Below are 127,681 nucleotides of genomic sequence, written 5' to 3'. Positions count from 1 at the left end.
CACGTTGGGACAAAAAAACACAAGTCTAATGCCGTTGCTAGCGATACAAGTGGAAAACTTTCAACGTTTTTCGGATTTTAGCCACAAAAAGGTAATGACACTAATGTTATCTATTGGAATTGTTTAGTACTGTTATACTGTTAAAAGTGTTTATACTGTTTATGCTTTCAAGTCCAAGTTGAAGAAATCTTGTTAAATGTTGACAGCATAACTACCAAAATACAGAAGTATGTCCTTAATATTTTTGCAGTGCTATTTCTGTTGAAAAGTTCAAATGATTACATTAGAGATGTGATGTGCCACTTTTCAAGTGTCTGATGGCTTAAATTAATTTTCATTAATTTTTCATATTTTGAATTCTTTTGAAAGGCTTACAAAAAAACTACATTTGAATTGTAATTCCATGCTATTGACAGGACTATTAATTTTAATGAAGTTAGCTTACCATGTTTACAGTATGATAATTGTGATAGAAATGTGAATTTTAGGCACAGAATATTTTTTACAATTGAACAAGGCAGTAGATTATACAAGCCTGGACAGAAAGTTAATAATGACACCAATTTTTTTTTTTAATGGAATTGTTTAGTACTGTTTTACCATTTGTTTACTGTAAAAAGTATTTATACTTTCAATTAACAAATTGAAGTCTTGTGACAGGTTGACAGGATAACTGGCATTAACTGTCAAAATAATTTCAAACTATTGAAGTTATCTTACAGAATAAACATGTCAATCAACCCATATGATTTTTGCTGTAATATTTTTGTTTTGAAAAGTCACTGTGACTGATAGAAAAGTGATGGTTTTAGCAACATTTTAACCTGTCTGAATGCTAATAATCATTTTGCGTCGGCGAAGCCCCCCTGAACCCCCCACCAGGACTTTGTCCTGGACCTACCGGGGCCTGCGGCCCCTGGACCCTGGCTACTAGGTTTTTCTGATTTCAAAAGTTGGCAGGTATGCCATTGTTTCCAAATGAGCGAACGATCATGGAATCAGCCGGAGAAAAATGGCAAACGAGTCTTAAACCGAAAAGAAAACTGCAGTCATTCCGTGAAGAATATTCAAAAGCCTATCCGGGAATAATTATCCGTTCCAAAAAGGGTGAAAACTACGCCAATTGCACCTTGTGCAGACAAGATTTTTCCATCGGACACGGAGGAATTAGCGATGTAAAAGACCACGTTGGGACAAAAAAAAACACAAGTCTAATGCCGTTGCTAGCGATACAAGTGGAAAACTTTCAACGTTTTTCGTCGCCCAAACAGATTCTTTGGATGTGATAAATGCCGAAGTTTTATTTACGGAGGCAATAATTGAGCATGGACTTCCAATCGCACTGGCTGATCACAAGGGACAGTTATTTCGGAAAATGTTTCCCGACTCGAAAATCGCCAAAAAATATGGATGTGGTCGAACCAAAACATCAAACATTATTCAGTGTCTTGGAACAGAATCCTCAAAAAGTATCGCCGATGTCATGAAGACGGAACCTGTTTAGCATGTCGACTGACGGCAGCACCGATAATTTTGAAAAGTCACTGTGACTGATAGAAAAGTGATGGTTTTAGCAACATTTTAACCTGTCTGGATGCTAATAATCATTTTGCGTCGGGGAACCCCCCACCAGGACTTTGTCCTGGACCTACCGGGGCCTGCGGCCCCTGGATCCTGGCTACTAGGTTTTTCTGATTTCAAAAGTTGGCAGGTATGCAAATTGCAAAAGTGGAAGAAAGTAAAAGCCTATTAAGAACATTTTAAATGTTTACAACCAGGTGTGTGGGGGGGATTTGCAAGTCATTGTGTTCTGTTTTTAGTTACAATATGCAGGACGTGCCGACTTCACTGGTTTTGAGGTTTGTACATATAATCAATCAATCAATCAATGTTTATTTATATAGCCCTAAATCACAAGTGTCTCAAAGGGCTGCACAAGTCACAACGACATCCTCGGTACAAAGCCCACATAAGGGCAAGGAAAAACTCACAACCCAGTGTGACGTCGATGTGAATGACTATGAGAAACCTTGGAGAAGATGTGGGTGATAAATAAATGAACACTGAAATTCAAGTATTTCTTTTATTTATATATATATATATATATATATATATATATATATATATATATATAGCTAGAATTCACTGAAAGTCAATTATTTCTTATATATATATATATATATATATATATATATATATATATATATATATATATATATATATATATATATATATATATATATATCCATCCATCCATCCATCCATCTTCTTCCGCTTATCAGAGGTTGGGTCGCGGGGGCAGCAGCCCAGACTTCCCTCTCCCCAGCCACTTCGTCCAGCTCCTCCCGGGGGATCCCGAGGCGTTCCCAGGCCAGCCGGGAGAGATAGTCTTCCCAGCGTGTCCTGGGTCTTCCCCGTGGCCTCCTACCGGTCGGACGTGCCCGAAACACCTCCCTAGGGAGGCGTTCGGGTGGCATCCTGACCAGATGCCCGAACCACCTCATCTGGCTCCTCTCGATGTGGAGGAGCAGCGGCTTTACTTTGAGCTCCCCCCGAATGACAGAGCTTCTCACCCTATCTCTAAGGGAGAGCCCCGCCACCCGGCGGAGGAAACTCATTTCGGCCGCTTGTACCCGTGATCTTGTCCTTTCGGTCATAACCCAAAGCTCATGACCATAGGTGAGGATGGGAACGTAGATCGGCCGGTAAATCGAGAGCTTTGCCTTCCGGCTCAGCTCCTTCTTCACCGCAACGGATCGATACAGCGTCCACATTACTGAAGACGCCGCACCGATGCGCCTGTCGATCTCACGATCCACTCTTCCCCCACTCGTGAACAAGACTCCGAGGTACTTGAACTCCTCCACTTGGGGCAAGATCTCCTCCTCAACCCGGAGATGGCACTCCACCCTTTTCCAGGAGAGAACCATGGACTCGGACTTGGAGGTGCTGATTCCCATCCCAGTCGCTTCACACTCGGCTGCGAACCGATCCAGTGAGAGCTGAAGATCTTGGCCGGAGGAAGCCATCAGGACCACATCATCTGCAAATAGCAGAGACCTAATCCTGCAGCCACCAAACCAGATCCCCTCAACGCCTTGACTGCGCCTAGAAATTCTGTCCATAAAGGTTATGAACAGAATCGGTGACAAAGGGCAGCCTTGGCGGAGTCCAACCCTCACTGGAAATATATATATATATATATATATATATATATATATATCCATTTTCTACCGCTTATTCCCTTCGGGGTCGCGGGGATATATATATATATATATATATATATATATATATATATATATATATATATATATATGAAATACTTGACTTGGTGAATTCTAGCTGTAAATATACTCCTCCCCTCTTAACCACGCCCCCAACCACGCCCCCGCGCCAACCCCCCCCCCCCCCCCCCCCCCCCCCCCCCCCCCCCCCCCCCCCCCCCCCCCCGAAATTGGAGGTCTCAAGGTTGGCAAGTATGAGTGAGAGTCCAGTCCATAGTGGATCTAACATAATAGTGTGAGAGTCCAGTCCATAGTGGATCTAACATAATAGTGAGAGTCCAGTCCATAGTGGATCTAACATAATAGTGAGAGTCCAGTCCATAGTGGATCTAACATAATAGTGAGAGTCCAGTCCATAGTGGGGCCAGCAGGAGACCATCCCGAGCGGAGACGGGTCAGCAGCGCAGAGATGTCCCCAGCCGATGCACAGGCGAGCGGTCCACCCCGGGTCCCGACTCTGGACAGCCAGCACTTCATCCATGGCCACCGGACCTGTGTCCCCTCCTCCACAAGGGAGAGGGGAGCAGAGGAGAAAAGAAAAGAAACGGCAGATCAACTGGTCTAAAAAGGGGGTCCATTTAAAGGCTAGAGTATACAAATGAGTTTTAAGATGGGACTTAAATGCTTCTACTGAGGTAGCATCTCTAACTGTTACCGGGAGGGCATTCCATAGTACTGGAGCCCCAATAGAAAACGCTCTATAGCCCGCAGACTTTTTTTGGGCTCTGGGAATCACTAATAAGCCGGAGTTCTTTGAAGGCAGATTTCTTGCCGGGACATATGGTACAATACAATCGGCAAGATAGGATGGAGCTAGACCGTGTAGTATTTTATACGTAAGTAGTAAAACCTTAAAGTCACATCTTAAGTGCACAGGAAGCCAGTGCAGGTGAGCCAGTATAGGTATATATATGATCAAACTTTCTTTCGTTATATATGACGGCCCCTATATATTATATTACGATATATGATATTATAATATAATATATTATAAGTGATATCTATTCTAATGTTAAATACAGAGAGTAAGTGATGTTTTTGATATCTTATTTGCTAATAATAGATGTAATGCTGGGGATGAGGTATTGTGACTCGTAGGGATTGACAGTAAAGTGCATAGTCAGCATCCAGAGGATCTTGCAGAGAGATTTAAGTCAGTAATTGGCACGGTGCTTTCCAAGGACATTTTCTGCTGGCCATTTCAGAATTTGACTGCACATACAGTTCTAGTGGGTAATTAACTAGCCTAATGTTTGGGATGTGGGAGAACATGTTAGCGCTTATAATAACAATATCACTAATACTTGGTTAATATTCAAGTCATTAAATGTATACACTGCAAAAAGTCAGTGTTCAAAAACAAGGGAAAAAAAATACAAAAATGAGGGGTATTTTACTTGAACTAAGCAAAATTATCTGGCAATAGAACAAGAAAATTTGGCTTTCCAAAACAAGTAAAATTAGCTAACCTCAATGAAGCCAAAAATACCTTAACAAATATATATTCTCACTAATAACAAGTGCACTTTTCTTGGTAGAAAAAACAAATATGAGACCTTTTTGCTCAATATGTTGAAAAATATTGTTAAATGAAGTAAATGCTAGTGCCATTATCTTGACATAATGATATGCGCTCGGCATTACATTTCTTGAAACCAGCAAACTTATACTAAAAACTAGTTTATTGTTCTTAATGGAAAGGCAAAAAGGCAACGCTCAGGCAAATCATATTGTCTAAAAATGCATTTTCCCATCGATAACATGACATCATCGTGCCGAGTGCGTGCTCTTTCAGTCAATTAGTGCGCAAGGAATATACAAAAAAATCATGACTTTGACACAATTGTGTCTCATAATTAAAACAGATGACAGCCAAATGGACTTTGCTGTTTTATTTTCAATGAAACAATAGAACATAAGTACTCATATAGTAGTACAGTTGGCGCAGTACAGTAAACTGACAGTTAATATTTAAACATTTAACATGTGACATTTCAAACAATTTTGAACAGCAATAGTTCATGCACATTCAGATAAATTCTTAAAAATTACAATCAAACAAATTTGGTCGGGGGCCGGGCTGTAAATATATATATATATCCTGGCTTTGACACAATTGTGTCTCATAATTAAACGGACAGTTAATATTTAAACATTTAACATGTGACATTTCATACAATTTTGAACAGAAATAGTCCATGCACATTCAGATAAATTCTTCAAAATTACAAAAAAAAATAAAAATTGGCCGGGGTCCGAGCTGTAAATATATATATATATATATATATATATATATATATATATATATATATATATATATATATATATATATATATATATATATATATATATATATATATATATATATATATATATATATGTGTGTATATATATATGTATATATGTATATATATATATATATGTATATATATATGTATATATATATATATATGTATATATATATGTATATATATATATATATATATATATATATATACACATATATATACTATATATATATATATATATGTATATATATATATATATATATATACACACATATATATACTATATATATATATATATATATATATATATATATATATATATATATATATATATATATATATATATATATATATATATACAGTGTTGGGTTAGTTACTGAAAACCAGTAACTAGTTACAGTTACTAGTTACTTTATTTCAAAAGTAACTCAGTTACTAACTCAGTTACTTACACCAAAAAGTAATGCGTTACTGTGAAAAGTAACTATTTAGTTACTTCTTCTACTTTTTGTTTTTAAAGCTCCCATTAATGCCCTTTTAGCCTTCATTTCAGTACTGTTATTGCACTGGAGAATAATACAATGTGTTGATCAACTTGACATGCATTTGCATCACTGAACTCTGCTAAGCAATGTGCTCTACATACAACACACAAAGACAAAGATATGTTTCAAAGGGCCAATTTATTTCAGGCCAGAACAAATTGACCAAACTATTTTAAATAGCTGCAACATAACATACATAAGTAACAAACAGCATAATAACACAAACACTAACACTAACCATGTTAAACCCAGATTCCAAACTAACAAAGGTCTTAACTCATTCTCTTTCTATGCCACTTCAATATGGAATCCACTCCCAACAGGTGTAAAAGAAAGGGCATCTCTATCCTCCTTCAAAACCGCACTAAAAGAACACCTCCAGGCAACTTCAACCCTAAACTAACACCCTCCCTTCCACATAATACCTCTTCGGATTGTAAATAATCAAATGTAGACACTTTTTCTTATACTTTCTGATCTCTCTCTCTGTGTCCACTACTTGCTGTACATATCCTACCAAGTCAGTCCTACACTGTTTCAATGTCCATTTCTCTGATGATGCAATTGTTGATGCTGATTGTTGATGACAGAAGTGTTGATACCAACAAAAACCAACCCCCCCCCCCCCCCCCCCCCTCCCGTCCTCCATATCCCACACCCCGGATTGTAAATAATTCAATGTATATACCCTGATGATTATCTTGTGTGATGACTGTATTATGATGTTAGTATATATCTGATAGTATATATCTGTATCATGAATCAGTGGACCCCGACTTATAAGCAAGTTGAAAAACTTATTGGGGTGTTACCATTTAGTGGTCAATTGTACGGAATATGTACTTCACTGTGCAACCTACTAATAAAAGTTTCAATCAATCAATCAATCAATCAACAACATAGCTGTAAAGCTGGCTTCACCTAAGGAAGGCACACGTGACATACACAGAGCCTAACCAGGCAGATTTGAATTGTTGTTTTGGGCATTCGACGGGATCTTTGATCCAAGACACAACTTACATTTAAATAAAATGTTATTTTCTTTGTGCTCGACAAAAGAAAAGAAGTGAGAATATCTCATACTTGCCAACCCTCCCGAATTTCACTGCCTCTCCCCGGGACAACCATTCTCCAAATTTCTGCCGATTTCCAGCCGGACTCAAGGCACGCCCCCTCCCGGTCCGTGCAGACCTGAGTGGGGACAGCCTGTCGTCACGTCCGCTTGGCCAACCAAAAAGTAACCACAGAACACTATACCGTATAGGCGTATAGTGTTCTGTGGTTACTTTTTGGTTGGCCAACGGTTTACGTTCTATTGCGCACCCCCCTCCCCTTCCCTCCCCTCCCCACACCACCAGACACACACACACAGAGAGCGCAGAGGAAGAATCAGAAGCATGTCATTGCTTCGCTGCCATAAAACACGATCAGATCCTCAGTTTCTAGCCGATACTACATAAAAAATAACGTAAAATAACGCAGTAACGCATCATGTAGTAACGGTAACTGAGTTACTGAATATAAAAAATAACGCGTTAGATTACTAGTTACCGCCGAAACTAACGGCGTTACAATAACGCGTTAGTCCCAACACTGCATATATATATATATATATATATATATATATATATATATATATATATATATATATACAGAGGTGGGTAGAGTAGCCAGAAATTGTACTCAAGTAAGAGTACTGTTACTTTAGAGATTTATTACTCAAGTAAAAGTAAGGAGTAGTCACCCAAATATTTACTTGAGTAAAAGTAAAAAGTATGTTGTGAAAAAACTACTCAAGTACTGAGTAACTGATGAGTAACATACACACAGATATCATATATATATATATATATATATATATATATATATATATATATATATATATACACACATACATACAGTATATGATTTATATTTATTTATTTTGCCGTTTTTGTTTACATGTTAAAGGTGTTTTAATGAATATACATGCATGTTTAACACATATAGATTCCTTTCTTTCATGAAGACAAGAATATAAGTTGGTGTATTACCTGATTCTGATGACTTGCATTGATTGGAATCAGACAGTAGTGCTGATAGCGTCCACGTTTTCAAATGGAGGAGAAAAAAAGTTCCTCCTTTCTGTCTAATACCACATGAAAGTGGTTGGTTTTTGGCATTTTATTTGTCCAGCTTCCATATTCGTTTTTATACACTTTACAAGAAATACATTGGCGGCAAACTCCGTAGCTTGCTAGCTTGTTTGCGCTGGCTTTCGGAGACTCTTATTTTGAAAGCGCACTCGCGATGGAGCGGCACTTTTATTGTGAAGACAGGAACTGTGCAGTCAGTCTTTAGGCTTTTGACGGGATGTACGGTTGAAATAAAAAAAGGGTCTTTTTTCCTTCACACTTTTGATTGATTGATTGAAACTTTTATTAGTAGATTGCACAGTACAGTACATATTCCGTACAATTGACCACTAAATGGTAACACCCCAATAAGTTTTTCAACTTGTTTAAGTCAGGTCATGTGACCGCCTGGCTCTGTTTGATTGGTCCAACGTCACCAGTGACTGCATCTGATTGGTGGAACGGAGTGAACGTCACCAGTGACTGTATTTGTTGAAACGCAGGCACTATGAAGGTCTGTCTGACAGACCAAAACAAACAAAGCGTGCATTAACAGATCGATAAAAATTAGTAGCGAGTAGCGAGCTGAATGTAGATAAAAGTAGCGGAGTAAAAGTAGCGTTTCTTCTCTATAAATATACTTAAGTAAAAGTAAAAGTATGTTGCATTAAAACTACTCTTAGAAGTACAATTTATCCCAAAAGTTACTCAAGTAGATGTAACGGAGTAAATGTAGCGCGTTACTACCCACCTCTGTATATATATATATATATATATATATATATATATATATATATATATATATATATATATATACATATATATACTATAAATTACTCTCTGCATTTGACCCATCCCCATGTTCACCCCCTGGGAGGTGAGGGGAGCAGTGAGCAGCAGCGGTGGCCGCGCTCGGGAATCATTTTGGTGATTTAACCCCCAATTCCAACCCTTGATGCTGAGTGCCAAGCAGGGAGGTAATGGCTCCCATTTTTATAGTCTTTGGTATGACTCGGCCGGGGTTTGAACTCACAAGCTACCGATATCAGGGCGGACACTCTAACCACTAGGCCACTGAGCAGGTCGTAAAGCATATTCTACAACATTTTTGCCCTCAATGAAGCATTTTCAAGCATAAAAATGGCCAAATAAACTAACAACCACGATACTATAGTAGTGTTGGCCATTAAATGAGACAGTATCATGCTGTTCAGTATCGTTGCCACTGATTGAATCAGCCTCAGGCAGCATTACTATATTGAATCAAAAGAGTGTGAAGGTGACTGAAGGGTGTTTTTTCATGTCTAGAGGGCTCTCGTTATATCTTAAAAAATTGAGAGGGTAGTAAACATTTGTTTTAATGCTCGAGCTATTAAAATAAATGATTCCTACTTCGCAGAAATGTATTTATTGCGGTCATGTTTGTAACCAATTAACAGCAATGAACATTGGCCTATCCATTTATTAGGTTTTTTACGAGCAAATTGATGGATCATTTGCTTTGAAATCAAACGTCAAGTTGACAAGTAGCTGTTTCGGGATTTTTGATAACAAAAAAAAAAAGCTTGGCATTAGGGATGTCCGATAATATCGGACTGCCGATATTATCGGCCGATAATTGCTTTAAAATGTAATACCGGAAATTATCGGTATCGGTTTCTAAATTATCGGTATCGGTTTCAAAAAATAAAATGTTTGACTTTTTATGCACCAATAAACCTGAAAGGCACTGCCTTTGCGTGCCGGCCCAGTCACATAATATCTACGGCTTTTGACATACTCACAAGTGAATGCAATGCATATTTGGCCAACAGCCATACAGGTCACACTGAGGGTGGCCGTATAAACAACTTTAACATTGTTACAAATATGCGCCACACTGTGAACCCACACCAAACAAGAATGACAAACACATTTCGGGAGAATATCCGCACCGTAACACAACATAAACCCAACAGAACAAATACCCAGAACCCCTTGCAGCACTAACTCTTCCGGGACGCTACAATATACCCCCATTTATACCACTGTGTTACATGGCCTTTCCTTTTAACAACGCTCAGTAAACGTTTGGGAACTGATTAGACCAATTTTTGGAAGCTTTTCAGGTGGAATTTTTTCCCATTCTTGCTTGATGTACAGCTTAAGTTGTTCAACAGTCCGGGGGTCTCCGTTATGGTATTTTAGGCTTCATAATGCGCCACACATTTTCAATGGGAGACAGGTCTGGACTACAGGCAGGTCAGTCTAGTACCCACACTCTTTTACTATGAAGCCACGCTGTTGTAACACGTGGCTTGGCATTGTCTTGCTGAAATAAGCAGGGGCGTCCATCAAAACGTTGCTTATATAGCAACACATGTTGCTCCAAAACCTGTATGTAGTGTTATTTGGTTTGCCTGACCTTGCTTTTTTGCTACATTCCCTTAAGTGTAAAAAGTTTTTTTTGTTGAATAAAACTGTACTATTATGCTAATGTGTGAATGTATTTACTTTTATAATGTTGCTCTCCTTAATGATGTATATGTAGAACTGTAATCCATATAGGGTGTCCACCTAAAAGGAATTAAGTATGACTAGTTATTTTTTATCATATATATATATATATATATATATATATATATATATATATATATATATATATATATATATATATATATATATACTTATGTATATATTTTAAGTGTCAACTTTTTTTCAACAACAGATAAACAGCATATATGACACTATACTACACAAATATTAAAAATAAAAAAAACTAGAACAAAATAATAATAATAATAAAATAAAAATACAAAAACATTGGGCTCATCGAAAATAAATCAAATTCCTCTCTTTGACAATTTGAAATGATTAATCCAAATGAAGAATTTGGGTTTTACTTTCAGAAATCTACTTTTTTTGTGTATTTAACAAAAAAAAAAGCTTGCGATATAATAATATCATTGATCATTTCTTGGTTGCTATTTCTCATTAATATACCAAATTTAATCTATTTTATAGTAAATGGTATGGTAACCACATGCCTTCATCTTTTAGCCAACCTTTGATCTCTGATATCACATTCCAAAAAATAAATGATTCACATCTTCTATAGCAGGGGTCCCCAAACTTTTTGACTCGGGGGCCGCATTGGGTTAAAAAAATTTGGCCGGGTTGTATGTATATATAAAAATATATATACATACATACATGTATATATATAAACATACCTACATACATGTATGTGTATATATATATATATATATATATATATATATATATATATATACCGTATATATATATATATATTTCCATTTTCTACCGCTTGTCCCTTTTGGGGTCGTGGGGGGTGCTGAAGCCTAGCTCAGCTGCATTCGGGCGGAAGGCGGGGTACACCCTGGACAAGTCGCCACCTCATTGCAGGGCCAACACAGATAGACAGACAACATTCACACTCACATTCACACACTCGGGACCATTTAGTGTTGCCAATCAACCTATCCCCAGGTGCATGTCTTTGGAGGTGGGAGGAAGCCCGAGTACCCGGAGGGAACCCACGCAGTCACGGGGGAGAACATGCAAACTCCACACAGAAAGATCTCGAGCCCAGGATTGAACTCAGGACTACTCAGGACCTTAGTATTGTGAGGCACATGCACTAACCCCTGTTCCACCGTGAGGACAGATTTAAAAAAATGATATGGCTGGGCAGAGAGAAGTCTGGGCTTCTCTGCTTAGGCTGCTGCCACCGCGACCCGACCTCGGATAAGCGGAAGAAAATGGATGGATGGATGGAAAAAAGAAAAGGAAAAAAAAATAAATATATATATATATATTTTTTTTTTTTTAACTTGGGACTTCCTGTGGGCCGGATTTTGGACGCAGGCAGGCCGGATCCGTAGTTTGGGGGCCCCTGTTCTATAGCATCACAGATATATAACAGTTGTCAACCATGATGTTTAATTTTTGTTCCAAAAAAAATCACTAGTTAGGTGTATTCCATTAATATTTTTTTTTGTAGTTCTTTATTTTTAGGAATAATTGGATACATCATCTACCTTGTCCTTATTTTCCCTATTTCTACTTTTTAAACCGTTAAATTGTCAATGAATTGTGCATGGAAAATATTAATTTATGAATACCCCCCTCAATATGTGTTAGAACAGTGGTTCTTAACCTGTGTTTGATCGAACCCAAGGGGTTCGGTGAGTCGGCCACAGGGGTCCGGCAGAGCCTCCGCCACGGAGGTCAGGTCACACCCGACTCATCGTGTAAATAAAAACTTCTCCCTATCAGTGGCCTAGTGGTTAGAATGTCCTCCCTGAGATGGGTAGGTTGTGAGTTCAAACCCCGGCCGAGTCATACCAAAGACTATAAAAATGGGAGCCATTACCTCCCTGCTCGGCACTCAGCATCAAGGGTTGGAATTGGGGGTTAAATCACCAAAAATGATTCCCGGGCGCGGCACCACTGCCCACTGCTCCCCTCACCTCCCAGGGGGTGATCAAGGGTGAAGGGTCAAATGCAGAGGACAAATTTCACCACACCTAGTGTGTGTGTGACAATCATTGGTACTTTAACTTAGATGGGCACACTGTGGCCACACCAGCAGCACACCTGTCCCAAACCTGACTAAATACCAAGTTAATGACGCCAAAAGGGCATACTTGCCAACCTTGAGACCTCCGATTTCGGGAGGTGGGGGTGGCGGGGGGCGTGGTTAAGAAGGGAGGAGTATATTTACAGCTAGAATTCCCCAAGTCAAGTATTTCATATATATATATATATATATATATATATATATATATATATATATATATATATATATATATATATATATATATATACATATATATATATATATATATATATATATATATATATATATAATATATATATATACATATATATATATATATATATATATATATATATAATATATATATACATACATATATATATATATATATATATATATATATATATATATATATATATATATATATAAGAAATACTTGACTTTCAGTGAATTCTAGCTATATTAATATATATATATATATATATATTTATTTTATTATATATATATATATATATATATATATATATATATATATATATATATATATATATATATAAGAAATACTTGACTACTTGACTTTCAGTGAATTCTAGCTATATTAATATATATATATATATATTTATTTTATTATATATATATATATATATATATATATATATATATATATATATATATATATATATATATATATATATATATATATATATATATAAGAAATACTTGAATTTCAGTGTTCATTTATTTACACATATACACACACATAACACTCATCTACTCATTGTTGAGTTAAGGGTTGAATTGTCCATCCTTGTTCTATTCTCTGTCACTATTTTTCTAACCATGCTGAACACCCTCTCTGATGATGCATTCTGCTTCGTCTCCTTGTTGTGTGCGCAGTTGTGCACTGCACTCTCTAAAAGCCCTAGATGTTATTGTCACATATGCATGTACAGTAATTGGCAGTATTGTCCTGTTTAAGAGTGTCACAACATTGCTGTTTACGGCAGACAAACTGCTTTACGGTAGACGAAAACGTGACTGCTGTTGTTGTGTGGTTGTTGCCGTGCTGGGAGGACGTTAATGAAACTGCCTAACAATAAACCTGGAGGGGGCGTGGCCTCCAGCTCCGCCTGAATTTCGGGAGATTTTCGGGAGAAAATTTGTCCCGGGAGGTTTTCGGGGGAGGCGCTGAATTTCGGGAGTCTCCCGGAAAATCCGGGAGGGTTGGCAAGTATGCAAAAGGGACAAGCGGTAGAAAATGGATGGATGGATGGATGTTTTATTATTATAATCAAATGACTAGCAGTCATTTCCATGGGATTATTTTCTAAAATAAGTGTTTTGGCCCACTTACAATGACAGTAACACAAAATATTGTTTTCCATGAGCTGTGTACTAGCATTGTATGTCTGGGTGGGGGTCCTGCTTTGGAAATAATTTGTACCCCTTCCCGATATCGTATTTAGTTCCCACTAAAACATACTTGCCAACCCTCCCGAAATTCAGCGCCTCTCCCGAAAACCTCCCGGGACAAATATTCTCCCGAAAATCTCCTGATTTTCAGCCGGAGCTGGAGGCCACGCCCCCTCCAGCTCCATGCGGACCTGAGTGAGGACAGCCTTTTTTCATGACGGGAGGACAACAGGGTGACAAGAACGAAATCATCCAGACTAGAGATAAATTGTATTATTATGTTTATCTTACCTAAAAATAAATATATTTATTAATTAAAAAAATAAATAAATAAATAAATTTTTACTATATTTTGCTAAAAACATCAAAATTAATTGTATTTTTATTTGTATTTTTTCTGACTCCTTCTTACATCCAGCCATAGAATTATACATTAAAATAAACATATTTGAAATAATTAATTTTAAATTATCATAATAATTCATTTAAAATGACCATATTTAATTATTAAAATAATTGCTTGTTAATCAACAACTTTAGCATTTTATTCATTACATTTTGAAGCTCTCAGAAGTCAAGTTATGTTATATTCCTTAATATTTATTTATGCAAGTTTGAAGTATCAATTATCTAAACACAGTTTTGTTTGCATATTTTCAGGATATATATATATATATATATATATATATATATATATATATATATATATATATATATATATATATATATATATATATATATATATATACATATGTATGTGTGGGGAAAAAAATCACAAGACTACTACTACTACTTTTTTTTTTTTTTTTTCCCACACATACATATATTGCGCTCTACTACGGTATCGAGCACTATTTTTTGGATAACCTTATTAAGACATATATATATATATATATATATATATATATATATATATATATATATATATATATATATATATATATATATATATATATATATATATATATATATATATATATATGAAATACTTGACTTGGTGAATGCTAGTTGTCAATATACTCATCCCCTCTTAACCACGCCCCCACCCCCCACCCCTCAATCATTGGTATGTTTTCATCTACAAAACCATTCTGGGTATCACTCCATCTTATCTGTCTTGTCTTTTAACAAAGAAACAAGGAAGTCACAATCTTCGTTCAATGAATGTTCTGCAATTTGTCGTCCCCAAAGTAAGAACTGAACTGGGCAAGAAAGCATTTAGGTTTTCAGCACCGAAGGCTTGGAATAACCTACAATCGAACATTAAACTTCAAACCCTAGTTACGTTGAATGAGTTTAAAGCTTCTGTGAAAGGATTGCAGTCTACCTTGTCTGTATGCACATGTGTCATGTGAGCATGTTTTAATGTTGTAAATGTGATGTTTTATGTATTTGTTTACTGTTTTTAATGTAACCTTGCTGCTGCCCTCTTGGCCAGGTCTCCCTTGGAAAAGAGATCTTTGATCTCAATGGGATTTTACCTGGTTAAATAAAGGCTAATAAACCCCCACCTCCCGAAATCGGAGGTCTCAAGGTTGGCAAGTATGCACTAAAACATTCACATTTTGCACAATGAGATGTAAACATTGGATCATGTGTCGGCTACATTCCTGTAACGTTCTGTTTATAAAACATATACGTATTTATTAGTATTTATTTAATATAATAACATAATTTCATGATTAATATTGATTAAATTAAGAAAAAAACATTTTATTTTTCACTAAAGAAGGGTTCGGTGAAAGCGCATATGAAACTGGTGGGGTTCAGTACCTCCAACAAGGTTAAGAAACACTGTTAGAATATTCATCATCAATAAAATGTACATATTCAGTATAAAGGTGTTTAAATATAACACACATCTTGATTCACCTTATGTTTTATTTGCTTTGGTTATCTCCTGCAATTGCGTCCTTTTATTTAAAAAAATATTGATTTTGATACGGCAGTTTTAGCCTTATCGCGACCCGTAGTGCGAATCCTTCTAACAGACGTACAGACCACGCACTGCTGGATTGCTCCTCCGGAGTGTATTCGTCTTGTAATTATAATAGCAACGTGAAAGGCAAACAGCTTAAGATGCCTTTGCCTGTGCAGGTATTTAACTTTCAGGTAAGTTTGTCCCTGTTTTCTTTGACTGCAATCGCTAAGGTGAGGTTGTCCTCGACGCATTAGCACGCTAGCTGGCTAGCTAGGCTAATGATAGGACAATTGCGCTATTTAAAGTCTTATCGCAACTGTAAAGCACACACGTCGAAAGCTCGAATCAAACTTTGTATTTGCTTCAGAAACATGTTTCGTAAAAAGTGTCAGCGGTCTTTTAATATATAGTATACCGACGAGTAACATCATTGTTGTTGCAGCTATCGACTGCTCTTGTCTGGAGCAGGTTTAACATTTAACATTCCCGTGTAAATACAACATAACAAGCTATGAAAACACCATTTCGTTTAAAACTCACATGCTTTTGAGATAACGCTGGGAAAGGTTACTTTAACCAGGGCCTAACAACGTGACGCTGGAAATGGGAACATTTGAAGGCTTAAGTAACATTAGAAAAGGTGATAATGCGAATATGTGACTTGTTGCAGTTTACACTGCCGTGTGGACGTCCTGCATGCTGAGAGAATTGTCTGAATAACAACTTGTTTACATGTGTGACATGGAGCTAAACACTGCAGCTTGCAATGGCAACTTCCTGTTGTTTACACTTCATGACTTTCAGCCTACAAGAGCCTGCGTGACTGTTGCTGTTGACGTCATTTGCCAAAACACTGCTCCCCGTGGAATGCCGTCACCGTTGCCAAATGGGAAATAACAAACTATCCTACCGAAATCTTAAAATGTCCTATTTTGAGGAATGTTATAGTCAGAGGTGGGTAGTAACGCGCTACATTTACTCCGTTACATCTACTTGAGTAACTTTTGGGATAAATTGTACTTCTAAGAGTAGTTTTAATGCAACATACTTTTACTTTTACTTGAGTATATTTATAGAGAAGAAACGCTACTTTTACTCCGCTACTTTTATCTACATTCAGCTCGCTACTCGCTACTAATTTTTATCGATCTGTTAATGCACGCTTTGTTTGTTTTGGTCTGTCAGACAGACCTTCATAGTGCCTGCGTTTCAACAAATACAGTCACTGGTGACGTTCACTCCGTTCCACCAATCAGATGCAGTCACTGGTGACGTTGGACCAATCAAACAGAGCCAGGGGTCACATGACCTGACTTAAACAAGTTGAAAAACTTATTGGGGTGTTACCATTTAGTGGTCAATTGTACGGAATAAGTACTGTACTGTGCAATCTACTAATACAAGTTCCAATCAATCAATCAAAAGTGTGAAGGAAAAAAGACCATTTTTTATTTCAACCGTACATCCCGTCAAAAGCCTAAAGACTGACTGCACAGTTCCTGTCTTCACAATAAAAGTGCCGCTCCATCGCGCCTGCGCTTTCAAAATAAGAGTCTCCAAAAGCCAGCGCAAACAAGCTAGCAAGCTACAGAGTTTGCCGCCAATGTGTTTCTTGTAAAGTGTATAAAAAGGAATATGGAAGCTGGACAAATAAGAAGCCAAAAACCAACCACTTTCATGTGGTATTAGACAGAAAGGAGGAACTTTTTTTCTCCTCCATTTGAAAACGTGGACGTTATCATCACTACTGTCTGATTCCAATCAATGCAAGTCATCAGAATCAGGTAATACACCAACTTATATTCTTGTCTTCATGAAAGAAAGGAATCTATATGTGTTAAACATGCATGTATATTCATTAAAACACCTTTAACATGTAAACAAAAACGGCAAAATAAATAAATATAAATTATATACTGTATATATCAATGTATGTATATATATATATATGTGTGTGTGTGTATATGTTACTCATCAGTTACTCAGTACTTGAGTAGTTTTTTCACAACATACTTTTTACTTTTACTCAAGTAAATATTTGGGTGACTACTCCTTACTTTTACTTGAGTAATAAATCTCTAAAGTAACAGTACTCTTACTTGAGTACAATTTCTGGCTACTCTACCCACCTCTGGTTATAGTGCATACTTGCCAACCCTCCCGGATTTTCCGGGAGACTCCCGAAATTCAGCGCCTCTCCCGAAAACCTCCCGGGACAAATTTTCTCCCGAAAATCTCCCGAAATTCAGGCGGAGCTGGAGGCCACGCCCCCTCCAGCTCCTTGCGGACCTGAGTGACGTGTTGACAGCCTGTTTTCACGTCTGCTTTCCCACAATATAAAGCATACCTGCCCATTCACGTTATCAAATCAAATCAAATCAACTTTATTTATAAAGCACATTTAACATTTACTATAACTGTAGAATGATGGAGGGCGAGTTCTTGGTTTCTTATGTGGGTTTATTGTTAGGCAGTTTCATTAACGTCCTCCCAGCGCGGTAACAACACACAACAACAGCAGTCAAGTTTTAGTTTACCGTAAAGCAGTTCGTCTGCCGTAAACAGCAATGTTGTGACACTTTTAAACAGGGCAATACTGCCATCTACTGTACATGCATATGTGACCCACCCATAATGTGTCACATTTTTGTGTTGATTTATTTATTTTATTTTGTGGTTTGAATTAGTTTTTGGAGCTGTCATTACACATTTATCAGTATTCACATTGCAGTGTTTCCCGCACATTCATTTATTTGTGGCGGCCCGCCACGAAAGAATTACGTCCGCCACAAATGGATTTTTCGGCTTTTGACTCGGTCGACCGCTCATAAAAGCAATGGGACTGTCTGTGCTTGTAGTTACACCTCAGGTGCAGTAGGTGGTGGTAGCCTACTATGCACTATGCAATAGCACTTAATTCACCTGGTGGGCCAGAAGAAGAGGAAGAAGAAGATGGACGGACGGAATCAAAATACTCGCCGGCTACTTTTCATAATGATGGCGCTTCCTACGTTTCTACCTCAAACGTCCAAAAGCTGCTGAAAGCCTTGATCCAGGATGCCATGGGGAATAAAACTTAAATGGTGCCTTTTGGCGACAGTTGGCAGTTTGATGGCTCATAGCCGGCGAGCTAACGCTTGCTAGCGTGGTAGCATTGCTTCATTTTTACAGGTGTTATAGGTAGATAGTAGTGATGGGTCCGGCAACACCGATGCATCGGCGCATGCGTCGAGCTCATAGAGCGAAACCCTGTGTCGGTGCGCGTACCGCTTTTAGAAAGTCACGTGACCGATCATGAGCTATTTTGGTCACGTGACCGATACGCGAACTGTGTCGCACTGACGCCGCCTCTGTGCCCTGTGAGCGGCTCTTTTCTACAGCCGGAGAAATAATAACTAAGAAGAGAAAGCGTCTAAAATTGAATACGTTGTAAAAACTTTTTTTTTTTAATAAAAATGTGTAAAAATAAATAAATAATAATTTCCAGGTCCACAAGCATCCTCATTCACAACACGTTCTCTTAGATTTCCATGTTATGATACATGTTCACATTATTTGACTGTATCTAAAAAAGACAAAAAATATATTTTTATTTAAATAAAGTTATGAAATAATCCTAAATGAAATACAATGACTTGGTTTATATTATTGTATATACTAGGTCAGTGGTTCTCAACCTTTTTTCAGCAATGTACCCCCTGTGATTTTTTTTAAAAATTCAAGTACCCCCTAATCAGAGCAAAGCATTTTTGGTTGAAAAAAAAAAAAGATAAAGTAAAATAAAGCACTATAGCATCAGTTTCTGATTTATTAAATTGTATAACAGTGCAAAATATTGCTCATTTGTAGTGGTCTTTCTTGAACTATTTGGAAAAAAAAGATATAAAAATAACTAAAAACTTGTTGAAAAATAAACAAGTGATTCAATTATAAATAAAGATTTCTACACATAGAAGTAATCATCAACTTAAAGTGCCCTCTTTGGGGATTGTATTAGAGATCCATCTGGATTCATCAACTTAATTCTAAACATTTCTTCACAAAAAAAATAAATCTTTAACATCAATATTTATGGAACATGTCCACAAAAAATCTAGCTGTCAACACTGAATATTGCATAGTTACATTTCTTTTCACAGTTCTTTTTGACAGACATTTTAGTGACAAACCTGAGCTTGTGCTTCACTGAGTTTATGAACTTACATTCATATTTTGTTGAAGTATTATTCAATAAATATATAAAGGATTTTTGAATTGTTGCTATTTTTAGAATATTTTTTTAAAATCTCACGTACCCCTTGGCATTCCTTCAAGTACCCCCAGGGGTTCGCGTACCCGCATTTGAGAACCACTGTACTAGGTCATAAAATCAGTGTCAGTTGAGTCGGTCCATAGGTTGCCTGTAGGGATTTTTAATGTCCAGCAGATGTCAGTATTTAGTGACACAGTATCGACACAGTATCAATACAGTTTTGCAATGTGTCAAAACGCTTCATGATGCCTCATCAACCCATCACTAGTAGATAGGTTATAGCTGCATCGCTCGCGGCTCGTCATATATTTAACGTTAATCCGTGATTTCACCGAGCGTTTCACTGACGGTGAGCAGCCTGACGCTGCTTCATTAACACCGCCGCTGTTTGACTCGTGGCCCGGGGCAGACGCACGTAGTAACAGTCACGTGTTACAATACCGACGAGCTAACGTGTCCAGGTTATAAACCTGTTGTCAATAAACCCACATGGACTGAAGCTAAATTGTCCACTGTCCACTGCAGCATGTGAATGCAATGAAAATAATAAAATCTGAGCCAACCAGCTGTTAAAATGTTGTCCAGGTTAATGTTTTGGCCATTAAATAACGTTCATTTCAAGATTTCAACTGTGATCGGGCTTTAAACAGGTGGCTGACCTGTTCAGATGAGTGTAACTGCTACTGGTCAAATAATGTGAAATAGCATTTAATTTTACATGTATGCAATGCCATTTAAATGCAATTATAGATAATAATAGTAATAATACATACTGTGTAGTGTTGTAAATAGTCAACGGGAAGGATTCTATTAAGATATAAGCCATGAGCACTACACAGCCAGAAAAAAACCTAGGCAGGACAAGTACAAATATTGGGGCAAGTAGATTTGAGAAGTCAGGCAAGTAGAAAAAAACCTTAACGTTGAACCCTGCATGTGTTGAGCTGCTGCCGCTTAAGGTTAGACGGCACTGTACATAGAGCGGTTCTGCTCGTTAGTAATAAATTCTAATGTTGGATGTTCACTCCTTCACACAGATGAGTATAGAAAAATATTTTCAACGGCCGAAAAGGGCTCGACTTGGAGAGGAGGTAGGCCTACAGTTCGGACCACAGGTGCGACCTGTTCAGCAGCAGCAGCAGGAGGAGGAGGAGGTTGACTGACTGTGGCAGGAAACCTCTGCCTCTGTTTCACTTCATGTTGTTGGTAAATAATATGGTTGTAGTAGTAGGCTAAAGTTAAATTATTTAGTATTCACTAATTAAAGGGGCAGAGCTTTAAGAGACATTTTAGCTTTTATATTTTATAAGATATATTTTTTGTAAGAACCACAATTAATAAATATATTTCAGTGAATCACTAATTGTTCAAATCTGTATATAAATATGTACATAAAATGTTGTAATTATATTCCAACTCCGCGTTCTTCTTGGTCATCGCCGCTGACGCCGCCCGACCCCCGCTCCCCGCCCGCCCGCCGACCACACCACCACAAATAGATGCCTGTCCTGTGGGAAACACTGCATTGGTCAGTAGGGGGCAGTAGGGCGTTTCTTCCCAATTGAATGCTATCACCTGCAGACCGGAAGTGTCTTGTCATTCTGATGAGCGCGACCAGTCTGTGAACAATTGAAACGTCCTGTGTGCTTTTTCCTCCTGTATAACAGGTTAGTTTTGGTGAATCAACTCACTGAATAATATCCATGTGATCTTTATAAGTTTAAGTACACATTCTGATGGTGGAGTCTAACTCTAAAGTGTTTGTGAGTTGTAGTTTGTATTTGTGAATGAATCCAGTGCACAGCTGCAGTAATCAATACAAAAAGGCGACGTGAGTGCGCAATGTTTATATAGGAACTTCTGATCCTAATTCAGACTCCCAAATTAGAGCTCCCGTTTTCTTATTGATTTTATAATGTATATTTGTATAATGTGTGTGTTCTGAAATAGTGACAGAGAATAGAACAAGGATGGACAATTCAACCCTTAACTCAACAATGAGTAGATGAGTGTTATGTGTGTGTATATGTGTAAATAAATGAACACTGAAATTCAAGTATTTATTTTATTTATATATATATATATATATATATATATATATATATATATAAAAAATAAAAAATATATATAGCTAGAATTCACTGAAAGTCAAGTATTTCTTATATATATATCTTAACCACGCCCCCAAACACGCCCCCGCCCCACCCCCGACCATGCCCCCCGCCCCCCACCTCCCGAAATCGGAGGTCTCAAGGTTGGCAAGTATGTATAGTGCCTCCTCGATGCCCAATTGCTTGAAGGGGAACTGCACCTATTTTGGAATTGTGCCTATAGTTCACAATCCTCATGAGAGACGAGAACTAGAGATGTCCGATAATGGCTTTTTTGCCGATATCCGATATTGTCCAACTCTTAATTACAGATACCGATATATACAGTTGTGGAATTAACACATTATTATGCCTAATTTTGTTGTGATGCATTAAACAATGTAACAAGGTTTTCCAAAATAATCAATCAATCAATGTTTATTTATATAGCCCTAAATCACAGGTGTCTCAAAGGGCTGCACAAGCCACAACGACATCCGCGGTACAGAGCCCACATAAGGGCAAGGAAAAACTCACAACCCAGTGGGACGTCGATGCGAATGACTATGAGAAACCTTGGAGAGGACCGCATATGTGGGTGACCCCCCACACCCCTCTAGGGGAGACCAGATGCAATGGACGTCGAGTGGGTCTGACAAAATATTTTGAAAGTCCAGTCCATAGTGGATCTAACATAATAGTGAGAGTCCAGTCCATAGTGGATCTAACATAATAGTGATAGTCCAGTTTATAGTGGATCCAACATAATAGTGAAAGTCCAGTCCATAGTGGATCTAACATAATAGTGAGAGTCCAGTCCGTAGTGGATTTAACATAATAGTGAGAGTCCAGTCCGTAGTGGATTTAACATAATAGTGAGAGTCCAGTCCATAGTGGATCTAACATAATAGTGAGAGTCCAGTCCATAGTGGATCTAACATAATAGTGAGAGTCCAGTCCATAGTGGATCTATCATAATAGTGAAAGTCCAGTCCATAGTGGATCTAACATAATAGTGTGAGAGTCCAGTCCATAGTGGATCCAACATAATAGTGAGAGTCCAGTCCATAGTGGATCTAACATAATAGTGAAAGTCCAGTCCATAGTGGATCTAACATAATAGTGAGAGTCCAGTCCATAGTGGATCTAACATAATAGTGAGAGTCCAGTCCATAGTGGATCTAACATAATAGTGTGAGAGTCCAGTCCATAGTGGATCTAACATAATAGTGAGAGTCCAGTCCATAGTGGATCTAACATAATAGTGAAAGTCCAGTCCATAGTGGATGTAGCATAATAGTGAGAGTCCAGTCCATAGTGGATCTAACATAATAGTGAAAGTCCAGTCCATAGTGGATGTAACATAATAGTGAGAGTCCAGTCCATAGTGGATCTAACATAATAGTGAGAGTCCAGTCCATAGTGGATCTAACATAATAGTGTGAGAGTCCAGTCCATAGTGGATCTAACATAATAGTGTGAGAGTCCAGTCCATAGTGGATCTAACACAATAGTGAGAGTCCAGTCCATAGTGGATCTAACATAATAGTGAGAGTCCAGTCCATAGTGGGGCCAGCAGGAGACCATCCCGAGCGGAGACGGGTCAGCAGCGCAGAGATGTCCCCAACCGATGCACAGGCGAGCGATCCACACCGGGTCCTGACTCTGGACAGCCAGCACTTCATCCATGGACACCAGACCTGTGTCCCCCCCCCCCCCCTCCACAAGGGAGAGGGGGGAAGAGGAGAAAAGAAAAGAAACGGCAGATCAACTGGTCTAAAAGGGGGGTCTATTTAAAGGCTAGAGTATACAAATGAGTTTTAAGGTGGGACTTAAATGCTTCTAAAAAATAAGAGAACAACTTCAACTCAAGTTATGGAAAAAAGGGCCAACATGGCACTGCCATATTTATTATTGAAGTCACAAAGTGCATTATTTTTTTTAACATGCCTCAAAACAGCAGCTTGGAATTTGGGATATGCTCTCCCTGAGAGAGCATGAGGAGGTTGAGGTGGGCGGGGTTAGGGGGGAGCGAGGTTGAGGGGGGGAGGGTTGCATTTTGTAGCGTCCCGGAAGAGTTAGTGCTGCAAGGGGTTCTGGGTATTTGTTCTGTTGTGTTTGTTGTGTTACGGTGCAGATGTTCTCCCGAAATGTGTTTGTCATTCTTGTTTGGTGTGGGTTCACAGTGTGGCGCATGTTTGTAACCGTGTTAAAGTTGTTTATACGGCCACCCTCAGTGTGACCTGTATGGCTGTTGACCAAGTATGCTTGGCATTCACTTGTGTGTGTGTGTGAAAAGCCGTAGATATTATGTGATTGGGCCGGCACGCAAAGGCAGTGCCTTTTAAGGTTTATTGGCGCTCTGTACTTCTCCCTACGTCCGTGTACACAGCGGCGTTTTAAAAAGTCATACATTTTACTTTTTTGAAACCGATACCGATAATTTTGATACTGATAATTTCCGATATTACATTTTAAAGCATTTATCGGCCGATAGTATCGGCAGTCCGATATTATCGGACATCCCTAACGAGAACATATTTCTTTTTTTAATGCATTCTAAATAAACATCTATAAAACCCAGGAAATAACCATCCAAAAAGCGCCTACAAAACCCCATTTCAATCAAATCAATCATCCATCCATCCATTTTTATACCACTTGTCCCTTTCGGGGTCGCGGGGGGGTGCTGGAGCCTATCTCAGCTACAATCGGGCAGAAGGCGGGGTTTAGCCTGGAGAAGTCGCCACCTCATCGCAGGGCCAACACAGATAGACAACATTCACACACACATTCACACACTAGGGCCAATTTAGTGTTGCCAATCAACCTATCCCCTTTTTTCGGCTCATAGTGATGTTACTAGTAGTTGAGGACTGGGAGGTGTGTATTATAATTTGGGGAGAGTCCGCTGCCTTATGCTTACCCTGTCTCTCCTCTTTGCCTGTGCCGTGAGCACTGACTTTATGTGCTCTGAATACGCACTGCTGATTGGCTGTTACCGCTCTGCGTGTAACCAATCAGATGGTTCTGTTGGTGTGACATTGCTGGGGTACAGCAGCACAGCAGAGAGACGTACTGCTTGTTAAGACGTTAGTTTAGGCGGTGGCTCTTTGTTGTTAAGGCGGCCGCCTTAACAACAAAGCGCTGCGGGAAACCCTGATACATACATACATACATACATATATATACATATATATATATATATATATATATATATATATATATATATATATATATATATATATGTGTGTATATATATGCATATATATATGTGTGTATATATATGCATATATATATATATATATATATATATATATATATTTGTGTGTGTATATATATTAGGGCTGCAACAACTAATCGATTAAAATCGATTATAAAAATAGTTGGCGATTAATTTAGTCATCGATTCGTTGGATCCATGCTATGCGCATGCGCAGGGGCTACTTTTTTATTTATTTATTTTATAAATCTTTATTTCTGCAACATTTACAAACAGCTGAGAAACAATAATCAAAATAAGTATGGTGCCAGTATGCTGTTTTTTTTCTTGCAATAAAATACTGGAAAGGATAGAAATGTAGTTTGTCTCGTTATCCGATTATTAATCGATTAATCGAAGTAATAATCGACAGATTAATCGATTATCAAATTAGTTGTTAGTTGCAGCTAAGGCTGCAGCTAATGATTATTTTTCTATCGATTAATCTATAGATTCTTTTTTCGATTAATCGGTTAATCTATAGATTATTTTTTCGATTAATCTATAGATTATTTTTCCTTTTACCGATTTTTTTTTAAATTTAAAATGAAGATGAAAAAATAAATGTAGGCCAGTTTTTTCAAAAGGCATGGCTTTTATTTACAAAAAAAAAAAGTATGGCCACTCAGTCAACATTGACAACAACATGACAAAATATTCTGTAACAATGTAAACATTTAAAACTTTTAACATTTAACAAAATTAAAAGTAGCTTATTTGCTTTTTAATGTGCAAATATAAAAGTAAACACCCAGTGCAATCTTAATATTCTGCAATAGTATAAGCATTTCAAAAGTAAAAGTATTGCTTATTTTGCTTTAAAATGTGCAAAAATAAAGATAAACATCCAATACAAAAAAGTGCAAAACGGAAATATTCTATAACAACAGTGTAAACATTTCAACAAAAGTAAAAGTATTGCTTATTTGTATTGACAGACCAAAACAAACAAAGTGTGCATTAACAGATCGATAAAAATTAGTAGCGAGTAGCGAGCTGAATGTAGATAAAAGTAGCGGAGTAAAAGTAGCGTTTCTTCTTAGGCCGTTTATTGAAATACTCCCACACTTTTGACGACTTTTGGCGTGCTTTTTTCCCCTCGCTCGCACCGCTCGCATCGTCTGCTTTGCGCTCCGCCATGACGGTAGTGTGACGTAAATATGCGACGCGTCGAAGCACAAAAACGGCGTCGACGTATTTACGTAACCGATGACGTCGACTACGTCGACGCGTCGTTTCAGCCCTAGTTGCAGCCCTAATATATATATATATATATATATATATATATATATATTTTGTTTATACAAATATATAGCAATTTTTTAAAAAGTGTCTATATTTTTCACAATTAGTAATTATATTGAATAAAAATTGCTCGTCGGTCAGAGGAATTTGTTTTGTGTTCATGTTTGTCACTCACCGGTGTCTCGCCACGCGTACATGCATGCCCGTGAACAGACACAAAAAGCAATCCCAGAGAAGCAATTAACAATTTGCAGTCATGTTGTTGTTGGGATAGGTTATACGTTCAATAATAGCTAAAGTTAGCTACCCATGCACATGTTACTTACGGTCATAGTTAGTTATGTCATTACATGCAGTAATATAATGCTTAAAACGCAATGAAAAATGTTCCCCTCTAGGTATCCGCATAAAGATTGCAAACAGCCCTTTTAAGTAGTTCATAGTTACGTTCAAGTGTAACATGTCTTTAATATGGTTTCGCATATTGTCATAAAAAAGTCAAAATAATGAGTCAGTTATGCAAAAACCGTAAAACTGATCATTTCTAAAGTGTGCCTTTTGCATTTTTTAAAGGGGGCTGTGGAACCCATGCAGATTGATGCCGACCCCCAGGAGGACCAGCAAAATGCGCCAGACATCAACTATATAGTGGAGAACCCAACCCTGGTATGGACCGTTACAAAATGTTACATTTTCATCATGGCGCACAAGTCAAATGTTTTAACAAAGTTATGTTGTAGAATATGAATGAACAACGTTCTTTATTGTCTTTACTTCAGTAAGACAATAAAACACAGACAATACATTTTAGGGCTGTGAATCCTTGGCCACCCCACAATTGGATTCGATTCTTCAGGGTAGCGATTCGATTCAGAATCGATTTTTGATTCAAAATCAATACTTTTTAATAACATTGGGCAACAGTTCTGTGATTAACTACATTCCTCCATAAAATAGACAGCTGTGATACATTTTCATATTACTTGAAAGAACACTGGTTTTGTTTTATCAAATGCTTCTCAAACATTTATTATAGTCCAATACAAGTAAGGTATGCCACCCTTCTCTTTTCTAAAGTAAATCTGTACCGCAGATATGGACATCTACATCAACAATACAATTTGCCTGAGTGGCTGGACAAAACAGATTAAAAAAAAAAAAAAAAAAAAATATATATATATATATACATACACATTAGGGATGTCCCGATCCGATATTTGGATCGGATCGGCCGCCGATATTTGCCAAAAAATGCGTATCGGCAAGGCATGGGAAAATGCCGATCCAGATCCAGTTTTTAAAAAAAACTCTGGTCCGTGTTTTCCAACGCACCAATTTAAATAATACATTCCACTTTTCTGCTGCGCCCTAATTTCCGTTCCGCATTTTCCAGCACACCTTCAACACATCCACAGGTCTGTGGATTCTCACGCAGTTGCTTTTAGCTGCGGACATTACACGACAGGCTCTTCTCACTCTTTCCTGTCTCCTTCTCAGAGAGCGCACCTTCTTACACACGTCACATGCTGTCACGTCACATACGTATACGTCCTCCCCGAGTAGAGAGGTAGCAGCATGACTAACGTTAGCTGTGATGCTAGCGCACGGCAAATCTATGCCACGCACAAAATCAAATAAAATTAAAGCTGCAAGCAGCGTTGTACGGGCCCGCGTATTTGGCAGGTGCTAGTCCTAAGTGTCCCAATACTTTTGTATACTTTTATTCTGAAGTGTCCCAAGACTTTTGTCTAGTGTACCTACCTTGTCTGCATAGTTTGGGCATGCTGGTGCTTCCTGCTTTTAAGCAGCCATCTTAAAAAAACAGCAGTGCAGCAGCATCAGCGCAGCGGTTCTTTGAAGGGTCATAAAATCAAAACCGGAGCAGTTATTAAAACTCTTTCAATAACTTTTAATCAGAAGGGTTCAATCACTCTCCTGTGTTAGTTTGAAGCCGAAACGACAAACACGCTCAGAGGAGATAATGTTTGAAGAAAGGTGACCGGTTTTTACAAAAATGTTGTTTAGAAGGGGGAATAGCAAACTTCCTGTAGATTTTTGCTGGGGGTTGTCAATTTATGAAATGTAGGTCTAAGTGAGACCTACATTGAGGTTTTTGTTTCATGTCTCTCCGACCTTCCCAGTGGGAGTTACAGGCAGTTGTGTCATATTTTTCTTCCGAGGAGTAGTTTTTTCTCCGTTTTATTCAAAAATTGCTGTAGAGCGCAATTTTTTAATTTGGGGTTAGGTTTTTTTATTAGATCGCAATTTCTGCCAGTCTTGATGTGTGCGTTCAGTTCGGTGAGTTTTGAAGCACGTTAAGGGGGTCAAATTACAGCTCAAAGAGGCAAAAGTGACTGATTTTACTAAAATTTAGTGTTGAAGGGGGAATAGCAAACTTCCTGTAGATTTTTGGCCGAGGAAATAAATTAATAAAATTTAAGTCTAAGTGAGACCTACATAGAGGTTTTTGTTTCATGTCTCTACGACATTCGTACTGGGAGTTAGAAAAAGTTTACTTGGTAGGGGGCGCTAGAGCGCAATTTTGAGTTTTGGGGTTTGGTATTTTTACCAAAGAGTTTTGTTCGAGTTTTTTTATGTGTGCGTCAAATTTGGTGAGTTTTGAAGCATGTTAAGGGGGTCAAAGTAGTGCGCAAAGCTGCGGAACAATAATAAAGAATAATAATAAAACCTTAGAATAACAATAGGTCCTTATGTCCCATTGCATTAGGACTCCCTTCGGGAGTCCTTTTGCAATGGGCCATTGCGGGCCCTAAAAATAAGCGCATAACAATTTTCGACACACGGACACGACAGAGAAAACAGTTTTCGTCATCATTGTTCAAATATTATAATGTCTGTCGAGACGCTTATCTCCATTCGGTGCCACACGCCCACACCATCAAAATGCTGAGGCAAACATTTCCAGATCAACACCGTATGAAAAAAATAGTGATTTTTTTTAGTTGTGATTTCCTTCTCTGCATGAAAGTTTAAAAGTAGCATATATTAATGCAGTATGAAGAAGAATGTTTTAATGTAGACACATAGAATCATCATACTGCTGTGATTATATGCTACAAGTGTTCATTCAAGGCTAAGGCAAAATATCGAGATATATATTGTGTATCGCAATATGGCCATAAAATATCGCAATATTAAAAAAAGGCCATATCGCCCAGCCCTAGTTCAATGATGCCATTTCTGTTTGTCATGTATAATTTTGTCTTTTTTGTGTTTATCCTTGAATAAACAGGTCAGTTTCTTGTTACCAACCATTGTGTATTATTCAAACTCCCCTAATTCAGCTGGCTAGTTGTTATCAAGAGTACTAAAACCCTTTTCAACATGATTCTGACAACTAAGTAGGCTAAATAACTTTAAACTTTAATACATGCTCGGATAGGCCAGTATCGGTCGGTATCGGATCGGAAGTGCAAAAACAATATCGGTATCGGATCGGAAGTGCAAAAACCTGGATCGGGACATCCCTAATACACATATATATTTAAATAGATTTCTGTTTTTTTTTTTTTTTTATCGATTAAGAATCGTTACAAATAGGAATCGTGATTCATTCGAAATTTTTTTTTTTTTTTTGACACACCTTAGTTGTTACACAATTGATGAATGTAAGATTTGACATTTGTTTCCCAATATGTTCCTTCTTCGTGTTATTTATCATTAAACGCATGAGAAATTCAAAATGGGATGGTAGAGGACCTACAAAATAATGCAAATTTGGGGTTTTAAATAACTACTTTAGCTACACTGCAAAAAGTCAGTGTTCAAAAACAAGGGAAAAAAAAAAATTTGGGTATTTTATTTGAACTACCGTATTTTTCGGAGTATAAGGCGCTCCGGAGTATAAGTCGCACCGGCCGAAAATGTATAATAAAGAAGGAAAAAATAATATATAAGTCGCACAGGAGTATAAGTCGCATTTTTTGGGGAAATTTATTTGATAAAATCCAACACCAAGAAAAGACATTTGAAAGGCAATTTAAAATAAATAAAGAATAGTGAACAACAGGCTGAATAAGTGTACGTTATATGAGGCATAAATAACCAACTGGTATGTTAACGTAACATATTATGGTAAGAGTCATTCAAATAACTATAACATATAGAACATGCTATACGTTTACCAAACAATATGTCACTATTAATCGCTAAATCCCATGAAATCTTATACGTCTAGTCTCTTACGTGAATGAGATAAATAATATTATTTGATATTTTACGCTAAAGTGTTATTAATTTCACACATAAGTCGCTCCTGAGTATAAGTCGCACCCCCGGCCAAACTATGAAAAAAACTGCGACTTATAGTCCGAAAAATACGGTACACAATTGATGAATGTAAGATTTGACATTTCTTTCCCAATATGGTCCTTCTTTGTGTTATGTATCATTAAACGCATGAGAAATGCAAAATGGGACCTCCAAAATAATGCAAATTCGGGGTTTTAAATAACGGCTATAGCTTATTTTATTTACTCATTTGAATCGTTGCTTTCTCTTTAGGACCTGGAACAATACGCGACCAGTTACAGTGGACTAATGCGTATCGAGAGGCTCCAGTTTATCGCCGAGCATTGCCCACAGCTCAGAGTGGAAGCCCTGAAGATGGCCCTTACCTTTGTCCAGAGGACCTTCAACGTTGATGCTTACGAAGAGGTCCACCGCAAACTAACTGATGCCACGCGGTATTGTATATTCTTCTCTTAATCAACATTGCACTTCGAAGTGCTGACTTTAGAAATGACTTTGTTGGTACTAGGGATTAGGGGTGTAACGGTATTGTAGAGACCGTGGTATTACGGGTTCAAAATCGTCTCAGTAAAGCCGTGACGATATGAAAGAAAAACTTGGTAAGTGTAGTTTATTTTTGGCTTTTATGCTTTCGCTGGTCTGAAAATAAACTACCGTATTTTCCGCACTATAAGCCGCGCCTAAAAACCACAAATTTTCTCAAAAGCTGACAGTGCGGCTTATAACCCGGTGCGCCTTATATATGGATTAATATTAATATTCATTTTCATAAAGTTTAGGTCTCGCAACTCCGGTAAACAGCCGCCATCTTTTTTCCCCGTAGAAGAGGAAGCGCTTCTTCTTCTACGGTAAGCAACCGCCAAGGTAAGCACCCGCCCCCATAGAAGAGGAAGCGCTTCTTCTTCTACTGTAAGCAACCACCCGCCCCCGTAGAAGAAGAAGCGCGCGGATATTACGTTTCATTTCATTTGTGTGTTTACGTCTGTAAAGACCACAAAATGGCTCCTATTAAGAGACACACGTACAACGCAGAATTCAAACTCAAGGCAATAAGTCACGCAGTAGAACACGGAAATAGAGCAGCAGCGAGAGAATTGAACATAAATGAATCAATGGTGCGTAGGTAGAGGAAGCAACAAGATGACCTGCGCCACTAAGACAGGGAGACAGCGCCGGACAACATACGCCAACATCTGCCAGTGGATTGTAAATGCCTGAGCGGATATATCGGTCTCAACTGTGGTCCGAGCTTTCCGGAAGGCAGGATTCATGGAACTGCTGGAAAAACAACAGCAACATTGACTCTGATGACTTCGACGAGACGGAGCCGGCCATTTTGGATGCCGTTTTCGCCCAACTTTTTAATTCAGACACTGAAGAAGAATTCGAGGGATTTATGGATGAGGAATAACTTCAGAAAGTGGGCTTTAAATGTTTATTTTGTGTGTTGTGTGACATTAACGTTCGAGCAACGTTGAGTTATTAATGTTGCGATTGCTCTGCACTAATTTGAGTGTTACTATTTTTGTGATTGCACATTTGCACATTACATTTTGGGGGTGAACAGAGTTGTTAGAACGCTGGTTTGTAATATATTATAACCTACTCAGTGGCCTAGTGGTTAGAGTGTCCGCCCTGAGATCGGTAGGTTGTGAGTTCAAACCCCGGCCGAGTCATACCAAAGACTATAAAAATGGGACCCATTACCTCCCTGCTTGGCACTCAGCATCAAGGGTTGGAATTGGGGGTTAAATCACCAAAATGATTCCCGGGCGCGGCCACCGCTGCTGCCCACTGCTCCCCTCACCTCCCAGGGGGTGATCAAGGGTGATGGGTCAAATGCAGAGAATAATCTCGCCACACCTAGTGTGTGTGTGACAATCATTGGTACTTTAACTTTAACTTTAACTTTATTAAAGTTTGACTGACCTATCTGACTGTTTTTTTGACATTCCCTTTAGCGCAGCGTAGGCGCGGCTTATAGTCCGGGGCGGCTTATAGGTGGACAAAGTTTTGAAATATGCCATTCATTGAAGGTGCGGCTAATAACCCGGGGCGGCTTATAGTGCGGAAAATACGGTACATCTCCCAGAATCCTCTGAGCAGTGCGGTTCTGCAATGTGAGGGCGTGGAGCGAAAGAGAAAGCTGTAAGTGAAGAGTGTTCCACTTCGTAGTAGACAGAGGAATTGTTTTTTAACATAACTTAAATTATGTTGGCAACAAACCGACAAACTAGGGCTGGGCGATATATCGATATACGCGATATATGGCGGGGTTGTCTCTGCGATATAGAAAATGACTATATCGTGATATCGAGTATACGTTCTCACGCAGTTGATTTTAGCTGCGGGCATTACACTACATGCTCTACTCGCTCTTTCCGGTCTCTCCTTCTCACAGACAGACAAGCGCACCTTGTTACACACGTCACATACTGTCACGTCATACGTCACATACGTATACGCCCTCCCCGAGCAGAGAGGTAGCAGCATGGCTAAAGTTAGCTGTGATGCTAGCGGTAATACGAGAGAAAGAAGGTGCGAATCTGGTAACAAATGAAGGAATAATTAATTCCCAAGAAAAACAGCAGGGGGTCCATCGTCTGGCGGTGGTTTGGCTTCAAGTGGGAAGATGTCGAACAGGCAACCGTAATTTGTCAAGTGTGGGGCGAAAGCGTTGCTATAACGAACAGTTCAGGGTGTCCCAAGTTACCGGAGTGTGTTAGGTAAGGAGGAGTTTTGTCCCTCCAGAGTTGCCGTAGGGCTGTGACGTACGGTGTGTGTGATGTTGACATTAAAGAAGCGGTGGCTACCGAACCTGCTCTAATGTCTCCCGTTTATTATTTTATTAGATAAGTACACTGTATAGGCCAGGGGTCGGCAACCCAAAATGTTGAAAGAGCCACATTGGACCAAAAATACAAAAACAAATCTGTCTGGAGCCGCAAAAAATTAAAAGCCATATTATATACAGATAGTGTGTCATGAGATATAAATTGAATTAAGAAGACTTAAAGGAAACTAAATTACCTCAAATATAGCTACAAATGAGGCATAATGATGCAATATGTACATATAGCTAGCCTAAATAACATGTTAGCATCGATTAGCTTGTAGTCATGCAGTGACCAAATATGTCTGATTAGCACTCCACACAAGTCAATAACATCAACGAAACTCACCTTTGTGCATTCATGCACAACGTTAAAAGTTTGGTGGACAAAATGAGACAGAAAACACGTCCTAGAAAGTCGGAGAAAGTTGTACATGTAAACAAACCAAGATGAGTTCAAGGACCGCCAAAATTAGTAGGACAAAACGGCGCTCGCCAAATACTCGAATCAGTGAAGCATGTTTAATATAAACAGTGTGCTTTATAACAATTAGGGAGGTTTGTGTCATGTTTGTCCTACAGAAACCATTTTTGAACAAAAAATATATTTTTTCCCCCTCATCTTTTTCCATTTTTCATACATTTTTGAAAAAGCTCCAGAGAGCCACCAGGGCGGTGCTAAAGAGCCGCATAGAGCCGCGGGTTGCCGACCCCTGGTATAGGCGAACCCAGGACACTCAGCTACACTGCTAATATGTAGCATCATTTGAAAAGTCACCCGCTAGACAAGGAAGAGGGCTTACTCCGCACGTCAACATCGTTCGGTGCCACACGTCCACACCATCAAAATGCCGAGGCAAACATTTCCAGATCAACACCGTATGAAAAAAATAGTGATTTTTTTTTTTTGTTGTGATTTCCTTCTCTGCATGAAAGTTTAAAAGTAGCATATATTAATGCATAATGAAGAAGAATGTTTTAATGTAGACACATAGAATCATCATACTGCTGTGATTATATGCATCAAGTGTTCATTCAAGGCTAAGGCAAAATATCCACATATATATCGTTTATCGCGATATGGCCTTAAAATATTGCGATATTTAAAAAAGGCAATATCGCCCAGCCCTACGACAAACAATCCCTGGCATAAACATAACCTCTGTGTCGGAGGTAGTAGTAAAGCGCAACGCATTCGAGAGAAAGCACCTGCTGCACACCAAACTACTTGATAAGCTACCATCACCTGGAAAAGATGAAGCCAGCGAAGCTAAACGTGACTTTGTGAGGTTTTTACATTTTTATAAATGTGAGTTAACTTTTCTGAGAAACTGTATAAACAAAACTGATATTAAAAATGTCCACTGTAGAGGACACTGCAGCTCTGAATGTAAAAGTCTAGAGACAAAGTGGATGTTCCTGCACAATTATTTGCATTTAAAAATACATAATGTAGTAATAAATATGATTAGAACATTTGATCATTGTTTGTGTTCAATTACAGTAAGTGTGTTTATCCTAAACATTTCTGCCACTTTATTTTACACACTATAACATTTTTAAGGCTTTGTTTTTACTTATACCATGATAACGTGATAACATTGTACTGTAAGATTAAGTCGCACTGGCTGAAAATGCATAATAAAGAAGGAAAAAAACATATAAGTCGCACTAGAGTATAAGTCGCATTTTTTGGGGAAATTTTTCGCCAGTCCCTTACAAGTTTCTCGCTTATCCCAAACTTTCTTTCTGCTGCTCGATTGCCGTTTTCTGCTGCATATTTCACTACTTCCAGCTTGTAACCTGCAGTATATGATTTCCTTTTCTGTGCCATTTTTGTTCAGCCCTTCTCAGTTTTTATGTTGAAATGATCAATTTTCATAGGTACGGAAGTAGTAGCAGGTAGCATCTTTTTTTTCACAATGCACTTCTGCCATTACCCGCCCCCGCCAAATTTTTATTGGTTGACGTGTGTGTGTGACGATTGCTGATATACGCCTAGTCTCTTACGTGAATGAGATAAATAATATTATTTGATATTTTACGCTAATGTGTTAATAATTTCACATAGAGATGTCCGATAATATCGGCCTATCGGGGGGGGGGGGTATAAAAATTGTAGCGTCCTGGAAGAGTTAGTGCGCAAGGGGTTCTGGGTATTTGTTCTGTTGTGTTTATGTTGTGTTACGGTGCGGATGTTCTCCCGAAATGTGTTTGTCATTCTTGTTTGGTGTGGGTTCACAATGTGGCCCATATTTGTAACAATGTTAAAGTTGTTATACGGCTACCCTCAGTGTGACCTGTATGGCTGTTGACCAAGTATGAATTGCATTCACTTGTGTGTGTGTGTAAAAGCCGCATGTATTATGTGACTGGGCCGGCACGCTGTTTATATAGAGGAAAAGCGGACGTGACGACAGGTTGTAGAGGACGCTAAAGGCAGTGCCTTTAAGGCACGCCCACAATATTGTTGTCCGGGAATATCGGGAGGTTGAAACCGATACCGATAATTTCCGATATTACATTTTAAAGCATTTATCGGCCGTTAATATCGCCAGGCTGATATTATCGGACATCTCTAGTATTTTGAGTTTTAAAAAAAAAATTCTGGGTCACCGCTTGCCGTTTGCTAAAGCACTGGTGAGAAGCACTGATGTATACAAGTAGTAAAACAATACAAATAATATAATTTACCAAGTGATGTTTAGTAAATGTTAACTTGAAACAAAAGTCTTATGGTATTCAGTACACACAATACTTTGTTTACTGCAGAATGTTTGTGATGACGAGCAAAAAAACAAAATAACTGAGAGGACAAAAGTTGTTCTCTTTACCCCCACAAAGTGGACTGAAAAAGAAGCAAAACCGTGGCCCTAAAACCGAGGTATTGACCGCACTGTGGGTTACTTGTACCGTTACACCGCTTGTAAACACAATTATATATATGAACAGAACAAAATTACAGTTGCTAGCTGTTCACATATATTACCTCGATCAAACACGGCGGAAATGTCTGTTACAAGGTACAGCAAAAGTAAACAGTAGGAATGGAATGGTACTCTCTATAATCCTGCACGGGACAGATTGCCTTTAACAAAAAAAACATCATAATATTTTAAAAAGGTATTTTTCGGATTATAAATCGCAGTTTTTTTTGTAGTTTGGCCGTGGGTGCGACTTCTACTCTGGAGCGATTTATGTGTGAAATTAATAACACATTACCGTAAAATATCAAATAATATTATTTATCTCATCCACGTAAGAGACTAGACGTATAAGATTTCATGGGATTTAGCGATTAGGAGTGACAGATTGTTTGGTAAACGTATAGCATGTTCTATATGTTATAGTTATTTTAATGACTCTTACCATAATATGTTACGTTAACATACCAGTTGGTTATTTATGCCTCATATAACGTACACTTATTCAGCCTGTTGTTCACTATTCTTTATTTATTTTAAATTGCCTTTCAAATGTCTATTCTTGGTGTTGGGTTTTATCAAATACATTTCCCCAAAAAATGCGACTTATAGTGCGACTTATATACGTTTTTTTCCTTCTTTATTATGCATTTTCGGCCGGTGCGACTTATACTCCAGTGCGACTTATAAAATACGGTATGCAACGTCACCCATTTGGTCCAAAAAATATTTTTTGCAAATCAATAATTACAATCTGCAAATAATGTAAGAGACTAGGCGTATATCAGCAATCGTCACACACACACACACGTCAACCAATAAAAATTTGGCGGGGGTGGGTCATGGCAGAAGTGCATTGTGAAAAAAAAAGATGTTACCTGCTACTACTTCCGTACCTATGAAAATTGATCATTTCAACATTGGCGGTAACTTATAAAAACTGAGAAGGGCTGAACAAAAATGGCACCGAAAAGGAAATCATATACTGCAGATTACAAGCTGGAAGTAGTGAAATATGCAGCAGAAAACGGCAATTGAGCAGCAGAAAGAAAGTTTGGAGTAAGCGAGAAACTTGTAAGGGACTGGCGAAAAGCGGAGGCTACTCTTACTGAAATGAAGAAAACTAAAAAAGGTAATCGCGGGCTTAAAGCTAGGATTTAGCGATTAGGAGTGACAAATTGTTTGGTAAACGTATAGTATGTTCTATATGTTATAGTTATTTGAATGACTCTTACCATAATATGTTACGTTAACATACCAGTTGGTTATTTATGCCTCATATAACGTACACTTATTCAGCCTGTTGTTCACTATTCTTTATTTATTTTAAATTGCCTTTCAAATGTCTATTCTTGGTGTTGGCTTTTATCAAATACATTTCCCCCAAAAATGCGACTTATACTCTAGTGCGACTTATGTGTTTTTTCCTTCTTTATTATGCATTTTCGGCCGGTGCGATTTATACTCCGGAGCGACTTATAATCGGAAAAATACGGTACTGAAAATGATAAAAAAATTAACTGTAATTATTTGTTTTGCTATATTGCCCAGCCCTAGTGCTAACATGAATACAAGAGATATAACAGGTTACTTTCTGCTGTTAGCGGTTCCAGTTCGACATATGTTGAAGAGTACAAAGCCTTTATTCGTTTGTTGTTTCCGTACTTCACATTTAAGCTAGTTTAGCAGTTAACATGGCTTGACCTTTCTTCCTGCCTGTGTTTTTGATCCGTGTGTCCGTGCTCGTTCCACATTTTAGAACCATCTATTAATTTCATTAGCATGCATAAATGATCCATATTTGGACGATTGGCCATCAATTCTTAAAGGGGAACATTATCACCAGACCTATGTAAGCGTCAATATATACCTTGATGTTGCAGAAAAAAGACCATATATTTATTTAACCTATTTCCGAACTCTAAATGGGTGAATTTTGGCGAATTAAACGCCTTTCTAATATTCGCTCTCGGAGCGATGACGTCACATCGGGAAGCAATCCGCCATTTTCTCAAACACCGAGTCAAATCAGCTCTGTTATTGTCCGTTTTTTCGACTGTTTTCCGTACCTTGGAGACATCATGCCTCGTCGGTGTGTTGTCGGAGGGTGTAACAACACGAACAGGGACGGATTCAAGTTGCACCAGTGGCCCAAAGATGCCAAAGTGGCAAGAAATTGGACGTTTGTTGCGCACACTTTACCGACGAAAGCTATGCTACGACAGAGATGGCAAGAATGTGTGGATATCCTGCGACACTCAAAGCAGATGCATTTCCAACGATAAAGTCAAATAAATCTGCCGCCAGACCCCCATTGAATCTGCCGGAGTGTGTGAGCAATTCAGGGACAAAGGACATCGGTAGCACGGCAAGCAATGGCGGCAGTTTGTTCCCGCAGACGAGCGAGCTAAACCCCCTGGATGTCTTGGCTCACACCATCCCTTATGCCACCGAAGATGATCAAGAGAAGAATATCGACCCTAGCTTCCCTGGCCTGCTGACATGAGGGTATGTCTACAGAATATATTAATTGATGAAAATTGGGCTGTCTGCACTCTCAAAGTGCATGTTGTTGCCAAATGTATTTCATATGCTGTAAACCTAGTTCATAGTTGTTAGTTTCCTTTAATGCCAAACAAACACATACCAATCGTTGGTTAGAAGGCGATCGCCGAATTCGTCCTCGCTTTCTCCCGTGTCGCTGGCTGTCGTGTCGTTTTCGTCGGTTTCGCTTGCATACGGTTCAAACCGATATGGCTCGATAGCTTCAGTTTCTTCTTCAATTTCGTTTTCGCTACCTGCCTCCACACTACAACCATCCGTTTCAATACATGCGTAATCTGTTGAATCGCTTAAGCCGCTGAAATCCGAGTCTGAATCCGAGCTAATGTCGCTATAGCTTGCTGTTCTTTCCGCCATGTTTGTTTGTATTCACTATGTGACGTCACAGGAAAATGGACGGGTGTTTATAACGATGGTTAAAATCAGGCACTTTGAAGCTTTTTTTAGGGATATTGCGTGATGGGTAAAATTTTGAAAAAAACTTCGAAAAATATGATAAGCCACTGGGAACTGATTTTTAATAGTTTTAACCATTCTGAAATTGTGATAATGTTCCCCTTTAATCATTTTCCCACTCCTTTGTCAAGCTGACCAATTGATTTGTTGTTGCTGTGGCAGAGCGAACAATCCAGACTAAACTATTTTTGCAGTAAATTAAAACAAAAAACACTTTCTTTTTAGGGAAGTGCAAGGTGTACCAGAAACGGCTCCTGAGGGTGCAGCTGTCCCGCCTCCCCTGGACTCGGCATGGGCAGAGTCCACTCGGAAGAAGGCTCTTCTTAAACTGGAGAAACTAGACACTGATCTAAAGAATTACAAGGGAAACTCAATAAAAGAGAGTATCAGGTATGCAGGGAAAAGATGGTCACTAATATTACTGCTTTTACAGTGAAATAATTACAAACTGAAGTACTTGAACCACACATGCCTGTTAATCATTATTTTTGGACAAACACCAATCATTTCATGTTGCTTAACTTGATTTATGCTTATCCTCTTTAGGAGAGGACACGATGACTTGGGAGACCATTACCTGGACTGTGGTGACCTCAGTAATGCCCTCAAGTGCTACTCCCGAGCCAGAGACTACTGCACCAGTGCTAAACATGTCATTAACATGTGTCTAAATGTAATCAAGGTAGTGTAAAATCAAAACACTGCATCTTCTATGTGAAGACATTTCATAACCAAGGGTAGTAGTTAAGAATCATGTTTAAATGTGTCGTTCCTAAACTCTTTTTTTTTTTTTTTTTAACACTCTTGAACTGTGAGGCACCGGTTAATAGTTTCCTGTTTTTTATTCGTCACAGGTTAGCGTTTATCTCCAGAACTGGTCCCATGTACTAAGCTATGTCAACAAGGCAGAATCCACGCCAGAGATTGCAGAGGTTAGTGTCACTCTCACAAATAACTGAATTAAAAATCAATGATGTGTCTTAAAAATCTCAATTCTGGACCACCATCCGCCGCCTCAGAAAGGGGAAGCAGTGCACTATCAACACCGTGTATGGTGAGGATGGTGTTCTGCTGACCTCGACTGCGGATGTTGTGGATCGGTGGAGGGAATACTTCGAAGACCTCCTCAATCCCACCAACACGTCTTCCTATGAGGAAGCAGTGCCTGGGGAGTCTGTGGTGGGCTCTCTTATTTCTGGGGCTGAGGTTGCTGAGGTAGTTAAAAAGCTCCTCGGTGGCAAGGCCCCGGGGGTGGATGAGATCCGCCCGGAGTTCCTTAAGGCTCTGGATGCTGTGGGGCTGTCTTGGTTGACAAGACTCTGCAACATCGCGTGGACATCGGGGGCGGTACCACTGGATTGGCAGACCGGGGTGGTGGTTCCTCTCTTTAAGAAGGGGAACCGGAGGGTGTGTTCTAACTATCGTGGGATCACACTCCTCAGCCTTCCCGGTAAGTTCTATTCAGGTGTACTGGAGAGGAGGCTACGCCGGATAGTCGAACCTCGGATTCAGGAGGAACAGTGTGGTTTTCGTCCTGGTCGTGGAACTGTGGACCAGCTCTATACTCTCGGCAGGGTCCTTGAGGGTGCATGGGAGTTTGCCCAACCAGTCTACATGTGCTTTGTGGACTTGGAGAAGGCATTCGACCGTGTCCCTCGGGAAGTCCTGTGGGGAGTGCTCAGAGAGTACGGGGAATCGGACTGTCTGATTGTGGCAGTCCGCTCCCTGTATGATCAGTGCCAGAGCTTGGTCCGCATTGCCGGTAGTAAGTCGGACACGTTTCCAGTGAGGGTTGAACTCCGCCAAAGCTGCCCTTTGTCACCAATTCTGTTCATAACTTTTATGGACAGAATTTCTAGGCGCAGTCAAGGCGTTGAGGGGATCTGGTTTGGTGGCTGCAGGATTAGGTCTCTGCTTTTTGCAGATGATGTGGTCCTGATGGCTTCATCTGGCCAGGATCTTCAGCTCTCACTGGATTGGTTCGCAGCTGAGTGTGAAACGACTGGGATGAGAATCAGCACCTCCAAGTCCGAGTCCATGGTTCTCGCCTGGAAAAGGGTGGAGTGCCTCTCCGGGTTGGGGAGGAGATCTTGCCCCAAGTGGAGGAGTTCAAGTACCTCGGAGTCTTGTTCACGAGTGAGGGAAGAGTGGATGGTGAGATCGACAGGCGGATCGGTGCGGCGTCTTCAGTAATGCGGACGCTGTATCGATCCGTTGTGGTGAAGAAGGAGCTGAGCCGGAAGGCAAAGCTCTCAATTTACCGGTCGATCTACGTTCCCATCCTCACCTATGGTCATGAGCTTTGGGTTATGACCGAAAGGACAAGATCACGGGTACAAGCGGCCAAAATGAGTTTCCTCCGCCGGGTGGCGGGTCTCTCCCTTAGAGATAGGGTGAGAAGCTCTGCCATCCGGTAGGAGCTCAAAGTAAAGCCGCTGCTCCTCCACATGGAGAGGAGCCAGATGAGGTGGTTCGGGCATCTGGTCAGGATGCCACCCGAACGCCTCCCTAGGGAGGTGTTTAGGGCACGTCCGACCGGTAGGAGGCCGCGGGGAAGACCCAGGACACGTTGGGAAGACTGTCTCCCGGCTGGCCTGGGAACGCCTAGGGGTCCCCCGGGAGGAGCTGGACGAAGTGGCTGGGGAGAGGGAAGTCTGGGCTTCCCTGCTTAGGCTGCTGCCCCCGCGACCCGACCTCGGATAAGCGGAAGACGATGGATGGATGAGATGGATGATGTGTCTTATGTCTAAATACCACTAGTTAAAAATAGAAAATCACAAGTGTGGCCCCAGGACTTTTTTGGCCCACAGCTTATTTTCTATTGGCCCTCTGCCTTTTTTTATGAATACAATTAATTCATTATTAATGGGATGTATTATTAAATATTACACTAACTTGCCTTGTCAACTACAACACAAAAATAAGATGCTGATATTTTGTTCAGATATCTTAGCATACATTGACCTACATTTAAGGGTCATATTAAGTAGCGCACCGCACGTTGTGTAAACAATGCACACTGAGGCACAACACACGGCATGCTAGCAACGACCGGGCTACTACAACATGCAAAAGCCAGAGCTGGAAGACCCTCCTGCCTCGTTAAGATCTCCCGTTTGGGAACATTTCAGCTTCGCGGTGCGATACAACAATGGATAACATCGCTTCAACGAAGAGAAAGACGAACAAACACAGCTCCCACCGCATTCAAGCAGCCTCTCCTCGGCGAGTCAGGCAGGGCTAAAGCAATAACAAATGTTTTTATAGCAGCAGATTTAAGACCATATTGCATTAAAAACTGTATAATAAATGTGTGACTTCTATGGTGGAAGAACAATGAGCCCATATATAGCCCAAAAATACCTTAAAATAAGTATATTCTCACTAATAACAAGTGCACTTTTCTTGGTATACATTTTTTTTTACCTTTTTGCTCAATATGTTGAAAAATATTCTTAAATGAAGTAAATGCTAGTGCCATTATCTTGACATAATGATATGCGCTCGCCATTACATTTCTTGAAACCAGCAAACTTATACTAAAAACTGATTTATTGTTCTTAATGGAAAGGCAACAAGGCAAGCGCTTGTTACTCTCGGGGTCTCCTAGCCGCTCAGGCAAATCATATTGTCTAAAGATGCATTTTTCCATGGATAACATGACATCATCGCGCCAAGTGCGTGCTCTTTCAGTCAATTAGTGCGCATATATACAGCCCGGCCCCCAGCCAAATTTTTTTTATTGTAATTTTGAAGAATTAATCTGAATGTGCATGAACTATTTCTGTTCAAAATTGTTAGAAATGTCACATGTTAAATGTTTAAATATTAACTGTCCTTTTACTGTACTGTGCCAACTGTACTACTATATGAGTACGTATTTTCTCTTGTTTCATTGAAAATAAAACAGCAAAGTCCATTTGGCTGTCATCTGTTTTAATTATGAGACACAATTGTGTCAAAATCATGATTTTTTTTTTTCATGCTTGAAATAAGAAATTATTACTTTAAAAAAGTAGTTTTATACTTGTGAGTGTTGATGACACAGCTTTACATCAGTAAATATTCTAGTTTCAAGCATGTTTTACTCAAAAAAGGTCATAAAATCTCAGCAACAAGCGGTAATATCTTACTGAGATCATTTAGGACCAAAACCCTTAAAACAAGTAAAACACTCTAAAATAAAATCTGCTTAGTGAGAAGAATTATCTTATCAAACAGAAAATAAGCAAATATCACCCTTATTTGAGATATTTAATCTTACTTAGATTTCAGTTTTTGCAGTGCATTTCAAACCTCAGAGTGTGATTAGACAAACATTTTGTCGATCACACTAAAGCAAATGATGCTTTTCTCTTCATATAGCAAAGAGGGGAGCGAGACAGCCAAAATCAAGCAGTTCTCACCAAACTAAAGTGCGCTGCAGGTAAGAAAACAATATAAAATGTTGTGTTCGTCAATGTAATACCCTATATTTGTTGGATTATTATTTTCATTATTTGGTGTTCCACATGCTTCCCCATCATGTTTTATAGGTCTGGCGGAGCTCGCCTCTCGAAAATATAAACCGGCTGCCAAGTGCTTCCTGCAGGCATCCTTTGATCACTGTGACTGTCCAGAGGTAAGTTTAGTTCTCTTCGTACTTTGGGATACGAGCTTACCGTATTTTTCGGACTATAAGTCGCAGTTTTTTTCATAGTTTATGAAAGTTGCATAATGTTTTTTTCCTTCTTTATTATGCATTTTCGGCAGGTGCGATTTATACTCCGGTGCGACTTATACTCCGAAAAATACGGTAATTGGTCAGCGTTGCCCATTGAAATGAACTGAAATCAAGATCATTTGTGCTTGTCCCCCTAAAAACATCACCATTTTGTAAAATGTAAAATACCTTTTAAAAAGAAAAACTAACTTTTAGATAAGAAATATTGTATGAAAAATAACACAATAGAATGTACTATGAACAATTACAGTAGTCCGATGTAATAATAATGTATGAAATTTACCTTGTAGAGCGCACTTCTATGGTATCTCCTAGAGATGCGCGGATAGGCAATTATTTAATCCGCAACCGCATCACACAAGTCGTCAACCATCCGCATCCACCCGAACCAATATTTTATCAAAACCACACCCGCCCGCCATCCGCCAGTTGTTATATATCTAATATAGACGATGCAAGCATATTAGTGAGGTTATAAAGCTTTTGCCTGTTAAAGAAAGGAGACTGAGCCAATGGAGCAGAGACATTCAATGCGTGCCACGCATTAATATCTCTTGGCCACGCATTAGTGGCTAAGATATATTAATGCGTGATAATATTATTTATCATTATTATAATATTATTGTCATTTCCATTAAGAAAGTGTTGACTATTGTTGCCAATGCCCTCAGATCAGGAGTGCGTTCCTCACACTTTGTGTGCGCAGTTGCAGAAAGCAGAACGAGGCTTTTAAGAAGTTAAAACAATGTTTTAGAAAGACTAGGCCTATATTTTCGTTAGGTAAAAAAAAATTTCTGAATTTATTTCAATGAATATTAACTTGTTAACGTTATAATGCTCAAATAGGGACGAGGGCGGGGTGCACAGTGAAGCAGTGAACAATTTCGCCACAAAGATGAACCTTTATTGATTGATCTGCAGCCATGACAAAATATCAGACAATCTCCATTGTCAACGACAGGCAGGAAAATAAAGATAAACACATAGCCTATGTTGTAGGCATAGGCTCATACGTTTTTAAGTTGAAATAAAAAAATAAATAAAAAATGTGCCTCATAAGCCTTAGGCTGTCAATCACGCGCACAAACTTAAATTATACAATAACATATATGTATGTCATCTCTATTTAAACAAAAATAAATTAAATAAATAATAATAATAAATTACCTGCAACTTATTGGCCAAGGCAAATAGCTGAAGGGGGGAAATCAAATCCATCAGACTGCACTTTATCATCAAACTTGAATTATAATGAAAATAGACGGTCACGACAAACAAAGCAGGCTAAATATCCTTACATTGTCGCCAATCGGAGATGCGCTTCACTTGAAAGCGAGGCCAAATAATTATTCACACATAGTAGTATATCTCGAATAGAAAAAAAACACAATAAACAACGCAATTGCCTTAATTCCTTTGCATTGTAGTGTGCCCAAACAACACGTAACCATCAAAATGATTTAGCTGACTGAACTCAATATAGGTTAGACATGGGCTTATTTGGTATAGCCTATAGGTAACGTAGACTAATTCGTTTAACATATCCAACCGTATGTCTACTTACTTTTTTTTTTTGTTAGCACTATGCAGGAATAAAATGGCATCTACAGTGCCAGGATTCATGCGAGAGCGCCTGGCCTCTAAAATGCGCCCTGCTGCGCTGAAGGAGCGCTCACTTGCGCCACTTGTTGCTGGGACGCGGTGCCTGATTAATAATTGACTGTTTCAAAGAGTGCTGCTCGTTTTTCGTATGTGGGTAACAACATTTAACTATGTATATATATTTCCGAATTGGTTCAACTGCCAACCGCCCGCATCTATTTAAAATCTATTTTTAAACCGCGGACTCCGCGGTTGTGTCCGCAAACCGCGCATCTCTAGTATCTACTGTTTCTCCGTCAAACCCACCATCACCAGTTTCCCCTTATTTTGTATTGAGGAATGTCTGCCGGTTAAAATATTTTAACATACAGTTAGGTCCATAAATATTTGGACATTGACACAATTTTCAGTATTCCAGCTCTGTACAACACCACAATGGATTTGAAATGAAACAATCAATATGTGCTTTAAGTGCAGACTTTGAGCTTTAATTTGAGGGTATTTATATCAAAATCAGGTGAACGGTGTAGGAATTACAACACATTTTATATGTGCCTTCCACCTTTTAAGGGACCAAAAGTAATTGGACAATTGGCTACTTAGCTGTTCCATGGCCAGGTATGTGTTATTCCCTTGTTTTTTTCATTTATTTCATTTACAAAGAGCAGATAAAAGGCCTAGATGTCATTTCAAGTGTGGTATATTCATTTGGAATCTTGGGAGGTCATCTCTCAATATGAAGCCCAAAGAGCTGTCACTATCAGTGAAGCAAGCCATCATTAGGCTGAAAAACCAAAACAAAGCCACCAGAGAGATAGTAAAAACATGAGATGTGGCCAAATCAACTGTTTGGTACATTCTTAAAAAGAGAGAACGCACTGCTCAGCTCAGCATCACCAAAAGACATGGAAGACCACGGAAAACAAGTGTGGTGGATGACAAGAAAATGCCCTTCACAACAGTTGACCAGATCAAGAAAACTCTCCAGGAGGTACAGTGTATCTGTGTCCATGTCAAGAATTAAGAGAAGACTTCACCAGAGGAAATACAGAGGTTTCATCACAAGGTGTAAACCATTGGTGAGCCTCAAAAACAGGAAGGCCAGATTAGAGTTTGCCAAGAAACATGTAAAAGAGCCTGTGCAGTTCTGGAACAACATCTTATGGACAGATGAGACAAAGATCAACTTGTAGCAGAATGATGGAAAGAGAAGAGTATGGAGAAGGGAACTGGATTTCTTATATTTATTGATGATGTGACAGCTGACAAAAGCAGCAGAATGAATTCTGAAGTGTTTCGGGCTATATTATCTGCTCATATTCAGCCAAATGCTTAAAAATTCATTGGACGGTGCTTCACAGTGCAGATGGACAATGACCCCAAGCATACTGCGTAAGCAACCAAATAGTTTTTTTAAGGCAAAGAAGTGGAATGTCACCTGACCTGAATCCCATTGAGCATGAATTTCACTTGCTGAAGGGAAAATGCCCAAAGAACAAGCAGGAAGTGAAGACAGCTGCAACAGAGGCCAAACAGAGACCAAACCCAGCGTCTGGCGATGGCTACGGGTTCCACACTTCAGGCTGTCATTGACTGCAAAGGATTTGCAACAAAGTATTAAAAAGTGACAATTTGATTTATGATTATGTTAGTTTTTCCAATTACTTTTGGTCCCTTAAAAAGCCTGATTTCACCTTATTTTGATATAAATACCCTCAAATTAAAGCTCAAAGTCTGCACTTAAAGCACATCTTGATTGTTTCATTTCAAATCCATTGTGGTGTTGTACAGAGCTGGAATACTGAAAATTGTGTCAATGTCCAAATATTTATGGACCTAACTGTACTTAATTGGCGTCGGCAACTCATTCTCCTTCAGTATGATGCAGATAAGCAGTGCTATGCTTGAATTGCTTTGCCAAGTCGGCTCCACACAGTCATGTTTTTGATGATTACCGTATTTTCCGCACTATAAGCCGCCCCGGGTTATTAGCCGCACCTTCAATGAATGGCATATTTCAAAACTTTGTTCACCTATAAGCCGCCCCGGGTTATAAGCCGCGCCTACGCTGCGCTAAAGGGAATGTAAAAATAGGTCAGTCAAACTTTAATAATATATTACAAACCAGCGTTCTAACAACTCTGTTCACCCCCAAAATGTAATGTGCAAATGTGCAATCACAAAAATAGTAACACTCAAATTAGTGCAGAGCAATAGCAACATCAATAACTCAACGTTGCTCGAACGTTAATGTCACACAACACACAAAATAAACATTTAAAGCTCACTTTCTGAAATTATTCCTCATCCATAAATCCCTCAAATTCTTCTTCAGTGTCTGAATTAAAAAGTTGGGCGAATACGGCATCCAAAATGGCCGGCTCCGTCTCGTCGAAGTCATCAGAGTCAATGTCGCTGTTGTTGTCCAGCAGTTCCGTGAATCCTGCCTTCCGGAAAGCTCGGACCACAGTTGTGACCGATATATGCGCCAGGCATTTACAATCCACTGGCAGATGTTGGCGTATGTCGTCCGGCGCTGTCTCCCTGTCTTAGTGGCGCAGGTCATCTTGTTGCTTCCTCTACCTACGCACCATTGATTCATTTATGTTTAATTCTCTCGTTGCTGCTCTATTTCCGTGTTCTACTGCGTGACTTATTGCCTTGAGTTTGAATTCTGCGTTGTACGCGTGTCTCTTAATAGGAGCCATTTTGTGGTCTTTACAGATGTAAACACACAAATGAAATGAAACGTAATATCCGCGCGCTTCTTCTTCTACGGGGGCGGGTGCTTACCTTGGTGGTTGCTTACAGTATACTGTAAGCAACCACCAAGGTAAGCACCCGCCCCCGTAGAAGAAGAAGCGCTTCTTCTTCTATAGAAGAAGAAGCGCTTCCTCTTCTATGGGGGCGGGTGCTTACCTTGGCGGTTGCTTACCGTAGAAGAAGAAGCGCTTCCTCTTCTACGGGGAAAAAAGATGGCGGCTGTTTACCGTAGTTGCGAGACCTAAACTTTATGAAAATGAATCTTAATATTAATCCATATATAAAGCGCACCGGGTTATAAGCTGCACTGTCAGCTTTTGAGAAAATGTGTGGTTTTTAGGTGCGGCTAATAGTGCGGAAAATACGGTACTTTCTTTATTGCAATTAACATTGTCCGTTGCTTCTTCTCAGTACTGTCCTTCACACTCACTTTCGTCATTCCTATGGCTGGAAAAACAAAGTTTCATCGATCTAAAGCACTGGTGTCAAACTCTAGCCCCATTGTTTTATGTGGCCCGCAAAATATTGAGCGTCAAAAAAGTATTATTGCTCAATATATTGTTTCTTTTGTGCAATCATGAGGCGGTAATACTGTTTCATATATATTCACTATTACAAACAGCCCTCTTAGGGCAGCCATAACTGCCATGTGGCCCTCAATGAAAACAAGTTTGACACCCATGAGCTAAAACTATAAGCTAAGACCGGCAAGTATTGTTGTCCCGATACCAACATTTTGGTATCGGCACCGGCACCAATATGTATTCCGATACTATTCAAAAGAAAGGACACCACAAAAAACATTCATTGTTTTTTTGTTTTTTTTTTAACAGAAAATCTAATGATACATTAAACAAACGTTTCTTATTGCACTCAAAGAACAATTTTAGAAAATGAAAAAAATAATTGAAAGGCTTTAAACATACTGGGCTTTTCTTATTGCACTCAAAGAACAATTTACAAATCTACATATTACATATAGCCTGACATTATCCAGGATTAGGTTAAAATAGAATAGAACAGGCATGTGATTTTTCCGTCTAAAGTCGGAATTCCGTCTTTTTTAATCTCGGGGGAAAAAAAAAAATTACTCCCGTTTTTCCGTTTTTTTTCCGACCTTAAATCAAGATTCGAGACGTAGTTTATATTACGCCGTAGTTGATTGGTCGATATGTTCCTTGTGACCAATCAGGACATCTGTTATGAATGATGACGTTAAGAACGTCATCATTCATAATGGTTATTACCGCCATTTTCCATATGTAAACGATGTCGGTTCTCGAGAGAAAGGACGCTTTACGAGTAAAATAAATTGATAAACATGTCAAAAATAAGTTTCGATGGGACTGGATGGAAAGGGAAATCACTGATACTGTTGGGAAGAAGGAAGTTACGACTTTGTTCGGTGATTTTATTCGGAAAATCGATCGTCCCGGAAAGGTTTTGTGCACGTGGTGTCATGATAATATTGACTATGGATCACGAAGTTTCAAGGCTTTGGAAGTACATGCGAAACGCCAAAAACATATGAAACAACTTAAAGCAAGGTATGTTCTATTAATGATGTTTTCATGTCTTTAAACACTAAAATATTTTTTTCAAATGGTGCTGTCTTTGTTCATTTTAGCATGTTAAATTGGTGAAAAACCAGGAGCTTCGGGGGGCGTCGCCCCCCTTGTCCCCCCACCAGGGCACCGCCCTGGACCTGGCTGGGGGCCTTCGTCCCTCAGACCCCCGGAAATTTTTTCAGTCTTTTTCATTGTGGTCAAATCACATGCCTGATAGAAAGCTTTATTGGCATTGTATTACATTATTCCTGAATTAAGACAAATACAATAATTAGGAAGTACTAAAAACAATACTATGGCTAAAACTACACAGATAAGACATAGAGCAGGTAAAACACACGTTCTTAAGGATATAACACAAATTGTAGGATTTTTTTTTAACGAAATTCATTCAATTCACTTGCATTAGTTCACGCTATGTGGGCGGTTAAACTCCTTGTGCATGTGTGGATGCTTGTCCTTTAAATATTTACCTAAGTTTGAAGTATTGCCACCTTTTGCGAGGCATGTTTTAAACCACCGCGAGTGGCGCTTCCGTCTTCATAACTTCACCTTTATCGTTAGTTTTAAAGCCCAAATACTTCCATATGGCGCGTCTCTTTATTAACCAATATAATTGCCGTTTCTGCCGTTCTTCCTCTTCTGTCTCCAATGCTGTTTCCGCTTGTATGTGCTACATGTAAGTGTTGACTCACTCAATATGCGCCTTGGCTCATATTACCAGCAATGTCTCTGCTGCGCGCCAACATGCGCATGAAATAAAAGGTACCTGTATATTTCAAAGGCAGTATAGTACCTTTTTTATATCATTAGTACTGGTATACCATACCAGTGTTTTTCAACCACTGGTTGAACCACTAGTGTGCCGTGAGATACAGTCTGGTGTGCCGTGGGAGATTACCTAATTTCCATCCATCCATCCATCTTCTTCCGCTTATCCGAGGTCGGGTCGCGGGGCAGCAGCCTAAGCAGGGAAGCCCAGACTTCCCTCTCCCCAGCCACTTCGTCCAGCTCTTCCTGTGGGACCCCGAGGCATTCCCAGGCCAGCCGGGAGACATAGTCTTCCCAACGTGTCCTGGGTCTTCCCCGCGGCCTCCTACCGGTCGGACGTGCCCTAAACACCTCCCTAGGGAGGCGTTCGGGTGGCATCCTGACCAGATGCCCGAACCACCTCATCTGGCTCCTCTCGATGTGGAGGAGCAGCGGCTTTACTTTGAGCTCCCCCCGGATGGCAGAGCTTCTCACCCTATCTCTAAGGGAGAGCCCCGCCACCCGGCGGAGGAAACTCATTTCGGCCGCTTATACCCGTGATCTTGTCCTTTCGGTCATGACCCAAAGCTCATGACCATAGGTGAGGATGGGAACGTAGATCGACCGGTAAATTGAGAGCTTTGCCTTCCGGCTCAGCTCCTTCTTCACCACAACGGATCGATACAGCGTCCGCATTACTGAAGACGCCGCACCGATCCGCCTGTCGATCTCACGATCCACTCTTCCCTCACTCGTGAACAAGACTCTGAGGTACTTGAACTCCTCCACTTGGGGCAAGATCTCCTCCCCAACCCGGAGATGGCACTCCACCCTTTTCCGGGCGAGAACCATGGACTCGGACTTGGAGGTGCTGATTCTCATCCCAGTCGCTTCACACTCGGCTGCGAACCGATCCAGTGAGAGCTGAAGATCCTGGCCAGATCATCTGCAAAAAGCAGAGACCTAATCCTGCAGCCACCAAACCAGATCCCCTCAACGCCTTGGCTGCGCCTAGAAATTCTGTCCATAAAAGTTATGAACAGAATGGGTGACAAAGGGCAGCCTTGGCGGAGTCCAACCCTCACTGGAAACGTGTCCGATTTACTGCCGGCAATGCGGACCAAGCTCTGGCACTGATCATACAGGGAGCGGACTGCCACAATCAGACAGTCCGATACCCCATACTCTCTGAGCACTCCCCACACGACTTCCCGAGGGACACGGTCGAATGCCTTCTCCAAGTCCACAAAACACATGTAGACTGGTTGGGCAAACTCCCATGCACCCTCAAGGACCCTGCCGAGAGTATAGAGGTGGTCCACAGTTCCACGACCAGGACGAAAACCACACTGTTCCTCCTGAATCCGAGGTTCGACTATCCGGAGTAGCCTCCTCTCCAGTACACCTGAATAGACCTTACCGGGAAGGCTGAGGAGTGTGATCCCACGATAGTTAGAGCACATCCTCCGGTTCCCCTTCTTAAAGAGAGGAACCACCACCCCGGTCTGCCAATCCAGAGGTACCGCCCCCGATGTCCACGATGTTACCTAATTTCATCTACCGTATTTTTTGGAGTATAAGTCGCACCGGAGTATAAGTCGCACCTGCCAAAAATGCATAATAAAGAAGGAAAAAAACATATATAAGTCGCACTGGAGCCCGGCCAAACTATGAAAAAAACTGCGACTTATAGTTCGAAAAATACGGTATTTGGGTTAAAAATATTTTTTGCAAACCAGTAATTATAGTCTGCAAATTATGTGTTGTTGTTGAGTGTCGGTGCTGTCTAGAGCTCGACAGAGTAACCGTGTAATACTCTTCCATATCAGTAGGTGGCAGCCAGTAGCTAATTGCTTTGTAGATGTCGGAAGCAGCGGGAGGTAGTGTGCAGGTAAAAAGGTATCTAATGCTTAAACAAAAAATAAACAAAAGGTGAGTGCCCCTAAGAAAAGGCATTGAAGCTTAGGGAAGGCTATGCAGAATGAAAGTAAAACTGAACTGGCTACAAAGTAAACAAAAACAGAATGCTGGACGACAGCAAAGACTTACTGCGGCGCAAAGACGGCGTCCACAATGTACATCCGAACATGACATGACAGTCAATAATGTCTCCACAAAGAAGGATAAAAACAACTGAAATATTCTTGAATGCTAGATGCGAGAATATCGCTCAAAGGAAGACATGAAACTGCTACAGGAAAATACCAAAAAAAGAGAAAAAGCCACCAAAATAGGAGCGCAAGACAAGAACCAAAACACTACACACAGGAAAACAGCAAAAAATGGCGTGATGTGACAGGTGGTGACAGTACAATGACTTTTTACTGTCAACTGAGTTTTGTTTTTTTAATGATTTCTGCTGGTGGTGTGCCTCCGGATTTTTTCAACGCAAAAAATGTGCCTTGGCTCAAATAGGTTAAAAAACACCAGTACCATACAACACTACTAGCGAGTCAGACACTGGATGTTTTGGTCAGATCATTCAGGGTTATAACTGTATCATTCGCTACGCCAACTAATGGGGGAGAGGCTCGTTACCCGAAATTTTGGTTACAACCTCGAGCATAAAAATTACCTGAGAGAGAGCTCGTATTTCGAAAACCCCAATTCCAAGATACCACTGTATTCATCATTGTATTCACCCGAATGGGAAGAGCCTCCATGCTGTTCCATTTGGTTCTTATTCCATTTTTGGTTTTGGTGGGTTTTAGGGACCACCGGCCAACAATATTGCTCTCTGTAAAAATGAGCTATGCTTTGTCATTTGCGAGACAGTATATTACGACTTGATTGATATGCAGAATGAATTGATTTAATTTTATGCTTGAACTACCAAATAATAAAAAAACAAAAACATGAGCTATATCATTTTTAAAGGGTAATTAAATTACGTGTTACATTTCATAGTACATGTGACATTTCATAGTGTTATTATACTTTACCTTTTTGAAGTTTGTGTTTTGTGCATTAAAAGATGGTTAAGGTTGAACAAAATTTGAACATTTCAAAAAGACTTTGAGAATGAGTGTCCAAAGTCCAGCCTGGTTCTCATTTAAAAGTTTTTAAATTGCTTTGAAGAAAAAGTTAAATGTTATCACATAAGCAACAAAGCTCAGTTTTTTTAAAGGGGAACATTATCACCAGACCTATGTAAGCGTCAATATATACCTTGATGTTGCAGAAAAAAGATCATATATTTTTTTAACCGATTTCCGAACTCTAAATGGGTGAATTGTGGCGAATTACCATATTTTCCGCACTATAAGCCGCACCTAAAAACCACAAATTTTCACAAAAGCTGACAGTGCGGCTTATAACCCGGTGCGCCTTATATATGGATTAATATAAATATTTATTTTCATAAAGTTTCGGTCTCGCAACTACGGTAAACAGCCGCCATCTTTTTTCCCCGTAGAAGAGGAAGCGCTTCTTCTTCTATGGTAAGCAACTGCCAAGGTAAGCACCCGTCCCCGTAGAAGAGGAAGCGCTTCTTCTTCTACGGTAAGCAACCACCCGCCCCCGTAGAAGAAGAAGCGCGCGGGTATTACGTTTCATTTCCTTTGTGTGTTTACATCTGTAAAGACCACAAAATGGCTCCTACTAAGCTACACGCGTATAACGCAGAATTTAAACTTAAGGCAATAAGTCATGCCGAAGAACACGGAAATGGAACAATGGATGACCGAAGGCGAACACACCTTCACTAAGACAGGGAGACAGCGCCGGACGACATACGCCAACATCTGCCAGTGGATCGTAAATGCCTGAGCGGATATTTCGGTCACAACTGTGGTCCGAGCTTTCCGGAAGGCAGGATTCACAGAACTGCTGGACAACAACAGCGACACTGACTCCGATGACTTCGACGAGACGGAACCGGCCATTTTGGATCCCGTATTCGCCCAACTTTTTAATTCGGACACCGAAGGAGAAGAATTCGAGGGATTTATGAATGAAGAATAACTTCAGAAAGTGAGCGTTATGTTTATTTTGTGTGTTGTGACATTAACGTTCGAGCAACATTAAGTTATTGATGTTGCTATTGCACTATTTTGAATTTTACTATGTTTGTGATTGCACATTTGCACATTACCGTACATTTTGGGAGTGAACAGAGTTGTTAGAACGCTGGTTTTTAATATATTATTAAAGTTTGACTGACCTATCTGACTGTTTTTTTGACATTCCCTTTAGCGCAGTTAGATGCGGCTTATAACCCAGGGCGGCTTATGGTGCGGAAAATACGGTAAACGCCTTTCTGATATTCGCTCTCGGAGCGATGACGTCACAACGTGGCGTCACATCGGGAAGCAATCCGCCATTTTCTCAAACACCGAGTCAAATCAGCTCTGTTATTTTCCGTTTTTTCGACTGTTTTCCGTACCTTGGAGACATCATGCCTCGTCGGTGTGTGGTCGGAGGGTGTAACAACACGAACAGGGACGGATTCAAGTTGCACCAGTGGCCCAAAGATGCGAAAGTGGCAAGAAATTGGACGTTTGTTTCACACACTTTACCGACAAAAGCTATGCTACGACAGAGATGGCAAGAATGTGTGGATATCCTGCGACACTCAAAGCAGATGCATTTCCAACGATAAAGTCAAAGAAATCTCCCGCCAGACCCCCATTGAATCTGCCGGAGTGTGTGAGCAATTCAGGGACAAAGGACCCCGGTAGCACGGCAAGCAATGGCGGCAGTTTGTTCCCGCAGACGAGCGAGCTAAACCCCCTTTCGACCCTAGCTTCCCTGGCCTGCTGACATCAACTCCAAAACTGGACAGATCAGCTTTCAGGAAAAGAGCGCGGATGAGGGTATGTCTACAGAATATATTAATTGAGTCTGCACTCTCAAAGTGCATGTTGTTGCCAAATGTATTTCATATGCTGTAAACCTAGTTCATCGTTGTTGGTTTCCTTTAATGCCAAACAAACACATACCAATCGTTGGTTAGAAGGCGATCGCCGAATTCGTCCTCGCTTTCTCCCGTGTCGCTGGCTGTCGTGTCGTTTTCGTCGGTTTCGCTTGCATACGGTTCAAACCGATATGGCTCAATAGCTTCAGTTTCTTCTTCAATTTTGTTTTCGCTACCTGCCTCCACACTACAACCATCCGTTTCAATACATTCGTAATCTGTTGAATCGCTTAAGCCGCTGAAATCCGAGTCTGAATCCGAGCTAATGTAGCTATAGCTTGCTGTTCTTTCCGCCATGTTTGTTTGTATTGGCTTCACTATGTGACGTCACAGGAAAATGGACGGGTGTTTATAACGATGGTTAAAATCAGGCACTTTGAAGCTTTTTTTAGGGATATTGCGTGATGGGTAAAATTTTGAAAAAAACTTCGAAAAATATAATAAGCCACTGGGAACTGATTTTTAATGGTTTTAACAATTCTGAAATTGTGATAATGTTCCCCTTTAAATCTCCCTTAACGAACATGGAATTAATGCTGATTGATTTTAAATGCTACGTTGACTACTGTATAATAAATATGTGACTGTTTCCTTTCAGCTTTTGTCACCCAGTAATGTAGCAGTTTATGGAGGTTTATGTGCGTTGGCCACATTTGACAGGCAAGAGCTCCAACGTAATGTCATCTCCAGCAGGTATTTATTATTTATTGTCAAATGAGAAATGTTTTTCATTAGCTCAATCTCACTTTTCAAATTAATTAATCAATCACCATTTTTAACTGTTTGCAATATGCCCATTTTTCACTATGTTGTACTGACAACGATACATGACAGGACACAAGTCAATATATTTAACATACTATATGTCAATTAACAGCTTCAAATTAGATGAAAATTCAGATTAAATTAGAACATGCACACCGTAATATAATTAAGTTTTGGACTTATTGTATTTTTTTCTGCTGTGTATTATTTCCTGTTTGACTCCTATTTAATATTTTCTATTTACTGTTTTGGACCGTTGGCAACAGCTTTGCTAAGCATTGTTGGTGAAGAATTAGTTGAAATTAGTATTCACCACTATTTATTTAAATTACGAATGCTGCGATGAGAGTTTTAGGATGGCATTTCTAATTGTTAACTGTAATTTATATGTTGTGAGTAGGGATGTAATAATAATAAAATGTGATGCCCTGGTTATCGTAAATTTGATCCCCCGGTTATGGTGACCAAAATTATCTCGGTTTTTATTGCAGTATTGTTGATTGTTGGTGGTTCCTCTCTTTAAGAAGGGGAACCGGAGGGTGTGTTCTAACTATCGTGGGATCACACTCCTCAGCCTTCCCGGTAAGGTCTATTCAGGTGTACTGGAGAGGAGGCTACGCCGGATAGTCGAACCTCGGATTCAGGAGGAACAGTGTGGTTTTCGTCCTGGTCGTGGAACTGTGGACCAGCTCTATACTCTCGGCAGGGTCCTTGAGGGTGCATGGGAGTTTGCCCAACCAGTCTACATGTGTTTTGTGGACTTGGAGAAGGCATTCGACCGTGTCCCTCGGGAAGTCCTGTGGGGAGTGCTCAGAGAGTATGGGGTATCGGACTGTCTGATTGTGGCAGTCCGCTCCCTGTATGATCAGTGCCAGAGCTTGGTCCGCATTGCCGGTAGTAAGTCGGACACGTTTCCAGTGAGGGTTGGACTCCGCCAAGGCTGCCCTTTGTCACCGATTCTGTTCATAACTTTTATGGACAGAATTTCTAGGCGCAGTCAAGGCGTTGAGGGGATCTGGTTTGGTGGCTGCAGGATTAGGTCTCTGCTTTTTGCAGATGATGTGGTCCTGATGGCTTCATCTGGCCAGGATCTTCAGCTCTCACTGGATCGGTTCGCAGCTGAGTGTGAAGCGACTGGGATGAGAATCAGCACCTCCAAGTCCGAGTCCATGGTTCTCGCCCGGAAAAGGGTGGAGTGCCATCTCCGGGTTGGGGAGGAGATCTTGCCCCAAGTGGAGGAGTTCAAGTACCTCGGAGTCTTGTTCACGAGTGAGGGAAGAGTGGATCGTGAGATCGACAGGCGGATTGGTGCGGCGTCTTCAGTAATGCGGACGCTGTATCGGTCCGTTGTGGTGAAGAAGGAGCTGAGCCGGAAGGCAAAGCTCTCAATTTACCGGTCGATCTACGTTCCCATCCTCACCTATGGTCATGAGCTTTGGGTTATGACCGAAAGGACAAGATCACGGGTACAAGCGGCCGAAATGAGTTTCCTCCGCCGGGTAGCGGGTCTCTCCCTTAGAGATAGGGTGAGAAGCTCTGCCATCCGGGAGGAGCTCAAAGTAAAGCCGCTGCTCCTCCACATCGAGAGGAGCCAGATGGGGTGGTTCGGGCATCTGGTCAGGATGCCACCCGAACGCCTCCCTCGGGAGGTGTTTAGGGCACGTCCGACCGGTAGGAGGCCACGGGGAAGACCCAGGACACGTTGGGAAGACTATGTCTCCCGGCTGCCCTGGGAACGCCTCGGGGTCCCCCGGGAGGAGCTGGATGAAGTGGCTGGGGAGAGGGAAGTCTGGGCTTCCCTGCTTAGGCTGCTGCCCCCGCGACCCGACCTCGGATAAGCGGAAGAAGATGGATGGATGGATGGATGGATGGATGGATGTTGATTGTTGTCAAGAAGATATTTTCTTTAAAATGTATAAAATAAATAGACACTATTTTGCATGTGTTGTGTTTCTTACACTTCACTGACAGCGTTTTAGTCTTAGAATGTTATCTGTTTACCGTACTTTTCGGACTATAAGTCGCTCCGGAGTATAAGTCGTACCGGACGAAAATGCATAATAAAGAAGGAAAAAAAGATATATAAGTCGCACTGGAGTATAAGTCGCATTTTTTGGGGAAATGTATTTGATAAAAGCCAACACCAAGAATAGACATTTGAAAGGCAATTTAAAATAAATAAAGAATAGTGAACAACAGGCTGAATAAGTGTACGTTATATGAGGCATAAATAACCAACTGGTATGTTAACGTAACATATTATGGTAAGAGTCATTCAAATAACTATAACATATAGAACATGCTATACGTTTACCAAACAATCTGTCACTCCTAATCGCTAAATCCCATGAAATCTTATACGTCTAGTCTCTTACGTGAATGAGCTAAATAATATTATTTGATATTTTACGCTAATGTGTTAATAATTTCACACATAAGTCGCTCCTGAGTATAAGTCGCACCCCCGTGTTTCAAACTATGAAAAAAAACTGCGACTTATAGTCCGAAAAATACGGTAATGGCTAAGCTTTTTCTGTTTAAAATATTGGTTTGTACTTAAGCACGTTAAGATTTATTTAATTATAAAGTGCGTAACAAATACAATCTTTTATTAAATGTTATTTCTGTCGGGCGTCGTGTCCTACTTTGTCCAGCGGTCCTTGAACGCACTGTGAAAACACCTCGGTCTCTTTTCCTCGGAGTATAGAACGGTCACTCTGTTTTAAGAAAGCACAGCTTGTAAGTTCAATGTGCACAATTGACTCGCTTAGTTAGTAGTTTCATTCCAAGCATGCTTTTCTTTCGTAATAAAGACTCTATTTGACTGTACCTACAAAGATGTAATCACATTCTGACACTTTTCGTACATTAAAGCTGTATATTTGGACTGGGGGTTCATTTTGCTTCTTATTGCCTGTCTGCTATTCTTTCGTCCGCACCATGCTTGTCTTGATGTACAACATGATTGATTAATAAATTAGTTTCTGCTGCTGTTTTTGACAGCCCTACTATATAAACATGCATACAATGTGTAGATAATAATAATAGGATTTTTAATGACTTTTTTTTTTGTGTCCCCAGCTCATTTAAGTTATTTTTAGAATTAGAACCTCAAATTCGCGACATCATCTTCAAGTTCTATGAGTCCAAGTATGCGTCTTGTCTCAAGCTACTGGATGAAATGAAGGTAAGAGCAGGAAACTTAATTCAAAATATTCAAATAAAACAGTCTTTGTGTGCACTACAGTTATCATTTTTGGATTAATACTTATGGTTTGTTCCTTCAGGATAACCTTCTTTTGGATATGTACTTGGCTCCACATGTCCGGACACTGTACAGCCAAATCAGAAACAGAGCCCTCATCCAGGTAACACACAGCAGCACACAATGTTTGATTAATCAAGTTAGAATTACATATAAGTAATGGTGTAACGGTACACAAAAATTCCGGTTCGGTACGTACCTCGGTTTAGAGGTCACGGTTCGGTTCATTTTCGGTACAGTAAGAAAACATCAAAATATACATTTTTTTGGTTCTTTATTTACCAAATTTGTAAACAATGGCATAACATACATATACCGTATTTTCCGCACCATAAGCCGCCCTGGGTTATAAGCCGCGCCTTCAATGAACGGCATATTTCAAAACTTTGTCCACCTATAAGCCGCCCCGTGTTATAAGCCGCATCTAACTGCGCTAAAGGGAATGTCAAAAAAACAGTCAGATAGGTCAGTCAAACTTTAATAATATATTAAAAACCAGCGTGATGTGGGCGCGCATGGAGTCGTATATCAACATGGATGGAGCTGCGTGACAAAAGCCACCCGGCCTCTTCGCGTAAACTTACCTTAACCACTCGCCCATCTTTTCTTCATCCATCCATCCCTTCGAGTTAGCTTTTATGATGACGCCGGCTGGAAAGGTCTCTTTTGGCAAGGTCTTCCTTTTGAATATCACCATGGGTGGAAGTTTCTGGCCATTAGCATGGCAAGCTAGAACCACAGTGAAGGATGACTTCTCATTCCCTGTGGTGCGAATATTCACCGTACGTGCTCCCGTTGTATCCACAGTGCGGTTCACAGGAATATCAAAAGTCAGTGGAACCTCGTCCATGTTGATAATGTTCTCTGGCCGGATCTTTTTTTCAGCTATCTTGTTTTTACAATATGCACGGAAAGTAGCCAGCTTTTCTTGAAAGTCTTTAGGCAGTTGCTGTGAAATAGTAGTCCGTGTGCGGATGGAGAGATTGCGTCTTTTCATGAACCGGAAACCTGTCGCTTAGTAGGAGCCATTTTGTGGTCTTTACAGATGTAAACACACAAAGGAAATGAAACGTAATATCCGCGCGCTTCTTCTTCTTCTACGGGGGCGGGTGGTTGCTTACAGTAGAAGAAGAAGCGCTTCCTGTTCAATGGGGGCGGGTGCTTACCTTGGCGGTTGCTTGCGTAGAAGAAGAAGCACTTCCTCTTCTACGGGGAAAAAAGATGGCGGCTGTTTACCGTAGTTGCGAGACCTAAACTTTATGAAAATGAATCTTAATATTAATCCATATATAAAGCGCACCGGGTTATAAGCCGCACTGTCAGCTTTTGAGTAAATTTGTGGTTTTTAGGTGCGGCTAATAGTGCGGAAAATACGGTACACACAGGGTCCATTGCCAGGGTTAATGTGGTCAACATATATAAAATAAAAACTAAATAAGATAAGGCTCAGAATGGTTTCTTAACAAAACCTTTCTACATATAAAGTGTTTTTTTTTGATTGATTGATTGAGACTTTTATTAGTAGATTGTACATATTCCGTACAATTGACCACTAAATGGTAACACCCAAATACATTTTTCAACTTGTTTAAGTCGGGGTCCACGTTAATCAATATTAAACTGCCTCAAGCTGTTGCTCAGATTAAATAAAATGACAAAACTTTTCTTCTACATATAAAAAGTGCTACATTAAACAGTTTCAAGTCAACTCAGCCTCAGATTAACTTTTCCCCCCCCCCCCCAGCCTTTAACCCTGGTGACTTTCACTCAATCTTCATGTTTTTTGCCAGAAAAATCAGTTCATCCACATTGTCTACAGAAAGAAGAAGTGGGTCAAAATCTAGTTTTTAATGCAATATGGTCTTAAATCTGCTGCTATAAAAACATTAGCCCTGCCTGACTCGCCGAGGAGAGGCTGCTTGAATGCGGTGTTTGCACGATGCTTGTCTTTCTCGTCGTCATTATGTGCAGGTCCAGGAATTTAATTTTGTCTCAATGCTCAACCGCCTCTCCTTAAATGAGGAATGGACCGTGTGCTGTTTACCTGGCCTTCCTGAAGTCTACAATGACCTCAGTGGTTTTGCTAGAGTTCAGGTGGAGGTTGTCGGCTCCACAACATGTTGAGAGATGCTCAATCTTCTCTTTATAGTTTTCGGTTAATCACTGTTTGATATACAGTAACATACCTGCCAACTACTCCGGTTTTCCCGTAATTAGTACGGTTTTCATCAACCTATTCCGGGTTACGGTTGCAGTGATAAAAAATACGGTTTTTCATTAATTAAATTTTTTTTTTTTTTTTAAAGTTTTATTCACGAAATCGCGTAACAACAATCACAATCGACACTGCTTCCCGTAACTTCCTATCGAACCATTCCGAATTCCATGCGTGAGGCTATTTATAGCACCGCTGCCAAGCACGAGGCACCTGTTGCCCATTGTTTCCAAACGAGCGAACGATCATGGAATCAGCCGGAGAAAAATCGCAAACGAGTCTTAAACCGAAAAGAAAACTGCAATCATTCCGTGAAGAATATTCAAAAGCCTATCCGGGAATAATTATCCGTTCCAAAAAGGGTGAAAACTACGCAAATTGCACCTTGTGCAGACAAGATTTTTCGATCGGACACGGAGGAATTGGCGATGTAAAAGACCACGTTGGGACAAAAAAACACAAGTCTAATGCCGTTGCTAAATTTGGATTTTAGCCACAAAAAGGTAATGACACCAGTTATCTATTGGAATTGTTTAGTACTGTTATACTGTTAAAAGTGTTTATACTATTATTGCTTTCAAGTCCAAGTTGAAGAAATCTTGTTAAATGTTGACAGCATAACTACCAAAATACAGAAGTATGTCCTTAATATTTTTGCAGTGCTACTTCTGTTGAAAAGTTAAAATGATTACATTAGAGATGTGATGTGCCACTTTTCAAGTGTCTGATGGCTTAAATTAATTTTCATTAATTTTTCATATTTTGAATTCTTTTGAAAGGCTTACAAAAAAACTACATTTGAATTGTAATTCCATGCTATTGACAGGACTATTAATTTTAATGAAGTTAGTTTACCATGTTTACAGTATGATAATTGTGATAGAAATGTGAATTTTAGGCACAGAATATTTTTTACAATTGAACAAGGCAGTAGATTATACAAGCTTGGACAGAAAGTTAATAATGACACCAATTTGTTTTTAATGGAATTGTTTAGTACTGTTTTACCATTTGTTTACTGTAAAAAGTGTTTATACTGTTTATACTTTCAATTAACAAATTGAAGTCTTGTGAAAGGTTGACAGGATAACTGGCATTAACTGTCAAAATAATTTCAAGCTATTGAAGTTAGCTTACAGAATAAACATGTCAATCAACCCATATGATTTTTGCTGTAATATTTTTGTTTTGAAAAGTCACTGTGACTGATAGAAAAGTGATGGTTTTAGCAACATTTTAACCTGTCTGAATGCAATCAATCATTTTGCGTCGCCCCCCTGAACTCCCCACCAGGACTTTGTCCTGGACCTACCGGGGCCTGCGGCCCCTGGACCCTGGCTACTAGGTTTTTCTTTTTTTTTGGCAGGTATGCAGTAAGTCCATCCTTAAACTGGCAGAGAAGTGGTGTGTGAAGAGGGCTGGGCTGAACACACAGTCCTGGGGTATACCAGTGTGCATGCCTATAGTAGAGAATGTGCTGTGCGCATTTTCACCATTTGCGATTGACTCTGCCTTTTTTATTGAATCATGGTGTCAACTTGCATTTAGGACAGATAAGGACCAACCACATTATAAAACTGAACTGCATATTATTGAAGATGCCTTTGTTATTCCTTTTTATATGTATGCAAGACGTTTGTGTCATGTAACTCAAAACCAAACACATGTAAATGATTAAATAGCTTGTGTATTTTAATGACCGCAGTGCTTAGTTGGAGTATTTATTGACATATGTAAAGCTTTTGACACAATCGATCATTCCTTACTTCTGCTAAAATTGGAAAACTATGGCATAAGAGGTGTTTCACAACAGTGGTTAAGTAGTTATTTAAGTAATAGATCTCAATATGTGGAAATTAGTAAGACTAAATCACAGCTAAGAAGAGTAACTTGTGGGGTTCCACAAGGCTCGGTATTGGGACCTAAGTTATTTATACTCTATTTAAGTTATATTTGTTCAGTATCTAATCAATTGAAATTTATTGTATTTGCAGATGATACAAATGTATATTGTTCAGGAGAAGACTTGAAGGAAGTGTTGAGGATAATAGAGGTTGAGTTGATTCAGCTAAAAAAATGGTTTGATATTAATAAGTTATCATTAAATGATAAGAAAACTACATTTATGGTGTTTCGTGGTGCAAGGACAAATTGTGAAGCAAAATTAAAATTAAATCTAGTGGAAATTGATAGAGTATATGAAACTAAATTCTTGGGAATAATTGATCATAAATTATGTTGGAAACCGCATATTGAATATATAAAGGGAAAAATATCCAAATCCATTGCTCCATCCATCCATCCATTTTCTACCGCTTATTCCCTTCGGGGTTGCGGGGGGCGCTGGAGCCTATCTCAGCTACAATCGGGCGGAAGGCGGGGTACACCCTGGACAAGTCGCCACCTCATCGACTTGTCCAGGGTGTACCCCGCCTTCCGGCCATTGCTATTTTTTATAAAGTAAGACACATGCTGAATAAGAAATGCCTGCATATGTTATATTATTATTTTATTTTTCCATATTTAACATATTGTGTTGGAGTTTGGGGAAATGTTTATAGAACAAACATAGACCCAATAATTAAACTTCAAAAAAGGGGTCATTAGAATAATACACAAAGCGTGCTACTATGAACATACCAATCCATTATTAATCAGTTCTAATGTGTTAAAATGTTCAGATATTATGTTTTTAAAAACAATGGAAATGATGTTTCGAGTGAAGAACAACAGCCTTCCAGCTTGTATTCTTAGCTTATTTACATTAAGAGGAGAAAACTATAATTTACGGGGGATATTGATTTTTGAAATAGGTAAAGTAAGAAGGAATATAAAATACAAATGTATTTCAGTTTTAGGAGTTAAATGGTGGAACAAGCTCAGTGAAGAGCTGAAGACTTGTAGTTCTTTGTTAGGGTTTAAGAAAACCTTGAAAGGTGAAATAGTTGAAAATGATAAAATATAGTAACAATTACTTCCCATTGATTTCTTTTTTAACGTTGATGTTCCAGGCAATCTAATTTTCAGTAAATGTATAGGATAGGCAAATATAAGCTTTGGTTCCAGCCTATTCCTTTTTCGGTCTTTCTTTTCTTTTTGTGTGTAAATGTGTATGATTGTTAAATATGTATAATCTGTACTGTTAAACTGGTCACACAAAATGGTTGATGGTTGATTATATGACCGAAATAAACTTATTTCATTCATTCTTAGTTGTTTTTTGTTTGTTTCTTTTTCAGTATTTCAGCCCCTACGTGTCAGCAGACATGACTAAGATGGCACAGGCCTTCAACACTACAGTGGCGGCTCTGGAAGATGAGCTCACCCAACTAATCCTGGAGGGACTCATCAACGCACGCATTGATTCCCATAGCAAGGTGAAAGCAGTGGTAAAATATGAAAATGTTTTGTTGGAATCCTTAAAATCTGATATTCTGACATGTTCACAATAGATTTTGTATGCAAGAGATGTGGACCAGAGAAGCACCACATTTGAAAAGTCGCTCCAAATGGGTAAAGAGTTCCAGAGACGAGCCAAAGCCATGATCCTCAGGGCTGCTGTGCTTCGCAACCAGATCCATGTAAAGGTACAGGACAAACATTGTTTTTGGTATTCTTTACAATATTGTTAGAACTTGGATTGCTTGGATTCGAGGATCTATGGCAGGGGTGCTCATTATGTCGATCGCGAGCTACCGGTCGATCTCGGAGGGTGTGTCAGTCGATCACCAGCCAGGCATTAAAAAAATAGTCCTAAAAATGAGTGATCATAAATCTTCAGTATGACGTCACTTTCGTCACTTGATTGACATTCACGGCACCCGAGGGTCTTCTGAGATGACGCTGGCTGCTGCCAGCTCATTAAAATTACCGACTGGAAGGCGAGAAACACTTTATTTCAACAGACTCTGGCGCCGTACCTCTCGTCAAAACTCCAAAGACCGACTGCACATTCGAAAATGCGGACCTTATCAGCACCACTGTCTGATTCCAATCAATGCAAAAGTCATCAGAATCAGGTAATACACCAACTTATATTCTTGTCTTCATTAAAGAAAGGAATCTATATGTGTTAAACATGCTTGCATTATCATTAAACACCTTTAACTTGTTAACAAAAACATATATTTCATAAATAAGTAAATAGAAATGATATATATGAATGAGGTAGATCCCCACGACTTGATCAATTGAAAAGTAGCTCGCCTGCAGAAAAAGTGTGAGCACCCCTGGTATATATCATATGTGGAAAAAAACAAACATCATTAAAACACCGTAGCTTGCTAGCTTGTGCACGCAAGCTTTCTGAGACTCTTATTTTGTTAGTGCAACTGTGCAACTGTGCAGTCGGTCTTTGGAGTTTTGACGACAGGTACGGCGCCAGAGTCTGTTGAAATAAAGTGTTTCTCGCCTTCCAGTCGGTAATTTTAATGAGCTGGCAGCAGCCAGCGTCATCTCAGAAGACCCTCGGGTGCCGTGAATGTCAATCAAGTGAATTTATGATCGCTCATTTTTAGGACTATTTTTTTAATGCCTGGCTGGTGATCGACTGACACACCCTCCGAGATCGACCGGTAGCTCGCGATCGACGTAATGAGCACCCCTGATATATACGATTAAGATATTTCTTATATGAAAAAAACTTGTATTTATTTTCTGCGTTTTGAGCGTAGTAAGTGGAGCCTCCCTCCAATGAGCGCACCTTCAGCGTCATTGTAGACACACTGCACGACTGCTTCTAAAATGCCCATAAAAAGTGGTACATGTCTGTTGCATATATGAAAACATAGCAAAACGCCACAGGTATGAAAAGCATGATAACATAAAAGTGCAGTAAATGAGTGTCTATGTGGTGATGCCGTAAAATCCTCATTTAAATAAGGTGGTTTGCACCACTTTACAGTTGCACACGTAGTCTTAGTAGATCGCATGCCCAATAATAATACACACTATGTTATAGATTGCACATGCTGTTTACTGTGTTGTATTTGGACCTTAGTAAATCAGGCACTTATTGTAAAATGTCTGAATACGGTTTAACAAATAAAATGAAACACTATTCAGCATATAACGATATTTTCTATTGTACAAGTACTGTAAAATACATGTAAACTCAAGATCAGAATACAAACCTAATGTCAACATATGCATTACTACTAGCGAGACATATTAAACAAGTCCACCTGCTATGTTGGTGCTTTGAGTCTTCCCATGTGACTATAGAACAGCACATTTGGTACTTTGCTCTGCTGGCATGGTTTGTTTGGTGGAGCAATAATGCATTCCACCAAATCCCGGACTGGACCAAATAGACTGAGACGTGGTTTTGAGGCCGCCACAGCCCGTATAACATTGCGTGCACATGCGGCCACAATGAATGTATGGGTTTGTCAATGTAAGCGCTTTGAGACAATTGTGAAAAAGCGCTATATAAATATCATTCATTTCATTTCAAATGAAGTAAAATAGAATACATGTGTTCCTGCCAAATAACTAAATTATGTTTGCCTTGGGGCGGTACCTCTGGATTGGCAGACGGGGTGGTGGTTCCTCTCTTTAAGAAGGGGAACCGGAGGGTGTGTTCTAACTATCGTGGGATCACACTCCTCAGCCTTCCCGGTAAGGTCTATTCAGGTGTACTGGAGAGGAGGCTACGCCGGATAGTCGAACCTCGGATTCAGGAGGAACAGTGTGGTTTTCGTCCTGGTCGTGGAACTGTGGACCAGCTCTATACTCTCGGCAGGGTCCTTGAGGGTGCATGGGAGTTTGCCCAACCAGTCTACATGTGTTTTGTGGACTTGGAGAAGGCATTCGACCGTGTCCCTCGGGAAGTCCTGTGGGGAGTGCTCAGAGAGTATGGGGTATCGGACTGTCTGATTTTGGCTGTCCGCTCCCTGTATGATCAGTGTCAGAGCTTGGTCCGCATTGCCGGCAGTAAGTCGGACACGTTTCCAGTGAGGGTTGGACTCCGCCAAGGCTGCCCTTTGTCACCCATTCTGTTCATAACTTTTATGGACATAATTTCTAGGCGCAGTCAAGGCGTTGAGGGGATCTGGTTTGGTGGCTGCAGGATTAGGTCTCTGCTTTTTGCAGAGGATGTGGTCCTGATGGCTTCATCTGGCCAGGATCTTCAGCTCTCGCTGGATCGGTTCGCAGCCGAGTGTGAAGCGACTGGGATGAGAATCAGCACCTCCAAATCCGAGTCCATGGTTCTCGCCCGGAAAAGGGTGGAATGCCATCTTCGGGTTGGGGAGGAGACCCTGCCCCAAGTGGAGGAGTTCAAGTACCTCGGAGTCTTGTTCACGAGTGAGGGAAGAGTGGATCGTGAGATCGACAGGCGGATCGGTGCGGCATCTTCAGTAATGCGGACGCTGTATCGATCCGTTGTGGTGAAGAAGGAGCTGAGCCGGAAGGCAAAGCTCTCAATTTACCGGTTGATCTACGTTCCCATCCTCACCTATGGTCATGAGCTTTGGGTTATGACCGAAAGGACAAGATCACGGGTACAAGCGGCCGAAATGAGTTTCCTCCGCCGGGTGGCAGGGCTCTCCCTTAGAGATAGGGTGAGAAGCTCTGTCATCCGGGGGGAGCTCAAAGTAAAGCCGCTGCTCCTCCACATCGAGAGGAGCCAGATGAGGTGGTTCGGGCATCTGGTCAGGATGCCACCCGATCGCCTCCCTCGGGAGGTTTTTAGGGCACGTCCGACCGGTAGGAGGCCACGGGGAAGACCCAGGACACGTTGGGAAGACTATGTCTTCCGGCTGGCCTGGGAACGCCTCGGGATCCCCCGGGAGGAGCTGGACGAAGTGGCTGGGGAGAGGGAAGTCTGGGCTTCCCTGCTTAGGCTGCTGCCCCCGCGACCCGACCTCGGATAACCGGAAGAAGATGGATGGATGGATGGATGGATGGATGTTTGCCTTGTGCCTATGGGGTTAGTTAAAAAAAGAGAAAAAACTATAGAAGAAAAACCCACACAAAATAAACACACTATTAGTAATTATTCAGTACAGTACTGCATAGTGGATGATTGCAGGCACAGATAAATGATATTTCACCCCTGCAGCCAGTAGAGGGCCACATACACTTAAGTTGTCTAGCCTCACTGACACTATCAACAGCAAACTCTTTTTCATTGATTTACAAAAGCCATACTTTTTCTAATGTATCTATTATTGGAGGTCTTTGCTTGAAACTATAACGTTAGTGCCTTTTTGTTCTTCGGAATACTTCATCGTAGATTTTGCCAAACTGCAGAGTTAAGTTAAAGTACCCATAATTGTCACACACACACTAGGTGTGGCAAAATTATTCTCTGCATTTGACTCATCACCCTTGATCACCCCCTGGGAGGTGAGGGGAGCAGTGAGCAGCAGCGGTGGCCGCGCCTGGGAATAATTTATGGTGATTTAACCCCCAATTCCAACCCTTGATGCTGAGTGCCAAGCAGGGTGTACCAAGAACACCAACACAATTCTCATATTAGCTTCTTTTTCAACTGTAATGCAATGCGGCTTCATAATAGCACTTTCTCTTTTACATTTCCCTTTTTTTTTTACAAACCATACTGGGGGCTAGTTTACAGAAAAAAGAAAAAAAAAAACCTGAAATGCGTGATGGACGAAGCAAACAATGTTTAAATTGCGGGAGACACTAAGTGTCCTATATCCTATCCCCATTAAAATAATGCAGGCTTTCCCCTGCATGTAGTTGATGGTGGCTTAAAAATTAGGGGGGGGGTTTTTCCATGAAAAAAATTGAAGTAATACATTGTGTAAATGGCTATATATACAGGTAAAAGCCAGTAAATTAGAATATTTTGAAAAACTTGATTTATTTCAGTAATTGCATTCAAAAGGTGTAACTTGTACATTATATTTATTCATTGCACACAGACTGATGCATTCAAATGTTTATTTCATTTAATTTTGATGATTTGAAGTGGCAACAAATGAAAATCCAAAATTCCGTGTGTCACAAAATTAGAATATTACTTAAGGCTAATACAAAAAAGGGATTTTTAGAAATGTTGGCCAACTGAAAAGTATGAAAATGAAAAATATGAGCATGTTCAATACTCAATACTTGGTTGGAGCTCCTTTTGCCTCAATTACTGCGTTAATGCGGCGTGGCATGGAGTCGATGAGTTTCTGGCACTGCTCAGGTGTTATGAGAGCCCAGGTTGCTCTGATAGTGGCCTTCAACTCTTCTGCGTTTTTGGGTCTGGCATTCTGCATCTTCCTTTTCACAATACCCCACAGATTTTCTATGGGGCTAAGGTCAGGGGAGTTGGCGGGCCAATTTAGAACAGAAATACCATGGTCCGTAAACCAGGCACGGGTAGATTTTGCGCTGTGTGCAGGCGCCAAGTCCTGTTGGAACTTGAAATCTCCATCTCCATAGAGCAGGTCAGCAGCAGGAAGCATGAAGTGCTCTAAAACTTGCTGGTAGACGGCTGCGTTGACCCTGGATCTCAGGAAACAGAGTGGACCGACACCAGCAGATGACATGGCACCCCAAACCATCACTGATGGTGGAAACTTTACACTAGACTTCAGGCAACGTGGATCCTGTGCCTCTCCTGTCTTCCTCCAGACTCTGGGACCTCGATTTCCAAAGGAAATGCAAAATTTGCTTTCGTCAGAAAACATGACTTTGGACCACTCAGCAGCAGTCCAGCTGGTGTCGGTCCACTCTGTTTCCTGAGATCCAGGGTCAACGCAGCCGTCTACCAGCAAGTTTTAGAGCACTTCATGCTTCCTGCTGCTGACCTGCTCTATGGAGATGGAGATTTCAAGTTCCAACAGGACTTGGCGCCTGCACACAGCGCAAAATCTACCCGTGCCTGGTTTACGGACCATGGTATTTCTGTTCTAAATTGGCCCGCCAACTCCCCTGACCTTAGCCCCATAGAAAATCTGTGGGGTATTGTGAAAAGGAAGATGCAGAATGCCAGACCCAAAAACGCAGAAGAGTTGAAGGCCACTATCAGAGCAACCTGGGCTCTCATAACACCTGAGCAGTGCCAGAAACTCATCGACTCCATGCCACGCCGCATTAACGCAGTAATTGAGGCAAAAGGAGCTCCAACCAAGTATTGAGTATTGTACATGCTCATATTTTTCATTTTCATACTTTTCAGTTGGCCAACATTTCTAAAAATCCCTTTTTTGTATTAGCCTTAAGTAATATTCTAATTTTGTGACACACGGAATTTTGGATTTTCATTTGTTGCCACTTCAAATCATCAAAATTAAATGAAATAAACATTTGAATGCATCAGTCTGTGTGCAATGAATAAATATAATGTACAAGTTACACCTTTTGAATGCAATTACTGAAATAAATCAAGTTTTTCAAAATATTCTAATTTACTGGCTTTTACCTGTATAGTGTCAGGTTCAAACACAGATGACATATATTGAACAGGACAAGGAGCAAAGAATCAAACAGAGACAGAATTCAATTTGGACTCAATTTGAGGAGAGAGGCTCGGACACTGTACCCTTGTACGGTGTCTCAGCACGCTCTGCCAAAAGATTGTACGCCTCCCCCTTTATTTGGACTTTCTCTGACCACATGATAACAGCTGCTTCTAAGGGACAAGGTAGTAAACAGCCATCGCCTTTGATTACAACAGCTCAAAAGAAAAGGTCTTAAACAGTTCACAGAAAAGGTCGTAAAAGAGTTCAAAAAGAGGTTCGTAAAACAGTTCAAAAAGGAGGTTCAAAAAGAGGTCGTCTGGAACTTGGGCAGATCCTGCCTTCTCTCCGCTTTGTAGTCCTTGGGTTAAAACAATACTTTTCTGTTGATTACAATACATGAAAGAAAACAGAAACCCCTTCATGTTGATTTCCATCCTACACAGTGGAGTTTCTACAAGTCTCCTTGGTAGGTTCAAAGACAGCTTTTGGTCTTCTCGCTGGGAACTCATTTCAACACAAAGTTTTTGTGATAACCTAGATAAAATTATTCTAACATTTAGCCCATTACATGCGCAACTGAAATGCACTTAAATTCGATCACTTTATTGATCCACAAGGGAAACGGTTCCACACAGTAGCTCAGTTACAAAGGATGGAAAAGATAATGCACACAAGGGCACAAAAAGAGGGCGAAAACAAAAGGTGTAAAGTAGACTAAAAATGTACTATAGTAGCAATATAAAATATAGCATATATGTAATATTTACATATTATATATACAGTATATAATATATACTGATATGTTGTTATATTATATTTTGATATAATATATACAATATATAACAAATCCCAATTACCATGTACAATATTACAGTATATGTAACAGCTGCAGCAAAAAAAAGGGCAGCTGGAGCGTAGGCAGCATGTCTACAATGTGGATATATATATATATATATATATCGGAGATATACACGCGGACAGTGATCTACGAAATGTGCAAATATTAATAAGACCGTAACGGCTTTTAAGGAGAAAAAATGCAATTGGAGCAGCCGTGCCAAGCAAGTGTGCTATCAGGCTCGCTGCAGCTCTGCGAGAAACAGGGACAGAAGTAGTTTCTAAACACGAGTACAGTAATAACCCCAGAGAAAGATGCTTGATTTATTGCATGTAGTTTTTAATAAAGATATAGTCACCAAAAGAATTTGATAGCCGTATAGAAACGTGAAAAATGATCAACAGAGTAGATGGCACAACATGGCACTTGCCATATTTATTATTGAAGTCACAAAGTGCATTATTTTTTTTTAACATGCCTCAAAACAGCAGCTTGGAATTTGGGACATCCTCTCCCTGAGAGAGCATGAGGAGGTTGAGGTGGGCGGGGTTGAGGTGTGGGGGGCGGGGGATGTATATTGTAGCGTCCCGGAAGAGTTAGTGCTGCAAGGGGTTCTGGGTATTTGTTCTGTTGTGTTTATGTTGTGTTACGGTGCGGATGTTCTCCCAAAATGTGTTTGTCATTCTTGTTTGGTGTGGGTTCACAGTGTGGCGCATATTTGTAACAGTGTTAAAGTTGTTTATACGGCCACTCTCAGTGTGACCTGTATAGGTGTTGACCATGTATGCTTGCATTCACTTGTGTGTGTAAAAGTCGTAGGTATTATGTGATTCGGCCGGCACGCAAAGGCAGTGCCTTTAAGGTTTATTGGCGCTCTGTACTTCTCCCTACGTCCGTGTACACAGCGGCGTTTTAAAAAGTCATACATTTTACTTTTTGGAACCGATACCGATCATTTTGAAACCGATACAGACTGCCTATATTATCGGACATCCCTACTAATAACAGATTTGTTTTTAAATGCATGTTTCACTTTTTTTTAGCCTTTTTTTTTTAAAGAAAATTGCAGATGATGCAAATAATGATGAAAAACATCCCCACTCCCACCACCAAAGTTGTGTTAGCAACCTGGGAGAAACCCTGTAATGATGTACAAATTAAATGCAAATCGCTGTAATAACAAAACGACATTACACTCATAGAAATAAGGGTTCTAAAAGGGTTCTTCTACAAGGGCTGAGGTTCTAACTGGAACCATTTGCTTCTGAAAAACCCTTTCCCGAAGAAAGGGTTTTTCAAGGGTTCTTGGTGACGCTAATGGTTCCAGTAAGAACCATTTTGATCCAGAGAACCCTTTAAAACCCCTTTTCTGAATAATTGGTTTTAAAAGGGTTCTCACTAACACTAAGGGTTCCAGTAAGAACTATTTTGATCCAGAGAACCGTTTTTGGAAGAAAGAGTTCTTCAGGGATTGTTGAAAGCATGGGTAAGATCCTGTGTCACCAGGGACATACTTCCTGATAACATTTTCCAATAATGGTGCCTATCTTTAAATAAATGTTTTTCTCATTAAAATGTTTTGAATGTTTGTTCAATGTCAACATGATAAATGACCACAATATAATATGAACTAAACTGATCTGTAGAATACAATATGGTTCTTTATAGAACCCTCAGAAGACAAGACGGTTATCGGTGAAAACCTTTGAAAAGGGATGTTTTTAGAACCCCCTGTGTCAGATCTAGATGAAACCCTTGAAACATGAAAGAGTTCTTTGTGGAACTCCCTGTGTGAGTTCTAGATGAAACCCTTGAAACATGAAAGGGTTCTTAGTGGAACTCCCTGCATATGTTCTAGATGAAACCCTTGACAAACGAAAGGGTTCTTAGTGGAACTCCCTGTGTGGGTTCTAGATGAAACCCTTGAAATACGAAAGGGTTCTTAGTGGAACTCCCTGCGTGGGTTCTAGATGAAAGTCTTGAAATACAAAAGGGTTCTTAGTGGAACTCCCTGTATGGGTTCTAGATGAAACCCTTGAAATACGAAAGGGTTCTTAGTGGAACTCCCTGCGTGGGTTCTTTGCAGAACCTCTCATGGGGGGTTCTGGGTGGAACCTTACACACACAGTTCTAGGTAGAACCCTCCAAAAGGGTTCCAGGTGGAACCTTTATAAAAAGGTTCTACCTGGAGCCAAAATGGGTTCTCCTATGAGGACGAGCCGAAGAACCATATATGGTTCTACTTAGCACTTTTATTTCTAAGAGTGTAGATGACATTGTCTAAGTTGCATAATTGGCCATGACTCATGTGCATGTCCAGTCGTCCATTGTTTATTGCAATTAATTGGGACTGCGATAAACAGATTTCCGCAGATTTTTTATTAATGAATAAAAATATTTTCAGAGCGCAAAAAACTTAACGACCTAATTAGAGCCCTCTAAGCATGAAGTAACACCCAGTCTCAGTCACTTTTGCACTTGTTTCACCCAATATTGTAGCATTAGTAAACGTCAATAATCAATTATTTATTTAAATTAAAGTAATAGACTGTTTTTAAATTTGACTGACTGCAGCAAGCCACCTCCCTAAGAGATCCAACCACCTTTATTTTAGGGAACTTGTGTTCCAGTTTTGCACACATTTCCAATGATTTTATAAATGTGGGAATTAATTCAGCTGTTTCTTATTGCAAATGCACTGTTTTTAAAGTTGTAGATGATGAATGCTCTTTTAGTGAAACGAAAATAAATGTAAAGCTGCCTCAATAAAGATGCATCAATAATCAATTTTTAATGAAGTCGTAGCTCCTGAATCGTAATCGAATCGCAAGGTGCCCAAAGATTGCCACTTCTACATATCGGTAGCCCGGAAGATCTTCCTACACTGCAAAAAGTCAGTGTTCAAAAAAATACAAAAATTAGGGGTATTTAATTTGAACTAAGCAAAGTTATCTGCCAATAGAACAAGAAAATTTTGCTTATCAAGACTCTCCAAAACAAGTAAAATTAGCTAATACCTTAAATAAGTATATTCTCACTAATAACAAGTGCACTTTTCTGGATAGAAAAAAAAGAGACCTTTTTGCTCAATATGTTATTTAATATTCTTAAATGAAGTAAATGCTAGTGCCATTAACTTGACATAATGATATGCGCTCGGCATTACATTTCTTGAAACCAACAAACTTAGACTAAAAACTAATTTAATGTTCTTGTTACTCTCGGGGTCTCCTCGCCGCTCAGGCAAATCATATGATCTAAAAATGCATTTTTCCATCGATAACATGACATCATCGTGCCAAGTGCGTGCTCTTTCAGTCAATTAGTGCGCGAGGAATATATATATATACCGTATTTTCCGCACTATTAGCCGCACCTAAAAACCACAAATTTACTCAATAGCTGACAGTGCGGCTTATAACCCGGTGCGCTTTATATATGGATTACTATTAAGATTCATTTTCATAAAGTTTCGGTCTCGCAACTACGGTAAACAGCCGCCATCTTTTTTCCCCTTAGAACAGGAAGCGCGTCTTCTTCTACGGCAAGCAACCGCCAAGGTAAGCACCTGCCCCCATAGAAGAGGAAGCGCTTCTTCTTCTACTGTAAGCAACCACCCGCCCCCGTAGAAGAAGAAGAAGCGCGCGGATATTACGTTTCATTTCCTTTGTGTGTTTACATCTGTAAAGACCACAAAATGGCTCCTACTAAGCGACAGGTTTCCGGTTCATGAAAAGACGCAATCTCTCCATCCGCACACGGACTACTATTTCACAGCAACTGCCTAAAGACTTTCAAGAAAAGCTGGCTACTTTCCGTGCATATTGTAAAAACAAGATAGCTGAAAAAAAGATCCGGCCAGAGAACATTATCAACATGGACGAGGTTCCACTGACTTTTGATATTCCTGTGAACCGCACTGTGGATACAACGGGAGCACGTACGGTGAATATTCGCACCACAGGGAATGAGAAGTCATCCTTCACTGTGGTTCTAGCTTGCCATGCTAATGGCCAGAAACTTCCACCCATGGTGATATTCAAAAGGAAGACCTTGCCAAAAGAGACCTTTCCAGCCGGCGTCATCATAAAAGCTAACTCGAAGGGATGGATGGATGAAGAAAAGATGGGCGAGTGGTTAAGGGAAGTTTACGCGAAGAGGCCGGGTGGCTTTTTTCACGCAGCTCCGTCCATGTTGATATACGACTCCATGCGCGCCCACATCACGCTGGTTTTTAATATATTATTAAAGTTTGACTGACCTATCTGACTGTTTTTTTGACATTCCTTTAGCGCAGTTAGATGCGGCTTATAACACGGGGCGGCTTATAGGTGGACAAAGTTTTGAAATATGCCGTTCATTGAAGGCGCGGCTTATAACCCAGGGCGGCTTATGGTGCGGAAAATACGGTATATATATATATATATATATATATATATACACACACACACACACACACACACACACACACACACACACCCACACACACACACACACACACACAGACCGGCCCCCAGCCAAATCGTTTTTAATTGTAATTTTGCAGAATTTATCTGAATGTGCATGAACTATTTCTGTTCAAAATAGTTTGCAATGTCACATGTTAAATGTTTAAATATTAACTGTCAGTTTACTGTACTGTGCCAACTGTACTACTATATGAGTACGTATTTTCTCTTGTTTCATTGAAATTAAAACAGCAAAGTCCATTTGGCTGTCATCCGTTTTAATTATGAGACACAAATGTGTCAAAGTCATGATTTTTTTTTTCACGCTTGAAATAAGAAATTTTTATTTAAAAAAAGGAGTTTTATACTTGTGAGTGTTGATGACACAGCTTTGCAACAGTTGATATTCTAGTTTCAAGCATGTTTTACTCAATATAGGTCATCAAATGTCAGCAACAAGCTGTAATATCTTACTGAGATCATTTAGGACCAAAACCCTTAAAGGGGAACATTATCACAATTTCAGAAGGGTTAAAACCATTAAAAATCAGTTCCCAGTGGCTTATTTTATTTTTCGAAGTTTTTTTTTTAATTTTACCCATCACGCAATATCCCTAAAAAAAGCTTCAAAGTGCCTGATTTTAACCATCGTTATATACACCCGTCCATTTTCCTGTGACGTCACATAGTGATGCCAATACAAACAAACATGGCGGATAAAACAGCAAACTATAGCGACATTAGCTCGGATTCAGACTCGGATTTCAGCGGTTTAAGCGATTCAACAGATTACGCATGTATTGAAACGGATGGTTGTAGTGTGGAGGCAGGTAGCGAAAACGAAATTGAAGAAGAAACTGAAGCTATTGAGCCATATCGGTTTGAACCGTATGCAAGCGAAACCGACGAAAACGACACGACAGCCAGCGACACGGGAGAAAGCGAGGACGAATTCGGCGATCGCCTTCTATGTGTTTGTTTGGCATTAAAGGAAACTAACAACCATGAACTAGGTTTACAGCATATGAAATACATTTGGCAACAACATGCACTTTGAGAGTGCAGACAGCCCATTTCAGGCGCGCTAAGAACATATATTTTTCCACGATTTCAGCACTCAGGTTAACCATACCTAAATGGACACAAAATACTGCATTACACAAGACTACCCAAATGTACTCGAATGATTGAAAAAAAAAAAATGTTTTTAAGCTAAATTATTGGTAAACACAGTTTATGTATAATAATTTACGTAAAACCGCGAGTAATGAATAACGTTTTCATCAATTAATATATTCTGTAGACATACCCTCATCCGCTCTCTTTTCCTGAAAGCTGATCTGTCCAGTTTTGGAGTTGATGTCAGCATCTGCTTTGAGTGTCGCAGGATATCCACACATTCTTGCCATCTCTGTCGTAGCATAGCTTTCGTCGGTAAAGTGTGCGGAACAAACGACTGACCATTTCGTCGGCTTTCCCCACAGCCTCGTATTTTTAACAAATTTCGTCCAATTTCTTGCCACTTTCGCATCTTTGGGCTACTGGTGCAACTTGAAGCCGTCCCTGTTCGTGTTGTTACACCCTCCGACAACACACCGACGAAAGTGAGAAAATGGCGGATTGCTTCCCGATGTGACGTCACGTTGTGACGTCATTGCTCCGAGAGCGAATAATGGAAAGACGTTTAATTTGCCAAAATTCACCTATTTAGAGTTCGGAAATCAGTTAAAAAAATATATGGTCTTTTTTCTGCAACATCAAGGTATATATTGACGCTTACATAGGTCTGGTGATAATGTTCCCCTTTAAAACAAGTAAAACACTCTTAACATCAAATCTGCTTAGTGAGAAGAATTATCTTATCAGACAGAAAATAAGCAAATATCACCCTTATTTGAGATATTTCATCTTACGTAGATTCCAGTTTATACAGTGTAGGTGCGTGTGTTAAAAAGTCAGAGTTAAGATGCCAACTAATGCACGGCATTAAAATAACAAACTACTTTCACTGTGTTTATGAGTGACTACGAACAGGTAGCTCACAATCTATTTGTGGTCGACGCGCCATAAATAAATTAACGTATAGCAAGGGTGCCCATTATGTGGATCATAAAAGGGAGTGTGGGTCGCTCGTATAACATTTGAAACAATGGAAGGAAACATTGGTAGAGGCACTTATTGTTGCATTTAGTTACGAAGTGTTCAAAAACATCTCACCATGTGCCCTCTTTATTTCAGTCTCCACCCAGAGAAGGCAGTCAGGGTGAACTGACACCAGCCAACAGCCAGACAAGAATGAGCACCAACATGTGAGTGTGCACACCCACGGCAGGGAAGGATCACCTCAGTCCACCTCATACTTTTCTTGCTGAAGACAGAAAACGGAGCACACAATTTGAAGACTTCAAAGTTTTGGATTGACCTCTTTTATCGCACCACACGTAAAAAAAAAAAGAGCTTCAATTGTGGAAGTATTTCGAGGAAGAAAATGCGAGCGGGTGAAACCCCGCGCTTAAGCTGGTGTCGGTTTGAGGTGCACTTTGCTGCGCTTATTCGTAATAAAGGAATCATGAACACAAACGTTTTAAAATAAAATGCCATCTAAAATATCTTGTTTTCATTTGGTTCTGCATTCTGTACCACATAAACCATACTGATACCGTATTCACCCCAATTTTAATTCACTTTCAATAAAATGAAGCCAAACCGTTACTTTGCACACTCCTACCATGAATACATGCTCAGTAATACTCGAGAAATGACGTTCATATATTTTAACATGTTGGTCAATTGTTGATATTGTCTATTTTCATATACTTCAACTCAAAGGTTCACTTCTTAGTGGCAAAATGTGGTGTGATCACCTTAAAGTGACTGTTTGCAACCTGAAGTGGCTGCCGAGAGAATTTAGTGTCATATACTGCCACTTTTCAGCTCTTTACAGGTAAACTACACATTCACTTTGTCAGCTAATGATTGCGATTTGGAAAGTTTAGCTACTAACTTTGTATATATATATATATATATACCGTATTTTTCGGACTATAAGTCAAACTATAAGAAAAACTGACTCATGAGCGACTTATGTGTGAAATGATTAACACATTAGCGTAAAATATCAAATAATAATATTGATCTCATTCACATAAGAGACTAGACGTATAAGATTTCATGGGATTTAGCGATTAGGAGTGACAGATTGTTTGGTAAACGTATAGCATGTTCTATATGTTATAGTTATTTGAATGACTCTTACCATAATATGTTACGTTAACACAGTGTTTTTCAACCTTTTTTGAGCCAAGGCACATTTTTTGCGTTGAAAAAATGCGGAGGCACACCACCAGCAGAAATCATTAAAAAAAACTAAACTCAGTTGACAGTAAAAAGTTGTCGCAATTGTTGTATACAACTTTAAACCATACCGCCCGATTGCAGCTGAGATAGGCTCCAGCGACCCCGAAAGGGACAAGCAGTAGAAAATGGATGGATGGACTTTAAAGCATAACCCAGCATGCATCACTATAGCTCTTGTCTCAAAGTAGGTGTACTGTCACCACCTGTCACATCACGCCATGACTTATTTTGAGTTTTTTGCCGTTTTCCAGTGTGTAGTGTTTTAGTTCTTGTCTTGCGCTCCTATTTTGGTGGCCTTTTTCTCTTTTTTTTGGTAATTTCCTGTAGCAGTTTCATGTCTTCCTTTGAGCGATATTTCCCGCATCTACTTTGTTTTAGCAATCAAGAATATTTCAGTTGTTTTTATCCTTCTTTGTGTGGACATTGTTGATTGTCACGTCATGTTCGGACATTGTGGACGCTGTCTTTGCTCAACAGTAAGTCTTTGCTGTCGTCCAGCATTCTGTTTTTGTTTACTTTGTAGCCAGTTTCGTTCTGCATAGCCTTCCCTAAGTTTCACTGCCTTTTCTTAGAGGCACTCACCTTTTGTTTATTTTTGGTTTAAGCATTAGACGCCTTTTTACCTGCACACTGCCTCCCGCTGTTTCCGACATCTACAAAGCAATTAGCTACCGGCTGCCACCTACTGATATGGAAGAGTATTACACGGTTACTCTGCCGAGCTCTAGACCTCAGACACTCAACAACAACACATCATTTGCAGATTATAATTACTGGTTTGCAAACAATTTTTTTTAACCCAAATAGGTGAAATTAGATAATCTCCCACGGCACACCAGACTGTATCTCACGGCACACTAGTTGAAAAACACTGCGTTAACATACCAGGCACGTTCTCAGTTGGTTATTTATGCCTCATATAACGTACACTTATTCAGCCTGTTGTTCACTATTATTTATTTATTTTAAATTGCCTTTCAAATTTCTATTCTTGGTGTTGGCTTTTATCAAATAAATTTCCCAAAAAATGCGACTTATACTCCAGTGCGACTTCCATCCATCCATCCATCCATCCATTTTCTACCACTTATTCCCTTTGGGGTCGCGGGGGCGCTGAAGCCTATCTCAGCTACAATCGGGCGGAAGGCGGCGTACACCCTGGACAAGTCGCCACCTCATCGCAGGGCTCCAGTGTGACTAATATATGTTTTTTTCCTTCTTTATTATGCATTTTCGGCCGGTGCGACATATACTCCGGAGCGACTTATACTCCGAAAATACGGTGTGTATTTATATATATATATATATATATATATATACGTATATATATATATACTTATATATGTACGTATATATATGCATATGAGTATATATGTGTATATTGATATGTATATACTGTATGTGTGTGTGTGTGTGTGTGTGTGTGTGTGCGTGCCGTATTTGTGTATGTATGTATATATATATATATATATATATATATATATATATATATACACGTGTGTGTGTGTGTGTGTATATACATATATACACACGTGTATGTATATATATATATATATATATATATACACACACACACGTGTATATATGTATGTATGTATGTATGTGTATATATATACATATATATACACACACACGTGTATATACAGTATGTGTGTATGTATACACATATATATATATATATATATATATATACATATATATTAGGGCTGGGCGATATATCGATATACGCGATATATCGCGGGTTTGTCTCTGTGCGATATAGAAAATGACTATCGTGATATCGAGTATACGTTCTCACGCAGTTGCTTTTAGCTGTGGGCATTACACTACAGGCTCTCCTCCTCTTTCCAGGCTCTCCTTCTCACAGACAGACAAGTGCACCTTCTTACACACGTCACATACTGTCACGTCATACGTCACATACGTATACGCCCTCCCCGAGCAGAGAGGTAGCAGCATGGCTAACGTTAGCTGTGATGCTAGCGGAGTGGTAATACGAGAGAAAGAAGGTGCGAATCTGGTAACAAACGGAGGAATAATTAATTCCCCCAAAAAACAGCAGGGGGTCCATCGTCTGGCGGTGGTTTGGCTTCAAGTGGGAATATGTCGAACAGACAACCGTAATTTGTCAAGTGTGGGGCAAAAGCGTTGCTACAAAAAGTAGCATTACTGCTGTAACAAACAGTTCAGGGTGTCCCAAGTTACCAGTGTGTTAGTAAGGAGGAGGAGTTTTGTCCCTCCAGAGTTGTTGCCGTAGGGCTGTGACGTAGGGCGTGTGTGGTTGTGGAAGGAGGTGTGTGATGTTGACATTAAAGAAGCGGCGGTTACTGAACCTGCTCTAAGGTCTCCCGTTTATTATTTTATTAAATAAGTACACTGTATAGGTGAACCCAGGACACTGCTAATATTTAGCATCATTTGAAAAGTCACCCGCTAGACAATGAAGAGGGCTTACTCCGCACGTCAACATCTCCGTTCGGTGCCACACGTCCGCACCATCAAAATGCCGAGGCAAACATTTCCAGATCAACACCGTATGAAAAAAATAGTGATTTTTTTTTTAGTTGTGATTTCCTTCTCTGCATGAAAGTTTAAAAGTAGCATATATTAATGCAGTATGAAGAAGAATGTTTTAATGTAGACACATAGAATCATCATACTGCTGTGATTATATGCATCAAGTGTTCATTCAAGGCTAAGGCAAAATATCCACATATATATCGTGTATCGCGATATGGCCTTAAAATATTGCGATATTAAAAAAAGGCAATATCGCCCAGCCCTAATATATATATACAGCAGTGACATGCGGTGAGGTTGATGGCTGGTGAGGCACTGACTTCATCACAGTCAGATTTACAAACATTTGAACCCTAAAGAGTATCTTATTCACCATTTGATTGGCAGCAGTTAAAAGCTCATACCAGCATTCTTCCCTGCTTGGCACTCAGCATCAAGGCTTGGAATTGGGGGTTAAATCACCAACAATTATTCCCGGGCGCGGCGCCGCTGCTGCCCACTGCTCCCCTCACATCCCCGGGGGTGAGCAAGAGGATGGGTCAAATGCAGAGGACAAATTTCACCACACCTAGTGTGTGTGTGACAATCATTGGTACTTTAACTTAACTTTAACTTCACACATACAAACTGTAGCACACAAAAAAGCACATTTAATAAAAAAAAACGTTATTATGGTCTTACCTTTACTTATATGTGCGGGAACAGTGGTGTTCGTGTTGGAGGAGTTGTGAATGAATGAAATATGAAATCCGTGCTGCAGTCTGCAGGTGTACCTAATGTTATGTCCCTACAGTCGTTCACGGCTCCTCCGGCGCGAGCATTGTTGTTTTTGCACTTTTTGGCTTCTTGTTAAGTGACTTTTTTTGGGTGGATTCGGTCTTGCACGTGGAGGGTTTGGGTGTGGGCTTTGGTTGGTGTGGCGCTCCCTTCGGGGGGTGCAGTCTGCGGCGGGGGGTGCATTAACCGGCACCAGGAGGCGGGATTACGCGAGCCTCACACAGTGCGTCTTCGCAGCAGTTTTATGATTGCTCAGCACAAGAAATACGTTACACACATACAGTTGTTGACAAAATACACTGTACATTATATACCTCAGCTAACTAAACTATGGAAATGTATAATATAGTTCATATAGCAATACGGTCTCACTGCACAGCAGTCCAGCAGTTATACGAGTCATTGCGCAATCCATGTTGAGGCACTGAGTGACGTGCCTCAACTGGCTGCTGATCACCGCACCGTCTCTTCTCAGTATTTGAACGGCAAATGTGAAAATTCAGCGATTTTGAATAAAAATAATCTAAAATTGGTGAAGTTAAATGGAAAATAACTTTATAGTATAATCACTGGATACATATAACAATTTAATTACCGTATTTTCCGCACCATAAGGCGCCTGGGGTTATAAGCCGCGCCTTCAATGAACGGCATATTTCAAAACTTTGTCCACCTATAAGCCGCCCCGTGTTGAAAGCCGCATCTAACTGCGCTAAAGGAATGTCAAAAAAACAGTCAAATAGGTCAGTCAAACTTTAATAATATATTAAAACCAGCGTGATGTGGGCACATGGAATCGTATATCAACATGGACGAAGCTGCGTGAAAAAAGCCACCCGGCCTCTTCGCGTAAACTTAAACTTACCTTAACCACTCGCTCATCTTTTCTTCATCCATCCCTTCGAGTTAGCTTTTATGATGACGCCGGCTGGAAAGGTCTCTTTTGGCAAGGTCTTCCTTTTGAATATCACCATGGGTGGAAGTTTCTGGCCATTAGCATGGCAAGCTAGAACCACAGTGAAGGATGACTTCTCATTCCCTGTGGTGCGAATATTCACCGTACGTGCTCCCGTTGTATCCACAGTGCGGTTCACAGGAATATCAGTTGCTGTGAAATAGTAATCCGTGTGCGGATGGAGAGATTGCGTCTTTTCATGAACCGGATCCCTGTCGCTTTGTAGGAGCCATTTTGTGGTCTTTACAGATGTAAACACACAAAGGAAATGATAATATCCGTGCGCTTTTTCTTCTTCTACGCGGGCGGGTGGTTGCTTACAGTAGAAGAAGAAGCGCTTCCTGTTCTATGGGGGCGGGTGCTTACCTTGGCGGTTGCTTGCGTAGAAGAAGAAGCGCTTCCTGTTCTACCGGGAAAAAAGATGGCGGCTGTTTACCGAAGTTGCGAGACCGAAACTTTATGAAAATGAATCTTAATATTTATCCATATATAAAGCGCACCGGGTTATAAGGCGCACTGTCAGCTTTTGAGAAAATTTGTGGTTTTTAGGTGCGCCTTATAGTGCGGAAAATACGGTAATTTGTTTTCTTTTTACATTTTTTTTCTTTCCATGATGCCTCACCTGCCCGCTCGTCACTGATATACAGTATATATATATATATATATATATATATATATATGTTTGTGTACGATGAAGCGTACACGTGTGGATTTCTACCGTCTATAGAACATTGTCCGTCGCTTATAAGGTCCGACAGGAAACAATAACTTGAGAAGCAGAACATTCGTACTTTGTTTTCCAGTCCCTGTTAAAAGTCTGATTTTTGCAATTTATTTAAAAAAAAATTCAGGGTCGATAGTGCCATTTTCGGTTTGAATTACTTCTGCTTCAGTGTGACTCATATGCCTCGCTGTTGCCCCCTGCGGGGTGGCGTGCGTACTGCGTACATGAGCAACCCGAGTTTGAATGGTTTCATCAAGCCTATTTGGGTGGTGTTCTGCGGGCCAAATGAAAAGCTTTGGTGGGCTGAATATGGCCTGACGTGTACGGACAAAATAATTTGATTTGAGACATATTTGTGCGGGACAAGAGGGTTGCAGTTTTGAGAAACAATATTAATGGATTAAAATATGTAAATTGCAACTGCAAGCTGGATAATGAGCATTATGAGGTTCTCAAAGGGGTTAAGTGCAGAATCATTAGTCATATGTCGTTGATTATTATCATTAACATCACAAAGCAAGCTGGCGTAGTCGGGTGACCGTTTAGAATTAGACTGATGCAGCCTGCTGGGCCCCGGCTGTCTGCTGCAGCCTGAAGCAGTGCACACATTTCCAATGACTCTTAGGCGCTGTCCGCACACAACTGTTTTTAGGTGGAAACAGTGAAGATATATACTATCTCAGCATTTTATCTACACGCAAACTAGGTTTTTGATGGTCTAAAACGAAGGTTTTTAACAACAGCCTCCAGAGTGGGAAGGTCTGAAAACTCCGGCATTGTTGTATCCGTGGGGCCAAGGAAGCCACCAGAGTACCCGAGTATGATGATGTCACCGCCTACTTCCTACTCTGTGTATGTATGTATATATATATACAGTATATGTATACATATATATATATGTACTGTATATGTATACATATATATATATGTATATACAGTATATAAATACATATACTGTATATGTATACATCCATATATACATACATGGTATATATATATATATATACATATATATATATATATATATATATATATATATATATATATACATATATATATATATATATATATATATATATATATATATATATATATACACATATATACTTGGTATATATGTATACTTGGTGTGTATATATATATATATATATACACACATACACTTGGTATATGCTGTATATGTATATATATATACATGGTATATATCGTGAGAGCACATATTTACATATATATACACGTATACACATTCACACATATGTATATACACATACATATATATATACACATTTATATACACACATACATACCGTATTTTTCGGACTATAAGTCGCAGTTTTTTTCATAGTTTGGCCGGGTTCCAGTGCAATTTATATATGTTATTTTCCTTCTTTATTATGCATTTTCTCCAGGTGCGACATATACTCAGAAAAATACGGTATATATATATATATATATATATATACACATTTATATACACACACATATATGTAAATATATATACAATATACATACATTTATACATATATATGTATACATACATATATATATATATATATATATATATATATATATATATATATATATATATGTGTATGTGTGGGGAAAAAATCACAAGACTATTTCATCTCTACAGGCCTGTTTCATGAGGGGTTCCCTCAATCATCAGGAGATGATTGAGGGAAAAATCTCCTGATGATTGAGGGAACCCCTCATGAAACAGGCCTGTAGAGATGAAATAGTCTTGTGATTTTTTTCCCACACATACATATATTGCGCTCTACTACGGTATCGAGCACTATTTTTTGGATAACCTTATTAAGACATATATATATATATATATATATATATATATATATATATATATATATATATATATATATATATACATATATACTTGGTATATATATATATATACATATATACTTGGTATATATGTATACTTGGTGTGTATGTATATATATATATATATATATATATATATATATATATATATATACACGCACACACTTGGTATATGCTGTATATGTATATATATATACATGGTATATATCGTGAGTGCACATTATTACATATATATACACATATACACATCCACACATAGGTATATCCACATACATATATATATACACATATATATATACACATTTATATACACACATACATCCCGTATTTTTCGGACTATAAGTCGCAGTTTTTTTCATAGTTTGGCCGGGCTCCAGTGCAATTTATATATGTTTTTTTCCTTCTTTATTATGCATTTTCGGCAGGTGCGACTTATACTCCGAAAAATACGGTGTATATATATACCGTATTTTCCGCACTATAAGGCGCACCGGATTATTAGCCGCACCTTCTATGAATTACATATTTCATAATTTTGTCCACCAATAAGCCGCCCCGGACTAAAAGCCGCGCCTACGCTGCGCTAAAGTGAATGTCAAAAAAACGCTGCGCTAAAGTGAATGTCAAAAAAACAGTCAGATAGTTCAGTCAAACTTTAATAATATATTGAAAACCAGCGTTCTAACAACTCTGTCCCAAAATGTACGCAAATGTGCAATCACAAACATAGTAAAATTCAAAATGGTGTAGAACAATAGCAACATAATGTTGCTCGAACGTTAATGTCACAACACACAAAATAAACATAGCGCTCACCTTCTGAAGTTATTCTTCATTCGTAAATCCTTCGAATTCTTCGTCTTCGGTGTCCGAATTGAAAAGTTGGGCGAATACGGGATCCAAAATGGCCGGTTCCGTCTCGTCGAAGTCACCGGAGTCAGTGTCACTGTTGTCCAGCAGTTCTGTGAATCCTGCCTTCCGGAAAGGTCGGACCACAGTTGTGACCGAAACTATCTGCCCAGGCATTTACGATCCACTGGCAGATGTTGGCGTATGTCGACCGGCGCTATCTGCCCGTCTTAGTGAAGGTGTGTTCGCCTTCGGAGCTGTGTGAAAAAAGCCACCCGGCCTCTTCGCGTAAACTTCCCTTAACCACTCGCTCATCTTTTCTTCATCCATCCATCCCTTCGAGTTAGCTTTTATGATGACGCCGGCTGGAAAGGTCTCTTTTGGATGGGTGGAAGTTAGCATGGCAAGCTAGAACCACAGTGAAGGATGACTTCTCATTCCCTGTGGAGCGAATATTCACCGTACGTGCTCCCGTTCCACAGTGCGGTTCAGTTGCTGTGAAATACGGTAGTAATCCGTGTGCGGATGGAGAGATTGCGTCTTTTTATGAACCGGATCGTTTTGTAGGAGCCATTTTGTGGTCTTTACAGATGTAAACAGGAAATGAAACGTACGGTGATATCCGCGCGTTTTTTCTTCTTCTTCCGGGGGCGGGTGAAGCGCTTCCTGTTCTATGGGGGCGGGTGAAGCGCTTCCTGTTCTATGGGGGCGAGTGCTTTCATTGGCGGTTGCTTGCGTAGAAGAAGAAGCGCTTCCTGTTCTACCGGGAAAAAAGATGGCGGCTGTTTACCGAAGTTGCGAGACCGAAACTTTATGAAAATGAATCGTAATAAAGCGCACCGGGTTATTAGGCGCACTGTCAGCTTTTGAGAAAAATTGTGGTTTTTAGGTGCGCCTTATAGTGCGGAAAATACGGTATACATATTTATATACACACACTTATATGTAAATATATATACCATATACATACATTTATACATATATATGTATACATATATATATACAGTATATATATATATATATATATATATATATATATATATATATATATATATATACACACATAATAGCATAATATTGTGAAAAGTCCAGTCCATAGTGGATCTAACATAATAGTGAGCAAAACACTTTTGACACTTTTATACTGAAATAAATACACCTACAACTTATTAAATAAAAACATTGAAAAAACTACCAGCAGTGGTAAAGTTTAGATCCATGAAAGAAAGATAAAAGTGAATGAATGTTTAGGTGAACATTTGCCAATGATACTCGAACTTGCTTTATAAATAATATATTTATTTAAATAAAGCATTTTGTCTCCTCTGTTGACAGCAGTGTTGGCGCTAGGAATTTTCAAAATGTGACCCCAGGGACCCCATCAAGTCATAAAAATGGGGTCCCACAGTACATTTTTGGGGTCCCACTTTTTTGTAAGCGTTTTGAAAACAAATGATAAACGTATGCATTATCCTGTTATATCTCACATTCTATATTGTGTTTTGGAAAAAGGTTGTCATAAACGTTACTTAATTAATTTAAAAAAATAAAATAAAATAAAACAAATGTGTATACATATGTAAATGTATTCAGTTATAAACACTTTCTTCTTTCCTTCATGGATCTAAACTTTACCACTGCTGCTAGTTTTTTTCTATGTTTTTATTGAATAAGTTGTAGGTGTATTTATTTCAGTATAAAAGTGTCAAAAGTGTTTTGCTTGGGTCATGAAATGATGATAATGGTGTGCCAGGGCATACATACATTTTATATTTAACACTTAAATCTCTGGAGTCTACATCAACTTCACATCTATCCCTCATTTCTAAATGTTTTAGTTTTTTTTATGTTGTTTTTTTGTTGGTTGGTTTTCCGCCCTTTTTTGTCAAACAAAACTATGTTTTTAATGGCAAACACACAAAATATGCAAAATCTTCCACCGAAAATATTTTTCTTAGTGTAATATTTGATGTGAAGTAATGGGAACCTTGGATAGGTCAATAATTCATAATAACATTGATTTTGATTCAATATTATGTTTTGAGCAATGACAGTTTGAAAGAAAAAAAAACAGCTTTGTTTTATTAGTCAACATTGCAACTTTTTATAAATTACATTTCACCTTTAAGCTTTTTTATTTCACTTTTGTTATGTTTTTGTTTATTTTAATAGTATTTTTACAATGTGCTGTGGGCCTTTAAAACATCAGCTGTGGGCCGCAAATGTTAAAAAAAAATTTAAAAAAAATATCTGCGTCCTTTCTGATTTCAATGCGTTAAAAAGACACAAAAAGTGTGTTAACGCCAACACTGCTTGACAGTATAACAAAATAAGTCACACTTATATTCTGTAACATTCACAGTTTTGGAAAAAAAAGTTCGGAGGTAGAAATATTCAAAATAACCTCTTGTATATAATCTAAACATAAATAATGCCTCAAAACAAGTTAATTAAATTTAAACAAAAAACAACAGGCGAGCTCTCGCCCTGCACAGCTGTTTTGTGCTTTGTTGTGTGGATATGGGCTTGTAGATCTTTATTTGCCACAGATATATACCTTCCTGCTTTGCACACAGTGCATTCTGCTTTCCATGTGTCACGGCCATTGGCGTTGTTAGGCATATTTTAGGGGGGCTCAAGCCCCCCTAAAATATTCTTAAGCCCCCCTAAATAATTTGGTGTTTTTTTTTGTTTTTTTACAAATACATAGTCATTATAAAGTGGCCCGAATATGAGTTTAAATAAATAATCATATAACCTGTTATTATTCACTCAGTTTCCCCTCACTTCGTAGCGTAAGGTAGAGAGCCCCTTTAGTGTGTCGGTATCCAATCCATTCCACTTGTTCATATAGAAAATGCCCACATCACTCAAATTCCAGTCCGCATTTTCTCCGCGTCCTTGCTTGCGGTCCTGCAGGTGTACAAAGCACATTATCTTCCTTTACAATGAGTGAAGCTGCACGAAAGCTTGTGTGTGCAATTGTAAATAATTTAGTGTTTAAGTTTTGTGTTTCTTGTAGAATCTTTATAAAGTAATATACATTAGCCTATTGTTAAAATAATGAAAAAAACATCATTAAATATATTTGTTTTATTGTATTGTTACATTAATAGCTGTTGAATTATTATAGGATGGCTTGTTAAACATTTCATAGGATTTTCAGAGGGAGGAAAAACCAAGACATTTAATATAAAATGTAAAATGAATAAATACATAAAAAGAAAAAAAATTGGTTAAAAGCCATCGTCCCGGGGAGCATTTCATTTCGTCCCGTCCATTTTTTTTAAATAATAATAATAACAATGAATCATTTCTAAGTCTTTGTTTGCCGTTTGTGAAGTTTTGTGCTTGCGCGTAACGTTCGCTCGCATCCTGTGCATCTCCTGGGGGCTAAGCCCCCCCCTGTCCTTAAAAGCTAGTGACGCCCCTGGTCACGGCCAAGACCAAAACACACATACTTTTCCCGCAAATCAACCGTGAAGTTGCATTTACGTTTCGGCTTCTCTCTTGTGTTCTGTCTGTCTCTCCACTGTCTCGCTCTCTCACTCTCTGTCTCTGCCCCTCCCTCAAGAATGCGCACCTTCACAATTTGTTTTGTTTTTCACCCCTTCTTAACCCTGAACGTACATTGAAAATACACGCAACCCTGACTCAAAATGCCGGACATTTGAGGCATTTAAGAAACCCCGCCCTGACAGCCCCGCAAAAGAGGACATGTCCGTATGGTCAGTCTAACTAACTACAGGATTAATGTTGATTGTCTTCACTGATAGAGGCAAAGCTGCACCCATAAGGGCTGCTAAGGAAGCAGAACCACAAGAATGTGTCTCCAGATTCACCCATGTAGGACTTTCCTGATGATACATCAGGAAAGTTTTCAGTTTACTGTTGAATAATGAGAGCGTGTCAGCTTCTAATTGAATCGATGGTTCAATCATAGAGGAATCTTGATAGCTGAAGGCTGTGCCTCCCTTTCTAAATACTTGGAAAATTTCTTACAACCACAGTAAGTGCAACCTCTGGGGATTACTGCTCTAACCAGGTTGAAAAGGCACCAACGGCTTCTTAAAGTCCATTGGTGCAGTATGTGAGGACGATAATTCCCGTGATGAGAAGGAACAAAGCAGCTGGTCCAGATTGTGTGGCGATCAAGATGATGGATGGTCTGGAGGAATATGTGGTTAAAAACTAATGGTTGTCATAAATAAGAAAAATGAAGATTCCTAAAGGCTCTGTCTCGGTACGTTTTCACCGCACTCAAACCCACGGAACATGGCGCAGTAGATTGTGAGCCGCGTCGCACAATCAGCCTGATGAGCCGTATCACAAAGATTGTTCTCAGAAGTCTGCTTCTCAGAGCGTGCAGACGCAGTACAACGACACCCGACCGTCCACATTTATTAAAGACGCAGGCACAAGAAATGCAATATTCTTTAAAGCAATGGTTCTTTTCACCTCAGAAAACACTCGCCTCTCCAAGCATCACCATAATGACCAACTATAATAACAATAATACATTTTATTTGTAAAAAGCGCTTTACATTGAGTAAACAACCTCAAAGTGCTACAGTGTATTAAAAAATTGCACAAATGTTCAGTTTTACTTGTACAATTTTGACTTACATTGAGTAAAAATACGACTTTTATTATAATACTGCCACAATTCTAAGTTTTTCTTGTGAAATTGTGACCTTTTTCTTGTGGAATTCCAACTAATTTTTCACAACAAGCTTTTTTATATATGCATAGTATGTATATATTATTAATGTTGTAAATACAAATCTTTATATGTCTCGAAAGGGCGGTCCTAAAGAGGTAGGCATTTTCCGGAGGTCTCAAGAAGGTAACAAATACAAGAATGTGTGTGTGTGTGTGTGTTCTTGTATTTGTACACTTTTTGAGACATCAACAAGGAAAAGTAACTTCCATAACTTCCAAGTTATGACATAAATCATGGTCCCAATACGGACAACCATTGCATCTGTCAGAGAATGTCTCATTTGCATCCCTCAAAATCAGGCCCGGCCCTAACCAATCTGGCGCCCTAGGCAAGATTTTAGGTGGCCCCCACCCCCCCACATCGGCAGTGAAGTGTATATACTCACAAGAACCCGAATAGCTTTGTCTTTGACTTTTTTTTTTTACTTACAACTATACCTAATATATAAAGGGGTGGAAAAGTGACTATTACCTGCAGGGCAAACATTAGCTAACCAGAAGGCAATAATGTAAACAAAAAACACCTGCTTAAAAGATCTAATACAAATGTCCCTGAGGAATGTAAGGTGGGAGTACTGTAATTACCTAACGTTACATTATTATTTTCCATAACAATTTAGCCCCCTCCACAATATTAACCCGACGTTAAAACAGAACTAGCTATTTATTGATTAGCAATTGCCGAATCATGTAACATTAGCTTAATGCTAAAAAGCCAGGTTACTATCACATTCTGTAACAGACAAATAATTTCATGTAGGCTAACGTTACCTACCTGCTACCTCTGTCTTTTCTCGTTTCTCCTCTTCTTTTCTCTTTTTTCTTCCCTGGGCACCTGACAGTTTTAGCCGTTTTGACATCTTGTGTTGATTTTTTGATGTGGTGACGTCCAAAAAGAGTCATGATACGGGAAGGGAGGGGGCGCACCGTGCGGGGGGAGGAGGGGGGGCGTAATGTTGTAACAAATAATATTTCTATTAAATAGGCTTTACTTTGCATTTTAATTAACGTGAGATTATTTTTTGTATTTAGAAATAATAGTAACAACTTTTTTTTTTTTTTTCTCCAACATTTGTGGCACTGGCATGGCGCCCCCTGATGGACGGCGCCCTTAGCATTTGCCTATACGGCCTATGCCACGGGCCGGCCCTGCTCAAAATGAGGGTGGTCCCAAAAAGAAGGGATTTTTTCAAATTGACTGTGTGTCTGTTTCACATGTGCTCCCCCTCTGGTCAACAGATGGAATAACAAGTGTGTTTAAGAATTTGAAGTGCTCCCCCTCTGGTCAACATATGAAAAGACAGGTGTGTGTAAGAAATTGAAATGCTCCCCCTTTGGCCAAAATTAATTAAAAATGAAAGGGGAACATTATCACCAGACCTATGTAAGTGTCAATATATACCTTGATGTTGCAGAAAAAAGACCATATATTTTTGTAACCGACTTCCGAACTCTAAATGGGTGAATTTTGGCGAATTAAACGCCTTTCTATTATTCGCTCTCGGAGGTTGTGACGTCACATCGGGAAGCAATCCGCCATTTTCTCAAACACCGAGTCAAATCAGCTGTTATTTCCCGTTTTTTCGACTGTTTTCCGTACCTTGGAGACATCATGCCTCGTCGGTGTGTTGTCGGAGGGTGTAACAACACGAACAGGGACGGATTCAAGTTGCACCAGTGGCCCAAAGATGCCAAAGTGGCAAGAAATTGGACGTTTGTTCCGCACACTTTACCGACGAAAGCTATGCTACGACAGAAGATGGCAAGAATGTGTGGATATCCTGCGACACTCAAAGCAGATGCATTTCCAACGATAAAGTCAAAGAAATCTGCCGCCAGACCCCCATTGAATCTGCCGGAGTGTGTGAGCAATTCAGGGACAAAGGACCTCGGTAGCACGGAAAGCGATGGCGGCAGTTTGTTCCCGCAGACGAGCGAGCTAAACCCCCTGGATGTCTTGGCTCACACCGTCCCTTATGCCACTGAAGATGATCAAGAGAAGAATATCGACCCTAGCTTCCCTGGCCTGCTGACATCAACTCCAAAACTGGACAGATCAGCTTTCAGGAAAAGAGAGCGGATGAGGGTATGTCTACAGAATATATTAATTGATGAAAACTGGGCTGTCTGCACTCTCAAAGTGCATGTTGTTGCCAAATGTATTTCATATGCTGTAAACCTAGTTCATAGTTGTTAGTTTCCTTTAATGCCAAACAAACACATACCAATCGTTGGTTGGAAGGCGATCGCCGAATTCGTCCTCGCTTTCTCCCGTGTCGCCGGCCGTCGTGTCGTTTTCGTCGGTTTCGCTTGCATACGGTTCAAACCGATATGGCTCAATAGCTTCAGTTTCTTCTTCAATTTCGTTTTCGCTACCTGCCTCCACACTACAACCATCCATTTCAATACATGCATAATCTGTTGAATCGAGTCTGAATCCGAGCTAATGTCGCTATATCTTGCTGTTCTATGCGCCATGTTTGTTTGTGTCGGCTTCACTATGTGACGTCACAGGAAAATGGACGGGTGTATATAACGATGGTTAAAATCAGGCACTTTGAAGCTTTTTTTAGGGATATTGCGTGATGGGTAAAATTTTGAAAAAAAACTTTGAAAAATAAAATAAGCCACTGGGAACTGATTTGTAATGGTTTTAACCCTTCTGAAATTGTGATAATGTTCCCCTTTAAGCCTTTTTTTAAAAGCATCCACAGTCTGTGGTGCCCTCAGGTGGTCAGGGAGAGCGTTCCACAGACTGGGAGCGGCGGAGCCATTGTTCGTAGCTTTGTCCTCGGAGGTTGGAGGAGGTTAGCCTGTCCGGAGTGGAGGATTTGGGGGTGGGTAGTTCTTTGAGGTAGAGGGGGGCATTTCCATGGAGGCACTGGTGGGTTAGTAGGAAGACTTTGAATTCGATCCTGAGTGGAACAGGAAGCCAGTGAAGGGATTTGAGCACTGGTGTGATATGGTCATATTTCCGTGCACTCGTCAGGATCCTTGCAGCACTATTCTGTAGAGTAGAGTGTTGAATATCTTAAAATGGGTTTTGTGGAAATTCAATTTTTTTTCAATGTGTGTATTTGTACTTTGAGAGCACATTCAACAAAAGAGCGACGATTGATTTATTTGAACGAAATAACATTTTCATGCCGTTACATCCCTAACACTTAACACTTGGCCGTCACTCCAGCAGCACTGAGAGTGGACTCAGCCAAAATGCCTCTCAGGAATGTTGCACTTTTCAATGCCAACAAAGAAATTGACCCATAAATGTAATAATAAATACTGTAACGACGGACAGAAGTTATCGTAATCAGCTCGTTGTCACGAGCGTGGAAGTAAGCTTTTGCGGCGTGACGCCCAAGAGGCGGAAGGTGGTTAAAAAATATTATTCTTTAATACAACAAAAGAAAACGCACTCACGAGGGGGGATGGGAAAACGCGACTATGAGAAAAAGGAACAAAAGAAGGCGAGTGCAGCTAAAAACGGCACAAGACACGGAACTTGTTTTGTAACATGAACAACACGTGTGTAGGGCTCGAGGTTAAATATAAAAAAAGGAAGATAGGAGATTGATTGGCAACCGGGTACAGGTGTGTCCCGGTTGCCAATCAAGGACAGGTGTGGGAGCCAGTACTCGGTGGACAGACAGGGGAAGTGAAACTACAAAATAAGAGTACTGGACAGTAGGGCTGTAAATCTTTGGGAACTGCACGATTCGATTCGGTTCAATTTAGAATCGAATCAAAACGATTTTCAATTCAAGATTCATACTTTTTTTTCGTACTCATTGTGTGCCAGTTCTATAATTAACTACTGTTGCATCTGACCAGCCTTCCTTCTCAGGGAATTAAAGTCACTGGTCAATCCCAAGTTCTTTAGATGACATATATACTGAGTAAGAAGGACCACCAAGACAGAATAGGAATATTATCAAGTTTTACTAAAGCTTTAGGAGACCAGTCCACACCAATGCGGTCATACCGGCATCTCGAAAACAGGAATGATGTAGTTTGATCATTCAGGAAAATGATCAAATTACATAAATAACATACTGTCATTTGATTTTGATATACTTTTTTTTTAATCTTGATAGATTGAAAATGAACACCAATGATCAACATTATCACATAATTTGTGATAATGCGTTGAGGGGATCCGGTTTGGTGGCTGCAGGATTAGGTCTCTGCTTTTTGCAGATGATGTGGTCCTGATGGCTTCAACTGGCCAGGATCTTCAGCTCTCACTGGATCGGTTCGCAGCCGAGTGTGAAGCGACTGGGATGAGAATCAGCACCTCCAAGTCCGAGTCCATGGTTCTCGCCCGGAAAAGGGTGGAGTGCCATCTTCGAGTTGGGGAGGAGACCCTGCCCCAAGTGGAGGAGTTCAAGTACCTGGGAGTCTTGTTCACGAGTGAGAGAAGAGTGGATCGGTGCGGAGTCTTCAGTAATGCGGACGCTGTATCGATCCGTTGTGGTGAAGAAGGAGCTGAAGCCGGAAGGCAAAGCTCTCAATTTACCGGTCGATCTACGTTCCCATCCTCACCTATGGTCATGAGCTTTGGGTTATGACCGAAAGGACAAGATCACGGGTACAAGCGGCCGAAATGAGTTTCCTCCGCCGGGTGGCGGGGCTCTCCCTTAGAGATAGGGTGAGAAGTTCTGTCATCCGGGAGGAGCTCAAAGTAAAGCTGCTGCTCCTCCACATAGAGAGGAGCCAGATGAGGTGGTTCGGGCATCTGGTCAGGATGCCACCCTAACGTCTCCCTAGGGAGGTGTTTAGGGCACGTCCGACCGGTAGGAGGCCACAGGGAAGACCCAGGACACGTTGGGTAGACTATGTCTCTCGGCTGGTCTAGGAACACCTCGGGATCCCCCGGGAAGAGCTGTACGAAGTGGCTTGAGAGAGGAAAGTTTGGGTTTCCCTGCTTAGGCTGAGTTTCCTCCTCCCTTAGAGATAGGGTGAGAAGCTCTGCCATCCGGGGGGAGCCCAAAGTAAAGCCGCTGCTCCTCCACATCGAGAGGAGCCAGATGAGGTGGTTCGGGCATCTGGTCAGGATGCCACCCTAACGTCTCCCTAGGGAGGTGTTTAGGGCACGTCCGACCGGTAGGAGGCCACAGGGAAGACCCAGGACACGTTGGGTAGACTATGTCTCTCGGCTGGTCTAGGAACACCTCGGGATCCCCCGGGAAGAGCTGTACGAAGTGGCTTGAGAGAGGAAAGTTTGGGTTTCCCTGCTTAGGCTGAGTTTCCTCCTCCCTTAGAGATAGGGTGAGAAGCTCTGCCATCCGGGGGGAGCCCAAAGTAAAGCCGCTGCTCCTCCACATCGAGAGGAGCCAGATGAGGTGGTTCGGGCATCTGGTCAGGATGCCACCCGAACGCCTCCCTAGGGAGGTGTTTAGGGCACGTCCGACCGGTAGGAGGCCACAGGGAAGACCCAGGACACGTTGGGTAGACTATGTCTCTCGGCTGGTCTGGGAACGCCTCGGGATCCCTCGGGAAGAGCTGGACGAAGTGGCTTGAGAGAGGAAAGTTTGGGTTTCCTTGCTTAGGCTGAGTTTCCTCCTCCCTTAGAGATAGGGTGAGAAGCTCTGCCATCCGGGGGGAGCCCAAAGTAAAGCCGCTGCTCCTCCACATCAAGAGGAGCCAGATAAGGTGGTTCGAGCATCTGGTCAGGATGCCACTTTAACGTTTCCCTAGGGAGGTGTTTAGGGCACGTCCGACTGGTAGGAGGCCACAGGGAAGACCCAGGACACGTTGGGTGGACTATGTCTCCCGGCTGGTCTAGGAACGCCTCGGGATCCCCCGGCAAGAGCTGGGCAAAGTGGCTTGAGAGAGGAAAGTCTGGGTTTCCCTGCTTAGGCTGAGTTTCCTCCTCCCTTAGAGATAGGGTGAGAAGCTCTGCCATCCGGTTGGAGCTCAAAGTAAAGCCGCTGCTCCTCCACATGGAGAGGAGCCAGATGAGGTGGTTCCAGCATCTGGTCAGGATGTCACCCGAACGCCTCCCTAGGGACGTCCGAATTTGGGGGAATGTCCTGCGGGCCAGGTTGAAAAGCTTAACGGGCCTTAATTTGCACAGGTCTGGGGTACAGTATCGGTTCAAATGTGAAAAGTACCCATCCCTCCACAACTGTCCTCCAAAGAGCACCTACCTGACCTCATGCATACCCAGTGAAGCGATTGACGGCAAGAAGATGAATCAATAAGTGGCTCCATGGGGCGTGCAGCGAGGCATCCCTGTGAGAGGTACACTGTCGGGCTCGGAGGTCACGGCTCTCTGCTGTCTCATTCTCAAAGCCGAGCGTCCCTTTTTTTTTTTTCTTCCTTCCCATCTTCCCCCATCACTGACTCAGAGGTCAGACAGTTCCCTGCAGGAAAATACAAATCACGGCGAGAGGGCTGTCAGTCACGCGTTTCCTGACATACCAGAAATGACCGAGCTGCGGGCCGTTTCACCTGAATGAGCGACAAATACCGCTGGAAAATTGTGTCTGCGCGTTGTCTTGGTGAAGGACAAGCGCAGAAGGCCGCTGTGACCTTTCCCCGACATTTTTCTATTCATTCATCAGCCAGCACACCGTCACCTGTACATGTTGACATTGTGGAAACCAATCAGCGTTCCTTGCTATTTGCTGACGTGTCACCAATGGCGGATTTCAGCTCTCAGGATGAAGATCACAGATGTGTTTCAAATTGAAGACCTCAGCCAGCAGACGTTAATGACTATACTAGTAGGCTACAATATACAGGTAAAAGCCAGTAAATTAGAATATTTTGAAAAACTTGATTTATTTCAGTAATTGCATTCAAAAGGTGTAACTTGTACATTATATTTATTCATTGCACACAGACTGATGCATTCAAATGTTTATTTCATTTAATTTTGATGATTTGAAGTGGCAACAAATGAAAATCCAAAATTCCGTGTGTCACAAAATTAGAATATTACTTAAGGCTAATACAAAAAAGGGATTTTTAGAAATGTTGGCCAACTGAAAAGTATGAAAATGAAAAATATGAGCATGTACAATACTCAATACTTGGTTGGAGCTCCCTTTGCCTCAATTACTGTGTTAATGCGGCGTGGCATGGAGTTGATGAGTTTCTGGCACTGCTCAGGTGTTATGAGAGCCCAGGTTGCTCTGATAGTGGCCTTCAACTCTTCTGCGTTTTTGGGTCTGGCATTCTGCATCTTCCTTTTCACAATACCCCACAGATTTTCTATGGGGCTAAGGTCAGGGGAGTTGGCGGGCCAATTTAGAACAGAAATACCATGGTCCGTAAACCAGGCACGGGTAGATTTTGCGCTGTGTGCAGGCGCCAAGTCCTGTTGGAACTTGAAATCTCCATCTCCATAGAGCAGGTCAGCAGCAGGAAGCATGAAGTGCTCTAAAACTTGCTGGTAGACGGCTGCGTTGACCCTGGATCTCAGGAAACAGAGTGGACCGACACCAGCAGATGACATGGCACCCCAAACCATCACTGATGGTGGAAACTTTACACTAGACTTCAGGCAACGTGGATCCTGTGCCTCTCCTGTCTTCCTCCAGACTCTGGGACCTCGATTTCCAAAGGAAATGCAAAATTTGCATGGTTGGGTGATGGTTTGGGGTGCCATGTCATCTGCTGGTGTCGGTCCACTCTGTTTCCTGAGATCCAGGGTCAACGCAGCCGTCTACCAGCAAGTTTTAGAGCACTTCATGCTTCCTGCTGCTGACCTGCTCTATGGAGATGGAGATTTCAAGTTCCAACAGGACTTGGCGCCTGCACACAGCGCAAAATCTACCCGTGCCTGGTTTACGGACCATGGTATTTCTGTTCTAAATTGGCCCGCCAACTCCCCTGACCTTAGCACCATAGAAAATCTGTGGGGTATTGTGAAAAGGAAGATGCAGAATGCCAGACCCAAAAACGCAGAAGAGTTGAAGGCCACTATCAGAGCAACCTGGGCTCTCATAACACCTGAGCAGTGCCAGAAACTCATCGACTCCATGCCACGCCGCATTAACGCAGTAATTGAGGCAAAAGGAGCTCCAACCAAGTATTGAGTATTGCACATGCTCATATTTTTCATTTTCATACTTTTCAGTTGGCCAACATTTCTAAAAATCCCTTTTTTGTATTAGCCTTAAGTAATATTCTAATTTTGTGACACACGGAATTTTGGATTTTCATTTGTTGCCACTTCAAATCATCAAAATTAAATGAAATAAACATTTGAATGCATCAGTCTGTGTGCAATGAATAAATATAATGTACAAGTTACACCTTTTGAATGCAATTACTGAAATAAATCAAGTTTTTCAAAATATTCTAATTTACTGGCTTTTACCTGTAAGTACACCTCCTTTGGCTATTTCAGGCTTTTACTGCTCATCAGTCGTTGGCTACGGTCTCACTTCAGGTCAAACTAGGCCAGTGTTTTTCAACTTTTTTTGAGCCAAGGCACATTTTTTAATTGAAAAAATGCGGTGGCACACCACCAGCAGAAATCATTAATTAATTGATCAAAGCCATCCATAACCTCTCTCCATCTTATCTCTCTGCCCTGATCCATGTCGCCACGCCCTCACGTTCCCTAAGATCCTCTTCATCCATCCCTTTATTTAAAGTGTCCACCATGGGTGCCCGAGCTTTCAGCCGCTCTGCCCCACATCTTTGGAACTCTTTGCCACCAGACCTTCGTAACTTGGACTAAATATCCCTCTTCAAATCAAGACTCAAAACACACCTATTCCTGACTGCTTATTCATTGTAATCATCTTATCTTCTCTATCTTTGTTGTTGTTATTACCGTATTTTCCGCACTATAAGGCGCACCTAAAAACCTCCAATTTTCTCAAAAGCTGACAGTGCGCCTTATAATCCAGTGCGCCTTATATATGGACCAATATTGAGCCACAACAGGTCTCACAACTACGGGATGCATAACGTAACACCAGCCTCTACTGTAGCGTCTATTTTATGCGCCTTATAATGCGGTGCATCTTATATATGAACAAAGTTTTAAAATAGGCCATTGATTGAAGGTGTGCCTTATAATCCGGTGCGCCTTATAGTGCGGAAAATACGGTATTGTTGTTTTTATCCAATTAGATTTTATTGTTTGGATTTTGTACGGTGTCCTTGAGTGCCCAGAAAGGCGCCTTATAAATAAAATGTATTATTATTATTATTATTATTATTATTATTATTAAAAAATGAAACTCAGCAGCAGATATTGACAGTAAAAAGTTGTTGTCGCAATTGTTGGGTATGACTTTAAAGCAGTGGTTCTTAACCTTGTTGGAACCCTTCTTTAGTGAAAAATATTTTTCTTAATTTAATCTTAATTTATAAATATTAATCATGAAATGATGTTATTATATTAAAGAAATACTAATAAAGATATATTAAGATATATATAAACAGAAAGTTACAGGAATGTACACACGATCCCATGTTTACATCTCATTGTGCAACATGTGAATGTTTTAGTGGGAACTAAATGCTTTATCGGAAAGGGGTACACATTATTTCCAAAGCAGTACCCCCACCTAGACATACAATACTACTTGTGGGGCGGTATAGCTCGGTTGGTAGAGTGGCCGTGCCAGCAACTTGAGGGTTCCAGGTTCGATCCCCGCTTCCGCCATCATAGTCACTGCCGTTGTGTCCTTGGGCAAAACACTTTACCCACCTGCTCCCAGTGACACCCACACTGGTTTAAATGTAACTTAGATATTGGGTTTCATTATGTAATAGCGCTTTGAGTCACTAGAGAAAAGCGCTATATAAATATAATTCACTTCACTTCACTACTAGTACACAGCTCATGAAAAACTATATTTTTAGGGACCGAGTTCCTTTGGGACAGAGGACCCTATTGAATTTCTAGCGTTTTATTATTATACCGCCGCCTCTTTGAGCTATAATTTGACCCCCTTAACATGCTTCAAAACTCACCAAATTGAACACACACGTCAGGGATTTAATCAAAAAACCAAACCCCAAAACTCAAAATTGCGCTCTAGCGCCCCCTAGGAAGAAAACACAGACAAAACTGCCTGTAACTCCCAGTAGGAATGTCGTAGAGACATGAAACAAAAACCTCTATGTAGGTCTCACTTAGACCTATATTTCATACAGTGGCAACCCCCAGAAAAAATCAACAGGAAGTTTGCAATTCCCCCTTCAAAACAAAAGCTGTGTAAAAACAGTCACCTTTTTTCAAACATTATCTCCTCTGAGCGCGTTTGTCGTGTCGGCTTCAAACTAGCACGGGAGAGAGATTGAACCCTTCTGATTAAAAGTTGATGAAAGAGTTTTAATTACTGCTCCGGTTTGGATTTTATGAGCCCTCAAAGTCAGTCCCGTCCATCGCTGCTTGTTTGTTATTGTCATTGTAAGTGGCCAAAACACTTATTTTAGAAAACAATCCCATGGAAATGACTGCTGTCATTTGATTATAATAATAAAACATCCATCCATCCATTTCCGACCGCTTGTCCCTTTTGGGATCATTAACTTGGTATTTAGTCAGGTTTTTGACAGGTTTGCTGCTGTTGTGGCCACTGTGTGCACATTTAAGTTAAAGTACCAATGATTGTCACACACTAGGTGTGGTGAAATTTGTCCTCTGCATTTGACCCTTCCCCTTGTTCACCCCCTGGGAGGTGAGGGGAGCAGTGAGCAGCAGCGGTGGCCGCGCCTGTGAATCATTTTTGGTGATTTAACCCCCAATTCCAACCCTTGATGCTGAGTGCCAAGCAGGGAGGTAATGGGTCCCATTTTTATAGTCTTTGGTATGACTTGGCCGCGGTTTGAACTCACAACCTACCGATCTCAGGGAGGACACTCTAGACACTAGGCCACTGAGTAGGTCCACGCTAGAGATGCGCGGTTTGCGGACACAACCGCGGAGTCCGCGGATTATCCGCGGGTCGGGCGGTTGAAATTAAAAAAAATTAGATTTTATCCGCGGGTCGGGTCGGGTCGGGTCGGGCGTTTGAAATAAAAAAAAATTAGATTTTAAATAGATTCAGGCGGGTGGCAGTTAAACCAATTGGGAAATATATATACATAGTTAAATGTTGTTACCCACATACGAAAAACGAGCAGGCACCTGCAGCATATGCCACAACAGAAGAAGAAAAAAAAAAGAGATGGACACTTTTACGGAGCGGAGAAGGGACGCCTCGCCGGGGTCCGGGACCGAGGCCCCTTCCCCCGAGAGGGCCCCACCGGGAGCCGTAGCTGAGGCGATCCGCGAGAAGGGCCCGACGCACGTCCAGGGTCACCACCGCGCCCACCGCACCGACACCCCGACTCGTCCGCCTTCGCCGCGGCCGGCGTCACGCGCAGCAGGTAAGCAGCTTACCTGCCCGCCACCCCCGTGGCCGGGGGCTCGTAACAGGGGTCACTCCGCGCGCTCCGCTCGCGCAGCTTACCTGCCCGCCACCCCCGTTGCCGGGGGCGCGTAACAGGGGTCACTCCGCGCGCAGTGCGCTCACGAAACGGGTGGGGCTCACCCTGGTGAGCCGAGTGGGCCACTTTTGGTAAGCAGAACTGGCGCTGCGGGATGAACCGAACGCCGGGTTAAGGCGCCCGATGCCGACGCTCATCAGACCCCAGAAAAGGTGTTGGTTGATATAGACATCAGGACGGTGGCCATGGAAGTCGGAACCCGCTAAGGAGTGTGTAACAACCCACCTGCCGAATCAACTAGCCCTGAAAATGGATGGCGCTGGAGCGTCGGGCCCATACCCGGCCGTCGCCGGCAGCGAGAGCCGCGAGGGCTAGGCCGCGACGAGTAGGATGGCCGCCGCGGTGCGCGCTGAAGCTTCGGGCACGAGCCCGGGTGGAGCCGCCGCGGGTGCGAGGGACATCGCACCTGCACGCGCTTGGAGGTGCGCTCAGCGCGGCTCCCAGATGATTGCGCACTGGTGTGCGTCTGGGCCGTGACAGCGTGGCACGCGAATGTCTCTGCTGCATTGGATCAGTCTCCTTTCTTTAACAGGCAAAAGCTTTATAACCTCACTAATGCCTTGCATCGTCTATATTAGATATATAACAACGGGCGGGTGCGGGCGGATGCGGTTTTGATTAAATGTTAGATCGGGTGGATGGCGGATGGTTGACGACTTTTGTGATGCGGTTGCGGATGAAATAATTGCCTATCCGCGCATCTCTAGTCCACGCATATGGAAAATTAGAGGGAACATTGTTTGGGGGTATACATAATACGCCGATAGGGAGAAGTTTTTATTTACACGATGAGTCGGGTGTGTCCTGACCTCTGCGGCGATCGAACCCATGTTAAGAACCACTGCTTTAAACCATAACCAAGCATGCATTACTATAGCTCTTGTCTCAAAGTGCTGTCACCACCTGTCACATCACACCCTGACTTATTTTGACTTTTTTGCTGTTTTACTTCTTGTCTTGCGCTCCTATTTTGGTGGCATTTTCTCTTTTTTTGGTAAAAGAAGCAAACTTCATGAATGTTTTTTGTGACCAACAAGTATGTGCTCCGATCACTACATCACAAAAAAATAAGAGTTGTAGAAATGGTTGGAAACTCAAGACAGCCATGACATGATGTTCTTTACAAGTAAACTTTTTAACATAAATCATAAAATAAACATCCCGACTTTACGGGAATTCATCTTCCTCCCTCGGAGTGGGTCGGGAACGTAATCCCCGCATGAAACGAGGAGACGCTATACCTGGTTTTACAAAATGCACTTCTGAACAACATGCAATCTTATATCTGGTTTGGATGTGGACTTGTACATTTTTATACCTCACACTTCTCCCCCTCTGTCAAACTATTTCAATCAGGGTCTTTTGTATTTCCTTGCCTCTTTTTTATCTTTCATTATCTCCCTGGGTCTTGCTCGCCCGTCATCTCTTTCATGTCTCTTGCACTCTCTCCCTGCCCTCGTTCCTCGTATGCTTTTTGTCATTTACTTTCTATCTTATTCTTATCATGCATGCATACACCCCCCCCCCCCCCAGGCTCTCGCTTTCTCTCCCACTCAAATGCACTGTAATGTTGACATGCAGGCACACACGACGTGTCTAGTTCCACTCATGTCCACATCTGCCTGCAACAATAGTCGCATTTTATAGGGGTGAGCAAATCAATCAAATATTGATAATCCATTGCATTTACAAAGCTCCTTTTTCAACACTCAAAGTGACGTTTTTAAGTTTTACAATATAACTAAATCAATTCTTATTTACTAAACCGTCCCATGTGTGATGTCTATAGGAGTGTTTCCATGCATATAGGAGCATTTAAGTCCCACAGGTCTGGTGGTCATGGATGAAGTGCTGGCTGGGGACATCTCTGCGCTGCTGACCCGTCTCCTGTCATGTCTTTTGATCATGTTTTATTTGGCTAGGTTCTGTTTGGTTTTTGGACTCTTTTTAGTTCCTGTTTGTGCACTCTTGTTGTTTTTGTTTCCATGACAACTTATTAGTTTCACCTGTTCACGTTTTGGACTCGCGCACCTGTGTTAACTACTATTTAAGCCTGTCACTTTCAGTTGGTCGGCCTGGAAACATTACCCTTGTCACTCATGCCTGTTCATAGTTTCATGTTGATGTCAATTTCATGCTCCACTCATGCCACAGTAAGTCTTGTTTGTTTTATGTTCATAGTTTTGCCTTTGTGCTAGTTTATTGTTTTCATAGCCAAGTTTGTTCTCCGCCTTGTGCGCGCCTTTTGTTTGTATCCTTTTGTTATAGTCAGAATAAACATGTATTTACCTTCACGGCATGTCCACTCCAACTTCTCTTGCATCTCGGGAAAACAAACCCCCCAAAGTCCACGTCGTGACATCTCCGCTCGGGATGGTCTCCTGCTGGCCCCACTATGGACTGGACTCTCACTATTATGTTAGATCCACTATGGACTGGACTCTCACTATTATGTTAGATCCACTATGGACTGGACTCTCACTATTATGTTAGATCCACTATGAACTGGACTCTCACTATTATGTTAGATCCACTATGGACTGGACTCTCACTATTATGTTAGATCCACTATGAACTGGACTCTCACTATTATGTTAGATCCACTATGAACTGGACTCTCACTATTATGTTAGATCCACTATGGACTGGACTCTCACTATTATGTTCGATCCACTATGAACTGGACTCTCACTATTATGTTTGATCCACTATGGACTGGACTCTCACTATTATGTTAGATCCACTATGGACTGGACTCTCACTATTATGTTAGATCCACTATGGACTGGACTCTCATTATTATGTTAGATCCACTATGGACTGGACTCTCACTATTATGTTCGATCCACTATGGACTGGACTCTCACTATTATGTTAGATCCACTATGGACTGGACTCTCACTATAATGTTAGATCCATTATGGCCTGGACTCTCACTATTATGTTAGATCCACTATGGACTGGACTCTCACTATAATGTTAGATCCATTATGGACTGGACTCTCACACTATTATGTTAGATCCACTATGGACTGGACTCTCACACTATTATGTTAGATCCACTATGGACTGGACTCTCACTATTATGTTAGATCCACTATGGACTGGACTCTCACACTATTATGTTAGATCCACTATGGACTGGACTCTCACTATTATGTTAGATCCACTATGGACTGGACTCTCACTATTATGTTAGATCCACTATAGACTGGACTCTCTCACTATTATGTTAGATCCACTATGGACTGGACTCTCACTATTATGTTTGATCCACTATGGACTGGACTCACACTATTATGTTAGATCCACTATGGACTGGACTCTCACTATTATGTTAGATCCACCATGGACTGGACTCTCACTATTACGTTAGATCCACTATGGACTGGACTCTCACTATTATGTTAGATCCACTATGGACTGGACTCTCACTATTATGTTAGATCCACTATGGACTGGACTCTCACTATTATGTTAGATCCACTATGGACTGGACTCTCACTATTATGTTAGATCCACTATGGACTGGACTCTCACTATTATTGTTAGATCCACTATGGACTGGACTCTCACTATTATGTTAGATCCACTATGGACTGGACTCTCACACTATTATGTTAGATCCACTATGGACTGGACTCTCACTATTATGTTAGATCTACTATGGACTGGACTCTCACTATTATGTTAGATCCACTATGGACTGGACTCTCACTATTATGTCAGATCCACTATGGACTGGACTCTCACTATTATGTTAGATCCACTATGGACTGGACTCTCACTATTATGTTAGATCCACTATGGACTGGACTCTCACTATTATGTTAGATCCACTATGGACTGGACTCTCACTATTATGTTAGATCCACTATGGACTGGACTCTCACTATTATGTTAGATCCACTATGGACTGAACTCTCACACTATTATGTTAGATCCACTACGGACTGGACTCTCACTATTATGTTAGATCCACTATGGACTGGACTCTCACTATTATGTTAGATCCACTATGGACTGGACTCTCACTATTATGTTAGATCCACTATGGACTGGACTCTCACTATTATGTTAGATCCACTATGGACTGGACTCTCACTATTATGTTAGATCCACTATGGACTGGACTCTCACTATTATGTTAGATCCACTATGGACTGGACTCTCACTATTATGTTAGATCCACTATGGACTGGACTTTCACAATATTATGTCAGACCCACTCGACATCCATTGAATCCGGTCTCCCGTAGAGGGGGGGGCTCTCCAAGGTTTCTCATAGTCATTCACATCGACGTCCCACTGGGTTGTGAGTTTTTCCTTGCCCTTATGTGGGCTCTGAACCGAGGATGTGGTTGTGGCTTGTGCAGCCCTTTGAGACACTTGTGATTTAGGGCTATATAAATAAACATTGATTGATTGATTGATATCTATAGATGCTATCGAAATGTAATGAAGCTAGCGTTGTTAGCATTAGCTAATATGCTAACACATTTAGGGGTGGGCAAATCAATCAAATATTGATAATCGATTGCATTTACAAAGCTCCTTTTTCAACACTCAAAGTAACGTTTGTAAGTTTTACAATATAACTAAATCAATTATTTTTTCAACCTCTGTGCTGTGGCACACTAGTGTGCCGTGAGATACAGTCTGGTGTGCCGTGGGAGATTATCTAATTTCACCTATTTGGGTTAAAAATATTTTTTGCAAACCAGTATTTATAGTCTGTAAATGATGTGTTGTTGTTGAGTGTCGGGGCTGTCTAGAGCTCGGCAGAGTAACCGTGTAATACTCTTCCATATCAGTAGGTGGCAGTCGGTAGCTAATTGCTTTGTAGATGTAGGAAACAGCGGGAGGCAGGGTGCAGGTAAAAAGGTATGTAATGCTTAAACCAAAAATAAACAAAAGGTGAGTGCCCCTAAGAAAAGGCATTGAAGCTTAGGGAAGGCTATGCAGAACGAAACTAAAATTGAACTGGCTACAAAGTAAACAAAAACAGAATGCTGGACGACAGCAAAGACTTACTGTGGAGCAAAGACGGCGTCCACAATGTACATCCGAACATGACATGACAATCAACAATGTCCCCACAAAGAAGAATAAAAACAACTGAAATATTCTTGATGGCTAAAACAAAGTAGATGCGGGAAATATCGCTCAAAGGAAGACATGAAACTGCTACAGGAAAATACCAATAAAAGAGAAAATGCCACCAAAATTGGAGCACAAGACAAGAACTAAAACACTATACACAGGAAAACAGCAAAAAAGTCAAAATAAGTCAGGGTTGCCACTCACACCGGTGAATTGAATGATGAATGATAGGTGGTGGTCGGAGGGGCCGTTGGCGCAAATTGCAGCCACGCTTCCGTCAGTCTACCCCAGGGCAGCTGTGGCTATGAATGTAGCTTACCACCACCAGGTGTGAATGAACGATGGGTTCTACATGTAAAGCGACTTTGGGTACTTAGAAAAGCGCTATATAAATCCAAGTTATTATTATTATTATTATTAGGGTGTGATGTGACAGGTGGTGACAGTACACCTACTTTGAGACAAGAGCTATAGTGATGCATGCTTGGTTATGCTTTAAAGGGGAACATTATCACCAGACCTATGTAAGCGTCAATATATACCTTGATGTTGCAGAAAAAAGACCATATATTTTTTTAACCGATTTCCGAACTCTAAATGGGTGAATTTTGGCGAATTAAACGCCTTTCAATTATTCGCTCTCGGAGCGATGACGTCACATCGGGAAGCAATCCGCCATTTTCTCAAACACAGAGTCAAATCAGCTCTGTTATTTTCCGTTTTTTCGACTGTTTTCCGTACCTTGGAGACATCATGCCTCGTCGGTGTGTTGTCGGAGGGTGTAACAACACGAACAGGGACGGATTCAAGTTGCACCAGTGGCCCAAAGATGCCAAAGTGGCAAGAAATTGGACGTTTGTTCCGCACACTTTACCGACGAAAGCTATGCTACGACAGAGATGGCAAGAATGTGTGGATATCCTGCGACACTCAAAGCAGATGCATTTCCAACCATAAAGTCAAAGAAATCTGCCGCCAGACCCCCATTGAATCTGCCGGAGTGTGTGAGCAATTCAGGGACAAAGGACCTCGGTAGCACGGCAAGCAATGGCGGCAGTTTGTTCCCGCAGACGAGCGAGCTAAACCCCCTGGATGTCTTGGCTCACACCGTCCCTTATGCCACCGAAGATGATCAAGAGAAGAATATCGACCCTAGCTTCCCTGGCCTGCTGACATCAACTCCAAAACTGGACAGATCAGCTTTCAGGAAAAGAGCGCGGATGAGGGTATGTCTACAGAATATATTAATTGATGAAAATTGGGCTGTCTGCACTCTCAAAGTGCATGTTGTTGCCAAATGTATTTCATATGCTGTAAACCTAGTTCATAGTTGTTAGTTTCCTTTAATGCCAAACAAACACATACCAATCGTTGGTTGGAAGGCGATCGCCGAATTCGTCCTCGCTTTCTCCCGTGTCGCTGGCTGTCGTGTCGTTTTCGTCGGTTTCGCTTGCATACGGTTCAAACCGATATGGCTCAATAGCTTCAGTTTCTTCTTCAATTTAGTTTTCGCTACCTGCCTCCACACTACAACCATCCGTTTCAATACATGCGTAATCTGTTGAATCGCTTAAGCCGCTGAAATCCGAGTTTGAATCCGAGCTAATGTCGCTATAGCTTGCTGTTCTATGTGCCATGTTTGTTTGTGTTGGCTTCACTATGTGACGTCACAGCATACTTGCCAACCTTGAGACCTCCGATTTCGGGGGTTGGGGGCGTGGTGGGGGGTGGGGCGGGGCGTGGTTGAGGGCGTGGTTAAGAGGGGAGGAGTATATTGACAGCTAGAATTCACCAAGTCAAGTATTTCATACATATATATATATATATATATATATATATATATATATACCGTATTTTCCGCACTATTAGCCGCACCTAAAAACCACAAATTTACTCAAAAGCTGACAGTGCGGCTTATAACCCGGTGCGCTTTATATATGGATTAATATTAAGATTCATTTTCATAAAGTTTCGGTCTCGCAACTACGGTAAACAGCCGCCATCTTTTTTCCCCGTAGAAGAGGAAGTGCTTCTTCTTCTACGCAAGCAACCGCCAAGGTAAGCACCCGCCCCCATAGAACAGGAAGCGCTTCTTCTTCTACTGTAAGCAACCACCCGCCCGCGTAGAAGAAGAAGAAGCGCGCGGATATTACGTTTCATTTCCTTTGTGTGTTTACATCTGTAAAGACCACAAAATGGCTCCTACTAAGCGACAGGGATCCGGTTCATGAAAAGACGCAATCTCTCCATCCGCACACGGATTACTATTTCACAGCAACTGCCTAAAGACTTTCAAGAAAAGCTGGCTACTTTCCGTGCATATTGTAAAAACAAGATAACTGAAAAAAAGATCCGGCCAGAGAACATTATCAACATGGACGAGGTTCCACTGACTTTTGATATTCCTGTGAACCGCACTGTGGATACAACGGGAGCACGTACGGTGAATATTCGCACCACAGGGAATGAGAAGTCATCCTTCACTGTGGTTCTAGCTTGCCATGCTAATGGCCAGAAACTTCCACCCATGGTGATATTCAAAAGGAAGACCTTGCCAAAAGAGACCTTTCCAGCCGGCGTCATCATAAAAGCTAACTCGAAGGGATGGATGAAGAAAAGATGAGCGAGTGGTTAAGGGAAGTTTACTCGAAGAGGCCGGGTGGCTTTTTTCACGCAGCTCCGTCCATGTTGATATACGACTCCATGCGCGCCCACATCACGCTGGTTTTTAATATATTATTAAAGTTTGACTGACCTATCTGACTGTTTTTTTGACATTCCTTTAGCGCAGTTAGATGCGGCTTATAACACGGGGCGGCTTATAGGTGGACAAAGTTTTGAAATATGCCGTTCATTGAAGGCGCGGCTTATAACCCAGGGCGGCTTATGGTGCGGAAAATACGGTATACATCCTGAAAATATGCAAACAAAACTGTGTTTAGATAATTGATACTTCAAACTTGCATAAATAAATCTTAAGGAATATAACATAACTTGGCTTCTGAGACTTTCAAAATGTAATGAATAAAATGCTAAAGTTGTTGATAAACAACCAATTATTTTAATAATTAAATATGGTCATTTTAAATGAATTATTATGATAATTTAAAATCAATTATTTCAAATATGTTTATTTTAATGTATAATTCTATGGCTGGATGTAGTAAGGAGTCAGGAAAAAATACAAATAAAATACAATTAATTTTGATGTTTTATCAAAATATAGTAAAAATGTATTTAGTTTTATTTTTATTTTTTTAAATTAATAAATATATTTATTTTTAGGTAAGATAAACATAATAATACAATTTATCTCTAGTCTGGATGATTTAGTTCTTGTCACCCTGTTGTCCTCCCGTCATGAAAAAAGGCTGTCCTCACTCAGGTCCGCATGGAGCTGGAGGGGGCGTGGCCTCCAGCTACGGCTGAAAATCGGGAGGTTTTCGGGAGAGGCGCTGAATTCCGGGAGCCTCCCGGAAAATTCGGGTTAGGGTTGGCAAGTATGCGTCACAGGAAAATGGACGGGTGTATATAATGATGGTTAAAATCAGGCACTTTGAAGCTTTTTTTAGGGGTATTGCGTGATGGGTAAAATTTTGAAAAAAACTTCGAAAAATAAAATAAGCCACCGGGAACTGATTTTTAATGGTTTTAACCATTCTGAAATTGTGATAATGTTCCCCTTTAAAGTCATATCCAACAATTACGACAACGACTTTTTACTGTCAACTGAGTTTTTTCTTTTAATGATTTCTGCTGGCATTCGGATTTTTTCAACGCCAAAAAATGTGCTTTGGCTCAAAAAAGGTTGAAAAACACCACACTAGACGACGGCACATTATTATAATTATTGACTTGCAAAAATTTTTTTGGACCAATTAGGTGAAGTTGCATAATCTCCCACGGCACACCAGACAATATCTCACGGCACACTAATGTGCTGCGCAGTGCCGGCCCAAGCCTCCATGGGGCCCTAAGCAAAATTAGATTTTGGGGCCCTCTATTTCTGCCAATAATATTGATTGTTGATCATTCACACACCTACCATAAACTCATTGCGGCTCTGGCAGTGTTGTTTACATTATCCTATTGTCAGCCTGGCATGTCTTTACAAATGACATATAAAGATATGGGGGTGGCCCAGTTAAGAACATAAATAATACCAATGAATGAAGGAATGATGTCCAGAGTGCCACATATGGTTCCTAATCTTAAAATGTAGAAAACATTCAGCTACAAGAGTGGCCTGGGGTTGAACAGTCCAAGTGATAAAGCTTTGTATTTACAGTAAAAGTGTCATCTTGTCTCATCAGTCTTGTACATATTAGTCTTTAATTACTAGTTTACATTTTTAGTTAATTGTTCATATTTAATGTTTACTTTGTACAAAGAGAGCGCAGTCTACTGAAGTTAAATTCATCAATAGTTTTCCCCTTTGAAAGACGCAAGGCAAATTCCTTCCATTTCACCATGTTGCTACAATGATCTTCACTGTTTTCATGCTGTTTCAGCAGTGCACCTATGTTGACCCAATCCCGCTGTCCCTCGGCTGCCAGTTTTAAGGACTTTTTGGAAAATAATTTGCAGCAAAAGCAATAGACGGCATCTTTACTTCTTGAATAAGTCAGCCAGCTACGCTTGACTTTTTCCCCATTGACTAGCTGTCTGTAGGTATAATGATAATGAAAACTTCGGCCATCATGCCGTTTGGGGAATGAAAAGTTCTCCTTAATAGACAGTGGTCCTCTGATCACCTGCTCAGTCCTGTCTGAATCTGAGAGGAAAGATATGGCGTCACATTAGTGCCAAAAATCCAAGCGCATAAAAACTGTTATCGCACGCTGATTCTCCACTTTGTGCGCGCGCAACACCCTTTTGCACGCACGTGGTGTCTTTTTGCGCGCGCGCGGTGCCTTTCTGCGCGCGCGCCGTCTCGGTCTGTGCGCTTTTTGTGTACTCCTGGCATCTCTCCTCGCGCTGTCATTTTTTTTTTGGGCACTTTGGGGGCAGGTATGCTTAGACAGCCCCTCCTTTCTGATTGGCTGTGAGCATTTTTCATATGACCAATCATTCTCCAGCGTAGCAACGTTGTAGCCATCTTACCTCAAACATCTAGCCTCAATCATTACATTGATGTCAAAGCAAGTTATGGTAATTTAATTAGTACATGTACCAATTCAATTACCATAACTTGCTCGATTTTCGACCAATTTACAAACGGTTTGCCTTGTTACAAATCTTATTACATGTAGATATGACATAGGATGCTGCACCTGTTGAAATTACCTCTTTCGCTATAAAAAAAAATGACTTAATTGTGCAACATAGTTGTGTAGGGTCAGTGATAGTCAGTTCTCTGATTATTTTAAACTGTTTCAGAATACATTATTAAAAGGCTATTTTTTAACATTTTAAAAACAAAATTCAAAGATTATTTCATTAATTTTATGGCTGAATCAAAAGAAATTCCATAAATTAGAAAACAATGTTCAAGAAGAAGTGAAAACTTTGCGCCTATAACAATCTTGATACATATTGACGATGACCCGCCCTGCTATACTTCTGATTGGCTCTGAGCATTTCGCCTGACCAATCAGAAAGAAGGGGCCGTCTAAGCATACCCGCCCCCAAAGTGCCAAAACGAAACATGCCAGCGCACAGACCGAGACGGCGCGCGCGCAAAAAGGCACCACACGCGCGCAAAAGGGTGTCGCGCGCGCACGAAGTGGAGAATCAGCGCGCGATAACAGTTTTCATGCGCTCGGATTTTTGGCACTAATGTGACGCCATAGCAGGCGGCAAACGTCACAGGTGCAGCAGAGGCAGCTTTACATTTAAAGAGAGGCAGGAAGAATCACTAGGCCTAGATCAGCAGCAGCACTCTGTTGACCTAAAATTGTGTTTTTGTACAATAATATATCTTTGATCATTTAGAAATCATCAGTCAGACTCGTACATGCAAAAAATTAGAAATAAGATTTTTTTGTTAATTGCTTTTGGGGGCCCCCTGGTGGCCGCGGGGCCCTAAGCAAGCGCTTAGTACGCTTATGCCTTGGGCCGGCTCTGGTGCCGCGGCACAGTGGTTGAAAAACACTGTACTCTGCACACAACATGATAATATTTTTCCCCTCCTGTTACACAGGAAGACATTCAGGACCCTTTCAGACACACACACAGGAAATGCAGCCATGGTTCAGCAAACTAATTCACTAGCTTGGCTCCTCAGCACTTGGGAGATGAACTGGAGCTGATAAATTTTGAAAAAAACCACAACTCGCCTAAGGCCACAACAACACACAGACACACACACACACACACATGCGCACACCGCTGCCATCTCCAGCAGTACTATGTGTGTGTTTATATAAGTAGGGCTTTGGAACTTGGGTGTCACATTCAGTCAGTCCTGACTTTTTATTATCAAACCAAGCCTTTGGTTAAGTCCTGTACTTTCTGTCCCTGTCTATATATTTCATTTTTATCAATGATGGGAAGTTTGGGTCTTTTTAGAGTCAACCTTATTCTTCAACATTTTTCACTCCCAAAGAAAAAAGAAAAAAAAGTTTTGTAGCCCTAAATTTGTGTCATGTCTGTGTGATCATGTTTTGTTTTAGTCATGTTCGGTTTTGTTTTTGGACTTTTTGTGCACTTTTGTTTTGTTTTGTCACCATAGCAACCATTAGTTTTCACCTGTCACGTCACGCACCTGTTTCACGTTTTGAGTCACGCACCTGTTTTCGTTAATCATGTCTGTAGTATTTAAGTTCATTGTTTTCAGTTTGTCTTCCTGGCGACATCCCGGATTCATACCCCTGTCACATTCTTACCGCTGCGCACTTCATAGTCTATGCCAAGTAAGTTAGTTTTGTTTATTAATGCCACAGTTAGTGTTTTTGTTTAATTGTTCACAGTTTCTGCCTATGTGCAAGTTTTGTTTTCAATAGCCTAGTTTTGTACCTCCGCCATTGTGCGCGCTTTTCGTTTGTTCTTTTTTTGATATGTAGTGATGGGTTGATGAGGCGTCATGAAGCGTTTCGACACATTGCAAAACTGTATTGATACTGTGTCGATACTGTGTCACTAAATACTGACATCTGCTGGACATTAAAAATCCCTACAGGCAACCTATGGACCAACTCAACTGATACTGATTTTATGACCTAGTACAGGGGTCACCAACCTTTTTGAAACCAAAAACTACTTCTTGGGTACTGATTAATGCGAAGGGCTACCAATTTGATACACACTTAAATAAATATATTGTCATTTGTAAGTTACATGTAAGTGTGATTTAAACAAGAATAGCTAAATAAATAAATTTATATATATATAAAAATGGGTATTTCTGTCTGTCGTTCCGTCATACATTTTTTTTCCCTTTTATGGAAGGTTTTTTTGTAGAGAATAAATGATGAAAAAAAACACTTAATTGAACGGTTTAAAAAAGGAGAAAACACGAAAAAAATTAAAATAAAATTTTGAAACACAGTTTATCTTCAATTTCGACTCTTTAAAATTCAAAATTCAACCGATAAAAAGAAGAGAAAAACTAGCTATTTGAATCTTTTTGAAAAAATTACAAAAATAATTTATGGAACATCATTAGTAATTTTTCCTGATTAAGATACATTTTAGAATTTTGATGACATGTTTTTAAATTGGTTAAAATCCAATCTGCACTTTGTTAGAATATTTAACAAATTGCTATATTTCTAACAAGGACAAATCAGTATTTCTTCTAGATTTTCCAGAACAAGAAATTCAAAATACTTTGAAATAAGATTTAAATTTGATTCTACAGATTTTCTAGATTTGCCAGAATAATTTTTTTGAATTTTAATCATAGTAAGTTTGAAGAAATATTTCACAAATATTCTTCGTGGAAAAACCAAAAGCTAAAATATTTATTATTCTTTACAATAAAAAATAAATACATTTACGTGAACATTGATTTAAATTGTCAGGAAAGAAGAGGAAGAAATTTAAAAGGTAAAAAGATATATTTGTTTAAAAATCCTAAAATCATTTTTAAGGTTGTATTTTTTTCTCTAAAATTGTATTTCTAAAAGTAATAAGAAGCAAAGTAAAAAAATAAATGAATTTATTTAAACAAGTGAAGACCCATCCATCCATCCATTTTCTACCGCTTATTCCAAGTGAAGACCAAGTCTTTAAAATATTTTCTTGGATTTTCAAATTCTATTTGAGTTTTGTTTCTTTTAGAATTAAAAATGTCGAGCAAAGCGAGACCAGCTTGCTAGTAAATAAATACAATTAAAAAAATAGAGGCAGCTCACTGGTAAGTGCTGCTCTTTGAGCTATTTTTTAGAACAGGCCAGCGGGCGACTGATCTGGTCCTTACGGGCTACCTGGTGACCGCGGGCCCCGCGTTGGTGACCCCTGCCCTAGTATATACAATAATATAAACCAAGTCATTGTATTTCATTTAGGATTATTTCATATTTTCATTTAAATAAAAATATATTTTTATCTTTTTTAGATACAGTCAATAAATAATGTGAACATGTATCATAACATGGACATATAATAGAACGTGTTGTGGATGATTGTAGTCTGGGAATTTTTTTAATTTAATTTTTTTACACATTTTTATAAAAAAAAAATAAAAAAAAAATTCCGACGTATTACATTTTAGACGATTTCTCTTCCTAGTTATTATTTCTCCGGCTGTAGAAAAGAGCCGCTCACAGGGCACAGAGGAGGCGTCAGTGCGACACAGTTGGCGTATCGGTCACGTGACCAAAACAGCTCATGATCGGTCACGTGACTTTCTAAAAGCGGTACGCGCACCGACACAGGGTTTCGCTCTATGAGCTCGATGCATGCGCCGATGCTTCACGCCACATCTGGTCCAAATCTTTTGCACCTCGGGAGAACGAACCAAGCCTTAGTCCAAGTCGTGGCAATTTGACCTTAACTTCGCAAAACTAATGGTTAGTGTCACTGGAGAAAAAGCTGACCCCTCTCTTGTCAGTTTATGTGGTCTACCACTTTGTGGCTGAGTTGCTGTTGTTCCCAAACTCTTCCATGTTCTTATAATAAAGCCGACAGTTGACTTTGGAATATTTAGGAGCGAGGAAATTTCACGACTGGATTTGTTGCACATCCTGTGACAGTTTCATGCTGGAAATCACTGAAAGCGGCCCATTCTTTCACAAATGTTTGTAGAAACAGTCTCCATGCCTAAGTGATTAGGACCATACTTGCCAACCCTCCCGATTTTCCCGGGAGACTCCCGAATTTCAGTGCCCCTCCCGAAAATCTCCCGGGGCAACCATTCTCCCGAATTTCTCCCGATTTCCACCCGGACAACAATATTGGGGGCATGCCTTAAAGGCACTGCCTTCAGCGTCCTCTACAACCTGTCGTCACGTCCGCTTTTCCTCCATACAAACAGCGTGCCGGCCCAGTCACATAATATATGCGGCTTTTACACACGCATAAGTGAATGCAAGGCATACTTGGTCAACAACCATACAGGTCACACTGAGGGTGGCCGTATAAACAACTTTAACACTAGCGGCATGGCGTAGTGGGTAGAGCAACCGTGCCAGAAACCTGAGGGTTGCAGGTTCGCTCCCCGCCTCTTACCATCCAAAAAAAAAATCGCTGCCGTTGTGTCCTTGGGCGGGACACTTCACCCTTTGCCCCCGGTGCCGCTCACACCGGTGAATTGAATGATGAATGATAGGTGGTGGTCGGAGGGGCCGTTGGCGCAAAATTGCAGCCACGCTTCCGTCAGTCTACCCCAGGGCAGCTGTGGCTATGAAAGTAGCTTACCACCACCAGGTGTGAATGAATGATGGGTTCTACATGTAAAGCGACTTTGGGTACTTAGAAAAGCGCTATATAAATCCCAGTTATTTAACACTGTTACAAATATGCGCCACACTGTGAACCCACACCAAACAAGAATGACAAACACATTTCGGGACACAAACACAACAGAACAAATACCCGGAAGCCCTTGCAGCACTAACACTTCCGGGATGCTACAATATACACCCCCCGCTACCACCAAACCAACCCCACCCACCTCTAAATACCCCCCTCCCTCCATCTACCGAATTCGGAAGTCTCAAAGTTGGCAAGTATGATTAGGACTAGGGATGATGTTTGATAAGAAATTATCGAGTTCGAGCCCATTATCGAATCCTCTTATCGAACCGATTCCTTATCGATTCTCTTATCCAATCCAGATAGGTTGTTGCATATGGAAAAAAACACAATATTTGGTTTAAAAAAAGCTCACTTTTATTTTATAAGAAAAAACTCAAATAAAATAAATAAATATTGACTGTTACCCCCCTAAAAAAATTAAATAAATAAATATTTGACTGTTGTTACCCAAAGTATATTAAGTGGGATTTTTCAGAAAAACAAATATATACAGTAACACAAAAACAACCTGTCTCTGTGATCACTATAGGTGTATAAATAATAATATAGCGTTAAAAAAAATCAGTCCCTTGGGCACAAAACTGAAAATAATACAGCTCTCCAAAAAGTGCACTTCTGCTGCTATTGGAACATACTAACTACACACACAGGCAGACAGCTAACAAACAATCCAAAACGTCTAATAAAGTTCCGAAGCAGATTAATCCATTTAGGCTCTTTATTGTTGTCGATCTTGCTTTGTCTTTTCCTATCTTTACTTTTGTCTTGCACTGGACTGTTATTTTATTTTTATTTTTTAAACTGAAATACACACAATGACAAATGTATAAGCTATGTGATTCAATTAGCATACTGAAATGTAATACACAATATGTAAATATTAGCATCACACAAATAAACAGTACTATCATCACACAAATACTTTTAGTGTTGAAACTATTTCGATGGTGGAAATACACGACTGGCAGCCATTTAAGTCCTCAAAACATCCATTGAAACAGTGCACAAAAATCGTTTTTCAATAAACATCTTAGTCTCAAACTTAACCACTTTCCACCTTAATATTGAGTTACATAAACAAGTTAAACAGTTTACTTACAGACTTATCTTTTCCAAGGCTTGTAAGAGCGAACACAACTTGTCTACTTCTCAATTGTCTCATGAACTGAACTGACATCGTCAACCCGGAACATACTTGCCAACCCTCCCGGATTTTCCGGGAGACTCCCGAAATTCAGCGCCTCTCCCGAAAACCTCCCGGGACAAATTTTCTCCCGAAAATCTCCCGAAATTCAGGCTTAGCTGGAGGCCACGCCCCCTCCAGCTCCATGCGGACCTGAGTGACATGTTGACAGCCTGTTCTCACGTCCGCTTTCCCACAATATAAACAGCTAATGATCGAGGGCGAGTTCTTGGTTTCTTATGTGGGTTTATTGTTAGGCAGTTTCATTAACGTCCTCCCAGCGCGGTAACAACACACAACAACAGCAGTCAGGTTTTCGTCCCCCGTAAAGCAGTTCGTCTGCCGTAAACAGCAATGTTGTGACACTTTTAAACAGGACAATACTGCCATCTACTGTACATGCATATGTGACCCACCCATAATGTGTCACATTTTTGTGTTGATTTATTTATTTTATTTTGTGGTTTGAATTCGTTTTTGGAGCTGTCATTACACATTTATCAGTATTCACATTGGTCAGTAGGGGGCAGTAGGGCGTTTCTTCCCAATTGAATGCTATCACCTGCAGACCGGAAGTGTCTTGTCATTCTGATGAGCGCGACCAGTCTGTAAACAATAGAAACGCTTTTTCCTCCTGTATAACAGGTTCGTTTTGGTGAATCAACTCACTGAATAATATCCATGTGATCTTTATAAGTTTAAGTACACATTCTGATGGTGGAGCCTAACTCTAAAGTGTTTGTGAGTTGTAGTTTGTATTTGTGAATGAATCCAGTGCACAGCTGCAGTAATCAATACAAAAAGGCGACGTGAGTGCGCAATGTTTATATAGGAACTTCTGATCCTAATTCAGACTCCCAAATTGGAGCTCCCGTTTTCTTATTGATTTTATAATGTATATTTGTATAATGTGTGTGTTCTGAAATAGTGACAGAGAATAGAACAAGGATGGACAATTCAACCCTTAACTCAACAATGAGTAGATGAGTGTTATGTGTGTGTATGTGTAAATAAATGAACACTGAAATTCAAGTATTTCCTTTATTTATGTATATATTTATATATATATATGTAATAAAAAAATATATATATAGCTAGAATTCACTGAAAGTCAAGTATTTCTCATATATATATATATCTTAACCACGCCCCCAACCACCTCCCGAAATCGGAGGTCTCAAGGTTGGCAAGTATGACCCGGAAGTGCCCAAACTATTGATGTGTAGTATTTTCATATCGCCACAAGGTGTCAGTAAGAGTCTACAATCAAATGGGCATAACATTGCCCATTCGGGATTCGTTCCCACGCATTCGAATAAAGAACCAACTCTTTTTCTTTACTATAGTGGCCTCGATAACGGGAACCGGTTCTCAAAAAGGGATTCGAGTCAATGGAATCGGTTCTTTTCTTTTCGAACAACCGGGAGAACCGGTTTCGAATATCATCCCTAATTATGACACCTGATTCAATATAGTAGTGTATTTATTCTGTTACAAAACATTCTTACTCTTGAACATTGAACAATTGAATCAAACTTGTTTACGGCACAAATGAACAAAAACAGCAAACAAATCCATAGAACAGAAGCAAACTCAGATAAACAGACAAATGTCCTCAGGTTGGGGGTGATACAGTTTCTTATCTCCATGAGTATCTGCCTTTTTTTGAGAAGAATCCCTCAGAAGGAACAGATGCACAGTCTCTTCTCCGTCACCTCCACCAGACGTGGAAAGACGGAGGCTTTGGTCTGCCACCGGCTCAATGGATCTAACGATCGTTCAGCTGAGCACAGCAAAAAAACACAAAAAAAACGGAAGCAGCTCTCGTAGCTGCAGTTTTTGCGCATGACTGACCATCAGGGCCAAGGGCAAAACCATGAGACGAAACCCTCAAGAGTCCTTTTTAAGTCCCACAGTCCATTGTTTGGGATCATCACTTGCAGTTCAACGCCGATGTCCTTCCAGTGTGAATCCAGCTGGATTCTTTCTCTGTCTTCTTTCTCGGGTCCCTGCTGGTATTGTAGCTGTAAATTGCTATTGTCTTGTGGCGCCCCCTGCTGGCATCTTACTTTGATTTTTCCCATTGACTGTAAACCTTAGTGTTAGAATAATTGTAAGTTTGTGTTGAAATGAGTTCCAGGCAAAAGGACAGGGGCTGTCTTTGAAACCTACCAAGAAGAATGCTGGTAAAACTCCACTGCGTACGGGGGAGAGCCACATGAAGGGTTTTCTGTTTTCTCTCATCAACAGAAGGATGTTGTTCTGGCCCAAGGACTTCAAAGCCGAGAGATGACAGGATCTGCCCAATTTCCAGACGAACTCTTTTTGAACTATTTTACGAACTCTTTTTAAACCGACCTTTTCTGTGAACTTTTTGCGACCTTTGTCCTTTGGAAACAGCCGTGGCCATGTGGTCGGGGAGGGTCCAAAATAAAAGAAGAAAGCATACAATCTAAGGTAAGGTCTATTCAGGTGTACTGGAGAGGAGGCTACGCCGGATAGTCGAACCTCGGATTCAGGAGGAACAGTGTGGTTTTCGTCCTGGTCGTGGAACTGTGGACCAGCTCTATACTCTCGGCAGGGTCCTTGAGGGTGCATGGGAGTTTGCCCAACCAGTCTACATGTGCTTTGTGGACTTGGAGAAGGCATTCGACCGTGTCCCTCGGGAGGTCCTGTGGGGAGTGCTCAGAGAGTATGGGGTATCGGACTGTCTGATTGTGGCGGTTCGCTCCCTGTACGATCAGTGTCAGAGCTTGGTCCGCATTGCCGGCAGTAGGTCGGACACGTTTCCAGTGAGGGTTGGTCTCCGCCAAGGCTGCCCTTTGTCACCGATTCTGTTCATAATTTTTATGGACAGCATTTCTAGGCGCAGTCAAGGTGTTGAGGGGATCCGGTTTGAAGCGACTGGGATGAGAATCAGCACCTCCAAGTCCGAGTCCATGGTTCTCGCCCGGAAAAGGGTGGAGTGCCATCTCCGGGTTGGGTAGGAGACCCTGCCCCAAGTGGAGGAGTTCAAGTACCTAGGAGTCTTGTTCACGAGTGGGGGAAGAGTGGATGGTGAGATCGACAGGCGGATCGGTGCGGCGTCTTCAGTAATGCGGACGCTGTATCGATCCGTTGTGGTGAAGAAGGAGCTGAGCCGGAAGGCAAAGCTCTCAATTTACCGGTCGATCTACGTTCCCATCCTCACCTATGGTCATGAGCTTTGGGTTATGACCGAAAGGACAAGATCACGGGTACAAGCGGCCGAAATGAGTTTCCTCCGCCGGGTGGCGGGGCTCTCCCTTAGAGATAGGGTGAGAAGCTCTGTCATCCGGGAGGAGCTCAAAGTAAAGCCGCTGCTCCTCCACATCGAGAGAAGCCAGATGAGGTGGTTCGGGCATCTGGTCAGGATGCCACCCGAACGCCTCCCTAGGGAGGTGTTTAGGGCACGTCCAACCGGTAGGAGGCCACGGGGAAGACCCAGGACACGTTGGGAAGACTATGTCTCCCGGCTGGCCTGGGAACGCCTCGGGATCCCCCGGGAAGAGCTGGACGAAGTGGCTGGGGAGAGGAAAGTCTGGGCTTCCCTGCTTAGGCTGCTGCCCCCGCGACCCGACCTCGGATAAGCGGAAGAAGATGGATGGATGGATGAGCATACAATCTTTTGGCAGAGCGTGCTGGAGATTGTAGAAGGATACAATGTCCGGGCGACTCTCCTCAATATATTGAGTCCAAATTGAATTCTGTCACTGTTTAATTCTTTGCCTCTTGTCTTGTTTAATAGATGTCATCAGTGTTTGAACCTGACACTTAGTTTAGCCTTTGCCCACCGGTGAACTTATTTTTAACCTGCCTTCTTCAGTACCGCACTGGGTTTTTTTTCTCCCTTTGAGCTAGTCAGGGTTTTTTTTATATTGTTAGCTCCTATCCTATTTTCTGGAACTAATTCAAAGATTCTGTGTAATTACGCCAAATGAAAGTGGCTGGCCCATGCCCTGGAACACCGTTGAAGGAAATCCGGTTAGAGTTAAGAAGCTTGCCTTCCGAGATCTTCAAAGAGCCTATTTTCTGTCCTTGAAGGAAGCACCCTGTACAATTTATTCCAAACGAATCAAAAATAACACTCATAACTCAAATTGTTTTTTTTCTATTATAAACCACCTTTTGAAACCATGGCTGTATTCTAACAATGAAGCCACTGAACAACTTCACTGACTTTTTTTGACTTCAAGTCAACAATATCCGATCCTCGATGCCTGGCCCTTCCCCTTGTCTCCCATCATCCCTTGCTTGGGAGTCTGCCATCCTTTCATCCTTCACAGTGGTTTCCATCCATCCATCCATCTTCTTCCGCTTATCCGAGGTCGGGTCGCGGGGGCAGCAGCCTAAGCAGGAAAACCCAGACTTTTCTCTCCCCAGCCACTTCGTCCAGCTCTTCCCAGGGGATCCCGAGGCGTTCCCAGGCCAGCCGGGAGACATAGTCTTCCCAACGTGTCCTGTGTCTTCCCCATGGCCTCCTACCGGTTGGATGTGCCCTAAACACCTCCCTAGGGAGGCGTTCGGGTGTCATCCTGACCAGATCCCCGAACCACCTCATCTGGCTCCTCTCCATGTGGAGCAGCAGCGGCTTTACTTTGAGCTCCCCCCGGATGGCAGAGCTTCTCACCGTATCTCTAAGGGAGAGACCCGCCACCCGGCGGAGGAAACTCATTTCGGCCGCTTGTACCCGTGATCTTGTCCTTTCGGTCATAACCCAAAGCTCATGACCATAGGTGAGGATGGGAACGTAGATCGACCGGTAAATTGAGAGCTTTGCCTTCCGGCTCAGCTCCTTCTTCACCACAACGGATCGATACAGCGTCCGCATTACTGAAGACGCCGCACCGATCCGCCTGTCGATCTCACGATCCACTCTTCCCCCACTCGTGAACAAGACTCCCAGGTACTTGAACTCCTCCACTTGGGGCAGGGTCTCCTCCCCAATCCGGAGATGGCACTCCACCCTTTTCCGAGCGAGTGGTTTCAGTGGTTTCACATTCAAGAAAGTATGTGAAGAATGTAGTGGTCCACCTGTATATTGCATGCCACCCCAATGGCCCTCCTCAAGTACTCACTCACCCAATGTAAGCACAATCACTAAAAATGAACAACCAGTTAACCAGTTCATTTTTTGGTCACTACAAACCGGTCATGTCATACCCTCCCTCGAAGCTGCTGTTGTCCGCTTCATATTAATGCTTTTCTCTAACCCAACCTTTTTGTCCGAGGTCTTGGAGACGGTAGTTGTCGTGCAGCTCCACACCTATCTCAAGCGGAATAACTTATTGTAGTGTATTGTACTTATTGTCGTGTTGTAGAATATTGGTTGGTAAATGACCAAAATTCAATGGTCAAATCAACGTCAGAACCCAACATTGGTCAAACGTCGTCGACGAGCATGTTGTTCCAACGTTAAATTAGAGTTGCTCAACGTCGGGACCTATTAATCAAGTTGTCAACGTTGTTTCAATGTCTTGTGCCTGCTGGGATTTCCATTAATCCAGTGTTTTTCAACCACTAGGGTGTCGTGAGATACAGTCTGGTGTGCCGTGGGAGATTTTCTAATTTCACCTATTTGGGTTAAAACTATTTTGGCAAACCAGTAATTATAGTCTGCAAATGATGTGTTGTTGTTGAGTGTCGGTGCTGTCTAGAGCTCGGCAGAGTAACCGTGTAATACTCTTCCATATCAGTAGGTGGCAGCAGGTAGCTAATTGCTTTGTAGATGTCGGAAACAGCGGGAGGCAGGGTGCAGGTAAATAGGTGTCTAATGCTTAAAGCAAAAATAAACAAAAGAACAGGAAGGGGGAAGGCTATGCAGAACCAAACTCTTGCCATCTCCTCCCCAATCCGGAGATGGCACTCCATCCTTTTTCGGGTGAGAACCATGGACTCGGACTTGGAGGTGCTGATTCTCTCTCTTCACACTTGGCTGCGAACCGATCCAGTGAGAGCTGAAGATCCTGGCCAGATGAAGCCATCAGGACCACATCATCTGCAAAAAGCAGAGACCTAATCCTGCAGCCACCAAACCAGATCCCCTCAATGCCTTGACTGCGCCTAGAAATTCTGTCCATAAAAGTTATGAACAGAATCGGTGACAAAGGGCAGCCTTGGCGGAGTCCAACCCTCACTGGAAACGTGTCCGACTTACTACCGGCAATGCGGACCAAGCTCTGACACTGATCATACAGGGAGCGGACCGCCACAATCAGACAGTCCGATACTCTCTGAGCACTCCCCACAGGACTTCCCGAGGGACACGGTCGAATGCCTTCTCCAAGTCCACAAAGCACATGTAGACTGGTTGGGCAAACTCCCATGCACCCTCAAGGACCCTGCCGAGAGTATAGAGCTGGTCCACAGTTCCACGACCAGGACGAAAACCACACTGTTCCTCCTGAATCCGAGGTACAGGTACAATCGTGGTCAAAAGTTTACATACACTTGTAAAGAACATCATGTCTTGGCTGTCTTGAGTTTCCAATCATTTCTACAACTCTTATTTTTTTGTGATGTAGTGATTGGAGCACATACTTGTTGGTCACAAAAAACATTCATGAAGTTTGCTTCTTTTATGAATTTATTATGAAAAATGTGAGAAAATGTGCTGGGTCAAAAGTATACATACAGCAATGTTAATATTTGCTTACATGTCCCTTGGCAAGTTTCACTGCAATAAGGCACTTTTGGTAGCCATCCACAAGCTTCTGCTTGAATTTTTGACCACTCCTCTTGACAAAATTGGTGCAGTTCAGCTAAATGTGTTGCTTTTCTGACATGGACTTGTTTCTTCAGCATTGTCCACACGTTTAAGTCAGGACTTTGGGAAGGCCATTCTAAAATCTTAATTTTGCCATTCCTTTACCACTTTTGAGGTGTGTTTGGGGTCATCGTCCTGTTGGAACACCCAACTGCGCCCAAGACCCAACCTCCGGCCTGATGATT

At 40.7% G+C, this 127,681-nt stretch overlaps 1 protein-coding gene across 1 annotated transcript; it reads left to right on the top strand.

The window, feature by feature from the left end:
- The first annotated feature begins 16,177 nt into the window (after positions 1 to 16,177).
- On the top strand, positions 16,178 to 79,903 carry gps1 (G protein pathway suppressor 1). The gene is made up of 14 exons (XM_061973830.1): positions 16,178 to 16,317; positions 27,549 to 27,641; positions 31,500 to 31,681; positions 40,248 to 40,412; positions 40,569 to 40,704; positions 40,877 to 40,954; positions 44,388 to 44,448; positions 44,558 to 44,643; positions 56,942 to 57,036; positions 60,190 to 60,295; positions 60,396 to 60,476; positions 65,828 to 65,965; positions 66,041 to 66,175; positions 79,535 to 79,903. The coding sequence occupies exons 1-14, from the start codon at positions 16,285 to 16,287 to the stop codon at positions 79,607 to 79,609; spliced, it is 1,464 nt and encodes a 487-aa protein (XP_061829814.1). The 5' UTR covers positions 16,178 to 16,284; the 3' UTR covers positions 79,610 to 79,903.
- The last annotated feature ends 47,778 nt before the right edge of the window (positions 79,904 to 127,681 follow it).

This window comes from Nerophis lumbriciformis, linkage group LG22 (genome assembly GCF_033978685.3).
Source record: "Nerophis lumbriciformis linkage group LG22, RoL_Nlum_v2.1, whole genome shotgun sequence".
Taxonomy (NCBI): Eukaryota; Metazoa; Chordata; class Actinopteri; order Syngnathiformes; family Syngnathidae; genus Nerophis; species Nerophis lumbriciformis.
The sequence above is the reverse complement of the archived record's forward strand: the minus strand, read 5'-3'. Positions and strand labels throughout refer to the sequence as shown.

Excerpts from the sequence above, each read along its gene's own strand:
- gps1 (XM_061973830.1), top strand. The coding sequence starts at position 16,285 with ATGCCTTTGCCTGTGCAGGTATTTAACTTTCAG. Across the intron at positions 27,642-31,499 it reads TAGTGGAGAACCCAACCCTG|GACCTGGAACAATACGCGAC; the intron begins GTATGGACCGTT and ends CTTTCTCTTTAG. Across the intron at positions 40,955-44,387 it reads CCACGCCAGAGATTGCAGAG|CAAAGAGGGGAGCGAGACAG; the intron begins GTTAGTGTCACT and ends CTCTTCATATAG.